General features: G+C 34.2%; 2 protein-coding genes across 2 annotated transcripts; one reads left to right on the forward strand and one right to left on the reverse strand.

Moving 5' to 3' along the window:
- Positions 1–15,235: 15,235 nt before the first annotated feature.
- Positions 15,236–16,735, reverse strand: LOC139426165 (uncharacterized). Its single transcript, XM_071183953.2, has one exon. The coding sequence runs from the start codon at positions 16,733–16,735 to the stop codon at positions 15,236–15,238; it is 1,500 nt and encodes a 499-aa protein (XP_071040054.2).
- Positions 16,736–28,455: 11,720 nt separating this feature from the next.
- On the forward strand, positions 28,456–89,600 carry LOC139426174 (cathepsin L2). Its single transcript, XM_087153488.1, has 8 exons — positions 28,456–29,002; positions 39,308–39,457; positions 40,298–40,462; positions 42,943–43,066; positions 71,963–72,063; positions 75,905–76,071; positions 86,097–86,213; positions 88,898–89,600. Exons 1-8 carry the CDS (start codon positions 28,904–28,906, stop codon positions 89,004–89,006), a joined length of 1,032 nt encoding a protein of 343 aa, XP_087009614.1. The 5' UTR covers positions 28,456–28,903; the 3' UTR covers positions 89,007–89,600.
- The last annotated feature ends 19,633 nt before the right edge of the window (positions 89,601–109,233 follow it).

The raw sequence follows: 109,233 nt of genomic DNA on the forward strand, positions 1-109,233 counted from the left end.
GGCTATGGCTGTTTTGATGTGGTCCTGCCAATTTAGGTCTTTGTTAATTGTAAGGCCCAAATAGGTAGCCTTGTTTACAATGGGGATTTCGTTATTGAAGAAGGTTAATTTTGTGTTTATTTGTAAGTTGCGTGGTTTTTTAATAAGTAGCAGGTTTGATTTTTGTGCGTTAATCTCGATCTTCCATTGAGTGCACCACTTTTCATATTTATAGATTTTTTCTTGGAGCTTGCTAATAGCGTTTGGGATGGATTTCGATTTAACTATGATGCCTGTGTCATCCGCAAAGAATGCTGTCAGGCTATTAAAATCAGTTTTATCTATTGGGAAGTCATGCGTATAGAAAAGATACAGAATTGGTCCAAGGATACTTCCCTGGGGGACTCCTGCACTTATTCGTCTTTTAGTGGATATTGTTTCATTGTTAATTTTTATTTTAAAGCATCTATTGTGTAGGTATGATTTAAGTAAAAGGATTAGGTCAGAATTTAAATTTAGTTTAATGAGTTTATTGAGCAGGCCTGCGTGCCATACTCTGTCAAAGGCTTTTGTGACATCTAACATGAGGAAAGCTGATTTTTGCTTGTTGTGGAGGCCTTGGCCTATGAATTCAATTATGCGAGTTAGTTGTTTCGTAGTGTTGAGCTCATTTCTGAACCCAAATTGTTCATCCGGTAGTATATTAAGTTTATCTTTAAGTCTGTTATAAATGATTCTCTCAAAAATTTAACTAACTAGAGGGCTCCGCCCCCTGCTCGCTGACGCTCGCCAACCCCCGGAGAATTGCTTCGCAATTCTTGCTTGGTTTGCTTCGCAAAACCAAGAATGCTTTGATTTCATATATTTCAATATTAAACTGAATATTAACTGTTATCATCGAAAAGAATTAATTTTCTTAAATGCAGAATAAGCAGTGTGTCAATATCAATGTCACTTTTTTTCGTTGACTACAGTTCCTTCTATGTCCTATTTGTTCTCTAAATGAGCCAAAATTGTCAGAAATTAACATCAATGTGCAGATATAATCTTAATATGAAACTTGTTTAAAAAAATGATAATCACAGTAATACAGACTTTGTCCCAAAGAAATTAATATATTTTTAACACATTTAATTCAATATATATATGGGTCATTCTCACGAAAACTGTCATTTTTCAGTTCATAAAATCCCAAAAAAGTAAAGTGAATAAAAAGCTCTGAAACTTTTTATATTAATAGAAATATGTAATGGCATTATAAAGAAAGTATATATCCTATAAATTATACTTATTATTTAAAGTAATTAATTTTTTAAATAATTAATTTTTAATTAATTTATAATAATTAATAATTAATTTAATAAATAATTTAATTAATTTAATGAATTAATTTATTAATTTTTTAATTTATTTTTCAAGCTAATTAATAAGTAAATAAATTATTTTCACTATTTAAAAAGTGAGGGAATGACGCTAATAGTGAGGGAATGATATTTTATTTTAATACATGTTTTTATCTAAGTTACATCTACCTAAAGTTTGAAAATGATAACATACTAAGTATATCTATTATTTATTATAATTTAGTCTTATATATTTAATAGTTTTTACAGGTTTGGGAAATAAAATTGGCTGGCACGATTGAACAAAAAAAATTTGATAATATACTCATCGTGAATCATTCCCTCACTTCAGCGTCATTCCCTCACTTTATACACTAGTGAGGGAATGACGAATTCAATAAAATTTAAAAATAACAGTTAGGCCTAATTAATTTCTGAAGTCAATCACATACATTTATATTCATACAAGAAAGCAGCATATAATTATCCACTTTCACGATGAAGTTGTATTTTATTTTACTCTAAAAAATGACATGAGGGAATGACGAATGTAAAAAATTTTACCTGGTTTGATTCATTCAAATTTATTCCACAGCAAAGCTTCTTTAAGTTGAAGATGGAAACATACTGCAATTTTGTTCTATGAAGCCAGTTGTCAACTTCTGAAGTTTTTATTAAAATATTTTTATTCTAAGAAGATTGCAGGTGATTAGAACGTTGTTGTGAGGGAATGACGCGAAACACTGGGGACAAAGTTTAAAACAGTGCTGTGTTAATATTTTTATCAGAAATTAAATTTAAAATTGATTTTCTGAATTCTATATTTCAGTATACTGAAATAAAAACACGAATTCGTAAAAAAATTTTTTTTTATTTCAGTAACAATTTTTTTCTTTTTTTAATTCAGCAGTGGGGACAAGTGAGGGAATGACATATTGGTATATTTTAATTACCTAAAATAAATAAAAAATAAAAATTGATAATTTTATTTTTATTATTTTGTTAGCTTGCATTCTGAGGGACACATTCCCTGAATTTTTTTTTTTCGTAAGCTTTAAAACAAACATAAAATATACTGGGGACATGAAAATGACTGTTTTTGTGAGAATGACCCATATATATATATATATATATATATATATATATATATATATATATATATATATATATATATATATATATATATATATATATATATATATATATATATATATATATATATATGTGTGCAAACACTATAATATTTTTCAATAAGCAATATTGTTAAGAACAGGGTAATTTTTAAAAAAATATTTTAATAATATTCAGCAAAATAACTATAAATGAAAACATTAATTTTGCGGAATTAAAATAAACAATGCACCAATAGCATTTTCTTTACGCTAAATACATTTATAAATTTGACATTATATATATATGTTATAATATTTCTCTATATACAATATTGTTAATGACAGGATCATCTTTAATAAATATTTTAATGTTCTCCTTCGTTGTGCATCTTGACAATGCCACATATAATTGACCATGAGAAAAAATAGGCCGTTCAATATATAGCCCAACTTTATCGAAGGTTTGGCCCTTATTAATTGTTAAGGCATAAGCTAATCTAACAGGAAATTGTCGTCGATAAAGCACAAATGGTAAGGAAGAATTACTTGATAATGTATTTAATTCTATTCTTGGAAGATTGACAATACTACCATTTTTATTACCAGTAGCAATTTGGCAAGTCAATACTCTTTTCCCTATTTTAAGAACAGTCAATCGAGTTCCATTGCAAAGGCCATCAACAATAGATATGTTCCTGATCAGTAGGGTGACCAGATTTTTTCGAGCAATTCCGGGGACACTCATCTCTACCCCCCCCCCCATTTTATCGACAGAAAAAATTGGGAAAAAATTTTGATCATTTATCTTAAAAAATATTATTTTTTTTCGTTTACATTTTTTTTATAATTTAGTACATAAATTATATCTTTAAAATCGTGATCATAACATTTTTACACAATTTTAAAATCTGTTAACAAAACAATTGTATTGCTTTTAAAATTATACTGTTTCTAAACACCGTATTTTTCTGAAGAATGAATCTTCTTTAACAAAACAATTGTATTGCTTTTAAAATTATACTGTTTCTAAACACCGTATTTTTCTGAAGAATGAATCTTCTTTAAAATTTCAGGATTTTTTTCGAGTAATTGAGAAAATATGTCACATGAAAAATCAAAATTAATCAGTACAGATAAAACCGCTTTCACTGTATTCACATGCATTCGCGATTTTTCTTCAGTCCAATAGTTATTTATGCGCGAAAATACCCGTTCTACAGGCGCATTGCTGCTTGGCCAGCACATTGCAAGCTCAACAATTCTTTTGATATTTGTAAATGGTATATTGTTTTTTTGAAAATAATTGTTTATTTCGCGCCATTTGTCTGTTATGTGTACGGATTGGTACCATTTATCGTCTTTTGCATCCAAATAACCTTGGAGATAAGTAAACTCGTCAAATAAATCGTCGGAATTAACATTCAAAATTGCACATTTTGAAGAGAGAGACAGAACTGCCTCGTCGAATTCAGACCGTGAAGGCATACAATCTAAAAGAAGGCACTTCAAATCAGACATATCATCGTTGCTATCGTTCCAAGCTTCTAAATATGAAATCGCAGCTTCATAGAAATCTTTCGACGTTTCTAAATAAGAATCTTCAGTAATGATATTCTCAGCAATCAATTTAGTCAATTCAGGTTTTACAACAAGTGGAACAAATTTGGCATTCTTTCGTGCTTTCAATTTAAATATCAAATCCTTGACAACAGCTCCAGATTCAATAACACATTTGTCATCGCTTTCAATTTTCAAGATGCTTTGATTAAAAATTGCAGCATGCGAATGCGCAAAAAACAACCATAACTCGGTTGTTTCACTCTCAAAATAATTCTTCAAGATTTTTGGGCACTTTTTTTCAGACAACATAAATTCTTTAAGAGATGAATAAATTTTAAGAATCCTTTCTACAGCAGGAAGTAATGTCAACCACCTAACATGAATGTGTCCTAAAATTTGATGATATTCTTGGTCAGCATACTCACAAAATTCTTTCAGTCTTTCAATTCGGACTGTGTAAATTTTAAAATAACTAAAAAGTTTAGATACCATAACTTCAATATCTACAGGCAAACAATCAAAAGCAGTTTTAGCGCCATTATGTATAATATGCGCATTACACCCAAAACCAAAAATATCTCTTCCTAACTCAGTTTGAAGTTTAGTATGAACATTTTCTGTTCCTCTTCTTAACAATCCTCCAAAATTAGTGTTAGTATTATCCGCAGACAAACCAGCCATTTTATCCTTCAATTGGAACTCGAATAGTGCGTTTAATATTTCTGAAGATAAAATCTTTGCAGTTTCTCCTTTAATTTCGTTTAATGATACAAGTTTATTATTAATTGGATCTTTAGCACAGTCCCACTGAAAATACCGCACTAAAATAGGAAGTAATTTTACATGATTGTGATTGGAAGTATCGTAAGATATTGTTACAAATTGAACAGACTGTAAATCTTTCTTCAATTCAAGAAATGCCCACGGAGAAAAAACATTGACAGCGATAGCTTCGCATTTTGTTCGGGCACAAGAAAATTTCTTGTCTACAAATTTCTTCTGTAAATTTGAAGTACAGACGATTGGTTGTGACGAATGGTGTGAAATGCAAGCGTTCCTTCATATGTTGCTAAGTCAAACTCTTCTTTGGATGGTTCCAGCTTACGAAAAAACTGTTTGACGGATTTCGTTTTTGTTTTTGCTGCCAAAGCTTCTTTGTGTTTAATTGTAAGAATGTGATCTGCTATAGCTGTTCGTCCTCCACTTCCAACTGAAAACGTTGCTCCACACATTGTACATTTTACTTTGGAAGAATTATCAGGATTCGGTTCAATAAATGGAAACTCGTTTTTCCAACCATCCAAATAATGGCATTTTCTTTTTTTTGTTTCTGTTGCCATATTAACATCTATTTTAAAGAAATAAAAATATTTTTCTAAATATCTATTACGATAACAAATTATGAGGTTTTCAAAATGTAGAATAAAATTAGAATTCATAAAAATTAATTAGTCGTAAGTGATAATAATAACAATTGCATAAAAAATGGTTTTATACTTTATTGGTTAGATATTTATAAAATGTTTACCTGATTATGAAATGTTTTAGTTATTTTTCTAAAATAAAACAGAAATGTAGTAATTGTTGTTGTTTTAAGTGGAAATTAGCTAATATTGGCAGTTTATGTAACCCAAGATATTAATTGTTTTAAAAGCAGCAACTAATATTCATGTTACGTCTTGTTTTAAACTTCTTTTCTTATATAAACATGTCTGGCGTACAGCCTAGTAAAAATGTAAATATAACTAGATATTAAAGCTATGTGCTCCAAAATTTCTGTAGTATAAGTTATAGTGTGTTCTTAAAAACTAGTGGAATGAACCTTAAATAAATCATAAACCTATATAATGGAAAAATCATAAAAATTAGGTAGAATATCATTAAATTTATAGAAACTAATACGATGTGGGAAAATGAAAATAATGACAACTTAGCACAACAAATAAGTTTTCAAAATCTTACCGGACATTTACTTTTATTTCTTTGATTGATTTAACAGAGCATGATACCAACATAATGACTTAAATCTAAACTGAAACTGAAAAAGGGAAGAAAAAAAATACCAAAACAAATTCTTTCTTGATTAACAGTAAGTACCAGTTGCGCCATCTGTTATTGAAATTATAAAAAAGGTCAAGACAGCTAGTTTATATTTAATTTTCAATGCTTACATTAATTTGTATGAAAATTTTTGAGAAAATAAAAATTACATATAACATATTTTTATCAAATATTTTACACAAAATTTTTCAATTTTATAACCGGGGACAAAACCGGGAACGCAAACAGACCGGGGACACGAGGTCCTCGCCGGGGACAATCCCCGGAAATCGGGGACGTCTGGTCACCCTACTGATCAGCATTACAATGCATCCAACTTTTAATTTGAGCTGATGAGGTGGCAGTCCCGGGAGATTTATGGAGTTTAAATATTCAATAGAATACCTTAAAGTAGCTTCTTCTTCTCTCCCGTCTGATTTATCTACTCCATATAGTGTGGCCTTATCAATACTATAACTTAAAACCTCTTCACCTGGCACACGTGATAAAATATTTTCATTAACTTTGTTAACTTCATCATTTTGCGGTGATAATATGATGTGATTAATGAAGTTAGTATTAAGACAATCGATTTTTTCAAAAAACCAAGAAATGATATCTTTACAATAAAGATCAGGAGTGCTTGCATCAAGATGTAAAAGTTCTCCATTGCCAATTGTCAACAACCAATTGGCAAATTCTTGGTTACCAGCTTTAACTCTCATATTAATTGTCAAATGGAGGATTTCAAAAAATGGCCAAAGAAAAGAGTATTTTATAGTTTCATTAATAACCTGCATATGTGTAGCTTTTTTAACGACAGGTAACACTTGCCGAAAATCTCCACCTAAAATGATTATCTTACCACCAAATGGTATCTCATTAGCTAGAAGATCACGAAAAGTTCTATCGATCATTTTTATTGCTTTTCTGGGAATCATACTTGCTTCGTCCCATATAATAACGTCAACATTTTTTAAGCGAATCTTATCACATTTTTTTAAAATACAAATCCCATCGTCACTTAGATCAATAGGCAGATTAAAAAATCTGTGTGAAGTAGTTCCAGATGGAAGTAACATTGACGCAATGCCAGTCCAAGCTACACAAGCAACTTTCATGCTCTTTGACACAAAATAATGATATAATCCTTTATATAGGAAGGTTTTGCCAGTTCCTCCTGGACCATCGATAAAAAACAAAGTTTGCTGATTTGATGATTCATCGGAGACAGACTTTATTATTCTTTGAAAAATGAACAGTTGATCTTCGTTAAACTTAGCATTTATCAGAGTAAACTTTTCAACTGATTCGTTTATATCCATAGCATAAACCAGTTCTTCATATAATGGGGGCTCGGGTAATCCAAAGTCCTTACAACTTCTATTTTCAGAATTCAACAACTGTTCAATGTGTATTAAAGCATCGTTGGCATCGGCATCTTTATCAATCATTTGTTCATGAAAAATATTGTATAATTTTACTGCATCTGATGGCTCATCACATATTAAATAGTACACGAAAAAGTGCCTTAATTGCTTAGGCATCATATTAGCTGCTGCCTCTTCCATAACTGCTGTAGATTCTTCACAGCATTCAGTTAAACCCATAGCAATTGCTGATTCTCTGAATGTTTTATACATCGTACCTTCAAATGTTCGCAGATCTTCATAGCTGAAAGCTCCAGGAACTCTACATAAAATGAGTTTCAAGAAAAACCTCTCAGAGTCTCTAGGAGAAACATTCATTAAACGTCCAACGACATGGACATTATTTTTTCTTGGCATCCATTTTTTCAATTTGTAATTCCAAGAGTACTTTTCTGGTATATTACCGTACAAAGTAATACGTGCAGTTGGATCTTCTTTATTCAAATTAAACCACGCTAATAACATGGTAAGGGATGCTTTTTTATTTGAAACTGCAGCAGACTCACAACCTTCCTCAAATCTGATGTGTTGCTGGCCAGGAAGATGCACTTGAAGCCTAACAACAGTGTGACTTCTATTATGCAGTGGAATTTCGTTTAATCGCCATGCAGCTTCCATTGGCCCAATATAGCGGCTATCTATATAGCTTGCAATTTCATTGTCCTCTTGAACAATAGCAATTCTGGCTCTATCATGGCCTTTATGAATATATTTATGTATATATTTAATAGCCATCACTGAGGAGCAATATTCAACATTTATATGGCAATTAAATTTGAGTAAAAGATACGGATTATGAGGTACAACCATGCGATTATCTACATACACAGTGGTGCCTTTTATTTTAGCAGGATATTGGTATAATTTATTGATGTTATTTCTTCTCCGATATCTTGGAAAACCATCACCTGTCATATCTGTTTCATTGATAAATTCTTTAGGAAATCCTTTTGAGCATTCTTTTTTTTCTTCATTCCAGCAAATAAGGCCTGCAATATGAGGTCCATGCATCATGTGTTTTAGTTGATGAGAGCGAAGATAGTTATCATCAGAAAGCTCAGCAGTTATAAATCTGTCAACATCTTCAGGCTTTAACAACTTACAGTCTGTTCGGAGTGAAGCAAGAATATGAACATGTGGGAGCCCTCTTTTTTGAAATTCTATCGTATAAACGTATGCCACAATAGGGTCTAAAACATGTTTTTTTGTTAAGTCATGAATTAATTCATCCACTTTAGCTTGGAAAATCTTTGTGACGATTATTGAAATGTCATTTACAGTAGTACCTTTAGTGAAATGATCTTTTAAAGTTTCAGTAATTTCTGGCCACTGCGGATTACATGTCATCGTAATAAAAAAATCAGGCCTTCCAACCTTCCGACAAATAGCAATTGCATCTTGATACAGTTGTTGCATACTTCGATTGATTGAATGTAGAGTTTAATGGCACAAAATCCAAATGTGGACATGCTGCGCCAAACAATATGTTTATGCATGTCAAAATTGAAGTGCATACTTATTTTCCTAAATATAATTAAAAATTGATAAAATCATATACAAACAATCAACGGTAATATTGAAATAAAATCACGTCAAAGTTAAAACACAGTAAAATAGTATAAAAGTAAGAATATCCTTCTAAAAATGAATAAATTCATGAACAGAATAAACTTATATACAATTTAAAATGCCAATAGCACGTAAAAATGCAAAAATGTTCGGATGATGAGAGTCACCTAACAAATCTCCCATAGATAAAATAGAACTGCCAAAAAAGGCAAGACGATGTCTGTTAAAATACGGGCAAGTGATTAAAATATGGTGAATCGAAAGTAAAACATCACAAGTGTTGCATTGAGGAGGTGGTTCACCAAACAACAAATGTAGATGGGTCAGTCTGGTGTGTCCGATTCGCAGACGGGTAAGCTTAACATCTGCACTACGTAGTCGCAACACAGGGAAGGGTTCCAAATTTGACTTATGAGCGTGCAACTTATTATTCACTTGGTTATCCCACTGCTGCTGTCATAAAGATTTTATATACTTTTTAATATGTTTTTTTACATCTGAGAATGGTGTAGAAAAATTTTAAGTAGTAGTAGCAGATCGCGCTGCTGTATCGGCTAAATCATTGCCTGGGATTCCAACGTGACTTGGAACCCAGCAAAATAAAATATCGAAACCATTTTTATGAAGATTAAATAGCAAATGCTGTATAAAACATAAAATGGGATGAGTTTCATTGTCAAAATGGTTGAGTTGGCGCAACACGCTCATACTATCTGAGTAAACGCAGTATTTTTTATTCAAACTAGCTGAAATAAGCCTTAATGCCAACAGAATTGCAACTGCCTCAGCGGTGAACACGGAACACATAGTTGGTATTTTATAACTGTAGGTGTCGTCAGCAATAACAATACCACAGCCTACATAGCCAGGACATTTTGAGCCATCTGTGAAAACCGGAACATGTTGACAATATTGATGACGATGAGCTTTGTATAGTTGCTGAAAAATGATAGGCGCAACATGAGATTTACTATGTACATCGAATGGAGAATGAAAATGATATTGTGAAACGTTCCAAGGTGGAATAAGCGAGTGATCGACACATTGTGTTGTTGAGTCACAGATATTGAATGATTGGTTGAGCGAGCATTAAAAGGGCGAACATGCGAGGGTCGAGCATCATAAATCCGCTCTAAACTTACTGGAAGTGTTTCACGCTTAAGAGGGTGTGATGTGGATGAGACTACGTGAAAATAATATGTTAGACTGAGCTGCATGCGTCTCAAATCTAGCGGCAATTGGTGACACACAGCATACAGGCTTTCAACTGGAGAAGTACGAAATGCGCCGCTACATATACGCAAGGCAGTATGATGCACTGTATCCAACCTTTTAAGGTGAGAAGCTGAGGCAGTGCCATATACTGCACAAGCATAATCAATACGCGATAGAATAAGTGCTTGATATATCCGTAGTAGGGCAATACGATCTGCACCCCAATGCGTATTTGAAATGACGCGCAACATGTTCATAGTTTTCTCACAGCGTTTTTGCAACTGTCTAATATGAGGGCCAAATGTCAACTTCTTGTCGAAAATCACTCCCAAAAATTTAGCTTCTTCAACTACGGGTATAGCAATGTTATTAATATGTATGAAGGGATCATTATGCAGCCTGCGCAACCGACAAAAATGCATGCATGAACTTTTGGAGGGGGAAATTGTATGCCCGTTCTCATCACACCATTTGATGGTTTTATTCACAGCAAGTTGAAGTTGACGTTCAATCACTCGCATGTCAGATCCTGAGCATGAGACGTTGAGATCGTCAACGTATAGTGAACCAAAAACTGTAGGTGATAAAATATGTAAGATGAGAGATACATGAACGATGAAAAGTATGACACTCAGAACGCTACCCTGTGGAACACCTTCAGATTGAATGTAGACATCAGAGAGTGTATTACCCAGTCTGACTCGAAAATACCTCTGTCTCAGAAAGTTTTCAATAAATGCAGGGAGATGACCTCGAAGACCCATGTTAAACAAAGCCTTTAGAATGCCGTAACGCCATGTTCGATCGTACGCCTTCTCAATATCAAAGAAGATAGAGATAAAATGGCTACGTCGAACAAAAGCATTACGAATACGCGATTCCAAAGCAGCAATGTTGTCTATAGTCGATCTGCCCTTGCGAAATCCACTTTGAAAGTCGGGGATTAGATGTTTCCTCTCTAGATAATAGACAAGTCGAGAATTTACCATGCGCTCGAGAGTTTTGCAGAAGCAACTCGTCAGCGCAATCGGGCGATAGTTCATCGGATTTGTCGCATCCTTACCTGGCTTCAAGATAGGTATGACAATTGCCTCACGCCAATTAGTTGGAAATATCTGTTCTAACCATATTCGATTGAAAAGAACGAGAATATTGCGCAAGGAGACAGTATTCAAGTGGCGTAGCATGCAATACGTAATTCCATCGGGGCCAGGGCTTGTATTGGGAGATTTCGCAATTGCTCGGAGTAATTCTGTAAAAGTAAATGGTTGATTATACTGCAGTTGCTGTCGAGTCACAAAATTTAGTTTATTTTTTTCCGCAACGGGCTTATGGCTTTGAAACGCTCGGCTGTAACTGTCAGGACTGGAGACGGCAGCAAAAGCTTCACCTAGGATGTTACTCACATCTACAGGATCTGAGTAAATAGTACCGTGTCTTTCAAACACCGGAAGATGGAATTCACGGTACATACCATTCGCCTTTTTAACTCTCGACCAGACTTGTCTGGGAGACGTTGTAGATGTGATAGATGAAACGTAACGCTTCCAAGACTCCCTTTGACTTTGGCGCCTTGTCCTACGAAAGAAAGCTCTAGCTCGTTTAAAAGCCACAAAATTAGTGGTTGTTGGATAGCGACGGAAGATGTTCCACAATCTCTGCTTCTCTTTGCGAGCCGCAGAGCAATCGGCTCGCCATATCTTCAGTGATATCAGCAAGCTGATTAAAGAGACTCCAATCAGCATGATGATATATGAAGACAGAGGGTCTAGGAGTGATATTACTAGTAGATGAATATGAAATGATGACAGGAAAGTGGTCGCTGTTATGAAGGTCATCATCAACTGAGAGTTGTGAGAATGGTAAAATTGCCGGTGAACATAAAGCTAAATCAATGCAATGGAAAGTCTGTGTGGGTGCATGAAAATATGTGTCCTCTCCTTGATTCAGTAAACATAAGTTATGATCAATAATGAGTCTTTCTATTTGACATCCGCGTGCATTGGAGTCGGAACTACCCCATAATTCGCTGTGACCATTAAAATCCCCTAATAGTAGAAAAGGTGTGGGCAGTTGATGAATCAATGAGTTTAAATCGATTTGAGTTATAGCGGCATGTGGAGGTAAGTAAACAGAGCAGATTGTAATGGAGATATTAACGTAAATTTGAACGGCAACAGCCTGTAATGGAGTCGACAATGAAATGAGAGATGATGGGAAACTTGTAGAGATTAATATTGCAACACCACCGCTAGGTCGATTAGTATCAACGCAATCCTTTCGATGGCAGACATAGTTGCGAAGTTTAAAATTGTCTGATGAAACCAAAAATGTTTCTTGAAGAGCAAGACATAAAGGTTGATATTTAGATACAATATCTCTGATATCAGAGATTTTATTTCTTGTACTGCGACAGTTCCAAGAAATAAGGGAAATTGTCATTATTTCTTTTTCTTGGATGTAGAAGTAGATGTGGATGGAGGTGCGTCATCCATCGGAAGTTCATCAAAAAGCGATTCAATTTCTGAAGGATGTAACGTTAAAATATCATCCGCCTTCTGTGCAATAGCAGAAGCAGATTGATTAGAGTACTGATTGAATTTAGGATTTTTCTTTTTCCGGGTGAGTCCCGGTTTTTCGCTAGGAGGGAGTTTTGACTTCGAGCGCTGCGTAAAGTCAGGCCGAGGCTTCACTGAGAAATCTGTCCGAGATGTTTTTGTAGGTGGAGGAGATGTTGAGACAGGTCTACGAGGTGCTGAAGGTCCAGTAAAATTAAATATGGGCTTTTTGATGCTCTGTGTCGATGGAATCGGAATTTTTTGATTTTTGGGCTGTGAGGGAGGGGCTGGTAGATTATCTGTTTGAGTGCTCACTGAATTATATGAAATTTTAGTAGCCGCGGAATAGGATACACCCGGGCGAGGAGTACGGGCGGTGACTATCCGGCGAGCTTCACTGAACGTAACATTTTGCAACACTTTTACACTTTGTATTTCTTTCTCTTGGGACCATTTTGGGCAGTTCCTGGAGTATGCTGCATGCGCGCCATTGCAGTTACTGCAAAGGGCTGGCAGCTCACAGGAAGTGTCACTATGGTCAAAACCAGAGCAGTGGGCACAAATTGTCTTGCTACGACAAGATGTTTTAGAATGGCCAAACCTTTGGCACTGAAAGCACCTTAATGGGTTTGGCACATATCGATGGTTTATAAAGATACCGGCACAAGTGCAAAAAATGACTTTTCGAGTATTTGGTATCAAAATATTTGTAATTTTATGCTCTATTTTACTAGGATAACGACAGTTTTGTAACTTCAAAAATGTACCTCCTGGAGGCACTAGTGTCTTCAGTGTTTTTAATTTTACGCGCGATTTTGAGCCTATACCAGCAGCCGATAGTGACGCTTTGTCCGTTGTGTCAGTCGTTCGCAAAACATTGATGGGAGAAGTCACGCAGCTGGTGAGTAAATTTAACTAATGGTTGTTGTGTCATTATCTTTTTAAAGTCTCTCTGTATATTGATATTGTTTTTATGCTATACCGACACTTCTTGCAAATATGTCATTATACGTTTCAATTTCCCCCTTACTATTAACATTGAATAACTTAATAACATGGAATACATCGGTACTAGATAAAACTTGCCTCACTTACAGGGCAAAACTTTAAATCTTATAATGACACATCTGCAAATATTTTCAAAATTTAAAGGTTTATATGAAATTTGTTTCATTTTCCTCGTAGATAATGTAGAAATATAGGTAAGTGCAAAAAATTATACAGATTGAATGAAAACTGAATGAATAGGAGCATTTTTACCAGGAGAGTTTTCATTAATAACTTTAAATGAATCAAATCTCAAAACTATAAATTTGCAGATGCGCCGGTATCTTTATAAACCATCGATATGGTCGTATGGGGCAGTTATGCCAGGCAAGCTTAACCGAAGATGGTAGTTTCGGCGTGTCAAAAGTAAGAATCAGATGTTTCGTTGGGATAAGTTTACCATCCCTACGTATCTTAATTCTACGGACAGCAGTTACATGTTGTTCTTTTAGTTCTTCAGCGATAGTTTCCTCTTCATCATCGAGGAATTCTGATTGTGATATTACACCTCGTGAAGTGTTGAGAGTTTTATGAGGGGAGACAGTTACTGTAAATGAGCAGATTTTCTCGCATGTGGATAATATAGCAGCTTGTTTTTCGGAGACCTCAACTAAAAGGTCACCCGAACGCAATTTTTTCACAGAAGCTACTTCTCCCAATACTGACAGAAGAGCCTTGTGGATTAAAAATGGCGAGACTTTCGTAAACGAAGTGTTTGGAACAGTTGGATTTGTCAAACTTATTATGAAATATCGAGCGTGTTCTAACGGTAAAGGGGTTGTTCCGCTGTTTTTGCTATGGTGTGCAGAACTAAACACCTTGCCTCTATTTTCAGCCATAGAAAATTTCAAAATACTTCCACTATCAGCGGCATCACCCACCACGGAGTCCTACATGGGGGATGCAAGTAACAAAAATGAGTAACTTGACACCGATGCTAACCAATAGCTATACGTCCGCGAGTCACCCCTGAAGCAGCCTCCACCCTTAACGAGGTGCCCAGTAAGTGACTCCGGACTTGACCCTAGCCAACAGGTGACGTTCGTGGCTAGCCGGTTGATACATACAGGCCAATATGCACCTCCCGTTTACCTGAAGCACGGGCCGAAGCAGTGTATTGGGGTACCAGGATGCCCCTCAACTGCCAGGATCCCGTTTTCCAGGGACACGGGTCTCCACGCACGGCAAACACGCGGGTGGTCTCTTCCCATCTGAGTCCGATACAACAGGGTGGTAATCGAACACAGACAAAAAGCCCTCACCAGTTAATGTGGCAACCACGACAAGGGGGAAGAGAAAGGAGAAAGTGGGAGAAAAGGGAGAGGAAACGGAAGGGAGGACAGATCACTAGGGTACCCCGGGGCGTGACTCCCTGTGTTTACCTAAAGAAGGTAAACCCCCTCAGGGGGTTGCATACTTCGAGGTGACCCAATATACGTAGCTGGTAGTATAACAGCTGTGCCCAACCTTACTCTGTCAGTTTCATTTAAAGAATTCCTTTCAACATGGTCAATTAACCCTTGATAGCATTCAGTGCGCAGGGTTCCTTGATTGTTTCTAATGAAATCTAATCGCTGACTTTCAACCAACAAATAGCAATTTATCACATACTGCTCAGATAATTTTCCAGCATGCAATAACGGGTTAAAAGGACCATTAGGTCGTAAGGCTAACCTATGCCCATAATATTGAATTGGACTTATTTGTTTTCCTTTTTGCGAAGGCATTTGATAAGTCCATCCTAAATCGCCTTTAGGAAAAAGTAAAGGAAAGACCATAGGATCAGCATGTTGAGATCTTTGGTTTATTATACTCGTTTCTCTTATTTCTTGTTTAGGATATACAGTTAAATCGCATACAGGAACAACACCATCTTTGGAAACAATAATGGCAGCTAATTCAGAGGAAGTAGGTTTATTGTATCTTCTTTTATCATCGAATATAAATCTTTGAAATTGTAAAACAAATTCACTATCATGAATAGTTAAATCTCTGAGCATCCGATATTTCTGTGCATATGGATTGACTTCCCTTAATAATTTTTCAATATGCCTTGTCAACTGAAGATTGTCTAAATTCATGCGTAGTTTAATAGCCTCCTCAACACTGTCATAAATATATATTTGTCCATTCCTTGGAGCATTTGTTGCTGAATTTAGGGATGTTGTCGCATGGTGATATACTTGTCCTTGAATTTTTATCAACGGTGGACCTCTGCTTTCATCTTGAAGAAATTTAGCACTAAAAGTGGCAAACGCAAATGATGAATTGTATACACGGATATTTTGCCTAAATAATTTTGCTTCTTGCTCATCAGAAAGAAGTAAGTTTTTCAAAAATAAAGGATATTCATGCAGCGGAGGTATATGTATGTTATCATTATGGCAGCAAGAATTAACAGAGCGCCCTTTTGCAGAAGCAAATCTCAAAGCTCCACAATAACTGCATTTTGAAAACATTTTGCCAAGACTATGTTTTGCCACTTTGATAGGTAACAATTTCGATAAATCACCAGCAAACTCATGTTGTTTTGATTTTAAAATAGGTGGATTAGGATTTTGGTCCATATCATTGTCAACATTGCGAAAGCGAATTGGTACAGTGTGCATTCCAACCACATTTTCTGTATTTACAGGTCTGGTTTGATGTGGGCAAATGAAAGTCGATGTTGTTGCGACTGTGTAGCAATTACACACATTCTCTTTTAGCTCAACCTTTGTTAGTTTAACTTTTTTTTTGTTAGTTGAATCATCATTAGGTTGTATAAGCAAAAGAGCATTATTTTCTTCTATACTATGAAGTTTACGTTTTTCCCGCTTTCGATTAGCTTTCGCATTGAGTTGCGACTTTTTAGTAATGTTAGGTCTTTTCTTTTTAGGCATTACTTGTAAATAAACAAATCGAATTAAGATTTAAAACCAGATTAAACTTACGAATTAACGTTTTAGAAAACAAATAATCAGATTAATCAATATATCAATACGAAATAAGTTGAGATGTTGTAAAACTGAAGAATGAAATTCTAACTATTTTGTGATTGGTTGCATCTCTGAAAAAGAAAATTCAGACTTGTAAATCGCTTTTCTAAGCTTGCCGTTTTCAGACATGTGATTGGCTGTTGTGAACGGCGGTTATTCTTCATTATTAACTGCAAAATCGTGCTTTAAAACTAAAATAAATAAAAATTTAAAATTATGTAAAAGATTTGAATGCCCTAAATGTCTTCCCTGAAAGATTCTGAATGAATTGATTCCTTAATCTTAGATTTTCATCACGTAGTTAAAAAAGTTTTTCAGGGGACAAAATTAACTGCAAAAACTTTTTTTTAGAATAGAGAGATAGTTGGTAGAAGACTAATTGGCCTGTGGTTATGGGGCATTACTGGGTCTTTAAGGGGGTTCTAGGAAAAAAAGGTCCCGGAAAAAAATGTACGGAAAAAAAGGTCCCCGGAAAAAAAGGTTCCGGTAAAAAAGGTACCTGTGTAGGGAAAATTCTGTAGGGGAAAATATTTGAAATGAGAAGATTAGATTGAAGCGCATTTTGCTGTTCCGTGCATGTTTTTTTTTTTCGTGTCGCGCGTTTTTAACTAATTAAAAAGGACCAATACTTTCACCTCCAATCACGCATAAACATCCAACACATAATTCTCCCAACTTCCCCGATTGGCTACTTTAAGTCTCACATTAGCAACTTCTTCACAAAATATAATTTAAAATAGAAAATAACACATTTTTCACTTAAAAAAATTAACAAAAAAAAAGTAAAACATTATTGAAAAATTTAAATAGTATCTTCCCGCTTTAAAAAATAATCAAAGAAGGATAAATAAAGGAAATAAAATTTTAAAGAAAAAAAGCGTAGTACAACCAGCCCATAAGTTCCCCCCCCCCTTACCCTTCTCCTTACCTCAATGATCTAATCTGAATTATTACAGATAAAAAGAATATTCATTGAAACAGCGAGAAGCATTCATGCTGCCCAGAAAGCGAGAGGGGAAATATCCCTACAGATTTTCCCTGTGAAGGTACCTTTTTTACCGGGACCTTTTTTCCGGGACCTTTTTTTCCAGGGACCTTTTTTCCGTACCTTTTTTACCGGGACCTTTTTTTCCGTCTACCCTTTATGGGGCTTTGGCAATAAGATAATTGTAGCTTCTTTCCATTGCTCTGGAAAGTAGCAATTGGAAATACAGAAGTTAAAGATGTTTACTAATTCGGTTATGTAATTATCAGGTATGGCCTTAATCATTTTGTTAGTGATTTTATCACCTCCAGGTGCTTTGTTTTGCCTTAGTTTTTTAATGATCATGGAAGTTTCATTGCTATTTGTATGGCTAAGGACATTATTTGGTGAGGTAATAGTAAAATATTGTCTGTTTTCCCTTAAAATTATTTCTTCAAAATCCTCATCTATATTGTTCGTGTTTTCAGTTAATTGTTCCTCCATGGAGTCAGCGAAGGCTTCGGCCTTTTCAAGGGCCGAAAACACTAGTCCATTTTTTCCATGTATTGGTTTATTAATAGTTTTATTTGTTTTAAAATTTTTAGTGAGTTTGTATAGGGAGTGGTCCTCTGTGTTCAGAGTTTCTAGTTTATTTGACCAAGATTCATTTCGGTGCTCTTGGCATAGTTTTTTGATATTTTTATTAATATTATTTATTAGGTTTTTTAATTGGGGATCAAGAGATCTTCTCCAGTGTTTTCGAATATTATTCCTGTGAGAGATAAGTTGTTTGATGTGAGGTGGAAGTTTCATGTAATGTGGGTTATTAATTTTTTCGTAGGATGCCTCTTTGTATGCATTAAGAATCTTGCTATTGAATTTATTTATTGAGTTATTTGCTTCGTCGTTGTTAGTGATGTTTGTGATGAGGTATTCTTCAGATTTTAGTATTTCTGCATATTTTTGCCAGTCGGTTATTTTAATCATTTGTTTTTTATTGTCATGGGAGTCAGAGAAGTGTGCAATAACTGGTAGGTGGTCCGATGATAGCTCATTTAATACTTCGGCTATTAAAGGGGTTTTGGTGTTTGTTAGGAAGAAATCTAAGATATCTGGCCTATGATTTTGAAAGCATGGGTAGAATGTGGGTGAAATGGGTGCTATAACAGTGATATTATCGTTTTGCAGTATTTTTCTGAGCGCAACTCCATTACGATTGTCATTTCTGCAGCCCCATATAGTGTGCTTACTATTAAAGTCGCCGCCTATGATGGTTTCCGTTGTCATTGAAGAGTGAATTAATATTTGTTTTACTAAGTATGTTATTCGGGGGGTTATAAAGGGAGGTTATTTTGTATGGGTTGTTGTTAAGATTTATTGTTATTGTAATTTGCTCGTAGCCATCGTTGCTATTTGAATTTAAGTATGTTGCATTAAAGCATCTTTTAGCCAGTATTGCGGCCCCGCCGCCTTTATATTTAAGGCGATCGTATCTGAACGTATCATAATTCGCTACCGTTAATTTAGTTTGTGGTGTAAGGTGGGTTTCGGTGATAAGACATAGATCGATGTCCAATTCATATAAGAGATCCTTTAGTTCAGTAATTTTGTATTTAATGCCGTCAGCATTCCAAAGCATGAGGGAGAGAGTTTTTGTATTGTTGGTATTATTATACATTATTAGGTTGAGTGTTGCAGTTGTTTATTGAGTATAAAATTTTTTCTATTTCTAATTTTTGTACCATATTGACAAGCAATTCTAATTTGTTACATAGCTCATCTGCTTTTTTGATTGTATCTTCTATTTTGTTTTGGGCGACCTGAGAGTCTTTTATATCAAGATTTTTGAGGGTGTCTGCATAAGATTTACCTACGACCACTCTATTGGGGTAGAAATGTGGCCTGGGGTTCGTTTTGTTAATTTTGGGGATGTATGCCGGTCATTTGGGGCAGAGTCTGTAGTTTGTTGTATGATCGCCATCACACAGGGCACAGGTCGCTTTTGTTTCGTTAGTCTTTTTACATTCTGTTGTGAGGTGGCCCTCTGCACATTTCAAGCACCTAGGCTCATGATGGCAGTAGTTCGCGGAGTGAATGAATTGTTGACACCGATGGCATTGGGTGGGGCCTGGTTTGCCTCGGTATCGTTCGACTGTGATGTCCAGGTTGGCTATTCTTACTATTGTATATATTCTTTTGGAATCAATATTTGCTGGTAGGGTGATGAGGAAAAGGGGAATTTTCATGCCATCCCGTCGCCCCGTCATCTGTGTTACAGTGGCGTCTAGTTCGTTGAAGTGGTTTGTTCATTTTGTAGTAATATTTCAGGGTTGAAGTTTTTGGGTAGTCCCCTGATGACTACTCTGATATTTCTATTTTCTGGTATGATAAAAGAGTGGTGTTTGATCTGTTTTTCAATTAGTAAATCAATGATTTCTCTGCACGTATCATTGTTTTTTGAGTAAATTTTAAAGCTATCGTAGTACGACCTGCCGTAATAATCATCCGTTAAAATGTCGTATTTAGCTCGCTCCATGGTGAATTCAAGCCAGTTAAATGTTGTGTCTTTAATGATTATTGGGGGGGGTTTGCCTTTGATTTAAACTCATTTGATTTCAGGTTGGATTCTTGTTCATTTGTGGTTTGCGTAGTGTTTTTGTCCTGGATGTTTGCGTGGACATTGGTGTCCATTTCCTCATTTTCGACATTTGAGGGTAGCAATGGGTAATCGCTTTCTTCGTTATCATGTTCAGTATCGCTAGTTTTGTCGTTTATTTTTTTGGAGCTTCTGTTTATTTCATCAGAAAGTCTCCGTTTTGGTTTACTAATTCTATCTTTATGACTTTCCCAGTACATTTTTCTAGGAACGAAAGGGAAGTTCTGATTGGTCGGCCGTTGGGGGGTCTCGGTGTCCTGATTCGCCGAAAATCTCTTAGGTGGGTTGGGCCTAGGGGAATGGCTTTGAATCGGCATATTTGTTGAGTTTTGCAAGATATCTAAATTAAAATCTTGAATTTTATTGAATTTATTTGATAATTCAATGTCATTGGGTTTTCTGGGTAGTTTGGGTTTGATACCTTTTTTAACAAGGGTGTATTCCTCTCCCTTGGGAGTAGCATTTAATTCAGGGCTTAGCGTCCTTTCTGGCGCCATGTTTGTTTTTTGTTCGCAGATTTCAATGTACTCATTATGAGTATTATTTTTATCAATTGGGGTTGGAGAAGTAGGTCTATTAATGTAGCCTAGTTGATCACTTAAGTAATCGAAGCGATTTTTCGCTGATTCTAATCCAATAATGTTGTTTGCTGTCTGCTCCATTGATTTGAGCATTCTTATGGTATGAATCAGTTGGCTAAATTCTAGAGAATATAACTCTTCCATATCTGGTGATTTAGTAACAGGTCCGATTTGCTCTTGATTTGATCCAACATGATCAATCGATTGCTCTTTGTTAGGCATAGCCATATCGAATTACAATCAATATTAGTTAAAATGCAGGCTAATCACTTGGGAGGGCAGTTAGTCCGCGCCGTTAAATAGGCGTAGCCTCCTGGATATCAGTCACTCTAGCGCCCAGTGGGCCTTCGACGGCACTATGCCGTGTGGAGGAAAGGTAATCCGTGATAGCAAAGATAAAAATAAATATTAAGTTATTAAATAAATGAGCAATCGAATATTATAAAATTCAAAGATACGTTTGTAGGGATGAGGTGAAGGCCTTGGTGAAGACAATTGTGAAATTGGTTGTTGGTTTTGAAAAATACCTTTTTTGTAGATAGTGATCCAATGCGCCGGATGGCACGGTAGCAAGGTAGTTGTCGGCCCGGATGGGTCCGACTATCGCAAAAGCACAGGAAAAATATCAAAAGAACCTTCTCGCACAAGTGCTGAGTAGGGAATGGTGGTGATCAACACCAACCGATTCATCATATTCTGTAAAACATAAGCTTAAAAGACATATATAATATTATAAAACATATAATAAAGAAGAGGCGTAGGAGCGAGCTCCAAAAATCAAAGATAATGATATAGAGCACATTGAACTAATTCTAGTTTGTCAAATGCATATAAGAATAAGATAAACAATTATAAAATATGAGCAGGGAAAGAAAATAAAGCTATGTACATTATTTACAAGATATTTACAGGGTTTGAGTAGTGGTTGTGTATTTAGTGTTTCTCTGCTAGCACAGCGACCCGGCCGTCCCGGTAATTACCGCTCGTACCGGGTTGCTCACTGTGAAAATTATCAGAAGGGCAGCTCACCCAGTTGGGACCCTTTCGGGTTGCTCTTGCCCCGGGCAAGCTACCTCCTGGTGTTATAATCTATGTGTGTTTGTGTTGTTATGTGATGTTGTTCAATTTTTAAAGTATTTTGAAATTATACAATCTGAGGTTAAGAAGGCAGTAACTGGGCTATAATTGACATTATCCTCAATAAGATCTAGATTGGAAATATTGTTGAAATCTGAGGAGGTACACTTTGTTGCGCCACTAAAAAATTTAGTATTTAATTTAGCTATAAACTCATTTATATTATCAATTTTGAGATCTTTCCTAATTGAGTCGTTGCTGATGGCTCTAGGTGCGCCTAACATCATTCTTAAAATTTTGCCTTCGGCATTGGATAGTTTTCTCTTTAGGTTGTTAGACATGGTGATTAATGCCGGACAAGCATAGGTTAGGATTGGTCGTATGGTTTGCAAATAAATTAACCTTTTATTAGCTAAGTTCAGGGCTGAGTTTTTATTAATAATTGGGCTGAGCCCAAAATATGCGCCTTTAGCTTTTTTAATGGTATTGCTAATATGCTGGCTCCAGCTGAGGTTCTGTGTGATGGTGATACCTAAGTATTTAACCGTGTTAATCGGACTTATGTTAGTATCAAAGAGGGTAATTGTGTGAGTCGAATTTTTCTTGTTATTGAAGACGATAAATTGACTTTTGTCCGGGTGCAGCTGGGTTTTCCATTCGATACACCATTTTTCTACTAAGGTTAATTTCTTTTGGAGGAGCTCAACAGCTCTGGCTGAGTTCATGGATTTTGTGATAATGGCTGTGTCATCAGCATATAATGCCACCATTTCATTATAATTATTATTATCAATTGGGAAGTCAGCAGTAAATAGGATGTATAGCAATGGTCCTAAAATTGACCCTTGCGGGACTCCTGCTCTAATATTACAGTACTCAGAATAGGTATTATTAAGTTTAATTCTGAACCTCCTATTTCTTAGGTAAGATATTAATAAATGAATGATATCTAATGGGATATTCATTTTATAGAGTTTAACTATTATGCTCGTATGCCATACTCGATCGAACGCTTTCGCGACGTCGAGTAGGATAAGGGCCATAGTTTCATTTTTAAATTTTCCTTGGCTAATAAGCTCTAGAATGTTTATTAGTTGTTTGGTGGTTGAAAGGTTTGGCCTAAAGCCATATTACTGTTTAGGAATGTTGCTTAGGTGTTTTTCTAGCCTTTTCTGTATTATTTTTTCTAAGATTTTGGACATGGTTGGGAGGAGACTGATTGGACGATAATTGCTAGGGTTGGATGCACATTTTCCAGGTTTTGGGAATAAGATTAGGTCTGACTTCTTCCAGGAGTCTGGGAAATACCTTAGGTTCAGGCATGCGTTAAAGATGTTCTTAATAATGGGTATTATGCTAGGGGGAGCATTTTTAATCATTTTATTGGAGATGTTGTCATGGCCGGGAGCCTTTCTGTTCCTAAGTTTTTTAATGATGTTTATAATCTCATCATTATTAGTATTTTCCATAGTGTTGCAGTCAATAGTAGTGTTTATAATATCATTGTAAGTTTGATTCACCAGCCGTTCGTTAACAGGGCAGGATATATTGTTAAGGGAGAATTGATCCTGCATAACATTTGAAAAAACTTTCGCTTTATCCTGGTTGGTGTAGGCTATAAGATCATTTTGTTTTAGGGGCATGTTTATTGGAATAGGCCTCCTTAATATTCTTGCCATTTTCCAAAGAGAATTGTCATCCCTACTTAGAGTAGTGATTTTATTATTCCAGGTATCGCTCCTAAAATCTTTACAGAGTTGTTTAATATTCTTTATTAATCTGTTGTACTCAGTTTTATAAATTGGATTTAGGGTTCTTTTGTAATATTTAAGCAGCTTGTTTTTGTATCTGATTTTATCTTTTATGTTTCTAGGTAACTTAAAGTTATCTAGATTTATTTCCTTCTCCGTAGTAGCCTGATTAGCGGCCATAATGAGTTTATCATTAAGTAGGGTGATATTGTTATCAATATCAGTATTGATCTCAGTGCTCTCCGGGAGTGTTTTAGTAAGAATGTTGTGGTAAAGCCACCAGTCAATGTTTTTCTTAACAAGAATCTTATCACATTTGGGTATGCTAGTCATAATTAGGACAGGTCACTACTTAAATCATTGATGGTCTGAAGAGCAAATGGACTGTTCATATTCGTAATCATAATGTCTAGGATGTCTGGGTTGTAGCCGTGGTGAACATGGTAATGTGTAGGGTCTGTTGGGGCATAAATAGTTAAACCAAGAGTTTTTACAATACTATGTAACTGTCTTCCTTGTTTATTGGTGCTATTACAGCCCCAAGCTTGATTTTTAGCGTTCAGATCGCCTAGTACGATCGTGTCAATATTTGAGTCAAAGTAAGAGCGTACGAATTCCTCAGTTAGGTCATTTTTCGGTGGATTATAAATTGTTGTGAATTTAATATATTTGTTATTTATTTGTATAATAATTGAGGTCTCTTCTATGTTTCCATTTGTGTTTAGCTTATAGATAGAAGAGCAATAAAGTTTAGACACATATATAGCTGTACCACCTCCCCTGTGGGAGATTCTATCACATCTGTATGAATTGAAAGAAGGGATGTTAAGACGTTGCGAGGGTTTAGCATGGGTCTCCGTGATAGCTATGATATCAGGAGAATAGTCAGTAATAAAGTCTAGTAGTTCAGCCATTTTTGTGGAGATACCGTTGGCATTCCACAGTATTATCTTAAGGGCAGTGAAAGAATTATTCCTGGCCATGATTAATATTTAGGATTTCTTCATTATCCTCTCTATTTTGAGGGTTGTTTTTTAATTGTTGGGTCACCTCGCTAATGAGGTGTTGCAGGTTAAGAGATGCATCTATGGCCTGTTGTAATAATCTTGGTAGCATTAGTTCAGAGGTATTGGGTTTCTCTTTAGTAACACTGGCATAAATTTTGGGGAAATCACTAGGTGTTATAGTAGCATTCCGTCTAAAGTCGTAAGATTTCGTTTCCGAGTTATTTTTAATTTTATCTACTATATCTCTGTATTTTTGGCAGCCAGAGTAATTCGCGAGGTGATCCCCATTACAATTGCAGCACTTTGCTTTTTCGTGTTTGTTATCACAGTCTTTGGTTAAATGAGGTCCGGCGCATTTCACACATCTAGGGGGATGTCTGCAATTGCTTTGGCCGTGGAAATAATTTTGACAACGGTGGCATTGTGTTGGTCTATCATTTTTTTTTGTATTCTTCTATATAAACCATCATACTTGAAAGATATTTAACTTGGTAAATTTTTTTGTTCTGTTCTGTTTTATCCAAATCAACCACAAATATTGGTAGTTTTTTGGGTTCCTGATCTTTCCTTCTCCTTTCGAGTTGTGTTACTTTAAAGGCTGTTAGTCCATGTGTTAGTAATTCATCATGAATATCTTCAATTGGGGTACTAGCTGGGAGTTTTTTAATTACTACTCGCAGCTTGCGTTGTTCAGGTAATGAATAGGTATGATAGGCGTAGTTGCTTTTCTTAAGATAGGTATCGATTTGATTTCTAGTGGCCATGTCTTTAGTGTTTATAATATAGTTTTCGCCACTAACTTTTCCTGTAAAGTCATTTATGTTTGAGCTGTTAAGCTCTTTTCTGAATTCGCTCCATTTGAAATTATTATCTCTAATAATGAATGGGGGGGGAGCTGAGGTCTTTTTTGGTTTTTGATATTGGGCATTCTCTAAGTTATTATCATTATCATTGCAATCCATTTGCTCATTGTCATGAGTGGGGGATGTTCCCAATGTTCTAATTCTCTTCATTTGTTTTTGTGTATTTGATAATGGAGGAAAATTATCATCTAGGTTGATATTTTTACTGAAAGGATTACAGGTTGTTAGTTTATGTTCTTCCCAAAAATTGGCAATTTTTTGGAGGGTTGTATTTTGAATTTCCGTGCTCAGACTATAATCTTCGCTACTTTGTTTTTTGTAATGTCTAAAAGAGAGGGCCAAATCCTGTGCTTTATCATTTATTTCCTTTGCGGTAGATTCAATATTTCCATTATTATCATTAAAGTACATACAAAAATATATTAGTTTAAATGTGCTCTCCATCATATCATTAAACTCTTCCTTAACTCTATTTTTGAGTAATTGATTATCTAAACTTAAATTGGGGGTATCATTATCATTATCCTGATTCTCTTCCGTGGAAGATTGTGAATTTTTTCTTCTTTTGGATCTCTTATTCCTAACCGTGTTGGGGTCTGAAAGGCTCCCAGTCAGTCCGTGCGGTTTCGGCGTAGCCGTCCCCGCCGGTGCTGAAAGGGTTCCAATCATCCCCGAATTCTGTGATCTAGATCCGCAGATCGCGACTCCCGTGTCCCTCGTCGGAAGCCCTTATACGGGCTGGTGTGCAAGGGTAGTCCCAGAATTGCTAAGTCCAACAGGCGGGATGCCCAACCGCTCTTGAGCTGACCTGCGCCTGAGGACTCCAAGAGCGGAGAAATCTCTGCGTCGGTTTCCATCACAAGCGTCTAAAACTTCAGCTGAGCTCGCGACCTACTCTCAGTTCGGTCACCTCTCTCTCTTCTTGGTTGGTCTCTCTGGTCTGAATCATCCAGTGGAACGTTGGAAATGAAGAAAATCTCAGTATTCGGCGCGAAGCGCCGCTAACTGATTCGTCCAAATTTGAGAGTCCTAAGTTGCATAGGCATAAATTTCGAAGTGAAATATATGAAAAGTTCGCCACAGCCTAGCGCTGTGGAAGTCATGTGAGTGGTAGACTTGTGGGCTCTAATTCTTGGTCTCAGGGAGTAGGGATCTAAGTAGCTTCACTAGCTCTTCATCCTTGAGTAGCTCTTTCATCTCTTGAAAAATTTTGAGGAATCTGGTTGCGGAGTTAGTGACATTCTTGGGTTGTCTTTCAACTTTAGGGATCTTCCTGGGTCTTGCACCGCAGCCTGTAAAACAGGCTGGGTGCTCACCATTACAATTGACGCAGGTCGCTGGTTCTGTAGGTGGTTTTGTACACTCGTACGTGTAATGTTCTTTGGCGCATTTCATGCGTGGCAGTACAATTTCTTTGAGTGTGCCCAAATTTCTGACATTTGAAGCATTGGACTTGGAATCTGCCGCCTCTGAAGCACTCGATCTGAACTGGCTTTTCTAGGATAGACTTAATGTTGTAGATGTTTCTGTTGTTGGCTGTATCCCATTGGATGATGAGAAAAAGTGGGAGGGGCCTAAGCTCCTCCCCTCTTCTTCGCTGCAGCTGAACTATTTTTTCCGGGAGAAGTCCGAAGTCTTTAAGGTATTTCTCCAATTCGAGTATATCTGTATCAGTTTGAAGACCTCTGATGAGGGTTTTCATTTTCCTATAAGGAGTTGAGTCCGTAATTTTGGTGCTAGAGGTGGTGGGTTCAGCTTGATCGGCCTCCTTCTCGCACTCTGCCGGCACTGGGGTGTCGGGAGCTGTACCTGGGTTTGGGCTGGTGCCCTCTGAGTCTGCTGATGTTGTCTGGTTTATACTAGCCTTGGATTTTAATCATCCAGTGATTGTGTCATCCCTTTTATAAGGGCATACAAGGAAGTAGAAGGACGATGGTTAACGTCCAATAGAATAACGAGAGAGCAGAGCGGACGGCTGAGAAGACTGTGTTTGATTATTATTTGCAGTTATTTTTTCTTGTGAACTTTCTCGGATCATAAAGTATGTCAGGGCGATTACAAAATATTACAAGGAACAAGGAAACCAACACAGACACAATCATTTTATTAATTAAATTAGTATAAAATGGGGAAAGTTCTTTCCTGTAAACTTTAAATTAACTCTTATATTAATTAATGTACCTGTTGTAACCGGAGTTACAAGTAGCGCCACCTACATTTATATGAAAAAAGAGTTGTTTCATTGTGTCTACGTAGCCTATGCGCTGTTCATGTGATAAACGCATCAGTTATGAATCCTCTATTCATTCCTTTAATTGTCGTTTTTCTAAAAGAAATTGATCCTTCAACATTATTTTCATGAATTCTATTTTAAACGAACCACGCAAAACCGCTAATCAAGAAAAAATATTAATAGTACCCTTTTATTACTTTTCTTATAATAAAAATCAAATTTCAGTCGAATGAGTATTTAATTACATGAAATTTTATCTCAACTCGAATAATATATAAGAATTAATTAAAAGTACTATTTTATTTAGTGAAATGATTATAGGATTCGTAATTATAAATTTCAACAACTGCACTTATTTTCATAAAATATTAATATAAAAATATTTTTCATTTTTATTAATATTTTTTTTTTATCAACGAAAAAAAAAAGTTACTGAGAGACTTTTGTTAATTGATATATTATTTATAACATTGTTCAAAATTGCATTAAAAAACTATAAAGTGTTATAAGCTCTTTTCAGTGAACTTTAAATTAAACTTTGTATATTTTTATTTTTTAAATATCTAATTACCTTCGAATAAATATTTAATTTCATTCGGGTATAACGGTCCTAATCGAATCAGACGTTAAATATATGTAATAGTAAATGAATTACTTTTTCTCTGTGATTCGTGATTTTAGAACAATAGCAATGCGCGATGAAGAATAATTTTTAGACCATTATGTTTTTATTATATAAATAGGTTTTGAAGAAAAAAATGTGTAATACAAAGCCTTTTCCAGAAATATTTTAACTTCATAAATTTTTTAACAATAAGTGATTTCGAAATACTTCTCTTTAAAAAAAACAAAAAAAACTACTAACTAAATGTTTTGCAATGATCTAAATGATATCTAATGATAGCAATACAAATCTAATTTTCTGCAATTATATTGCAAAATGATAAAATATATAGTATTTCTGTTAATATTAAAACTAAGCCTTTACTTAGGTAGTGATAAGCTTCACAAAGATGATACAAAATGGGAGAAATATAAGGTAAGCTTAAATATTATCAATTGTTCTGAACGATATATTTTTTTTTTGTTTTGTTTTAATGAGTCTAAATAACTTGCCCTGAAAGTTTCAACGTACAGTGCGCAAAATAAAAAACGGACCACTCTGAATGACTTCTGATTTGATGATTGGATCTTCACGTTCTAGGATTCAATTTTAATGATTGAACGGGGTGATTCAAAATATGCTAATTAATTAGTTCAGATGATATTTTAAGTTGCGAAATCAGATACAAAAACTTACTTTCTCTGAATAAATATACTTCTTTTCCCGATGAATTTTGGATTTCTGACCCCCAAAATATAGGGGTACCCACAATCAGATTGGATTGGATTGAATGTAGAAGTTTTATGGCACAAGATCCAAAGGAGGATATGCTGCGCCAAACAATTTGTTGAGTTAGATCTAATGGTAAATTGCACACAATAGTTTCATTGTCATAAAATAAATGAAAGTAATAAAATTATTTATCTCAAGACACGTATTTTTAAAAGTTCATAAAAATCATTAAAAAGCATAATTCTATAAAATACACAGAAAAGGTAAAACGGTTCATGGGTAGGAAATAAGAGTGAATAAAATCAGATAAAACAGTTATATACAATATATAATACCAATAGCTCGCAGAAATGCGAAAATGTTGGGATGATGAATATCATCTAACAAATCCTTCATACATAAAATCGTGCTATTAAAAAAGGTAAGACGATGTTGGTTAAAACAAGGACAAATGGTTAAAATGTGATGAACCGTAAGTAAAGTATTGCAAGAGTCGCATTTGGGAGGAGATTCTCCAAACAACAGATGGAGATGCGTGAGTCGAGTGTGGCCGATTCTGAGACGATTAAGCTTTACATCTGCATTACGTAATCGTAATACAGTTAAGGGGTCTATATATGGTTTGATGTTATGAAGTTTATTTTGAGTTTGAAGGTCCCAATACTGTTGCCAAAGGGACGAGATGAGCTGTCGAACATGTAGTTTAATGTCTGAGAATGGTACAGATATGGTTAATTCAATAGTTGCAGATCGTGCTGCAGAATCAGCCAACTCATTCCCTGGGATACCGACGTGACTCGGTATCCAGCAAAATGAAATATCAAATCCCTTTTTGCGAAGAGCGATTAATATATGATTAATGAAGCATAAGATTGGGTGAGTATCGCTGCGAAAATTTTCTAGCTGGTTCAAAACGCTCTTGCTATCAGAGTATATAAAATACTTTCGTTCGGAGCGCGAAGAAATCAGCCGCAATGCCAAAAGAATGGCAACAGCTTCCGCAGTGAAGACGGAACAAATATCTGGGATCTTGTAGCTATAATTATCATCAGCGATGATGACACCACAGCCTACGTATCCCGCCGATTTTGATCCGTTAGTATATACAGGCACATACTCAAAATATTGGTGACGATGAGAATTGAATATTTGTTGATAAATGGTGGATGCAACATTAGATTTACTGTACAACTTAAAAAGGGAATAAAACTGATGTGGTGCGATGATCCATGGTGGTATGAGAAGGTGATCTATTGATTGTGTTGGCACGTCACACATGTCAAAAGTTCGAATGAGAGAGCGCACACGAGCATGAAATGGACGGACATATGAAGGTTTAGCGTCATACAATCGTCCTAAGCTTGATGGAAAGACATCGTGTTTTAGAGGGTGAGATTTGCAGGATTTCACACGATAGTAATAGGTTACAGACAATTGCTTGCGACGTAAATCGAGAGATGATTGGTGACAAATGACATATAAACTCTCTACTGGTGAGGTGCGGAATGCGCCACTACATATACGTAAAGCCGTATGATGCACTGTATCCAAACGTCTACTCGCAATCAGAAGTATGATCCCCATAGTATGGTCAGGAGAGCGTTCTAAAGTTTTAACCCTTAAGGGGACAATGGACTTTCAAAATTTTTAATTTTTATCCTATTTACCTTAAATATTTTTGCAGAATATTTGTAGTAATATTAATAGTGCATGTACAAAATTTCAGAAAGAAATATTAATGACTTTTTTAATTATGGCTGATTATATGTTTTTATTTTACGAAATTATTAGTTTATGTAAAAAGTGCCTCTCGCATGTGTTTTGATTTTTTTTTTTTACTGAAATTATAATTTCATGAGTACTTTTATATATTTAAGTGGTTTGGAGGATGATTGGATGCATGCAAAAATTTATATGAAAAAGAAATCCTTCAGAAAAAACTTTTCAAGAATTAAATTTCTAGTTATATTAATCAAATGAACTTAAAAATATAGAAAACATATAGAATAAAATAGAATAAAAACTCATGCGCAAGGAACTTTTTGAAATTGGATGAACGTGAAAAAATTTCATTCTAAGAAAAAAGCTTTTTCTTCATTAAAACTGTTTCACAAGTTACATTGACATTATATATTTACTTAAAATATACTTTTAACAATTTATATACTGTTTTTAACATTTATTTAGATTGTTGCTGATTCAAAGCTACACTTTTTGAAAAAAAGTGTAGGCTCGAAATAGTAGCAAAAACAGTGATAACACGAAAACATAACATGATCAATAAACAATAATTTTATGTTTTAAATTCAAACATTGTCTGAACACATCTATATTTATTTGTAGACAATTATAACAAATTTTAAATTTCAAGAGAAAAATTTGGCAAAAATATTTACCCAATAAGCAATAAGTATAAAATTATGTACAAAACGAAAACAAAATTTTAAATTTCCAAAAGCAGGGAAATTTATGGAATGATATGAATCATTAGAGAATTTAAGGAATTAATGTGCCCCAGACTTTAACTTTCGTTACCCTTACGAAAAAAAAATCGAGGTATATTTTAAAGGTATAAAGGAGGTTGTTATTTAAATACGTCGTTAAGGTTGAAAAGGGTGCAAATGAATACCTCAAAATCAACCTCAAATATACCTTAAATATACCTCCAGAGGTATGCATGTTTTAACCTGAGGTGTTTAATTTTACATCTGAGGAGAGGTAGATATTTAATACTTTAAAGTGTTTCATTTTCAACCTTAGGCTATTACTTATAAGCCTGAAGTATATTTTTTTACACTTGTGGAAGTATTTATTCAACAACCTAAGGTGTGTCATTTTACACTTCAGGTTATAAATCAACCTCAGGTGTATTTTGTTCTACCTCAGATAATTATTTTTCAACCTCAGGTATATAATTTTATGCTTGTAGAGATATATATTTATCAACCTGAGGTGTGTCGTTTTACACTTATGGTTGTTATAAATCAACCTCATGTGTATTTTGTTTTACCTCAAGTAATTATTTTTCAACCTCAGGTATATAATTTTATGCTTTTAGAGGTATACATTTTTCAACCTAAGGTGTGTCATTTTACACTTCTGGTTGTTATAAATCAACCTGAAGTGTATTTTCAACACTTGGAACGGTTATTTTTTATTAACGCCATGTGTTCCATGTTCTACCTTAAGTTATTATTTCGTAGCCTCAAGTTTATATTTTTGTATTTTTAGAAGTATTAATTTATCAACCAAAGATGCTATATTTTGCACTTCAGGCTTATGTAGCTCAACCTATTTTTTTTAGCACTTACGAAGGTGAGGTGTTATACGGACCACCTAGTTTATTGATTTTTACACACACTATATAAAGAATATAATATATATAAGGATATTATATGAAGAATAATGTATATCATTACATTTTTTTCACTAGTAGAGATCATTTATCAACCTGAAGTTTTTAATATTAAACCTTCGGCAGTAATTGCTTCTTTTGTTAAGCTATAAAAAAAAAGTTTCAAATGCATAATTCTTCTATAATTTTAATAGATTGAATTAAATCATCTTAAAATAACACTTATCCAAATTCTACAGTTAGTAAAAATTATTTATGGGAACTCATACTCGTATTTTTAGAAGATAGTTGTCTAAGGTGCTTGAATTTTTAAAGCTATAAAACTACAAATTTAAATAATTAGTCAGCTGAAATTCAAATTACTTTTATTTAAAACTAAAATTTCATTTCTTTTACAAACCAACAAAATTATTTTAAATACTTTTTCTGTCTACATGTTGAAACTTGTAATTATTGGAACCTAAAAGGAAAAAAATACGATTTAGTAAGAAAGCTACATTTGCAATAATAGTGGCTGGTTTTGAAATATTAAAATATTAGAAATTGTTTTTTTTTTATGATTTAAATTAACTGGATGAAATTAGCTTTCTTTTTCAGATAAATAGTATTACTCTTCTGCCATTTCAATTCAATCCTCGCAGCTAAAAAGCATGACAGGTATGACAGCCACAAAATAAAATACGCTGAAGACAGTACTACCATTAACAACATTTACAAAAATTCAAATACATAATTCCAATCTTATTTTGCAATTTTAACACTTTTTATTTTTTTATACATCTGGTAACATTAACTTGTAAGTTTGATAATTAGATTTTCTTTCTTTGTTTTTTTTACAGATCTTTAAACTCAAAAAACCAACTCTATATTTTTAAACTTTTTGTCACACTTTATGAATCTAATAGTTTTTTTAAAATTTTTGACGCTGATTCTGAAAAGGACTTTCGCTATTGTCAATCAATCACATCAGAGTTTCTTAAAAAGTAGTTATTTTAATATTTTTTTAATCAATGTAATCAAGAATCAAAAATTGATTAATAAATTAAAAATTTAATGTTATGTGCCAATTTCTATTCTCTTTTTACACTCAATTGAATAGAACAAATTACAAGCTGATAAGGAGCATTTATTTTAAAATTGTGAGTAATTTTTATGTGAAGAAGATGTCTAAGAGAGAATGATTTGAAATAATACTTTTAAAATAAGTTGAGAATAATATCTTCCATATAACTTATAATACCGAGCAGAAAAAAACTAATAGTTAGTTGTTACAAACACTTGTTTAAATATAAATGCACATCCCATAGGATGAAATTCCAAAAAATGCATATTACTTTCAACAATAAATGTTTTTATTTGCAATTGATTTTATTCAATTCAGGATTAAAATAGCATACTATACTGACTTATTTCTACAAAATTTAAGATTTCCGGAATTCGTAAATTTTTGAAGTAGTGAAACATCAACAGCTGCATAAAAATGCTCGTAACCTTGAAACAAATTGTCATATAAACTTGAAATCGGATTTAATTTAATTCTGCTCAATATTCTAATAAGTAATAACAATCTACTTAGTAAATAATTAAAGTGGGTAAATTGCGAAAAAATAACATGTAATGAAAATAGCAGTTTTTTGATCAAACATGAAGAAGTGAGCTAACACAGTTACTAGTTTTCAATTATCAAATATCTAGCAAACTATTGTTATATACAATTACATAAATTCTGCAGTTTATTAGGAGATATTACATTATCTTTTAGGTATAAATTCAGATCTATTTCCTAGGGGAAGGCTGAGCAGTAGCTTGCTAGTCTCTTCTTCTGCGCCGCTGCGCATGTGCTATTTACAGCCTAGGTCATCTCAGCACTATCAGGCAACTGTGGATAAGCCCTGTAAATATACAGGGTGTCCCAAAAGGTCGTTTACAAACTTAACATGCTGGTCTGTCATATCATGATGAACAAGATTTACATAGGAACTTGTGTCCGAAAATTAAAACTGAGACCGCTAGAGGGCGATAAGTGCAGGTTTGGATGAAGAGGAAAAAAATTATATCGATAGCGGTGTTAATATGATTTTTATTATAAAACATCATTACATCACAGCAAATGCTCAAAATTCCTTCCATTCGCCACAATGCAGGTTTCATAGCGTCGGCGCATGGATTCACGAACCCGTTCAAATTGGCCAGGACACGTCACGTTCACGTACACGTGCTGCTGCTTCCGCGATCCTGGCGATAAGATCCATGTCCGACGTTACAGGTGTCTCGTATACTATGGACTTTATGTGTCCCCACAGGTAGAAATCCAGGGGAGTCAGGTCGGGGGATCGCGGCGGCCATGGGACTGATCCGCCTCTACCGATCCAGCGATTAGGATAAATCCTATCGAGGTATTCTCGAACAGCGTAGCTAAAGTGGGCAGGCACTCCATCATGCTGAAACCAGATGTTTCGGCGTGTAGCGGCTGGAAAGTCACCCATCAGATCCAGCAAAACTCTTTCTAAAAAATGCGATAGGTATTTCCGTGTTTGGGAAGCGCTCAAGGTACGTCCGTGCCGCAGCTCGTTCATTTCCATCAGCGTCGCCGTATACGCAATGCATGTCGGCCATTTCTGCATTACTAAACTCATTCATCCTTCTCCTTCAACGTCCACGCCAGAAATGATTGTTTTTCCCACTCTCCCGTTTTCGTGCAATTATCGCCCTCTAGCGGACGCAGTTTTAATTTTCGGACACAAGTTCCTATGCAAATCTTGTTCATCATGATATGACAGACCAGCATGTTCAGTTTGTAAACGACCTTTTGGGGCACCCTGTATATATATAAGGTTTATATTGTATATATATAAACAATATAAACTTAGCAACAGATATCCAAGCGATTATCATACAGCTATAGTAGAATTTCAAAGCAAAATTGCTATTTAAAAAGTCTTTCAATTTTCAATGATTTATTTATAAGAGAAATTATGAACATTTTACTCAATTAATCAGCTTGCATGCTGCTACGTTAAAACATATACATTAAAGCAAAATAAAAAGAATAGTTCTATTTGAATAAATTACAAACAATAAAATATACTGTGCATAACCTGCTGTAATGATTCACCAGTAACGTTACCCTAAACAGCGACGAGAAATATTTCGATTGTTCTCTCTTATTGCTAAGCCTACAACGATAGCCTCTAAGAATATCCTCCAACTTAAATTATTTAAGATCAGGACGTGTCTCTAAAACAAAAATAATAAAATTTAAGTTTGAAAATCGAAGCATATTGATACAACTAAATTAATAAATGTCAAGCACACTTACAGAATTTCGAATAGACTTTCGATTGTCAACACACACGCCATTTGCCGGCTTGCATGGAGCTCTGGGAAATGAGCTAGTTAATATAAAGTGTACTTTAAACAACCTGAAAACAAGCTTAGGTGAAATGATGGTTAGGTTATAAAATGACTTCATACACCTCTATAAATACTTTAGTTGAAATAAGGTAAAAAATTTTATACCTCCAAAATACCTCTTTTGTCACAAGTGTCAGAAAATCAACCTGGTATACCTTGAAAATCACCTCATCAGACCTGGTTGATTTGAAGTTGATTTTAAACAACCTCAAAATAAGCTGAAGTATATATAAAGCAACCTCGTACACCTTAATTACAACCTTTACGAGGTATAATTTTTATTGCTGTTTTCTCAGCAACCATAAATATACCTCAAATCAACCTTAAGTATACCTTAAATTTTCGTAAGGGTAGTATCTCTTTTTTGTTTTTTAGTGTATTTTTTACAATTTCTGGCATCTTTGAAAGCTTGAGACGACTTTCTCTTTTTTCGCAGCCACCATCTCGAATCACGTTGCTGAGCACATTTCTCTGTTGACACAGTTAAATTATTTTTTAATTATAAAGTTTCCACACAGCCAAAATTATATTCGCTGACTGCAATAAGCTACTTCATAGTCCAATCGTTTTTTAGAGGCTTCTTTTGGGTATTTACTCCAAATACAGCTATGCAAGCTTTCGTTTGCATTTTGTGTTTTACCAGCCATACATCGCTCCAGTAAGTCTTCTGAAGCGAGTCGCTGGTAAACGGGAAGAATTTTTTCCACAACTTCTTCAGTACGAAAGGTTTTAATAAATTTATGGCTCCTCAGCACTTCGTTATTAGAGAGAGCTCTTTGATAGAAGCACCAAGAAGACGTTCCAGTAGGGCATTTATTATGTTGTGGCTTTCGGTCGGTGAACATGCAGTGGTATAAGGTGGTGAAAATTGATGATTTAATTGCTTTGATATCTGGCACATCATCTTCAATTGCTTTGCGATAGAAGTTCTGTAACTTTATAATTGTATCTTCTTTTAGATTTGCATGCTTGCGCCCGCCAAGTGTTACCTTTTTCCACTCCACTCTTTCACTTTATTTCGTAGACCAGTGCCTAACCTTTTGGAGACATGATTTAGGCATATTTTTATTTAGATATTGAAGTATTATCTCCGTACACTTTTGCTTTACATAAACTCAAATAAGTTTTGCAATCTTCATCTGATAAAATTAAAGTATATCTCATGTTATTTTGGTCTAAGGACCGATTCCATAATATCAAAGCACTAAAGTTCTTCCGGCAAGCAGATTTGTGGCCTTCATACCAAATATTATATTCAGCCCTTGATTCACCCAAGTCTCTAGCAGCAACAGTACACTGTGAGCAGTATTTCGATAAAACTTCGTAACCCAAAACTAAGGTAGTAAGGGTATCGATTACTGATCCAATCCCATTTAGGAAAGTGTGCCCCCTCTTCTGCCAGGTACCATCATAACATACGGTAATGTCAATTGTATTCTGTATCGAAATATTGTCATCGGTGGCTATGTGTGCCTTTCGGACAGCATCAGCAGCTTTTTTCAAAATAAGTGTTGGGCCATTCCATTGTGACGGGTGTAACATTCAGACACAGTTTTTTGACGTTAAATCTGCATTTGAGGAAATTTATATAGTTAATAAATTACCAACAAAGTTTTTAATTATGTTTAACGTTGCATTTGCTTGAATAATTGAGTTCAAATATAACCGCAAGAATTCAATTTTCTTTAAAAAAAAATTTAAATCTTGTGACGGGTGTGACTCTTTTGGGACATGAGTTTTCACTTGCTTCCACATTTGTAAAAAATCCTGTGAATATTGAAATGTTTTATCGTTATACCAATTTTTTTTCTCCTAAAGGACATTCAGATGGAACTTAATACATGTTTTTTTATGAGTAGTTTTAATATTTTTAACATGCAGGAATTTTTTTTCTAATGTGACGGTTGTGACATTGTGCAATACAATTTTCAGAGGCAATTTTTTAAAGAAAATAATTACCAGTACAACTAGTAAACTTGGCAATAGAAAATATGTTTAAATTTTATTGGAAATAAATTTTATAATTACATATAAACCATTTAAAACTTATAATGGCCCCCGATTTTTTACAAGAGTCGGTGGAGCAACTTTCTTATTTATTACAGATATGTTTTCAATCGAAATGTCTTCTTTTTCGCGCCAAATCCAATGGGGTCCACTAGGATGCATATATTTTAAGCCCACTTCTTTTTTGGAATTTATGCCTAAAATTGTAGCATAATAAAACTTACTAATTGAGTTCTTTTTGCTACTAACTGCAGTAGAAAATGATACTAAAGCATAGCCTCCTAGAACAATATCAGGTGCCTGCATGATCTGAGTGGGTGAAGGATCTACTTCTTGATAACAGTGACGGTTACTTTCTTTAATTAGATTTTGCAGTCCTTCCAGTTAACAGATTTGTAGCGTTGCTCACTTGAATATGGTGAAGAGATTTAATTCTTTCTATGGAGGAGGAATTCTCCCATCTTGCGGATAATACTGATTTGGACTTCAATATTTGATTGGATGTCATATACAATGGTTTAATTGCACAACTTACGTTCATAGTGCAGTTGAAGAAATCCAGAGCGGAGTTTACCACTACTTTCCTGGATTTTACCTGATGCCTAACTTTTGACTTTATTAGCCCCCCAACGCCATCTACTGCACCTTTTCCATGGGAAGTAGCAAAGAAGTTCCACTCACAATTTAATTGCAAATCTACCTGAAAGAAGCACAAGTTCGAAATTTTATACTTATTTTTGAATTGTGCCGCACAGCCATCGGAAAAAATACCCTGATTTTCCTAATTGAAATATTTTTATATTATATTAACTTCAAGCTCAAAAACATAATACAGGGGAAAATTTTATGACATTTTTCCTTATAATTTCATAAACCTCATTCATTTACCTTTAATTTGATATATAACATGTTACAATTAAAACAAATAGAAATTTCAACTCTCATGTCCACTTTTACATGGAAATGCTCGGTTTTGAAATTTCCTGTCTGCTCAGATAAAAAGTTAAAACACTTAAAAAATGTTTGTGTCCATAGTTGGGTCCATACTATGAAGGAAACGTTGCTGTAAAGGAATCAATTCCAGACCTTAAACTTCGATCAGTCACTTTTTTCCCCTTTCATTTAAATATCAATTTACCATCGTTAGTTTTTTCATTTGTTTTTATAAGGGTTTAAAAAATATGTATTTAGATAAGCATACCGGCTCTGACCTAACTTTTATTGGTTTTCAGAAACACTATAACAAAAGGTACCATGACGAAGAAGGTGATATAAGAAGGAAAAATTGGGAAGATGCTAAAAGGCGTATAAAAGAGTTCAATAAAGAATACAATGAGGGGAAGCACTCTTTCGAAATGCGTATTAATAGTATGTCCGATTGGGTAAGAAAAATTTCGTATCTCAAACTGTTACAGAGATGCAAAATATTTTAAACACACTCTTTAACATTGATTAATGAAGTTAGACTAATGTTCGTGAGGTTTCGAATCCAGCCGGTCGAAGAATGGTGACTGGGGCACGTTAAATCTGTTCGTGTCACTGAGTTCCCATAACAAATCAATACCTCTGGAGTACTGACTTGTTATGGAGATTTATAGTTCTCTGGTTCAGTTCAAATTTACAATCTACGCGCTCATGAGCCACAATAGTGACACAACTTAGAAAACACGCGTTTTGGACTAACAACAGGTGTAAATATGAAAGAAAAACATTCTTTTCAGCAGCAATGCTAGCGCAACTCATAATTCAACTTGGAGGTAATCTTCGTTTAAGCAAACTAAAGTATTTCTTATGCATGAAAGCCATGAAAACTTTAGCCCACTTATCTCAAAACATGATTTTTTGAGTTGTGCCGCTATTGCAACCCATGAGCGCTACTGACGAATGAAATGTGTGTGAATGAGTCCTTCCTGCTAAACGGGTTGTGGCATATATGTGTGGTAAAATCGTATTCTGGGTCATAGACGGCGCCACTGAAAAACAAGAAACGCACACACTGTCATAAAAATTTCTCTTGATTTCAAGTAGGCTTGTTTATATTGGAAAGTGGCGTATGTAACAACACAACTACACAATTCTCTTATTTCCGTCTATCTCTAAAATCAATCACTATGTCAAGTTTTTTTTTTATTTTTTAAATTTTGTAAACAATTCTTTAAACGTTGCAATTGTTGTTTGACAAGTCTTAAGATATGAAACCTTGTTAATGCATTACGTTGCAGCATGATGAGGAGATAGAAAAACATAATTGTCTTCGCCCCCACCCTCATGATCACAAAGTGAAAAAATTCGAAAAAAGATTTCGATGTGATAAACGGTGTCAACGCCAACTTCCCAAAGAAGTTGATTGGAGAAAAAAGAAAGAAATTACACCTGTAAGACATCAAGTGAGTATTATATTTTTGTACTATCACAAATTTTTGATACAGTGAACGTCAGAACAAAAAAAAAAGTTCCATTATAAAAACAGTCACAAATTACATAATACATTATAAAAGTGATAAGTTAAATTTATATTAATTAATAATAATTAATATTAATACTAATTAAATATTAATAAACTTAGATACACATAATACAACCCGAAAAATCCCAGTTTAAGAGGATAATTAAAATTACGTACGTACACTATAAACACTCATAAGAATTGGAAAATAAGCAGAGCTAACCATTGCAGCCATCTATTGAGAAAATTAGCGAACTATTTCAGCTTAAAAAGTAATCCATCTTTAAAAGTATTTTAAAAAAATACAATAAATTTGACAAAAATAACAATATTTATTACAGGTGTTCTTCGTTTTACTTTGCTTTTGTTTGGCGCAGCATGTCCTTCTGTGCACTTTGTGCCATTAAACTCTATATTCAATTCCCAGTTTCGCCTCACCTTTTTTGGTAGCTCCATTTTATGCATAAAAGACTTGTTAGATGAAAACCATCATCCTAACATCTTTGCTTTTCTTCGTACTATTGGTATTTTAAACAGTATATAAGAGATTTATCATTTATCAAGTTTTATCCACATATAAAAATAATTGCATTTACACTGTTTTAGAATTCTCATCATTTTTACCATACTTATTGTATTGTGTAATTGTACTCTATTCTACCTTTTAATATGTTTTTAAAACCGTGTGTCTGGCGGAGGATGTCCTCTCTGGACCTTGTGCCATTAAATCTTACATTCAATCAATCAATCAACCTACATTCAATTCATTTCGTTGTACTTTGCATGTGTGTGCCACGGAGCATTTCGTATTTGGGGTACTAAAGCAAGTGTCCTGTCAAAAAGTATTTGCTGATGTTCATCATGGCCAGGAAGAATTTTATTCATGTAAAAATTGGCTAACAGTCGTTTTAGATCTTTAAAGAATGTATGCATGTTTAATGAAATTGGAGGGCTCCTTTCGCTGGCCCTCTAATCCTGTTTCCTTAGTTGCATTTTTAAGTCTTCAATAAATGTTTGGATTTGACTCTCGGCACTTGGGACTGCTATATCAACCCGACTGAGCTGAGTAGCCGCTCAGGTTAGCAGACCTGCCCCCTCGTTGCCCGCGATGGCAACACGGGCTTTAACTCAGTTGAGCTGTGTTGGCTTCTATATCCAACAACTGAACTTAAAAACTTAACATTTGAATGAAAATAATATCAGAAATAGCAACACGACAATCAAAGGTTCACAGAATACTTATTAACATTTGGGAGACTGCCCTTGAGGGTGCCCGTGTTACTGTGCTCTCTCGCGTTGATAAAGATTTTGCAATTATTTAACAATTGGGGCATCCTGATAAAGCAATTGCCCTCATTTGCAGGTCTACTTTAATACAATTCATTATTTGTTATACAAATAATGAATTTTAAATCAGTTATAAATCATCATGCTATGAGAGTTTAAAAGTTCAGTTTTATTAACTTTTCTTAGGCCAATGATTCAGCAAATAATCGTACAAATTTCACTTACCTTCTAAGCTTGGTAAAGTATTAGTAAGGCTTTTGAGCAGATATTTAGATTGTTCAATCATAAACTTGTCATTATTACGCGATACGGATGTCCGCGTTGTTTATTAATGCTTTTTATCCTTTCGTCTTTTAACGCTTTTACGACACTAGCACATTTAATGAATTCTAATTTATTATGGCTATTTGCCTAATTGAGGAAATCATCATCGCGGCACAATTTAAAGGGGATGCCTTGACAAGCAAATCGGGGTTTGTTTACACATAGATGCTCTGGAGAATTACCCCTGATAAGCACAGAATCTTTCGCAATATCACAATTTAATTCACTCATATTTCTGTCGAGTAAAGTTATCCTCGTGTTCCAATGGAGTCTAGTAATCTCCTAAGAGGAACTTGCTATCCACTTATATCCTCACTCCAACATTGGTAAAAGACTGAGTCGTCTTGCGTCATGTACACTAGTTAGAGAACAGCAGCAACTCGTTCTTCTCGTTCAAAGTATAATGATGATCCAAACCTACGATTTTGAGGCTACCAATGAGCTGTTGACTCCATGACAATTAGTATGTGATTGAATTGATTCTCCTGAATTGACCTGGATAAACGTTGAACAACCACTAGTAAAAAGTTTTAATTCTGTATTTTTTTTCTTGTCGTGGTACTGCTTCATTTTAGGCTGTTTCTTTTCAATCATTAAAGTCACCTGAATTTTATTTGTAAAAAATTAAATTAAAAGCTTATATAGAGAATTTTTCCTCCCTGTTTCCACCCATTCTACAATTGAGTTCGAATTGCTTGTGAATAAAATACGAAATAATTTCGAGAGAGTGATCACTGTAATAATATAAAGATTATCTGTTTTTGAAAGAAAAATAACTATTACACTATATAATATCTTTTTTGCTTACAGTATCATTGTGGATCTTGTTATGCATTTGGGGTAGCTGCAGTTCTTGAAGCATATAACACTAGATTGACTGGTAAAATGGTGACACTAAGTGTACAGGAAATTGTGGATTGTTCTATTCCTCTCGGTTAGTTCAGGATTTAATATTCAATGAAATAAGTTTCAAACAGTGCATTTCTTTATCATGTATAATCATCACCAGGAACTAAACCCCCTGCTTGCAGCGCGCGTTAACCCCTAAAATTCCTTCCCCAGTTGGATTGTTTCTCAGTTCTAGCTTGTTCGCAGCATATTACATCTTGAGAAACCTTTGATTTCTAAGCGTTTCGTTCAATTTAAATACGTTACGATTTTATCTATGCAAAATTATAAATTTCAGTGTTTGGCGGTGCTACATATTCTACATTCTTACATTAAATCACAACACCTTTCTTCCAAAAGAAACTCTCAAAATGAATGAATACCGAAGAAAACAAAATAAAAATTGAAAAAAGTCGATCTTTGTTCATAAAATACAGCTTCCTCACACGGTAATTACGAAGCAAAATTGAAACTAAAATATAGCTCTAAATTATTATTGCACCTGCTTTAATTTATTTGTATTACTGAGCCAGTTTTTGTCGATATGAAACATTCGCTGTTAACATTTCATATCTGACGAACTCTGTTTCAGCGCTTTGTTGTCCTCGCGAGAAAATAACTTTATTGGAAATTTCTAAACATGTACGGTGAAGTGATCCTATTTATGATATACAGCTTTCATACAGTTCTTTGTTACTAAAGCCAAAGGGAAATAAGGACTTTTTTAGCATCGTGTAAAAGAATTAATGTTATTGTAAAAGAGCGGAATCTCGAGAACCTCGAATTTCACTGGTAAATGTCAACAATCACATTGTCGTTTTAATAAACCTTCGTAATATTTGTTATTCATTTATTCGTGGCTATTTAAATATTTATTCGATATTTTAATATGCGATTAGGAAAAAATGATGTTGGAAATTCCGAGATATTTAATACCAGGCATCATCTGTACATCTAAACATCTGTGTACGGAATACTGGGCAAATATTCTTAGTTTTAAAAACAAAGGGGTTTGAGAATGCTGGTTATTATGCTCACGCCTGCTTAGTATTCTCAAGTATGATGTGTTTACTAATCGGATGTTAAAATATCGAATAAATATTTAAGTATCGACAAATAAAGTAATATCAAATCAGCTCTAGCAATCATTTTGGACATTTACAAATGCGATTACCTATATGATTGTTGACATTCACCTTTGAAAGTTGACAATCATCTATTTCGTCCTTTCATAATGACAAATAGATAAGCAGCAGCTTATTACCAGAGACAAACAAAGTTAGGTTGGTTGGTTCGAGTTTATTGGCATAAGAGCCAGAAATAGCTTCAATGTGCCAGCACCAGGTTTAAATTGGTCTCTAGGTCAAACTACTGTATTTTTCTCTTAAAAGTAAATAATTAAGTCCTATGGACTTGATAAATTTTAAAAGGTTGTGATGTATACAACGTAAAAAATCTGGGTAAATGTTTCTAATTGCACCATAAATTGATTAAATGAAAAATTGTTTTAATTAGGTTGCACCATAAATTGGTAAATATGGTCGATGAATACATTCATGGCGCAATCGATTGCACCAAACTTACGTACTATGAGAGGCACAAGCTTTAACTGTGACCGATAACTTATTTTGTAACTGTTGACTAATGGACGATTTTGTTGTCAAGCCTTTATAACTATGGCTTTTGCTATCATTTCACGTAAGTTATCTTTGAAATAGTCTATTTCTTTTGCAGGTAAGTAAACTTGTCTTATTTACATGCATTAATTACTGTTCATTTGTTTCATATCATGTTTAAAAATTTAGTTGTCTGTTCTGAAAGAGTTAGTTTCAGATTTCTTCTCAAAAACTATATTCGTTGTATGTATAATTAAATATTTTAAAATCTGTATTAGCTCTTTTTCAGTAAATAAGGAGACACATCCATTTTATGCCCATAGAAAGTGCAATATCAGTGACAAATAAACAGTTAATTCGGCAATATATTTGCATCATAGCGTGCCGCCAAATTTACTGCTGGTGAAAATTTTCTAAATCCGCGTTTTAATTGAATTCTCTTGCGCAACAAAAAAAAAATAGTATTTTCTTTTAGGATTAAAACTTTATATTAATATTTATTTGTGCTTCTGTCTTGATTTTCATGTGGCATCATTCTATATCGTTTCTTTTTGTTTGTCATGTCACATACGTACATGATTTTTTATCTATGCATTCTTAAATAGCTTTGTAGTAAAATTTTCAAAAGTACTGGAACTGGAACTACATTAATTTTTTGGGGCATCTACACAATTGTGTTTATCCCCAGTAGAAAACTTGTTGTACCTGATAAGATAAGATTTCTTAAGGTGGAAATATTTTACATGACGTGATTAAAAAAATTCTGATTAAAATTGGAGAGAACTTGAAGAAAGATCTAAAAGATGATAAAAAGAAAAAAAAAGAGGGGGGGGATTAGTTCCGAGATCCTATCGTCCTGTTGGCCTGTGGAAAGTCATGGATATTTCTCAAGAAATGATACGGCCTTGGAGGTCAATTTTCCTACGCATCCGAAAAGGGTTTATTTATTTTTCTGGCTCACCCGTTTACTGAAACAAAAGAGGGAGTATATTACATGGGGGAAACAATTGATGATGATAACATGAGTATGTACAATGCAATTGAATGGGGTCACTTATTTACAGGGGGATCAAAAAAGTTATGATGCTTACAATATATATAAGTATGATGTGGGTTTATTTATTTACAAGGGGAACAATATGGATTTTGATATTTACAAAGTTGTATAATATTTTTACGTTGAGAAAACAATAATAGGATATTCAACTAACAAAAGTTGAAAATATTTTAATTTGCAGCTGATTTTTTCCATAAGAAACTTTGTAAGTTTGTAAGTAAAAACTTCAGTGGAATGTCTAGACTTCTTCGTTTCTACAGAAATTTTTTGCCATCTCGTGGCGTCATCTATCTTATAATAGTGAAACTATTCGGGCAACCATAAGGTGCTTCCATCTGGTGACTTTTCTGATCATTCGGCTTGGAAATCTGAGAACTGGATTTATAAATCTACTCATAAGAGAAGAAGAAAAGAAAGTTTTATAATAAGTGAAAATTGATAAAATAATTTAGTTGGAAGGGTTTATTTTTAGAACAGTTCTAGGTCTATATTTATTGGATTGGTGGTAGTAATCGTAAATTGGGAGATTTTGGATTTCAACGTTTTTAATAAAGGGTAAATTATTGTAAAATTTTGTGGCTAGTTTATGGAAGTAATTATTTATGCTTTTGATATTTAGGTCTTGGCTGATTTTTTCGTTTCTGTATTACCACGGTGCATTTGCGATGCTTCTTAACGTTGTATTTTGGAGGGCTTGTATTTTTTTCAGGTGGCATTTAGCAACACCACCATAGATAGGGCATCCATAGCTAACTATGGGACGAAGGATCATTTTATATAGTAAGAGTTTTTTTTTAGGCTTTATTTTGATTTTCTGTTAAAAAAGGGAAATAGAACTGCTCTAATTTTTTTAAATTTTTGTGAGATATTGTTCGCGTGATTTTTAAAGGTAAGCCGTTTATCAAGATCCATGCCTAGATATGTGATGTTATCCTTCCAGGGAATTTCGGTGTTTTCGATTGAGATATGGGCTGGGATGGCAAGAGTCCCTCTCGAAAAAAGGATTGCTTGAGTTTTATCAATGTTAAGTGAGAGTTTCCAATTATTGAACCATTTCTTAATTTGAATGAGATATTCGTTTAGGGTATTGATGATTTTGGTTTTGCAATGGCCTTGTGCTAAGATAGCTGTGTCATCTGCAAACAGAACTAGGATTGCTTCATCATTCTTTGGGATATCGTTGATGAAAATAAGAAATAGGACGGGGCCAAGTTTACTGCCTTGCGGCACACCGCTGCTGATGTTATGAGTTGCAGATGAAGAGTTGTTAATTTTAACGAAAAATTTTCTATTTGTTAAGTATGATTTGATGAGTTTTATAAGGGGTTCGGGGAAATTTAATTTAAATAGTTTATGGATAAGACCATCAATCCATACTTTATCAAATGCCTTTTCTAGGTCTAGGAAAGTTGCTCCGGTATGTTTTTTGTTCGAGAAGCCATTATGAATGAATTCGGTAATCCTGAGAAGTTGGTGGACTGTGGAAAGTTTAGGTTGAAAACCGAATTGTTGGGGGTAATTACGTTTTGAGTTTCACAGTGGTATCTTATTTTGTTTAGAATAAATTCTTCGGTAATTTTGCTAAGGGAAGATAGAAGATTTATTGGTCTGTAATTTACGGCTCTGGAGTGGTCTTTGCCAGGTTTGGGGAGGGGTCTTATTTCGGCTATCTTCCAACTATCGGGAAAGTAGCAGAGTTTAAAAATTTCATTTATGATGTGGGTGAGATAGAAGATAAATTTAATAGGTAATTTTTTAAGCATTTTATTATTGATGGAATCTTTGCCTGGGAATTTTTTATTTTTTTAATTGCAGTTATAATTTCGTTCGGCAAGATATTATCTGGTGGGTGGTCGATGGGAAAGTTATCAATGATATTAATGGAGTTTTGATTTTAAAAGTAAATTTAACTCCATTTTACCCCAATTTAATAGTGAAGAGAAAGGCAAGTTGTTATGGAAACTGGGTTACTATTTAAGTTAGCAAACTAGCAGAGAAAGCGGCCAATATTGGCGTTAAAGAAAACAAAGCGCTATAAATTTTTTTTCGCCAATAGTCTTACTGAAATTTAGAAAAAAATACAGAAAAGATCAAAATATTTTTAGAGCATTTAGAAGTAAACTAATTTCTTATTCTGATTTTTAAAAAACAGATTATCTTTTTTGCTTACCTAAGTTTCACACTAATTAAAAAACAAATTACAATTGTATTTAAAAAAAAATTTCTTCGGATTAAATCTTTATGAAAAAAATTAGTTCTCTTAAAAAAATTTTTTCCTCGTCTATCAGAAATCTTCATGAATGGTTTTAATAATTCCTTATAAATATTAATGATTGAAATAAAGTATAATGTAAAATAATTAAAAATAAATAAGCATAAAAATATTAATTATGATATTTGGTTAAATCAGTTATGAAGACCTTGAATTGAGCATGTGTACAAAAGTGCTTTTGAAAAAAAAAAATCTTGGAATAGTAACGAATATTTGAGACTCTTACTTATAGGAACTTTCTGCTTTCTAGTAAATCTAAATTGTGAGATTTTTTTTATCATTTTTACTGTGTTAATCGAAATAGTATAGTTTTTTTGTACTTTTTATTTCATGTAAAGCAAAACATCATTCAGAAAATTATATTATGTCTTAATTCTTATTTTTTTGTTTTGTAAGATATTTACCATTTATGGCATACTCGTTAAGTTTAAACAGCGGTTGCCAACACATTTAAAGTTTTAAAAAATAATTTAAAATTTTATATTGGAATAATTTTATCTCAAAATTATGCTCGGCAAACGGCTTCAGGTACTTGGTTAAAAGTCTACATTTTCTCCCTCACACATTAAAAGTTATTTGAAAACTTCGATGAAATAAAAAAAAAAAAATTCAACTTCATTTTTATTTTTAAGTTTGTCTAAAGATAGTAATATTCATTTTCATATTGCTTCATAACAGTAATGAATAGTCTTGTATTAGTTTTTTTGTTCTGATTATTTTCAAATTTATTAAAAAATTTATTATTTTGTGAAATATACTGTTAAAAAATTATTTTGTTGGCATAAAAAATTATCAATAAAATGCCAAGCTTATTTTAAGATATATGAGTTTATTTGTATCTCAACCCGCCCTATTTAAGGGCATACGAGAATAGATACATACATTATGCATACATAAAACTCTAAAAATTACATCAACAAGTATAAAAATCAGAATATTTAAAATAATGATCAATACAAATCTATTAAAACAAGTGTAAATCCATTAAAATAGTAAAAGGGTTAAAAAAACAAAATAACTCAAAAATCCAAAGAATGTTAAAACTTTACAGAAGCATGTAAAACAATAATAAAATATTGGAAGTTAAAATTCGGTATGAAAGTTAAAAAGCAAAACAAGTTAAGAATCAAAACAATCAGTTAAATCAGTAATTGATTAAAACAGTGCAAGTTAAATCCTAGAGAAGTTTAAAATGATGGTAGATAAAAACACAAGACACCAGCAATAGTGTTCGCAGGCTCCGAGCACAGTTAAATGTGGTTCAGAATGTCCACCAATGTTGCCTTTATAATTTTTTTAACAATATTTCTACAGACCAACTTAGCAAAGCATTGATGCAAAGTTTGTCCTGCAAGATGGCTTCCACGGAGTATCTGGAAGTGTGGGCAGTTCAAGATCAAGTGTTCAATTGTTTGATTATCCCAACAGCTGGTACAGTTTGGGTTTTTATTGAATAGTCTATTTTGGTAGTCTCCAATCATCCTGTGTCCAGTATGTAATTGGTTTAGGTAAACGTTGGCCTGTAGTCTTTTGGTGGAAGGGTCTTTATAAAATATATACTAGGTTTGTCTACCTCTCTCGGAGCTCTGCCACTCTGATTTCCATCGATTTAAGTTGTTGGATTTAGTGATTGTTTTGATCTGGTCCTTGGGACCTCTAAATTGATTTGGCTGAGACTGATGGTTTTTTTGGCTGCCTGATCCAACTCCTCGTTGCCTAGGATACCAATGTGTGCCCTGACCCAGTTACATATGATGTTTGGCTTCCATAGTAGTTTGGTATTTTCTGTTTCACTTGGGTCACTTAGGGCTTGCAACGATGAGAGCGAATCAGTGAAAAGAGTGGCTTCCGGGTAGGCATTTTTAGCCAGCCAATCGAATGCACTTTAAATTGCCATCAGCTCAGCCATAAAAATACTGCAGTTATTGGAAAGTCTAGTCGAGTCCGCCTTAATGATTATCCCATCTCTCTTGATGATAATTCCATAGCCGGTCTTGTGCTCAATCCTACTTCAATTATCGGTCTCTTCGGCGAACTCCATTCTAGAACCATCAGTAAAAATTCCAAACCTGTTATTAGTGGAGAGTGACCTACCCCAAGGCACGGAAACAAATTTTGAGGGGTGTTGCCTTACTGGTCGTTGTTCCAGTGTAATCGAGCCCAGGGAGTGGCCCAAAACTATATTTTAAGATATATACGGATACCTTTCTAAAACAAATTTATTTATGATTTTTATTACCATTGGCAAACGAATATTTTCCCTTGAGTTAGATTTTCTTGCAAAATTTTGGATGAAAAACCAATCCTTAACTTCAGTGAATCTTGGAGAATGCATTATTCGAAATTCGTTCGAATGATTTTCTCAGAATTTCTCTAAATAGTCCTCATATTTTTAAAGTAGCATATTTAGACTCTCAGAAATGATATTTTATAGTCAAAAGGCAGTGGTATACAAATATAAAGTTCGATATCTTTCAAGTTGCAAGGTATCCCCCCCCCAAAAAAAAAGCTGTTTACATTTGTTTTGGACCAAAATTTGTTTCCTTCATGGCTAATTTTTTGTTTACATTATTTCTTCATAGTTTGATTCTAATGAATTTGGGGTTGATATTTAATTGTATTAAAAACAGTTTAGAACATGGAAAACTTTCAATATTTTAGTATGTTTGCCAATAATTTTTAGACTACAATTTAATATTTTCTTATTTTGACAATGAAGATATTTCTGCAGTATGAACAGTTTCCAAAAATTGAAGACTTGAATTCGGGTGTTGGTATTTATGATCTTGTTGAGAAACGTATTATCTCTCACCCAAATCATATGTTATAAAAAAATTTGATAAGATATTCAAAGAGTATATTGATCTTGATAATTTAGGTGAGATTTCTAATAAAGACAAGTTTAAAATTGAAAGGATAGAACGACCTTCAACATCCAACATTTCAGACTTTTCAGCATTTCTTTTCGAAAATACCTCTAGGGAAAATATAAGTGTTGAAGTTGTTTTGAATTTAAAGAATAAATGCTAGACAAAAAAATTCTTATACCTATCGAAGACTTTTCCAAACCTTTAAAAGTAGACGGATTTAAATTCGGTACATTCTAAAGAGTTAATTGGCCTTCTGGCAAACTATGTCCACCAATTCAAAAAATACCCCAGTAAATTACAAAGACAACAGATTTGTCTTTCTCTTGTTGAGTTGTTTCCTCATTTAAAAAGTGATATAGGATTAGGAATTGGTTCCTGAGAACTTAAACTGATGAACAAACTGAAACGATTGCGACAAGCGGACAACTCATTAGAAATGTCAGTGATGAAGAAAGCTACACAGGGACAGAAAACTCCAAAAAGAGTAAAAAGACAAGCATCAAGTACATAAAATTGGGTGCCAGACCATTTTCCTGGCGAAGATGAAAATACTCAACAATTTCACATTGAAATGTTAAAAGAAGAATTTTCTAAAGAAGGTGAGTGCCAAGACAAAAAATAAACTTAATGGCCTTAACTTATTCTTTTCACCTGGAGCACATAACAATAAAATATCAGTAAATGATATGTTCTTGAAATATCCAATCCATTTTCAAGTTAATGCTAATATATTGGATGAATTTCTCAGATTGACTTTGATATATATTAGCAAAGATTTCCCGGTTAATACTATTTGCAAAGGAACGCAGTTATTAAAACTGTTCAGACTGAAGAAACTAACTGATGATCAAAAGACTTTTCTGAATAAAATAGACTTTCATTTGTATCACATAGATATTGTACCCAAAAGATGCGAGGCTGAAATTTCATACGGAATTATGATTCTACCTTTTTTTGTTTACGGAGTCTATGAATCTCTTTTTTGAATTAGTACGTTTTAAATTTTATTTCGATTTAGAAACCTAAAATTAATGTAAATATACTTATTTTTTACAAACTAAGGCAAACAACGTTAAAGAGCACAAAAATATTTATAAAATACAAACAGCTGTTTCGGATGCTCAAAGGGCAACCTTCATCAGTGCAACAGAAAGAAATAGACATAGATATAAATTTGGCCGAAGTACCTGCCTGCGAATGCGGGCATCTCACTTCCTCATCTGTAATTCGCCCTTAGGCAACGGTGACTATTGGCATAAAAAAGTAGTATTTTCCACGGGGGGGGCTGTAGACATCTTGTGAAAACAGGTTCGGCTTGAGGGAGATCTCTGGGTCTAAGGCTTGGGCTTGTCTGGCGGAGTGAAGTTTGGAGATCTGGATCCTTGAGGAGTTCTTGCATTTCCTTGAATAACAACAGGAATCTGGTAGCTTTGTCTTGTTCAAGCGTTTAAATTCAAGAATTTAAACGCACATCTATTGTCCAACATTGTTGGGATTCTAATCATAATTTTAATTTTTCTTCTTCTGAAGTCATTCAAAATTGTTCTTCAATTTTTTATTTAGATTTTTACGAGTCTTATCATATTTTCAAAAATTCCAAACTGTTGGTCAATGACCTATCCAGCGTTCCTTATCTTTCTCCTGTTTGGAAATCTATGATTAAACCTATGATAAACCTATGATATAACTAACCACCTTTTCTTCCTTGCTTCCTATTCACCGTCATCCATTCACCCTTCCCTCCTATTGGCCGTTGCTCTAAACCCTTTTTTGACGTCACCTTTCTCTATATTTACCCTTTTTTTCTCTCATTTCTTTATATTACATATAATCAACATATAATAACATTCATATAATCAACTCTTACCTCTACAATAGGACCTTTCAAGTCAAACTTAATAACAAACTATCTAATAAAAGACAAATCAGAGCCGGTGTCCCACAAGGGAGCATCCTCGGACCGGTACTCTACCTCATTTATACCCACGATTTCCCGGTAGAGGAAGAAAATATTAACTACCTAATTGCTTTCTACGCTGATGACACAGCGCTGGCCACTAGATCACTCAACCCCAACCACGCTGTTGAGAAACTTAATAATTATATCCCAGCTATTGAAGACTGGTGCGCAACAAACAAAATCTCGATTAATGCTGATAAATCGCAACTTCTTGTAATTAGAAGAAGAAAGAAAAACAAACTGATAACAGATAACGTTATCCTATTTAACAAGATTATCCCTACAGTCACAAAAAGCTGATTACTTAGGAATACTATAAATACTTAACTATAAATAACAGACTAAACTGGAATAACCACATAGATAAAGTCTGTAAAAGAGCAATGGCAGCCTTCTCGATCTTGAAACCGATACTAAATCATAACTCGAAGCTGCCATTAAACCTAAAACGGCTCCTATATATTACCCACATTAGACCCATCATTACGTATGCAAGTCCAGCTTGGAATTGCGTCACCACCTCCCAAATTAATAAAATCAACGCAGTGCAAAATAAGATAATTAGAAAAATGACGGGCGCTCCGCGCTACATTAAAAATTAAGCACTGAGAAAAGACCTAAACTTAGATACGGTACACGAATTCATGTGCCAGCTAGATGATAGCTTTTTCGGAAATGCCCTAAGCTCAAGCACGGCAGGTTTTAATATTATACTAGACAAAGAATTTATACCGTCATTCGGGGCTACTTTGTGCAAATTCGAATTTGGCATTTTTCAAGTGCTGCTATTCAGTATTATGTTTATTTCACGTTAAAAATGTGTGGAATTTGAAGATAGAAGTCTCTTCTATTACTACAAACATTTTTTCGAATTTTAAAACAATCTCAGAGTGTGTTTCGTTCATCCAATGTCAACAATTTTCCGAGGACGTCAGATGTCGAAAAGTGTGGGTGGAAACTTTAGCTGTGAAATGCAAAGACGTTGATAAAATAATTGTCGTAAGTGCAAAATTTTTTATTTATACATTAATAAAAAATTATGTCATGTTAGAGTTAAAAAATTTTTTAAATTAATAACAAATAAACGGAAAATGAAAAAAAAAATGCACTGTGGGGCTACTTTGTGCAAAGTTTCAATCGTTTTTTTTTCGACAGAAAAATTGTCAGACGTTATAAAAAAAATACCTCGAACGAGAAATTACCTTGATTACACTTTAGAAAAGCTACAATAATGTTTGCAAGCAGTTGCTGATGGTATGTCGATTGCAGAAGCTTCTCGGAAGTACAAAATCCACAGAAATACTATCTCTAATAAAATTCACAAGAAACACGTGAAACGTGCTGGTAAACTACTATTTTTCTTCTAATGAATTAATCAAACGATTTAACACATAAAAATATATTTTATAGGACATCAGGTGATTTTGACAGAAACTGAAGAGCAAGTTCTGTCGTGTTCATTCAAGCATGTTATGTTCAAATTTATCAATATTATAAATGTTAATGAATATGTAATAATTATTATTTTTGAAATATCATCCATTTCAATGTTAAAAAAAGTATATGGTTTCCTCTTGTTTAAACTCAAATGTTTTGAAATAAACATTCTGTTGAAGAAAATATTCTTCAAAAAAAAATGATTTTTTAACGCTGAAAATTATTTTCAAACTAATATCTTTACATATCTTGATGTTTTTGTCTTTAAAAATGTCAACAATAAACTTTTTTTTAACAATTTTATATCAATATTTTACTAAAAACATGATTATTAAACTGAATTCCTATCGCTGCACAAGTAGCCCCATTTGGGGGCTACTTTGTGCAAGGTATGTTTTGACTTATTATTCGTAAATATTACATACAAATAATGCCAATTATGATCAAATTCACTCGTCTGAGTCCAGTTATGAATATAATATCGATAAATTTTACTAAAGTTTGAATTAACATAGTTTTTTTACATGTCAAAGTTCAAAAACTGCGAAATCCTGCACAAAGTAGCCCCGAATGACGGTAGCAGATGCTGGGAGTCATAACCCAATAATAAACTTCTTTCCCTCGGATGGTATACTCTCTAGTAATTTCAATCAGATAGCCCCCTCTATCAGATTTAATAATTTAATCGTACACAACCAAACACAGTTACTACACTAGGCCTGCAGCGAACCCGGGGAAGGAGCAACCCTGTAGGGTCCCATCTGGGTAAGCTGTAGGTCTGCTAAATTGGTACGATGAGCAACTCTGTAATTTTTTGAAGCCTCTGTCAATTTTTTACAGAGGCTTCACTGCCACCACTCAAACCTCTACTTAACCCATGCCACAAGTCACAACTACTATATTACTAGCTAGATGAAGAAGTGAGATGCCCGCTTCGCGGGCAGGTACTTTGTTCAACATCCTATCAAGTCAAGTCAAGTCATTTCTTTCTGTCATATGGCATCATACATATAATTGATTCATACCTGAGTAAACGCACCTTCCAAATCAGACTCAACAACAAGCTCTCAAATGAACGCCCAATAAATGCTGGCTTACCTCAGGGCAGCATTTTAGGCCCTGTATTATACTAAGTTTATACAAGTGACTTTCCGATCACCACTGATAATGCTAATTATATTATTGCTTTTTATGCAGATGACACGGCCATCGCATATCGCTCACTAAATCCAAACCAAGCCGTGAAAAAACTGAATGACTACATGCCACCTATCGAAGATTGGTGCGCTAAGAAAAAAATATCCATTAATGCTGTTAAGTCTAAGCTAATGATTATTAGAAATAAGAAGAGACGCAAACCTATCACAAATAAAGTATCACTCTTCTCAAACTATGTACCAATTGTGGACAAAGCATACTATCTAGGACTTACAGTAAACGATAAACTTAACTGGAATGACCATGTTGGGAAAATCGAAAACAAATCAGTTGCTGCCTTTTCATGCCTCAGAGCACTGCTTAATGCAAAATCAAAACTACCGTTGAACCTAAAAAGACTGCTATACATCTCCTGCATACGACCTATCATCACTTATGCCAGCCCTGCATGGAGATGTCTGAACAAAACCCAAATAAAAAGCTAGAAGTGATACAAAACAAGATCATGCGAATGATTACATGAGCACCATGGCAGATTAGCAATAAGGCCTTTAGAAGAGATCTAGATCTAGAGACTATAAATGAACATATGAACAAATTAAGCGCAAGTTTCTACAGTGCGGTACGAGCGGTCGTTTACCCGAACGACCGGGTCATCGTTATAACAGAGGCTCACACTTATTAATACAAACATCATGATATATAAACAATGCCAATATGTGAATATATTTTAATTTTCCTTATTTTCCAATCTTGTAAATTATCTTGCACATATTTTCTCAATTCATTGTTATATTAATATGCTAATGACTCTAGGGACCTTCCCAGTAATTAACCTTATAGATAGCTAACCAATGCTAGTAAACTTCAATTTCATTTCCCTGAACCAAAGGCACTAGTCTCAGTTGCCCAAGGGCCAGTAAACGGATGAAGAAGTGAGGTGCCCGCATTCGCTGGCAGGTACTTCGACAAATAACATATCCAAGTCCAAGCCAAATTTCTTTCTGTGTGACCAGAGAATTAGCTTCGACCACGAAGGAGGAAGGACGTCATGGATTCCTCGCCGGAGAATACTTTATCTGTGGAGGCATTAGTCGTGGGCCAGCCCAAGTGCTGTGGGGGCCAGACCCCCGGGCGGTTGGGTATCCCGACTACTGACCTCGACTTGGAGCATATCACTTCACTCCGGCTCTTTTTAGGGCCCTCCGAAAGGAAAAGTGAATGCGCGACCCTTGAATGCGAAGGGTCACCGAGTCTGGAGCCTTCTGACTCCCTTGAGGTACCGATGGGGACGGCTACGCCGAAACCGCTCGGGCCTTCTGGGGGACTTTCGGTTTCCAACACGGGTAGGCACATCAGTTCAGGCAAACATACTAAAAAAAGGAAAACACCGACAGGCACCCAAGACTCTACTGATGAGGAGACAGAGGAAATTAGCCAATGCTCACCAAATGATACGATTGAGGATAATTTGTTAAATATATTCGTTACTAAATTTTTAGTTAGCATGGAAAATGTAATGGAAAATTTATTACACTACAGTGATCGCGAAGGCATCATTGAAAACTCCTTAAGCGATGTTAGTCGCCATTCTAGAGATCTTAGTGATTATATAGCCAGAAATAAAAAACACATACCCAAATACTCAGAGGTTAAAACCCAAATCCAAAATATGACTGGAGCCAAAATACATTCATTCTATCATCAATATAATGTAGAAAATGCAGACTCCCTCGATGAATTTTATAACAATGAGTCTAATTCAAATAAACAAAATCCTACAAAACAAAATAAAAAGATCAGGCGAAATAATGACTTCCCCCACCTTAATCCAGACAACCTCATGGATACTAATGATTATGATAACTGTAATGATTATAATAATGAGGGATTCACCTATGCTAAAAAGAGCTCTATGCCACCACCCATAATCATTAATGATAGTAATTTTAGCTGGATAAATTTTAGAAAGACTCTACACGAGAAAAATATCACTGGATGCCATGGAAAAATGAACGGAGAGAGTGGAAAATTCACCATTAAAGCTAAAAGTATGGAGGACAGAAACCAGGTTATTACACTATTAGTGTAATACTTATTCACTTCCGAGTGAAAGGAAACTTAGAGTCGTTTTGAAGAGTGTACCGCAGATTTTAATGAAAAAGAGATACATAATGATCTTTTAGAAAAACAAGGCCTACCTGTAACTAAAGTCACCCAGCTTAAGAAAAGACAAGGTGATACCAAACGCAATTTACCAATCTTTATAGTAGACCTCACTAAAACCGGAAATTACAAGAAAATATATGAAGTAAGATCTATATTAGACTCCAATATAAGAGTAGAAGAATGAACAAAAAAAGTACCAAAAAAAAAAGACAGGCCGACACAATGCCATCGGTGTCAAGAGTTTTTTCACGGGACGAACTGTAAACATCCGCCCAGATGCGTAAAGTGCGCTGGAAATCATTTAACGAGAGACTGCCCAGACAAATTTATTACTAAGCCTAAATGCTGCAATTGCAACAAAGAACATTCAGCCAATACTAAAGAATGTGATGTATTTCAGGATGCAGTTAAGAGGATCCAAAATCAATACTATAAGGGAAAATCTTATGATTTTAAAAGAAGCGTTATAACCAGAGAAAGTGAACAACCTAAAAGCTACGCAAACGCATTAAAATGCAACCCAGGAGACGAGGAGCTTAGTATGCAAAAGCTACTTCAACATGCTATAGAGGCTGCAAACAATCTACATAATCTTATAACAAAAGTCAGAGCCCAAAATCTTAACACTGAAAATAACCAAGGAAACTCAAAAGAAAATTATGGCCAGCATTAATACAATTTGTCTTAGTATTATCCTCTGGAATGCAAATAACATGACCACTAAAATGGCTGAGATTCTGGACTTCGTTGCAGAATACTCTCCCTACATCTTTTCTATCACAGAGACGCACGCAAAACCAAACCAAAGACTAAATATTCCCCTATATAACGCATATAGATGCGATCGTACCTCACATATACGTAGGTGGAGGAACGGCTATTTATGTATCAAAGAATATCAAATCATCACTATACAACTCTAAGACAAAGGATAACATAGATGAAACCTCAGTCATCATACAACTGGCTAATAAAAGTATTAAGATTGCAACAATTTACAATCCCCCAAATAATGAGCTCAAGGAATCTCATTTTATGAACTATTTTGATAAAAGCATGGACACCATAGTATTAGGTGAACTTAATGCAAAAAACATCATCTGGGGTTGTAACACCAACAATAAACAAGGACTAAAACTTCATTCTTTTGTGAAAAAACTAGGTATTACTTTATATGCTCCTACAGATCCAACTCACTACCCCTATGGCCAAAATTGTACACCAGACATTCTGGATATAATGATAACTAATATGCCACCTGCTTTCGCTCTCAATGTTATCAATGATTTAAGTAGCGACCATTTGCCTGTGTTAATTAACACGAATTTACATATCAACGAGAGCACCATCAGGAAAAAGAGCACGGATTGGCTCCTATATCATAACATTCTAACTCTCAAACTAAAGCCACCAGATAATATCAAAACCAATGATGACATCGATACTGCTATAACTAATCTAAGTCATATCATGCAAAACGCATTCAATGACGCAACTACAGAGAGAATAAAAAACCTAAATAACTTTAGGCTTCCCAGGGAGATCAAGGAGAAAATTAGGCTCAAAAATAAACTCATGAAGTACTATAAAAGAACGGCTAATCCAAGCTACAAAACTGAAGCCAATAGACTAAAAAGAATCATCACTAAAGAGTGTAAAATTTACCGAAATTCCCTTTGGAACGATAAAGTCGCTTCCCTCAACAAAGATGATAATTCCATATGACGAATGGCTAGAGCTCTTAAGAGAACCCCTCAGACAAATCTCCCCCTTAAAGGCTCAAATAACTTAGTATACACTGATACCGATAAGGCTGATGTCTTTGCCAATACTATGTTTGAGCAATTTAATCTAAACGATACACCCTCATGCCCAAATAACGATACTTATGTTGAGAACTCATATACTAATATAATATCCAATAACCCTGATAATAATGATAACCAATTAACCAGTGATAATGAAATCATTACCATTATCAAAAAATTAAAAAATAGAAAGGCCCCAGGGCCTGATAATATCACAAATGAGATGATAAAAAATTCACCCCCCAATATCATCCCAATTTTAACCAACATCTTCAATGCCTGCATCTCAAATTGTTACTTCCCAAATAACTGGAAGAAATCAGATATTATTCTCTTCCCCAAACCAGGGAAAGATGCCGCAAACCCTAATAATCATAGACCGATCAGTTTACTATCAACCATATCTAAAGTTTTTGAAAATATTATTAAAAATAGACTTAACTGCTATCTTATTAAACTACCTGATGAGCAATACGGCTTTAGGGCTAATCTCTCAACCACGAAACAAATCATTACGCTTATGGAATTCATAAGTAACAGCAAATTTAAAAAAGAAACAATGGCCCTTATCCTACTCGACATCGCTAAGGCGTTCGATCGGGTATGGCATAAGGGTCTCATTGTTAAATTAAATGAGATGAAACTCTCAAACAATATCCTGCTACTTTTAAACTCTTATCTTACAACAGATACTTCAGAATTAAGATCACTAATAACTACTCTGAGCATAAACTAATTAGAGCAGGTGTACCCCAGGGGTCTATTTTAGGCCCCATCCTCTATATTTTGTATACCGCAGACTTTCCTATCAACAAAGATAATAAAAACAATGAACTCGTTGCGCTTTATGCGGACGATACGGCTATTGTAACCAAGTCTCTAAATACAAATAGGGCAGTTGAAATACTCCAAAATAAACTTCACTTAGTTGAAAATTGGTGCTCCAAATGGAGAACCAGATTACACCCAGACAAAAGTCAACTAATGATCATTAACAGCAAAATTAAGGCAGATAAAATTTCCAACATAAATCTATTCAATGTTATCGTCACCCCAACCACGCAAGTCAAATACTTAGGTATTATTATTTCACAAAATCTTGGTTGGAGTAAACACATTGATGACATTATGGAAAGAGGCAGAGGAGCATCTTTTGCACTCTATGCCATACTAAATAAAAACTCCACACTTAGTCTAAATAATAAAAGAACTATTTATCTGCAAATTATAAGGCTCATCTTAGCATATGCATGCCCTGCCCTCACGACCATGTCCGATAACCTAAAAAAGAAACTCTCAAATTTTGAGGGAAAACTTATCAGGATCATGCTTGGAGCCCCAAGGGCAATAAGCAATAAACTACTAAAAAAGGACCTAAAAATTGATGACATTACAAATTATATGGCCATTCTAAATACCAAATTTCATAACAAAGCTCAGGACTGTAGTGACGCAAACTTTAATAAACTATTCGACATTGAAATTATCAATGAAAACTCAAATTATAGCCCACTCGCAGCATTCCTCTCTTCAGACTGCATTCTTTCAAAGTTTTATAAAAATTCATGATTCCCAATTTACACAATTCACACACACAGCATCTACACCAGAACTCTGGTAAACCTGTCGAAGGAGCAACCTTGCTGGCAGGGTCCGATCCAGGGGAGCCAGAGAACTGTAAATTTTAGAATAGTGAGCAACCCGGCACGAGCGGCGGTTTGCCGGGACGACCGGGTCACTATATTAACAGAGGATCACAATTTTATTAGTAATCTAGTTTATCCCCTGTACTATAATGTAAATAATATTGTATATAAATAATTTTGTATATAGTTTAACTTTTGATTTTTATACTTTTATATTGTATATGCTTAATATTGATTTTTACGTGTTAGGTATTTATCTTGTGTAAATTAATTTGTTTGAATATATTTTTTATCTCTTGAAAATTATCTTCTATTTTTTATCTCTCCAAATCCTTCATCAATCATATGACTCAAATTATGACCAATCAACTTAGATAAATCAGTTAGCGGCGCTTCGCGCCGAATACTGAGATAAAAATCATTTCCAGCATTTCTTTCTGTCATCACATCGTATTCAATTCTCTTGTCAGACACGGTCGAGCAAGGTTCTCCTGCAAAACCGGTTGCTATCATGAGCGACGAAGAACTTCACGACAGGGCTGTAGCCGTGGGTCAGTCCGAGTGTCGCGGGGGCCAGACCCCCGGCCGACTACAGTTCCTTTGCATCCTGAGTCTACCCATTCACCCCAGCCCTTTTCAGGGCTCTCCGTAACGGATATGGGAGACGCGGCCGAGCCTAGGCCACGGAACGCGGAACTATTCGGAACCCTTGTAGTACCGACGGGGACGGCTGCGCCAGAACCACACGGGCTACCTGGGAGCTGTACAGGATCCAACACGGTTAGGAAAGGCAAAGAATTTAGCTTCTCCAATATGAACAAATTAGGATTAGATGGCATTATATAATAAACTAGGCAACATCATTACAGAAGATGAGATTAATTCCCTACTCCCAAATAACATGAACTGTATACTTGGCGGTGACCTAAATGCCAAAAATACTATATATGGGGTGCCAGAGTCAATAATAAAAATGGCAAAAACCTTCACAGCATTATTAAAAAGCAAGACCCCACTGTTGTTGCCCCCACTGAGCCAACCTACTTCCCGCACAACATCCACCATCACCCTGATCTTCTTAATATGTTCATTGTAAACTATCATATAAATCTTAGCTGCTACACAGTTACTGAATTATCCAGCTAACATATACCGGTCATTGCAGTTCTAGGCACGCACCAAATGGTGTAAACTTCACTAATGCAAAGAGAATAAACTGGAACCTTTTCCACAATATACTTACTGAACAGAGCGAATACCCCCTACCTAATAATGAGTCAGACGTAGAAAATAATATCAATCAGCTAACTAATGAAATCCAAAATGCTTTAAACGATGCCACTACAGCTATAAAAGATGCTGATAATTATCAAAAGCTACCAAGAGACATTAAAGATAAGATTCACTATAAAAACAAGGTAAGAAAACAATGGCAAAAATATAGAAATCCTACTGATAAAAGAGAACTCAATAAACTCATAAAAAGAATTAAAGAATAACCATCGTAACAATAGCTGGCATGATAAAGTTGCGAATCTAAGCATTACAGATCAGACTATCTGGAAAATGTCCAAGTCACTTAAAACCTCCAAAGTAAACCTATTATTTTCAATAATAGAAACATTTATAGTGATGATGATAAAATCAAAATATTTGCAGATACAATAGAGAAAAATCAATTCTCATTAAATACGTTCCCCAGTAATAACAAAGCTGAAGAGCAGATTAACTTAATATATGATAATTACTTTATCAGCAACAGCAGCCGCAATCCTATTGATAATGTTAACCAAGATGAACTAAACAATATTATTAAAAAACTAAATAACAGAAAATCTCCAGGTGAAGATAATATTAATAATCGAATGATTAAACAACTACCACTAAATAAGCTCAATGATATAATCAACATCTTCAACGCTTGCCTCAATCTGAATTATTTCCCCACAAATAGGAAAAATGCTATCATCATTTTGTTTCCGAAACCAGTCAAAGATTCAAGACATTTCGTCCTATTAGCCTGCTTCCCACTCGGGGGAAAATTCTAGAAAGAATTATTCTTACCAGACTTGAGCCACTACTAACCTTTCTACCGAAAGAACAATACGGATTCAGGAAGAAACTATCTACCACAAAGCAGCTGATTCGCCTAATTGATTTTATCAGCGACGGCATCTTCAAGAAAGAATCCACAGCCCTGCTTATGCTAGACGTGGCAAAAAGCGTTTGACCGCGTGTGGCATAAAGCTCTAATAACCAAACTTATCAACCAAAATCTACCTTACAATATCATAAAAATTATTGACTCCTACCTCAGCAATAGGACTTTTCAAATAAGACTGAACAATCAACTTTCTACTAAAAAGAATATTCATACGGGTGAACCGCAAGGTAGTATCTTAGGTCCGATCCTGTATTTAATCTATACCAATGATTTTTCCTCTTGCAATAATCAAATCAACCAAATGATTGCATACTATGCCGATGACACGGCCATAGCCATTAGATCCTTAAATGCTAACCAAGCTGTAATAAATATGAACAATCTTATGCCAACCATAGAGACATGATGTGCGGACAATAAAATCCTGATTAATGCAGAGAAATCTAAACTAATGCTGATCAGCAGGAAGAAAAAAAAGAAACATCAATAATAATGTTATTCTCTTTAATAAAATCATCCCTATAGTTAACCAGGCAGACTACCTAGGCCTCACTATCAACAACAAACTAACTTGGAACCTGCAAATTAAGAAAGTTATCAATAAGGCTCATGCTGCATATAGTTGCTTGAGACCAATCATAAACTCCAGTTCTCCACTACCCCTAAATCTCAAAAAAACGCTTTACACAATGTGTATAAGGCCTATATTAACTTATGCATGCCCTGCCTGGGGATGTATAAACCAAACTCAACTAAAAAAGCTTGAAACAACCCAAAACAAGCTACTGAGACGTATCACAGGTGCTCCATACTATCTACCAAATAATGCTATCAGAAGTGATCTGAAATTAAATACCATCAGCGAATATATTAGCAAACTAACTAAAAATTTCTTTCTTTAATAATGCCAAAGACCCAGATCCAGTTGGCTTTAATGAATAAGGATCTACTTCCAGATATGATACAGCACAATTAGTTACCTCGTTCTTATTATCAGATCGCACCCTCTCAAAGCATTATAAATAAATAAATCCCCCCCCCCATTACTAATACCATGGATACTCCCAGAGAGGTGAAATGACCTTCATGTGATCGCTGACTTGGGGGTATCCACCCCTAGTACTTTACCCAACTTCTCCCACTTTTACAATTCTCAATCTATTTTGATCTACAATCTCACATTTAATAAGCCAGACACAGAGTATAAACCTGCGTCGCCCAAAGCTTCTGCTATTTCCTTGTATCTCTTGCTAACAACAGTACTACAGGCGCCTACGGGCACTACATCACGATGAAGGAGTGGATTGTCCGCTTCGCGGACAGGTGCTCCGTATACAACATCATTCTAAGTCTAATTTCTTTCTGTCACACAGACTCCAGACTTGGTCGAAGAAGGATGTCCTCTCTCGAACCAGTTCTCATGAGCGACGTCGGGACTACTGGCGTGGGTCAGTCCGAGTGTTGCGGAGACCAGACCCCCGAACGGTCGGGCATCCCGCCTTTATCCCCCAATCATCTCGAGCTTACCCATTCACCCCATCTCTTATCAGAGCTCGTTATTGACCGAGATATGGGAAGCGAGGCTCATTCTGGGCCACGGAATGCGGGACTGACCGGCGCTCTTTCGACACCGACGGGGACGGCTACGCCAGAACCGCACGGATCGTCTGAGTGCTTGGCAGGACCCAACACGGTTAGGTTACAGGCAGATAATATAAAAAACATCGATGGGGTTACCTCAAACGTGGAGCTATTTCAAATCAGCGAAGAAATCTATCATAATGATATGCCAAAGATTAAGGACGATAACGCCCAAAAAATCATTGAAGCGCAATATGGAATCATCAAAAAGTTATATGACCAGGTCAGCATGAAAATAAATGAAATAGAAACGTTAAAAGCTGAAATTGAGAGATGGCAAAGAGATTCAGATTCGAGTGACGGCCGTAAAAAGCCTGAAAACCATAAAGATAACAATTTAGATAAAAACCAATTAAATCTAAATAAAATCTCAACACCCAGAAAAAAAAGAGATAACTATCACACTTGGAAATAAATTTAGCATTCTTGCTACTAATGAAACTGAAATAGAAAGCAATGATAGTATGATCATAGAAGAAACAATTCCTAATAGAATGAAAGGAAAAAGAAAAGCTTCTCCCAAGAAAGATAACTCTATAGAAGCAAAAAGATTAGCTACAATAGACGATAAAATCACCGTGGCTGAGAACAATGAGTCAGATTTCCAAAATAATGAAATAGAGGAATTAGAATTCGAAGCACCAAAAAGAACAATTCGAAATCCTTCTATCATAAATAAAGATGAAAAGTTCAATTATAAAGAATTTAAGGAAGCTATAGATTGAATAAATATCTTGGATTATGAATGCAAAAACTCAAATGATAACATGATTATTACACCAAAATAACTATTGCTATCAGAAAATATGTAGAGGCTAATAATACAGCCCACTACAAATATAGACTACCCGAAAGCAGACACCTTAGAGTAGTGCCGAAAAATATCTTCACTGAGTACTCCAACGAGGGAATTTGGGATAAACTAATAAGACATGGATACAATGTTGAAAGTGTATCAAGAATGACTAGGAGATATAAAGGTGAACTAAAAATGGTCCTAGTTAACCTTAGAAGAGAGGGAGACTTTAAAGAAATATACAGTCTCACCTACCTAGAAAACTTAAAAGTTAAAGTTAAAAACTACAAGGTGAGACCTGGCTCAGCACAATCCCACCGTTGCTTGGGGTTTTATCACTCTGCCGCTCTATGTAAATTTCCACCAAAATGTGTAAAATGTGCAGAAGATCACCTGACCTCACAATGCTCAAAAACAAAAGATCAAAGCCCTAAATGCTGCAATTGTTGTCTTGATCACCCCGCAAATTATCGCGGCTGTATAAAATTTCCAGCCGCAGCTAAGCAAAAACGAAGGGCAAACAAGCCACCCATAAGAACCTTCCAAAATAAAAGTTATGCTGATGCATTGAAAAATCAACAAAGCTCATATATGCGCAAAACCGCAAATGAAGCCATTGAAATTTTCAATAAGCTTAATGACATAGTAAGTGTACTCAACGGACTGAACGCAATACCACTACTAGGAAAAGTAGTGGAAATGATCGAAAACGAGGAACTCAAAAAATACAATCATGATCTGTAAACCCTTTAAAATAATGCTGTGGAACACAGCCAACTTAAATACTAAGTTTACGGAATTTACCAACTTTCTTTTTGAAAATGATATAGATATTGCTCTTGTCACAGAAACACATGCAAATGCAAGTAATAAATTTACTGTTGCAAACTATAATACATACAAAACAGGCAGAATATACAGTAGAGGAGGCGGCACGGCAATTTTTGCCAAAAGGAGCCTAAGCACTACCCTATATAGCAATCAGAAATGTGTTGGCTTTGAAGAGACCTCGATATTGCTTCATAACAACCAAAAAGACTATAAAAATTAACTGCCTTTTATAATAAGTCACACCACATCATCACGAAGGAAATTCTAAAAGATCTCTGCCCAGATAACTATAAATGCATTATAGGCGGCGATTTTAATTCAAAAACTACAACATGGGGCTGCAGAGTAAATAATAAAGCAGGCAAACAACTCTATAATCATATTATGGGCTTAAACCTAACAGTAGTGACTCCATTAGAACCTACTTATTTTCCTCTCATACCAAATAAACAGCCAGACTTATTAGACTATTTTATTGTTAATCATAGCATACCAATGAGCTGCTACACATTAACTGAGCTCTCAAGTGATCATGTCCCTGTTGTCGCACTTATAGGAGAGACAATACAGGATACTCCAAAAGTCGCAAAGAAAATGAAATGGGACCTGTATACAAACATACTCGCGACAAAGGAAAACAACCCAGTACTAAGCTCAAACGATGACATTAACGACGCCATAAATAAATTCACAAATGACCTACAGCTAGCCTTAAATGATGCCACAAAAACTAGCATAAATAATATGAGGCTACCACAAGAAATTAGAGAGCTGATTGGATATAAAAATTATATCAGAAAGAAATGGCAGAAAAATAAAAATCCTAACGACAAAACTGAACTCAATAAATTGACTAAAGAAATTAAGAAAAAATGCCAATTACATAGAGAGCAAAACTGGCAGGACAAAGTCGCCAGCCTATGCACAGAAGATCAATCTATATGGCGAATGGGAAAAAGCCTAAAAACTACTAAAACTGTTAATAAACCTATAATACACAATAACATGAATGTATATAAAGATGAAGAAAAACTGAACATTTTTGCAGACTTTATTGAACACAATTCCAAATCAATGACGAACCTTCGGACGAAGATGAAGATAAAATTACAAATAGTATATGCAACAACTTCTTTAATGATCATGGTAACTGTGTTAATACTATTGAAGAAATAAATAAGACCGATATTATTAACATTATCAGAAAGCTAAATAACAGAATAGCACCCGGTGAGGATAATATCAACAATATAATGGCAAAATACCTCCCAGATAACAAACTACAGGAATTAACCAGCATATATAAGGCATGCATTAAAAACAAAATTTTCCCAGATATATGGAAAAATGCAATAATCATCCTCTTCCCTAAGCTGGGTAAGGGCTCGAGAATAGCATCAAATCACAGGCCAATTAGCTTATTACCGACATTTGGCAAAATATTTGAAAGGTTCCTACTAAACAGACTGCAACCTCACTTAAACTTCATACCGAAACAACAGTACGGCTTCCGAAAAGACCTCTCAACGACGAAGCAGTTAACCAGATTAATAAATTTCATAAGTGATGGAATTCATAAGAAAGAAACTACAACCCTGCTTATGTTAGACGTGGCGAAAGCCTTCGACCGCGTCTGGCATATAGGGCTAATCACCAAGCTAATTAAAAATAAGCTCCCACCAGACTTAATTCACATTATCAACTCTTATCTCAGCAATAGAACCTTTCAAGTTAACCTGAGCAATAAACTATCGGATAAAAGACAAATTAGAGCCGGAGTCCCGCAAGGGAGCGGTACTCTTCCTCATATGTATATACTCATGATTTCCCGGTAGAAGAAGGAAATATGAATTACCTAATTGCATTCTATGCTGATGACACAGCTCTAGTCACAAGATCAGTAAACCCAAATCACGCGGTGAATAAGCTAAATGACTATATTCCAGCAATTGAAAACTGGTGAGCTTGTAATAAAATCTCTATCAATACAGATAAATCTCAGCTACTAGTGAACATTAAGAACTTATTTTCTTTACCACAATACCGGCGAAAAAACTTTTCATGACCTTGATTCATTGCACAATTCATTAATTACAGCTCAACGTCAAACATCACTTCAAACAACCGTATATAATTTTTTCTGTAAACTTAACATTAAATGATTACAGCGACAAGAAAAAAAATTGGAGTACCTAAATAAATAAAGGTAAGGTACATTCAAATTGCTTACTGTAATTTTTCTCTTTTTTTATATGGTTATTTGTTTTGCTTTGTCTAATTTAGAAATTTATGTAAATCAACACATTAAAATTAACTGAAAACAGAGTCAGTTTCTAGTTTTGGAAGTAAAAATCGATTATACGATGATGCACCACTGTATTACTATAATTGATAAATTAAAAGCATTTTGTAAGAATAGGGAAGTATTAAAATTTATTTTAATGCCTTATGAAACTTAAAATTATCTGCTTTGTGGTATTCAAGATGGCAAAATAATTTAAAAGAATATCCAAATAATTTTGTACCTAGATGATAACCTCGTGATGATTTCCTCGTGTCAATTGTTGGAGATAATTTGGCATTGCATGAAATAGGGGTTTATACAACTAATTTCTCTAGCAGTACAGGTTGTTTATGTAGATTTTGTATGGCCCCATATAATGCTATGGAAAGTATTTTACACGACGTACAAAGCAAACTCTTGAAAGCAAAATTAACATCATAAATGTAGATAATAGTTACATAAATTTGTATGGACTAAAATTTAACTCTCCTATAAATGATATAAGATATTTTCATACTAGTACTATGCTTCCGCCTGATGCTGTGCACGATCTGCTTGAGGGTATTGTTCCATTAGAATTAGCTCTAATAATTAATAGTTTAATTAAAAGTAAATTTATTAGTCTTTCTTTATTAAATAGAAGGATTCGATCATTGAAGTTTGGTTTTAATGATAAACCTAATAGACCATATGAATAAAATTTAAACTTTGCAAAAGGAATTCAAATGCCAGCTTCCCCCCATGTGGTCCCTTCTTAGATTCTTACCACTAATTATAGGTATCTTTGTTCCGGAAAATGAAATAGTTTCTTTAAATATTTTTTTAAACATAAGTTAAAACCTAAACACCATTTTTTAGTGCACTACCCACGGCTCATTTTAGAATTCAGCCATCTTGTACATTTACGGTCTATGAGATTTGAAGCAAAGCATTTTAAACGTGTTGCCCAGGCTTCTAAAAATACCAAAAATTTATCTCTTACATTAGCACAAACGCACCAATAGCTACAACGCTTTTATAATAGTCAAGAAAGGGTCTTAGGAAAAAATATTGATATAACCAATGCAAAACCTATTGATAAAAATATTTATTCTGCCAAAATCACCAGCATTTTAGTAGGCTATGAACAGTTTTTCTAAACTTCAAAAGTTCTAGTATCAGGAATAGCTTATAAACATGGAATGTGTGCAGTTTTAAGTTTTGAAAATGAAGAACCTGTATTTCGAAAAATTATTATTATTTTGTGCAAAGGCTCCAAAGTTTTATTTGTGTGTGTGCAAAAGCACCAAAGTTTTATTTGTGTGCAATCTCCATAACTCTTGTTTTGTTTTTCACATAAGAGGTTATCAACTAAAAAAAATGTAATGTAATTAAAATAATAGCGCCAGAAAATCTTTCAGATTATTATCCTCTGTCAGAATATAAATATGGGAATGACAGTGTTGTCATTCTCCAAACATCTTTTATTTGATCATTAATACATTTTTAAATCTGAATCATAAAATTCCTTAGTTTCAGGAATATAGTTGGAATCAAAAGGCTTTTTCAGCTAAGCAGTATCTGCTTAGCTGAAAAAGCCTTTTGACTGAGTTTCTTTTATGCTGTTACGGTCTATAACCTCAACTTAAAAAACATTTGTTTTTTTCTTATTTACAGATTTCTAGTTTAATAAATTTTTCTTCAAGTTGTGCATTTTACTTTATCTATCATAATCAGTAAATAAAATCTTTCCAACTGAGTGAACATTTATCCAGTCTAGGAATCAAATCTGGGACCTTGGTTTATTTCAGAAACCAAGCTCTAACAACTTAACAAAAACAATGATTTTTCTTAAATATACACCACTATTTATTAATTTGAAAAGAAATGACAGTAATTTTTTCCCAACTGGGTAAATATCGTTTTTGAAAAAGTAATTTAGTTAAATTGTAAATTTTAATACGGATATATTAAGAAATTTTTTACCAATTAAAATATTGAAAATTATTTTTTGATAATCCCATATTTCATAATGTAAATAACAAAAACCTACTTATCTATCATATTTTTGTGTAAATATTTTGTATTTTTCTTATGAATGCTGTAATATGTTTGAAAAGAGTAATCTACATATTTAACTTTAAAGATAATTATTTTGTATGAAAAAAATTTCATCTTGACTATGTATATAAATATCAAAGTGATCTGGATGTGGTCATTTTATCATTATAATTTCCAAGTTATATAAATATTTTTTAACTAAACTCAGTGGCGCGACAGTCCATAGAGGGTCAAGACCTACTGTGCCGATCTCTGTTTTCTTGACCTTGGGTTCTGGGGTGCAGGAGCAGATGTTCCTATGACATACCTGCCAACTTTTAATCCTTTCGAGGATGGAATTCATATTACAATTTCAGGCAGAAACTTATGCTGAATTTTGAGTTAGCTTCTGCAGTCTAACAAAACAGAATTATATATTTATATATATTTTTTATTTTATTTTATAACCGTCGTTGAACAGCCGACCCAATTTCATGGGTTTACGACTACTTACGTTCAACTCCGTAGTCTTGTAATTTTGAACCAATCCAGAAGACAAGGAAACTCCTGGATCAGTACCCCCAGAGGTATTGATTTGTTGTGGGAACATGGAGAACTTTGAGACTCGACAGATTTAACGTGCATCAGTCACCATTTACCAGACGGGGAGTCTTCGGCCGGCGAGGATCGAACCCATGACCTCTTGGATATGGGCCCAGCGCCCTACCGACCAGGCTATCCCGGCCCTATATTTATATATAGGAATTTTTTTTAAAATAGTGGTGGGTCAAAAAGATTATACACTCACTCACTCAAAAATACCTAATCATGGTGCAACCTTCCTCCGCTTTTAGTTCCCTTCAAAATACCCATTTTTGGTGCAACCTTCTCTCGTTGTTTGGAGCTAGTGAAAGCACCAATGTTTGGCGCAACATAGCTCGAAATTTTTTACCGTGTAGGGTCACCAAATAAAGATAGAGTAAATGGATAAAAGCTGCCACTAAAACGTTCGATTCACAAGCATTTGAATCGTCTACCTTAGACAAAAATATGTTTCATGGTGAGAACAACTTGGCATAATGAACAAACAAAGTTAGTGAGTAATAAGTTAGCGTGTACTTAAGTGTAAATGTCTAATACTATTTTCTTTTTAGCTTACTATAAATTAGCGCACTCTTGATAGCTTTTTTTAATGTAAATTGCTTCTAACACAGGAAATAATGGCTGTTCCGGAGGTACTCCAGCTTTAGCCTTACAATTCGTCTTGGAAAATCATGGACTAGTCAGCGAAAAGGCTTATCCATATTGGGCAAAAGTAAGCATATTCTCACAAATGGAGGGTAGAACTTAGAAAATTTATTTTGGAATGAAAACTTGGATTCTGAGTAGTATACCTTGAAGATGATGGCTCCTTAAAACAGCTAGGATTCTGCTTTGAAGGACTTTTGAAACGGGTTTTTATCTTTCTCTCCTTCCAGTTAGTTCTAGGGATGGGGAGGAGATAAAAAGTTTTCTCGATTTATTGCTGGTTTGTTCTGCATTTTTGTACTATTTATAAACAGTATTGTTCTATTTTTTTGAGAATACATTTATATCATTCATGTTCATTAAATCTGCCAACATATCTTGAGATAAAATTGCGGTTGATGAAAGACGCAACCATACTTGTACCTCCTGAATATCACTTTGATTCTTATGTCTTCTATGCGTTTGTTGCTCGCCTTGCAAGTCGTTTCTCTGATATAGCATCTCACACCGCGCAGTTCACCGCATATTGTGTTCATATATATATATATATATATATCAGTCAGACCTCGTTATAAGGTCATCCGCATATAAGGTCACCCCGCATATAAGGTCACTTTTCCTAAGTCCTGGCTCACTGAATAGAAATTCTATGTTACAGATTATCGGATATATGGTCAAGTTTTAAAAATCGTTATCGCTTATAAAGTCATTTTTATCTGAGGCGAGGGGATCTCTTTTACAAAAGCCTTTTTTAACTTCTTTACAAGGCAATTACCCATCTCGAGGCAATTACATCTTTACAAGGCAATTACCCATCGCAACCAACGATCAAACTACAATTTCTGAAATTGTTTCACAGTGAGGACAATGACAGTGATCCTGAGACTGTAGTTGTAACCCAAGCGAAAGCCTTCAATGCAATAAATGTCATACGAAATTAATCTAGAAAACGTTGTTCGAAAAATGAAACCAAAAACGAGACAGACCTGCATAAATGATTTATTTTAAATACGGTAATATATAATGTATGTACGTACACTTTGAGGAAATTTGTAAACAGCTTCATTTTAAATATCTAAATTTCTATAATTCTTTACTAATTCTGTTAAAATTTATTGATTTAAACATTTAATTTATGAACGATCGTTTTCGTTTGTATTAAAAAAATCATAATGTATACTATTTGCTTGCTTAGTTACGAACTGCTAATGAATCGGTTAAAAGGCCACCCCGCTTATAAGGTCGCTTTTGCAATGTCCGTTAGGGGGACCTTATATCGAGGTCTGACGTATATATATATTATCAAGTCTCAACATCTGGGGCACAGTGCAAAGTAGAGGAAAATTTGTAATTACGAATATTTTTCAAAAATATTAAAAATAAACTATAAGTATACATTTTAAATATATAATTATATATTTTGTAATATATAATTGCAATTGTTTGTAATATATAATTATATGTTTTGTATTTACATCTTATTCAAAATTAAAGGTATTTAAGTTTTATAAAAAACAGCAAAAGAAATCAATAAATATAAACAACAATTTCGGACAGTACCAGATTCATTTATCAATTTTTTTTAAAATGGACTTTCAAGAAGAATAAAATATTTATCACAGCAAAGCCAAAATGTTAAAACTGGGTAGAATAAGTATTAGTGAAGAAATTATTCCTTTAAAAAAATGTGTGGTCTGCTGCTGTGCCTATTCAGTGATTTGTAACCGGTTTTTAAAGCATAGAAATAATTTTTATTAATATTTAGTAATTATTCATACGTATTTTTTTTTAATGAGCGCAGATCACCTGACCGGCAGAAACTCAACATTCTCGCTTTGAGGATGGGCTGTACTATTCACTATACTACAAGTAGTTTCACACTGTAAAGTCATATAAAGGATAACACACAGATAAAAAAAATTTTAACCTTTAAGTTAAAGAAAAAGAAGAAATAATTTGTAATTCATCAATCAGAACATGTCTCGATGGTGTATCGGATATAGTTATCCCGTCAAAAGCAAAGCCAAATGCGAGATCCCTAAAGCATTATAAAAATATATCTAAACTATACAAACAGATATCACTCATGGGCTGCAATTAGTGGCACAAATAAAAAGAACACGCGTTTTGAACTAAGAACAGGTGTAAATATGAAAATACACATTCTTTCAGCAGTAATATTAGCACAACTCATAATTCAACTTCTAGCTAATCTTCGTTTCAGCAAATTGAAACATTTCTTATGCATTTTCCTTAGCAATGAAAACTTTAAACCCACTTATTTCAAAACTTTATTTTTTGAGTTGTGACGCTATTGCAGCCCATGAGCGATATAATGGTAAATAAATAACCTTCTTTTGATACTGCACAGTTTTCAACTAAAGAGGACGCCATACCACTGAGAAACTTTTCGTCTCAAATTCTCTTTCACTTCCATTATCAATTTAAAATGTAAAAGAAAGAAAAAATAAGTTCTGGCAAACCTAGAGTAAGAAATGAAATTTAAATTGCTGGAAGAAAAAAAATAAAACTGCAAAATGCAAACAAATTATTTGGAAGTGAACTTATTTTTATTTTGATGTTTTAAAAATTTCGTTTCAGTCATGGGTTATTTTAAGTTTGTCTGAACAAACTTTTTCTATACTTTGAATGAGTCATGGAGGTGACAGAGAATCAACAACGAAACATTTCTCCCGTGGTATGACGTCCTCTTAAGAAGTTTTGAGTCATTTTAAATATTTATTATCGACATAAGACTCTCTTAGGTTCTTTAAACTCCTTTCAAGGGTCGAGTTGGAGGAGAAAACCAAATGATGCATCGATTTGGTGAGTCAAGATAGAAATTCTCGAAAGATGTGGCGGGAAAAACTAGCATTCACGAGTCGTCCTCAAAAGTCATCATCTAGTTAATTGACAAGAATTCCCCCAATAGTGGTGTATCGTTCATGAGACTCCGTTCACGGTGTCTAGTCACGGCATTATTCATACCTCCATGGTTCATATGGGTAGTAATGTGGAAGAGGTTAAAGGTCGTGACATCTTTCTTTCTTATCCATACTTCCTGAGACTTGGCGACAAAGTGGACAATGTATGTCTTTTGGATAACACCTCATCTACGATCCGTTTCCGCCTTCAAAACGGATGTTTAACCTTTCCACTTAGTCCCTGGTTGCAATCGACAGGGGACTAGAGAAAATCTTGAGTGAAGGGCACTTTGGAAATATACTTGGATACTATCTGACAGCCGTAGTTCAATTCAACACCTCAAAAATTGGGCCCTCATTGGAGATAAAACCAGTTTTTCGATCTTACAAATAGTAAAGCTCATTTCCCAGCAGCATGAGGTCCACGTCGATATCCACGGAAACGAGTTGGCTGACAATCTTGCAAAGAAGGGACTAGACCATCCAGTCCCCTCCATCTCAGAGCTTACAGACCTTGAACTTTTCGCAAGGCAAAAGACCCAGAACAAACAAAATTGGCTGCTTCCACCTACTCACTACTGGTATAAAGCAAAGAGACCAGGACTCTCTCTATCTCTTCCTGGTGACAGGCAGACCAACACTTGCTTATCCCTACTGGCCAGTGGACACCTGAAAAGTCTTACATTTTCTGCAAATCAAAATATCTTTCCTCTTTGCTCTAAATGCCAACAAAACCAGGCTTCACCTGAGCACATCTTGAACTGTTGAGGGCTGGTCTGGAACGACATTCATTCCTCTCCCCTTTTAGTTTCGGACTTCTTGAATGTCAACGGATTTATTGATCTGGTTTGACTGGGAATTAGCAACAACAACAGTATCACCTTTTATAATAGTTATATGTTGAATTACACAAACTTTACAGATGTAACTATGTAAAATTGTTTTTTTCTTCTTTTTTTAAGTTAAATTTTTTTTCTTCTACAGACGATGAAATGCCATAAAAAGGACTTAGCAAGAGCAAAGCGATATGCGGCGCTCAATACCTATTATCAATTGAAAGAGAAAGACGAAATATATTTGAAAGCAGTTGTTGCTCTTTTTGGACCAGTTACTGCTTCCATAAGAGTCTCAAAAACCGCTCACCATTACGGGTAATTATAATATTTCGTTCATAAAACTTTTTTGGAAACACACAAATAAACATTCATTAAGGGTCAAATCATCCAAAGATGATATCAAGTAGAAGAAAGAAAATCAAAACACCTAAAGAAAAAGAATATAAAAAAAAGGCCTCGTTAACTTGTACTAAAATTTCACATCAGATTCCATTCAGGTTGTAGAATTCGATTTCAAATTCATTTAATAATTATTCGAACGTAATTAGATATTTTTAAAAAGTTAATATACCAAGATTAATTTGAATGAAAGAAACCTTTTAGTGCTTTATATATTTTATTGCAATTATATAATTGTATTATTATCATAAATAAAATAGCAAGTAACAACTATCTCTCAGGTTCTTAATCATTAAATAATTAAAATTAACAAAAATGATATACTTTTAAAATTCCTGACATGCCATAAAATTTCCTGACAAATGATTTTGATGAAACTAATGTGTCGACAATAAGCTCTCCTTTACTCTCAAAAGGAAAGTAGAAGGTTAAACCATGAGCTTCTTTATTTGTAATAATAAAATGGTTTTCTTCTTCTGTTAATTTAAAGTAAATAAATTGTTTGCTTGTTTTTTCTGTTCATTTTATTTTATTTTTATAACCGTCTTTGAACAGCAGATCCAATTTTCGGGTTTACGACTACAGACTTTCAACTCCGTAGCCTTGTAATTTTGAACCTAGTCCAGAAGACAAGGGAAGTATTGAGAGAAATTGACCTTCTTGGAGGACTTTTTGATGAAACTAACCAGTATTTACGTTACATGGAGTGGAAAACCTCCCACGGTTAGCCTGACGGCAAGGGTTCGTCTACTACTAAGGATATTTTACGTCAGCACTGTGGTCGGTGCAAGCCGGATGCGGAATTCGTATTTACCAGTCATCGCTGGGATTCTAACCCGGATCACCTCATTGGAAGCGAACGCTCTATTCCCTGAGCCATCACGGCTCTTTCTGCTAATTTAAAGTACGTAAATGTTTCGGTGACTGTTTAGTTGAAATATTCACAAAGGGTTGCACAGATAACGTACTACAGGGTTCCCACTCTATGATGAGATTGAAATTCAAGGACCTTAATCCAAGACCAATTTTAAAAATTATTTTCTTCTATTTTACTAGAACCAGATAACAATAACATCGAAATCTACACAGATGGATCAAAAATTGATGATAATGATAGATAACCAAAGCAGAGTAAAGTAGGATACGCTATCGTCGTCAAGCAAAATGGACTTACAATCGATCTAATCTCCAATAGATTAAACGATGAAGCAAGTATTTACCAGGCGGAGCTGGAGGCTATTAAACAAGCTGTCATTTACATCAAAAACAAAAATTACAAAGATGCGAAAATTTATACTGATTCGCTATCCTCGTTACAAAATCTAAATGTCCCAAGAAATCGAAGTAAGATTATTGAAGAGATTAAAGTAAATATAACACCAAGTATTAGACTTTACTGGGTCAAAGCACACATTGGAATTGAAGGTAACGAGGAGGCGGATCAGCAAGCTAAGAAGGCCACGAGCCTCAGCTGGGTGGGAACGATGCTCCCAATGGAAAGAACATTCAACATTAGATACATTAAGCAAGCCACAATGAATAAATGGAAAGTAGATTGGTGTGAATCAGTAAAGGGCAGGCAGACATATAATTTCTTTAAAGATCCCACACTAACTCTCCTGCAGTCAAACTTCTATTTAAACCAATTCTTAACGGGCCACAGGGTTTTCGGAATGTATCAACAGAAATTCTTCAATAAACGAACAAATTGTAAATTTTGTGGCAGAGTACAAGACATTGACCATCTCATAAAATTTTGTCCCAAATTCCAGACGATCCGTGGCAAAAAATGGGACCAATATACTCAACATCAACTTTATGCTGATATGCCGGCCAGGTGGCCGAGCGGTTAGCGTGCCTGACTGCGAAGCCATAGGCTGCGGGTTCGAATCCCGCTCTGGGCATGGATGTTTCTCTCTCTCTTTGTGCTGTCCTCTGGTGTGTGAATGTGGCCCACCCTATAAACGGGTTTGTGGCGTGGGCAATGTTGCTCGCCTCCGTGACTTTGGTTCACAGGTGCCCACTGGGTAACGCGAAATGAGCAACAATTCTGGCATAGTATAGGCAAAGATTCAAAATCAGTGCCTGCCATTGGGGAAAAAAAACTTTATGCTGATATTGACTGCAGGGGGAAAATCATTGAAATTCTTAAATATACCCTGGATGATCTGCTTGCCCCTGCGAGTACACCCGACTAATTTTATCTGGTTTTATTTTTTAAACTTTCGGCTTTTAGGTTTTCTGGTTTTAAATATCTGCTTTTAATATTTTACCTCGGCTCTTACCGTTTCCATGACTTTGTTCTCCCCTTGAACTGGCATCTTCATTATACATAGGACATTCGAAATGAAATCTTGCTCTTGGTCAATTTCAGCACCCTCTGTCCTACCTGCTGTCATGTTTGTGTGTTTATCCTTTTAGTGATACTTTGGTTTACCTTAGAACATTTTTAATCTTAGAGGCACTTTGCCTTCAAAGGGAGACACTTGAACTTTTAGCCGAGTATTTTAATTATTCTATTAATCTTATTTTAGTCTTATTTGTTTCTAATGTGGTTTTTCATATTTTACCATTTGATGTTTTACCTGACCTTACTTTTATATGTTTTTACCTGCATTTTTGACACTTTTATTGTCGGTTGATTTTATCTGCTTTGATGTTTTAAGCACTTTTAAATTTTATACTGTTTTATTTTTATTTTATTTTTTCGATTTTGGGATTTTTCCTATGTGTTTCAAACTTCTTAATTTTGTACTTTTACTTTTCTGTAGTTATGTAGTGTTTAGTTCACGTGCAAACGGATGAAACCCTTATCCGCAAACTTCTTCGGGGGTAGGTCGGTTACTATTGGTCTTACTAGAAGCAACAATGCTTGTTGTGGCAATAATTAATTTCAAATATAATACCTAAATGCTTTGCCTATATAGAGAGAGTATATGTATTATGGACTATCATTTATATTTTTTTAGAAACAACCCTACTGGTTTCAAATAATAATTCACAAAACCGTTTTCAGCACAATCTATAACTAATGGTAATGAGGTGTTAATGGTGAAAAGGGGATTTCTTTAATCCTGGGTATTTCCACGTGATGGCTGCACGAGAGAGACAAAGCTAAATCTTAGGTATTCCATATTCCATGACTATACCATAACTCCCTCCTCTCCTCTGTTAAACATCATTTCTGAAATTATAAAATTAATTCATCCATAATTTACACAACCTTCTCTAAATGTCATGCAGCAACAATTCTTTCTGGAAATAAAAATTAGGAAGAACATATTCATGAACCATATATAGCTTACTTATTTTATAAAGTAATGAAAGGAAGCAATACAATGGAAATATTTGGTGTTGTCTCTTAAGAGATAAGAAGCAAACAAAATAATACAATATGACTTTATTAACAAAAATTCTTAATTAATGAAAATATTTCACTTCAATCTGAGATAAAAGTAATAATCATTGTACTTGAATTTGACATAATATGCATTGCACTCTAATGATATAATAAAAACATTGCACTTTAATGATATAATAAAACATTGCACTTTAACAAAAATGTTTGCAAAACAAAATGTCATTCAAGTCCAGCAGCCATCTAAAATAGTTGGTCGTGAAACTGACTTTACTTAATAATATTCAGATTCTGACACAAAAAAAAGTATTTAGCTATGAAAATTTTTTAGTCATAAAAACTTACATAATTACTCCATAAAAAAAATAGAGAAATTAAATTGAAACTTAAAGTGTCCAACCTTTTTGAATGACCCATGATTGCAATGCAAACAAAAATTAATCACATTTGTTTAACGCTTTTGTTACTTCAGTTAGTTTGCTATCAATTTCTTTTAGCTCTTGATTTTTTTTAATAGCTTCTTTAATAGAATTTGATCTGATAAATAAATCAATGTTTTTCTTTCTCTCAGCTTCTTCAGTCCGGTTTTCATATGTCTTCTCCATTTGGGTAACATAAGTTTCTAAGTAAGCCCTCTTAGATCGCAAAAAATCCATCTCTTCTACAATAGCCTTTCTTTTCTTCATTTTTCTCATTGTTGCGTTTTTCCTCCAGATTACTTAAATACCTTTGACGAGCCATAGACACTGGACTTCTCATATCATCAGTAATGGGTACATTGAGAATGTTTCCTTAACGTCTTATAACATCTTTAATGATTCTTTGAGAAACATATGATTCTTGTATCATATTCTCAACTTCAATTTTTTTATTAAAGGTGATACCTCTTTCAATGGATGCTTGTCCACGTGAAAGAGTAAAAACCACTTTCCTAGTATTCCATAATTTATCATAAGCCTTCTTGTTCTGACTGATAAAACTATGGAAAAGGTGTCTACCCTATTATTCTTTGTAGAAAAATTTTGAAAAGAAGACTTATTGCAAGTCACAATGGTTTCAATAAAATGCTTGTATTGAAAAATTAGTTCATCACATTCTTTATCCACAACAACTTTTTTATTATTCAAGTTCATCAAAAGTTTTTTTAAAGACTTTTGACAAGTCTCAGGCTGAAGTGCCATTTTTCTTGGATTGAAACAGGACACATTTCTTACTAAGCAATAATTAATTGAACATTTACTCAACAGCTTCTCCAGAAGTTTTGTCACAAAGCTTCTGGATTCTATGCGGACATTAAACGCATCTTTTGAGAGGAAACTGTTTCTTTTCAAAAGCTGCTTAACACAACTGTCCCCAACAAATCCTAAGGTTATCTCATTCACTAGATTGAAATTTACCTCATCGGAAAAATCAAACTTGCAGAGCTTTGCAGCATTTGAAAATTTTTCCATGGTTTCTTTTTTATACACGTTAAAAAAGTCAACTAACTTCTTGCTTGTATTAAGTGTATCTTCAGAGAGAAATGGTAAAAGAGGTGCATCACTCTGGTAGGTCTTTAGAAAAGGTTTTATAATTTTTGCTATGGCCAAAAAAACATTAAACTTCAGAACAGTAAACTTGTCCTGCGTAGCTTCCCTAATGGTCAGATAACTTTTGCTACTTATTTTGGAAATCTTCCCCTTGTCTACACATTTTACATACGATTCAACATCTGACCATATTTCAATGGATCTTTCTACTGCAGGAATATTTTTGAGCCATCTACATTTGCAAAACTTTAATGGCATCTTTTTAAGTGAAGGCAGTGACAAAAAGTCAGAAGTCCTTGCAGGGCTGTCCTAAAACAACCAATAAAGAGAAGAAAGAATTTCATTAATATACCATGAAGTGGCATTTTCACCATGTTTGAAAGCATTATTCATTATGTGTAATCCACAACTACCAATGGATATGACCTGGTGGGAATATTTCTCTTTTAATTCACATTGAAGCTTCTCATAGAATTTCCAATTGTCATAGGGTCCATCCATGGATAATTGAAGTATTTTAGAGAGCTTTAAACCATCATCCATGCATTTATAAAAAGAGGTCAAAATATTTTCTGCAGTTCCATGAATTGGAAGGTAAGATACCTAGTGCAAACTTTATTATCAATTCCCATATACCTTATCATAATGTCCATCTGCTTAGATTGTAGAAATTGGTTTAACGTCTCATCAAAGAGCACAGTGTAGCAATCAATATTCTTCAACTCATTTATAAGAATCCCTTTGAAGTTTGGTGCCAATTCAAAGGAGCACAAATAGGCGCACTTTGTGGCACCGCAAGAAAATTGTCTCGCTATACAGCTATCAGCAAACATTTTGGAGAACAATGTACTAACCCCTTCACAGGAGTTATATGAATAATTACTACTGTTGCACATGAGACTCCAGAGAATTTCAGCATCTAGCACATCCCTTTTGACCACATAGGAAGACAATGTTACCTCGGACACTAAAGTTTCTGTTTCACTTGGGGCACACGAAGGAGTATTTACACCAGATGAATTAGATGTTGATGTCTTTGGAAAAAGAGAACTCAGGGCATGAGACTGCTTTTTTTGTTTTAATTTGTACTCTATGTTTACTGCCTGAAAAACACCAAATATGCACAAACTAATACACAGAAACTGAATTGTACTAGCTAAATGGCAATACTATAAATCAGGGTTGTTAACGTTTAAAACACAGAGGAAAAAAAGTTGTTTAAAACACATATTTTTTAAAACAATTTTTGTACCAATAACCAACAGATTGCTAGCACCAAACTGTCCTTTCTTAATTTTTTTTCTTCACTTTTTTCTGGAAGACATGATATGATGTAAAAAAAACCTCCGCCCTTGCATTTTGAAAATAATTATTGTTATAAAAATTAAAGAGAAAATAGACATCCCTTTTTATAGTAAGCTAGTCATTAAATGTTTATTTTATAAATTATACTTTGCATTATGTAAATTAAATAAACTGTAATATGTAAGTATGTATGTTAAACAATAACTAGAGAATAACTATGATGAAAAAGAATCAAAATATCAATATTAACCTTATTAATAGAATTATTTACTTAAATAAAAATTCGTTAATTGAATTAAAATTTATTTATACTATGTATTGCTAGTTTATGTTGAATTTGAAGTACAGTAACGGACCTTTTATCCTGAAAGCTTGGACTTCCATAACTTCAATTTTATCCCGGATTTCGGGACCGTTTGGAAAAACGCTATTGAAATGTCTTATAAAACTATAACCTGGTTGTGCTTATAAAACTTATAAGCACAATCAGGTCATTAAAATAGTGAAAATACCTGCATCTCTCCTTCTTAGTATCATTCTATTCTTACATAGGAATCAAGAAATAATAATTAATAAAAATAAACATTGTATCCGGATTGCATAATTTATTTTGAAGACATCGTCTATTTTCCTCAGGAGAGTAGTCAAAACGTTCAATTCGAAAAAACTGAATTATTTGTTTTTATTTTCTTAGCAACCCGCTTTTTATAACCTTTTACTATTCAGTATTACGATTTCTTTCTCTTGAAGGAATCGCTTCCCTCTTGAATTCCGAATTCATTACCACCACTTCCCTGGGCCTTGAGTTAAAAAAAAAAAAAAAAAAAAAAACAGACGCGTCGTCCTGACAGAAGCGGCACGGCAGCAAGAATCCTTTCGCCTCCAGAATTATTATGTTTTACAGAAGACATCTATTACAGAACAATTAGCATTGAAGAGCCTTATAATTTTTAGAGCTTCTCTCCGGTAATACGATTTTTTTTCTATGGATTTTCTGTACCTATTCAATCAGCACATACCCGATTACTCACTTTCAAAACATATTACCCTGCTGACAAATTTATCTCAAGTTGGTAATGGTAGAAACAGAAATCCCTACCGATAATTTAGAGGTAATTTCGTTATTGCTCGTTACATACAAAATAAATTACTATACTTTTTCTTACTGAATTGCCCATTTGAGCGAGTTGGAGGTTTCACCTCTATTCGAGGCACTTGGCTCTGAACTTGATTTCGGGCACCGATAAAATCCATTCTTTATAAGCTGGATTATCCATCCATTGGGGATTAAAATAGCACTTCCCAGGCATAACTAGTCTAAACTACATAACACAAATACGAAGCCGTTCCTTTGCGAATAAAGTTTATAAAGTTTTGAAATGTCGCCAACGTAAGGACAAGTGTGGATGATAAAAGTGCAAATTTATTGAAAACTACAAGGCATAAATTGTTACGAAATTCGAGAGTATTCCAGTTTCGATTACAAAAAAGAACGATCTAAGCATATGCGACAGAAGATGAAGTGGAGTCACGCCCCGGAAACGTTGATAGGCTGCTGTGCTCCGCGCGCTTGGCCAGACACCAAGACGCTAGGCCCGGCTAGAAACGGTGGCTCCAAAAACCACGTGAGAGAGCTCGGGAACAAAACAGGAAGAACAGAACAAGAAAGATCCGCGGGTGTTTTATAAAAAGGGCCGCCGGCAGTATTGGATGAATTCAAGGAGCTAAATTTAGCGAAAAAAATTCAAGGACAGTGGGAACCCTGTATTATTAACACGCGGCTCGAGTAAATTTCTCCAAATTAACGAAAAAAATCTTTAAAAAAAATCTTTAAAAAAAACACTAAGCACACCTTTGGTAACTTATCTCTCCATAGAAAAGAAATGTTAATGTCACTCATTTATATTTCACAAAATTAAATGTATATAGTAAAAACTTCAAATATGGCATTGTAACATGTAACACACGTATTGAAATCTCTGTTTTTTTTACAACATCCGTCTTCTTCTTGTTAACTTAGAACACATGCCAGATTTGACAACAAATTAAAAAACAATCATAAAATATCTTACAAGTTCCTTTTAAAGAGCTTTAAAGTTGAAAAATGTCGTGTAAACATAATACACGTGACGAATGAATCGCTACTCAGAATGCCTTTTACTCTAATGATCGAATCTATCTAAATCGCAGTGGTTAAAAAGTTGCGACTTCAAATATGGTGAATTACTGGTAGACGGAAAGAAGGTCCCTGGAAAAAAAAGGTAACCCCATAGGGAAAATCTGTAGGGATATTTCCCCTCTCGCTTTCTGGGCAGCATGAATGCTTCTCGCTTTTTCAATGAATATTCTTTTTATCTGTAATAATTCAGATTAGATCATTGAGGTAATGAGAAGGGTATGGGGAGGGGGACTTATGGGCTGGTTGTATTACGCTTTTTTTTTAAATTTTATTTCATTTATTTATTCTTCTTTGATTATTTTTTAAAGCGGGAAGATACTATTTAAATTTTTCAATAATGTTTTACTTTTTTTTTTATAATTTTTTAAAGTGAAAAATGTGTTATTCTCTATTTTAAATTATATTTTGTGAAGAAGTTGCTAATGTGAGGCTTAAAGTAGCCAATCGGGGAAGTTGGGAGGATTTATGTGTTGGATGTTTATTCGTGATTGGAGGGGAAAGTATTGGTCCTTTTTAATTAGTTGAAAACGCGCGACACGAAAAAAAAACATGCACGGAACAGTAAAAAGCTCTTCAATCTAATCTTCTCATTTCAAATATTTTCCCCTACAGAATTTTCCCTACACAGATACCTTTTTTTACCGGGACCTTTTCTTCCGGGGACCTTTTATTTCCGGAACCTTTTTTTCCAGGTACCTTTTTTCCCGGGACCTTTTTTTCCATACCTTTTTTTCCGGTACCTTTTTTTCCTAGAATCGAATTACTAGCAGTGGATGCGGGACTTGAAGCCATTTTGAGTGAAAATTATTATGGAAATCTCTGGATTCTGACTGATAGCTGAAGTTCAATGGAGCATCTTAATAGATCTGTATAGGTGATAAGACAATCTCACTTCAACATGATATTCATTTCCAGTGAATCCCATCACATATTTGGTAACGAGAAGGCAAACTGTCTAGCAAAGGACGGTTGCAGCGTGCCAACTTCTGCATCTGATGAACCTACCTATCTAAATATGATAATTAATTGGTGTAAGTGATATTTTATGTTTCGAAATCAAATCTAAAAACGTACTTTCTCTGAAAACCTTTGTTTTACTCATTTGGATTTCTTACCAAATATAGTCCCAATACTTAGATCAATCCCTCAATATTAATTTTACTTTTTGCAAACTAATGCGTATTTCATCATGTCTCGAGAATTTTTTAAGCGAATTGAACATATTTTTTTTGCATACAATTATAAAATTCGTTTATCAAAAGATAATTCCATGCAAAAAAAATTTTAAATAAATATGTCAAAATATTTTTGAATTATTAGGTATACAAATTTTTACATCATTTTAAGGAATAAAGAAATCGAATTTTAAATAAGACTTTTTTAATCTGAATAAAATTTCACATTCGACATTATGATATGACAGACATAGATATATGCTTACGAAATAATTTTTAGCAAATGTGTTAATTAATTTTAAGAATTACCAGCGAGAAGAGAAAAAAAAAAAAAAGATATTTTTATCAATCAGTTTTTTTTTCTTTATTTGATCAATTTGTTTGTTTTCCAACAGTAAAGGATTTTTTACACATAAAGATTGTCATTCATATGGTGGCCATCTCAATCACGTTGTAGCAATCGTTGGATATGGCATAAAAAACAACACTCCTTACTGGCTTATCAAGAACAGGTAAGTTTTAGGTAACATGTGAACGTCTGCTCCTAATTTGCAGAAATGTTCAAAGTTAAGTTGAATGTAGTTTTTAATAGCACCTGAGTAAAATCGTGTCGCCGGCTATACTATATTTTACTTTTCTAGGAAATTGATCAAATAGTGGTTTAATAAAATTTGGTTAGAGGGGACAAAAAAAAAAAAGATTATCGACGCACTTCAGGAAAATGGGACCCAATAACGACAAACTCATTTGAATCAGTGTTCAATTGGAAGTTTTTTGCTTACTTATTTAGATTTGTTAAAAAGCATTCGTTTCACCTTGCAAATAAACAAAATGTGTTTAATGTACTCGTTTTCGTTTGTTAATGTATACGAATGCGGTTTTGTAGTTGCCAAAGATGCTTTTGAATATGGAATAAGTAATTTATCTTAAAATACATGTGTTTTCTTTCCCAGATGCATCATCATGCAATGTTATCAGCAGTCATGGAAAATCAAAGTACAAAAAGTAACTGGAGATAAATTAAACGAAAAATAAATTAATAAAGGTCCGAAACAAAACGTACAGAATTCGATTGATTATTTCTCAAGGGACCGTTCACTACGAACGATAGATACAGGGAAACTACAAATGCGGGTCAACATAAAATACCAAATATTGCATAAAAATATAAAGTAGGAAATCAAACCCAGCTATAGTGAAATGTCTTGGGACCCAGTAATATGTCCTCTAAAAAATCGGACTATATTCATCAATATAAATAAAAGTGATTCTTTTAACTAGTGAATGGTGCAATATAGCCATTTTTTTGCTCTTGTGCAAATAAACTAATCAACCAACTAACCAATTAAATTGCTCTATAACATCCATAGAAAAAATGTTTATTCTTTGTTTTCCTTAGCCAGATAGTGATAGGTAAATTGTCTTCAAGTGCATTTGGGGATTAATGTTGGTGTGACTGGCCACCATAACTTTTCTAACAAAATGATTGAGTCTAGAAGAGTGATATATTTCGTGTAGTTCTCTTCGTAATTTTTTAAAACACGTATCACTAGCTGTCTCCTGTAGTAGGACTTCAAGTTGTAAATAGCTCTCCCAGTCTATGGACTGCAACACAGAAGACATGTTTGGAGATAGAAATACGAGCTTATTGCACTTTAGACTTTCTAAATAAGGGTGAACTGCGTAGACCTGAAAGTTTAAAGTTGGAGGATTTAAGAAAAAAAACTGTAGATTTGGAGGATTTAAGAAAAAAAACTGCAGATTTGGAGGATTGAAATAAAAAAACCACTGAAAAAGTTCACTACAGCCGAGTGTTCACTATAGCTGGTTCGATTGTATTAGACTTTAAAACTTCAACCAAGATTTTTTCGAACAATGTCATATACTTCACGAAATACTTTCAGGATATTAATTTAGAGTTCCACTTTTTTAAAAATCACATTTAAAAATAACCTGCATCGTTATCGCTTTCATTAGTCAGTTTAGTTGTAATTTTTTTTGACACAAGAGGTAGAAATGCTCAATGAAAGCCTTTGGGATAGTGAGATTTTCAGTATGAAGTATCATGAAAACTTCAATTAATATAACGACGTCTTTTAACTTTTAAATTAGTCAAGATGTGCTTTATAGTAAATGGGTCTCTGCAGTTGCAGCAAATGCTTGCTTGCTTAACAAGGTGTTAGAGGGTAATCGTGTATGTTGTTGTGTTGTGTCCAATCCTTCAGGATCTAGCGACAGCTAGATCAAATCCATGAGACCGTGAACTCTAGCAAAGTCAAGCACCAGAAGTGGGCTATCACGGATATCCGCAAGAGCGAGCCCCAAGAAATCGAGGATATGATCGGGGGAGGCTGGCATCAGATGGCACTTGGTGCACGTTGGGAAGACTTTGCGGCCGCATTCAAAGGTCAGGCATATTAGGTGCCCACTGATAAGTCTTGAGGCGGCTGTTTGAGCCTGTCTGTCAGCCTCAAGATCCAATGCGCATCCTGGTCTTTAATCGTGTATGTTCAACACATTATCTGTTTATTAGAATTTAAATTTTTCTGCAGCTATGTAGGATTTCAAAAGGGGATATTAATTGTATTATTTCGTGCAGTTTATTGTTTGTTTCTGTATTCCGGTCTGTTTAAAAATAAATAGCTAAGATGTCTGTCGCTTTCTTATTGCATGAAAGCGAGAAAAAGGCATGTGAGAAATATTCAGGGTAGATCCTCGATTCTTAGTTGTCTATTTTATTTTCTCTTACTCACGCCATCGCAATTTCCAATTTTTTTTTCAGCTTAACTCATTTCAATATAACTTATTTGAAACCGCATTGCCGGGGGATACAAGTATCCCCTCCTGTCATCAAAAACGAAAGCTCTTAGACAAAAATTGTCAAGTAGACAGTTAAAGTGGAATATTTTATTTTAACAAGATAATATCAGGTAATACAAATCATACCGACAATTTTTGCTCGTCTCTAGTTTTTTTGGAATCATGTTTAATACATGAAGCTAAGTTAACTCGGGATAATTAAGTAACCTCTTCACGCTTTCTTCATATTTTGTCTTTTTCTGTACTTGCAATATAGTCTTGTGTACATCAATATAGTCTTGCATTGAAACGATACGTAATTTAAATACAACTCTTAAGATACATTTGTAATATGAAAACCTTAATGCTTTTTGATTTATTGTCCTTTTTTTTGCAGTTGGGGTCCGGACTGGGGTTACCATGGATATGCTTACATAGTTAGAGATGGAACCAACCATTGTGGAATTGCTTCTAAAAACCTTATTCCAGAGTTACGTGCGAGATAATAAAAAAAATTAATAAAAGATGTTCTTGTTTTGTAAAGTTCTCATTCTGAGTTGGGCAGTACACCTAAATAGTAAATTTTTATAGAGCGTATCACAAAAATAAGTTTAGGGCAATTATTAGATATCATCTTACAAAAAAATTCTGTCATACTCGATTGAGATAAGAAAGCTTTCCATCAGAACTAAGTTTTTACGTACTTAAAACAATTATAAAATGCATAAGAAGACGTCAATTGAATTAATGTATTAAATTTCACAAGGAATGAGTTATAAAAAACACTAAAATTATCATGGTACAGAGATTTTTAGAAGACTCTTTTCGTAAAATTAAATAATCATACGCCAAATAACTTTTGAAAATAAAACATTAACAGTGAAAAAAACAACAAAGATAATTTTTAAGGTATATTATTAAAATGAAGGCATTTGGGAAAATCATTATTAGATATCGTTTTATGAAAAATTGTTCAATACCCTGAGATAAGAAAAATTTCAGTCAACATTCTACATCACATAGAAATTTTTTTGTTTGCATGAAGCAATCATAAAAATTAAAATAAAACAAGGGATAAATATTGTAAATGCTACGAAATTATTTTTTTAAAGTAAATAAAATTAATCGGTTGGTACAGAATGAAACGAAATATAACATACATACAACTTATAAAGCATATATAAATAAATTGTGTACTAACACGAGAGGAAAAAAGTAAAATGTAAAGAAACTAGGCCGTTATGAAACTCGTGGATGAATCTGGGAAATTCTAAATAATATAGGGGAGTTTATTTAATGAAACATTATTCCTCTAACATGGTAATGTTTAAAAAAATTTACTTTATTCCAAAAAAAAAAATCATTAAAATTTGCCGTTTATATATAAATTAATTAATTTATTTATTATAAAAATAGTTTTATTAAATTTTTGATGAGAAAGTACGTGGTTATAAAGATTTTCATTAGCGCATTATTAATTGAAAAAATGTACCTGATTTTCGGGGAAAATGTTTGGTATCTAGTAATTTTACCTGGTCGCGCCTAATATTGTAATTCATTGTGATGTGGACCGGAACAATCTATGCAAAGCTATACATTGCATACCTGAGACATCCAAGAGCTTCTAACGGCATTGTTTCCAAATGTTTTTAATTTTGAAGATCTGCGGCATTTTCTGGGTGTCGATGATTTACTTCTTTTATGAAGATTATTTTGGTTTGAATTGGCAGATGTGCTCGGACTATGAGAGATAGAATTCCTTTAGACAATTCTTCGATGGGTCTTACTTTAAAGTTCAACAAACTTTTAGGTTTCTTATTAGTTGATGGTTGTGAAAGCAATAACTCATTAAAGAATTGTGAACAGCTGTGTTCAATAAAAACCAAAACACATATAACCACCACTTTTTTCATTTCCGCACGGACTCGTAGTATTTGCCCCTTTGATCTGCCAGATCAACACCACCTATTAACTTCTGGAATGAAAAAACACTGTAGGGCAATCGAATGTCTTAACGGTTCTACCGATTCTTCTATTTACAGTTTGCAGCGGATTTAGTGTAAACAACTTAAAAATTTCCTTTTTATCCTTCCAGACCTTAAACAAAAGATTAGGAAATTCAACGCACTGAAATACTTCAAACTGTCCAGCATCGTCAAGCTGTACAACTTCTCAGCTTGACGATACTGTACAACTTTTTAACTCTTTTGGTAAGAATTTTCGGCAAGTGTTGCGAAGTCGAGGTTGTCGAGTGTTGCGATTTTTAACTCTTAATGTCCTAATCTAAAAATGTTTTATAGTTCACAAGTCCAGAAATATGTTACAAACTTTTGATTCTCTAAAGCTTTAAGAACTTCTAAATATAAACGTGAGCCTAAGACTGCAGCCAAAAGTTCCAATCTAGGAATAATGATCTAGGAATCTTGCTTCATCGGTGCTATTCTGGCTTTTGCTATAGCTAATTGAACAACAACATTGTTTTCTTTTTCAAATCTAAGAAATACACATGACGTTGCATATGATGTTTTACTTGCATCACAGAAAACGTGAATAGTTATATTTGCTTTAAAAATATGCATGTGTCTTGAGATTCGACATTCCCGTAACCACTGAATTTTTTCCAACCACTGAACAAATTTATTTGATATGTTTTCAGGAAGTTTATCATCCCAACCACAATTTATTTTTTCATGCTTCTTGTAAAAGTAACTTTGGAAGTAATGTAGCTGGACACAAAAATCCCAAAGGGTCGAAAATTTTTTGAGACACGGAGAGCAACATTCGTTTCGTTATTTTTTGGATTGCTAGACTTACTGAGTTGACTTCGCAAAATAATTCGTCTGTTTTTGTGTCCCACATCAACCCCAGAATTGGAACTATGGTGTCTTGAGTGTCCCGTAATTTATTTTTTCTTCCCGTAATTTCTTTTTTACCCATCCTCTTAGATCGAATATTCCTTTTGTCATCAAGAGAGAGGTTTCGTGAATAAATTTTTCGACATCTCTTCTTTTGCTACACTGGTGACGCAATTGTCCACATAAAATGATTTCGTAAGCTCTTCGGCCGTTTTCTGAAACCGGTTTGATTCTGTAAATGATGCTGAATCGTAGCACTGAGCAGAAATGGACTGCACGTGAGACCAAATACGACTCGTCTGTGTCTCCAGGTTATAATTTCTTTTCCATCTCTATCCCACCATAAGAACTTCAAGTATTTCCTATTATCTTTCCAATTTGTAAAAATGCCTTTTTATATCTGATGTTATCCCATAGGAATACTTCCTAAACTGAATGAGCATCTTTGGAATATCCTCTAAAAAGTTTGGTCCACTTTCTAAAAAAGAATTTAAAGATGTTCCATTACAATCTTTGGAAGACGCATCAAATACGGGTCTCAATCTTCTAGTTTGGCTCGATTCTTTTATGACTGCTTGATGTGATAAAAGTAATAGTAAAGTAGTGACTTCCTGGATCTTCACAATTTTTATCTATTTCAATGATGCTTTCTTGAAGCCATTGCTCTAGCACTTTATTATGTTCTTCGAATTTTCCAATTCTTTTTAATCTTTTTGTTAGCATCACCAGTCTACTTTCCGCATGTTGGCGATTATTGCATAAGATATGATGAGTATCCTTCCATGGTAAACTAACGTTATGTCTACCTTTCATCTGTGCGAACAGTTAATTCAAAAAATTCTAAAATTTCTTCATTTTTGTTGTTTTAGCTTCGGTTGGATCTCGTATTCCAATAGTCTCCAAGCTCCAAAGGTCTTTAATGCTGGGTTGGCAGAATAAGCTTAAAATAGTGTTTGTTTTTTCTTCTCTATGTTGTTGACCCATTATTGTCCACCTAAGCTGAGTTTCAATAGCTATAATATTTTCATCAATGGCCGGGATAGCCTGGTGGTAGGGCGCTGGGCCCATATCCAAGAGGTCGTGGGTGCGATCCTCGCCTACCGAAGACTCCCCGTGTAGTAAATGGTGACTGATGCACGTTAAATCTGTCGAGTCTCAAAGTCCTCCATGTTCCCACAACAAATCAATACCTCTGGGGGTACTGATCCAGGAGTTTCCTTGTCTTCTGGATTGGTTCAAAATTACAAGGCTACGGAGTTGAACGTAAGTAGCCGTAAACCCATGAAATTGGGTCGGCTGTTCAGCGACGGTTATAAAATAAAATAAAATATTTTCATCAAATTTTTCAATTTTACCCGTGAGAATTTGAGGCAATAAATACATCCGCACCTAATAACACTTTAATTTCTAAAGGATTGCCCCCAACGTCTGATAAGTTAAATGATTTTTGCTGTAGAATGGGATACATGTTTTGATTCTTTAACCCTGCTGTTCTGTTCGGGTCTAATTTGACCCGAAAAAAAAGCGTTTAAAAAAATATATTACAGGGATATTTCCACGATACTTCTTGTCATTGTTGGTTAATAATATTAATATGTACTCCTAGACGGATTTTTATTTATTTGTATTTCAAAAGAATATTTTTCAATTTATACCTAATGTATCGTTCAAGTCAATATGACCCGAAACATTTATTTTTATTCATATACGTTCTCTTTTGTTTAGAATAATTCATAAAAAAGGAAAATCCCAAATTTATTCGATTTCGAAATCAGTATATACAGCCCCCCCCCCCCCGAAATCCAAAAAAAAAAAACGTATATATTCGGATGGCTTTGCTCGCAAATAGTTTCCGAAAAAAGTATAGATGGCGCTAGAAGTATCGTAAATCTAAAATACTGGCGTACAATGAAGGCGTGTCGTATTTTGAAGAGGTTCCTGTTCGAAGATTTTAGACTATTCCAGAAATCAAAGCTTCTCGAATTCATGCGCTCTAACTCAATCTATATAAGCGGGAAACAGACAATATGCATGTAGTAAGCTTTAAGTCGTTTTATCTGTAGCTCTGTTTATTGGCCTAGTGAGATTCTTGTTCATAATGAAGAGACAAGCTTCTATTAAAAATTTTTTTGCAAAAAAACAGATTGTAAATCAGTCTGTTAGCGTCTGTACTGAAGTTGGCTGTGCTACTAAGAATGTTTCTGCTGGTGTCGAAGGTATTGGTACGGTTGATCCACATCCACCCCTAATTACAGAGGATTTCAACCAGGTAAAAAGAAATATCTATGATATTGGAAACTATTGTCAGAACGATTCCGTTCGTTCGTTAACAAATGAAGAAAAAATTTCGCTTGTAGAAAATGTTTGGAAACCACAACCTGCATACAAGTTTCCTTCTAATTCCAGTTGTCCTACTTCAACCCATACTAGAACTTTTCAAATGAAGCGGTTAGATGAATTTGAGTGGTTAGCTTCTTTCGAAGAAAAATCCGGATCCTAAGCTGACAGTGTTGTCACTCAAGTCAATGATCAAAGAAAATTGGGGGGGGGGGGGGAAACTCGGCATTAAAGAAGAGATTCTAAGAATTTGTCGTCTTCAAACAGCTCGCAACAACGTCCCTTACAGCACAAAGGAAGAGTACTATCGACGAATTGTTTATGTACCTTACCTTGATGATTTTTGTAATTCCCTGAAGGAGCACTTGTTTTGAGAGCTTTCAAAAACGTTAATTTCAATTTTTAGTTCACGTCTTACGTCGATAATTATTTTTGAAAGATCTTTTGGGATAATATCGTCTGGTAAATCAATATTTTTATTAATCACTTCTATAAAGCTCATTATGGCTGATTCGAAATCAAAGGTGTGCTGTAATTTTACCCCCCTCTTCATATTCCGATGTTGTTTTGTCTTTCTTAAAAAAAAAAGCAAATTCTCTATCACTCCAACTGCTATAAATAATTGGTATCACATAATCTTTTAAATCATTTTTTAAAAGAATTTCGAGTGATTGACTATTCGTTTTTAAAAATATCCCATCATAATGTTGCTTTATCGCCTGATATTTGTTAAGATCCACTTCATCTAAATAGATATAAAGCAAATTATCAAAAACTCAATATATGTCCTTTTGTCGCTGTAGATTCAATCTAATGGAAGTGAAAAACAGTGCGACAGGTATTATATTGTTTTCCATCATTACTATTTCTTTTTAATTGTATATCAGTAATTTCTAAAATATCATTATCATCTATCTTGACATTCATTTCTATTATTAACAGTTTTCCCTTATCCTGTATCTCACGTAAAAGCTGTTGTTGCTGAGTTCATTCTATTTTTCCTATTAATCATTGATCCTTACCTTGATCCCTTTCCCTTGATAATACCTTGATCATTGCAATCTTCTATATAAGTATTAGAGGTATTTCTTTTATGTTCTATATCCTCCAACTTAACATTTTTTAACTCTTTTGGATTAATCATCATCCCGATGTCATTACTATTTTTAGAACAATTATCTTAAATTTCTTTATGGTCTTCTGTATAAACACTTGATTCTATTGATCTGATAGCACCAACCTCTGATCAATCAACCATCATTCTCAACTTGGCATACTCTATAACAGGGGTACCCAAGCTCCTTAATAGTCGAACCATTTTTCAAAATTTCAAATTTTTCGCGAGCCGCAATTAAATACGTATTTAAAAGGTATGCAAAAAAGGTATAAATTTTTTTTTTTACAGAAATTATCGGTGTTTGGATTTCACAAAATTTAAAGTGGAATAAAATGATTCACACAAGTACGTTGTTCCGAATATTGAGATAATTCGACAAGCATACTTTTTTAATTTAGGATATTTCGATTCTGGTACAAATTTCCAAAATTCTGAACATGCGGAAAGATAATAATTTTTTAAAATATAATAGCTCAAAAATCAAAAGGGAACTCGGATACATTTAGCGAGAGCCACAAATAATCCTTCAAAGAGCCGCATGTAGCTCGAGAGCCGCAGGTTGGCCACCCCTGCTCTTGTTATACCTAAATCGTTACGGGCTGACAGGTCCAGGAATATTTACATCAAAGTCTCCGAGTGCATCATGCATATAATAAAATTCTACATTACGTACTTAATCATAGTTAACTAAAGGTATATCTGATATCAAATCTAAACTTTCATGTAAATATGTTAGATATGCACTATCAGGCAACTTTTCATCATTAAAGTTTACAACTAGATAATATTGTATATTTTTATTTTGTTCCGAGACATGCAGCTTTATTTGTTCAATAAATTCATCTGTTGCAGAACTATGTTGTATACCTAGTCCATCTACATGACCTAAAAGTACCTTTACATTCTTATTTGTAGATGCATTAAGTATTGTTTCAATGTTATTCTTAGTATACTCAATCTTTTTGCTTTTACTTTGTAAAGATACATTATCTTGCTCTATATTATCTAATTTTAAAAACTTTCTTTTAGACATTTGATTTTCCTATTTTGATGTTATTTATAGTCACCTTTTTGGTTAAACCCCTAGCTTCAGCTGAGAAAGACTTCAGTCCATGTTTTAATATTTTAATTAACTATAACTAACAATATAAATTCACTCACTATCACAATATAAAATTAATTCGCTATAACTCTCAATTCACTATAGCGAAGTCACCTAATGTAGAAACGATGCAGTTTTGCCAATAATATGCCATTATTAGCTTCTCTAACGGCCGGGTTCGCACCATTTGCCTGAGCGGATAGAATATTCTCGCCCAATCGACGATGGCGATTGCTAAAATCGAAAATGCATTCCGAATCGTATTGAGTACAAATCGCGAGTTCCTGCAAATATGTTGTTAATGGAACTTTTTTCTTAAAATGTGACTTAAGTAGATTAACTAAATTATTATATTCATTAACTGTAGAATAACATTCAATAAACCTCTCCGCGTCCTCATATACCTCAGGTTTTAATACTGTCAATTCATCATTATCATTCCAATTATTGATGCGTCCTACTTCATCTATTTTTTTTAATAACTATGAATTGGGTATAATATGAAAAAAACACAACTACTTCGATTTAGTAGGAACAACATATGACGCAATGCTAAACGAATGGAATTTAGTTGTTGTTTATTTAGTTATTGTTATTAGTAGTTGTTGTTTATTTAGTTATTGTTATTAGTAGTTGTTGTTTATTTAGTTGTATTAAGTTTCAATAACTTTTCTTTATAATGCAATAAAATCTGGCGAGCAGCTATTTAAACGATCGAACACTTCGTTTGTTTATTTGTGGCTTGAAGTTAGGCTCGCAGAAAATGTCGTTCATGGGTTAAATTTAGTAGGAACAACACAACCTGTGACGTAGGCTATATTATACCCAATTGAATCTTCCTTTCCTTTAAATTTTGGGATTAACTCTATTAAATGCATTGAAATATTTCGCAATCCTTGTTCCGCACCCGCGTCGCACTGCTCCGGTTGCTGTTTACCTGCTCTATTTCTGTTTATAATTATTCAAAATTTAAACAAATTATACGAAATAAATATTTCCTTAACTTTTATAAAATACATAAAATAATTCTACTATACATAATTTGACCTGCAAGCATTTAAAACAAGAAAATGAAATCGAGTTCATACAATTTTCAGCACGTGCATAATTCAATATAAGTTATTTAACAAATTAATTAAAAAAAATTAAAATATATCTTAAACAATTAATAAATTTTAAAAACATTGCATGCCTGAAACTTAAAATTTAAGCTAGATTAATTAAGATATAACCATTATGTGTTATGCCCTAACCCGCGTGTTAAGGTGCCTCGGCACCATTGATACTACTTTTATTTATATCATGTTAATTAGAGTTAAAAATTTAATACTATATTAAAGTTAAATTAAATTTTAATGATTAAAAATTTCTTGAATACACATGATCTAATTATATAATAACAGTCGGGGAGAATCTAGAATCACTCACCAGGGCGTCATCTTTCAACATTCTTCACCTCGCAACTCCCAAGCAGCGCTTCAACCAGGGACTAATATAGGGGATAAGGACATTTAACTTTCCCGGGGATGTTTTAGAAAAGCAACACGCTTTTGACAGACCGGTTTTACGCACAAAAAGTGGCGTTCGCGTCGTCGTAGTGATTATTTTCTGACATCTCCGCCGTACCTTTGCATTGCGCGAAATCAGTGTTGATCATTAAAAAGCAATTTAATTTAAATTCTAAAACTTTTTCATTTCCGTAAACCAGTATATTATTTTGTATATTGCTTAAAGATGTCTATTCATTACTCATAATTTATTTGTTTGTTTATTGAAGCTTTAAAAGCAGAGATCATTCAGATTACGAGCAATTATATACTATAGTTTCGGTTTTGTTTAGTTTTGGTTTTCAGAACTTAGATTAATTAAAACCGAAGGAAGGATATTTACTTATCCAACCATAGTTATTAGTTTGAAGCGTCTGGTTCTATTATAACTGAAGTATAGATGCTTATATTAGCATTTTTTTGTATTTAAAAATATGATTTAACAGAAGGAGTTCGAAACTAAAATCCTTTGAATTTTATAAGTTTACTATTATTGTTTTAAAATCGTAATAATTAAAAATGCACATCAATGACACATTTTTTTAAAGCCATGCAACCGTAAATTTGTTAAATTTTAGGATGAGAATTAAAAATAAAAATCTTTTTCATGAAAATAACTATTCGTAGTATTTATTATGAACTCGATTGTATTATCTATTAATTTCCGATCTTTATTAATGCCTTTGCACAAATAATTATTCAAATTATTATAATATATATATATATATATATATATATATATATATATATATATATATATATATATATATATATATATATATATATATATATATATATCAGTATCAAAATCTCCCAATTCATTACTTAATGTCCGCGTAAGACTATGTACCTTGCTAATTAATTGCCCACAATCAAATGCTCTTCATTTTGTTTTGATTTACAAAGAATATAGATAAAATAATTCATAATTTATGTAAATATTTAAACATTGCTGCCTTTATGAATGTTTTTTTTAAGAAAACAATCATATTTTGCGTTACACGTAAAGGGAAACCACGAAAATATCTTTCAGATTGCTTGACGCTTAAGGAGTTCCAGCGAAATGCTCAGTAATCGTAATGAATTTTTTTTATATAATAAATAATTTTTTTAGCGTCTTTGACAGACAGTCAATTATTTCGGTGAATATAGCGAGATGCTCTTCATATTTTTTGTAATTTTTAACTCATTCCAAAAATCAAAGTAACGTGCAATTTAAATATCGGCGTAAAACAATGTTTATAAAAGTTATAAAAAAAATTTATTTTAACCAAGATTAAGTTGAAATTAAAGTAATAAAATTTTGCGTTACACGCAAAGGAAAACCTAGAAAATGTTTTTCAGATTGCTTGGCGGTAATAGGATTTCAACTAAATGTTCATCTTTATCTCAATGAAATTATTTTTTTATAAGCAGCCATTTTTTATTATTAATCAGGCCTAGCCGTTGTGGTTCAGAAGATCAGAAGTCTCCTTGAAGTCAGGCGAACCGTGGGATGTTTTCCTCAAAATGTAACGTAAATGCGGGCTAGTTCCATCAAGAAGTCCAATATGGAGGCAAATTTCTCTTAATACTTTATACAGGACTCTCCCTGTCTTTTGGATCTGATTTAAAATTGAATTTACGGAGTTAAACATGAGGAGGCGTAAGCACATAATTAGGTCGGCTGTTCGACGACGGTTTTAAAATTATGAAATAGATAAGGTATCAACTTGCTGAATATGAATGAAAAGCTCTTCTTTTTAACTCAACCAGTAAAACAAAATAAGCCACAATTTAAGTATCGAATTACAATTATATACTTATGAAAGTTATAAAAATAATCTATTTTATTAAAGTTATAAAAGAAAGTTATAAAAATAATCTATAGTTATAAAATAATCTATTATTGATAATTTATAAAATTAAATTATCAAATTTTGCGTTACATGCTAAAGAAAACTACAAATGCGTTTTTCAGATTGTTTTTATCGGTAATAGGTATTCCAGCTAAATGTTCATTATCTAAAAGAAGTTATTTTTAAATAATCAATAATTTTTTTTCTTCCCATCCTTGATAGATGGCTTAACATCTTTGTGAATATAAGGAAACGTCCTTATTATTTTTAATTCAACCCAGAAATCAAAATTACTCATACGTTACTTGGAGTACAATCATAATCATTAAAGTTATGAAAATAACTTATTTCAATTAAGGCTAAATAGAAATAATCAAATTTTGCGTTACATGCAAGGAAAAACCGCAAAAAAGTCTTTTAGATTGCTGAACGGTAATAGGATTCTAGCTAAATGTTCATTATCGCAATGAATTATTTTTTCAACAATTAATTTTTTTTATCATCCTTGAGAGACTAATTGTCATATTAGTTGATGTTGTGAAACACTTTTTACTTTTAACACGACCCAGAAATCAAAGTACCTTGCAATTTAAATATCAGAGTAAAATCATGTTTATAAAAGCTTTTGTAGTAACCTATATTGTATTTAAAATTAAATTAAAATTTAGACAAATAAAATGTTGCGTTAAATGCAAAGGAAAACCACGAAAAAATCTTTTAGATAACTGAACAATAATAACATTACAGCTGTATGTTCATTATCGCAATGAATTATTTTTTTAACCATTAATTTTCTTATCCTTGACAGACAAATTGTCATCTTAGTGGATGTTGTGAAATACTTTTTTTATATTTTTAACTTTTAACACGACCCAGATATCAAAGTAACTTGCAATTTAAATGTCAGAGTAAAATCATGTTTATAAAAGCTTTTGTAGTAACCTATATATTATTTAAAATTAAATTAAAATTTAGACAAATCAAATGTCGCGTTAAATGCAAAGGAAAACCACGAAAAAGTCTTTTAGATAACTGAACAATAATAACATTACAGCTGTATGTTCATTATCGCAATGAATTATTTTTTTAACCATTAATTTTTTTATCATCCTTGACAGACAATTTTTCATCTTAGTGGATGTTGTGAAATACTTTTCTTATATTTTTAACTTTTAACACGACCCAGATATCAAAGTACCTTGTTATTGAAATAGAGGAGTAAAATCGTACTTTGAAAAACTTTTTGAATGAAAATAATTAGAATTTCCATTACACACAAATGAAAACCAAGAAAACGCTTTACTACCAAACTAATTGTACGCTAACAGGCTAGCTTGGAATGTTTACTAAAATGTTCTTTATTTTATTTATTTATTGTAAGTACATAAATTGTGTGTTTTATTTTATTTCAGATATTTGAATTTCAGAATGATATAAAGAATTAAATTTTAAAAACATATTAGTTTTTTTTTTAATTTTAAAATTTACGAATTATAAATCTTTAAAAAAATCTGGAAAAAAAATGTGTCATAAAATTTGCGAGTTTCAGATTTTTCTGGCAAAGAGACTGAATGTTATCAATTATTATTAATCATTACAACTTATAAAAATCAAATAAAAAAAGAACAAATTATGTACAGCTGCAATAAACAAGCACCGCAGTTCACTAGAGGGCGTGGATATAGAGTACAAACTAGTTACTAGACCAGTGATGTCAACGTTCACCGTGACGTCCGTTTGGTCGAGTTAGATCATGTAATTTGGCAAGGTACCTGCCCGCGCAAGCGGGCACCAGACCTCTGATCTGTGTTATGCCCTAGGACGACTGAAACTAATGGCATTGGAAGTAATGAGGACGGGAAATTTGGAGGAGTACGAGGCAGTAACGGCTCGAGATATCTGCATATGCAGTTCAAATCATGATAACATATAAGAATTAGTTGGGGATAAAGATATGAAAATTGGCAAAAATAAGTAATGAATAATTAAGAAATTTATGTACAAATATTAAAGTACAAGTCTGATAAAAATTTAAAAGGCAAATATAATAAACTATTTACAGTATTTACAATATGTACAAGTAGTATCCTCTGTTAATACGACGACCCGGCCGTCCCGGTACTCCACCGCTCGTGCCGGGTTGCTCGTCGTTCTAGTATTAAAACCTACAGCTTGCCCGGTTGGGACCCTATTTAAAAAACAAGGTTGCTCTTACCCCGGGTTCGCTGTAGGCCTTGTGTCATGACTGTGTTTTGTTTGTGTGTGTATTCCTATCTATTGTATCTGCGTGAGAGTATTCCGTCTGATAATAGGAAATTTATAATTGGGTTATGATTTCTGCTGTCCTGAATTAATTCTTTTTTCATTATTTGTTTAAAATTGACCACATTCGTATTATTCACACTATGAAAAAAGCTGGCGCTTAGTTGGTTTATATACTCATAAACTGTATCGATGTTTAGGTCTTTGCGAATTAACTTGTTTGGAATGTGCCAGGGAGCACCGGTAATCCTTCGCAGAATCTTATTTTGTAACGTTTCTAGTCTCTTAAGTTGACTATCAGGTAAACAGTTCCATGCAGGGCATGCGTATGTGAATATGGGTCTGATACAGCTGATGTATAGGTGTCTTTTTACAGGCATAAGCAGCTTCAGTTTTGTTAGTAATTTTCGTGATATGTTCATTCCAGTTTAGTCTATAGTTTAGGGTAAGCCCAAGGTAGTCTGCTTTGTTTACAACTGGGATATTATTTGAGAATAGGCATACTTTATTGGTAATCTTTCTATTTCTCTTTTTCCTTCTGATTATTAGTAGTTTAGATTTATCGGTGTGTATGGCTATTTTGTTTTTCGAGCACCAACTCTCAATATTTGGCATTTGATCATTTAATTTCAGGGCAGCGTGAACGGACAGCTATTGCCGTGTCGTCGGCGTAAAAGGCCACCATGCAGTTTCTATTACTTAAAACAGGGAAGTCACTTGTGTAGATAAGGTATAATATGGGTCCAAGGATGCTCCCTTGGGGGACCCCTGCGTCTATCGGTTTTTTCTCAGACAATTTATTGTTTAGTTTGATTTGGAATGTTCTGTCTTTTAAGTATGAATCAATAATATTCGTAAAGGCAGTGGGTATGTGTTGTCTTATTAGTTTAGTGATTAATGCCTTATGCCAGACGCGGTCAAATGCTTTGGCCACGTCCAGCATAAGGAGGGCTGTCGTCTCATGTTTATAGAAACCGTCGCTAATAAAGTCAATTAACCTAATAAGTTGTTTGGTTGTCGACAGTTCTTTTCTGAAGCCGAACTGTTCATCTGGCAAGAAGTTAATATGTGGAGTGAGTCTTTGTAGTAACAGCCTTTCAAAAATTTTTCCAAATGTAGGAAGAAGACTTATGGGTCTGTAGTTCGAGGCTAGTCTACTGTCTTTTCCTGGCTTGGCAATAAGTATTACAGTGGCGTTCTTCCAGGTTTTCGGAAAGATATTATAATCAAGGCATGCATTATATATGTTGCATAAAACATTTATTTGGTTTATGGGAAGATACTTCATCATTTTATTTACGTTATCCTCTCCTGGAGCTTTTTGTTATTTAACTTGTTAATGACTTGGATTATGTCGGCCTGGTCTATTGGGTCAATAGGTCCGATATTCTTATGCATAAGATAGTGATCATAGATATTATTTATATTCTCTTCCTCATCTTTATCAGTAGGATGAAGGTTGAGTTTAAATTGGTTCTCGATTGTGTTTGCAAATATTTTCAGCTTCTCACTATCACTATAGATATTTATATTATTTTCAAGAATTGGTTTGTTAATAGATTTGGTTTTTGAAGATTTAAGTGATTTCGCCATTTTCCAGACGGTTTGGTTTTCAGTGCAGAGCTCTGCTACTTTGTCGTTCCATTGATTATTTCTGTATTCACTACATTTTCTTTTTAGACTTTTAGTGAGTTTATTCAGTTCTTGCTTATCCTTGGGGTCACCATTTCTTTGCCACCTTTTTCTTATATAGTTTTTATAGGCAATTTCTTCCCTGATATTTTGTGGTAGAGCCATATAGTTCTTTTTATCCACGGATACTTTTGTGGCATTTAGATGTGCATTTTGTATCTTATTCGTTAATGAATGAATGGTGGTCTCTATATCATTTGTGTTTTGTATGTTACAATGATGTTCGTCGAGCACAAGAATATTGTGGAACAGGTCTCAGTTTGTTTTCTTAGTCAATGCAGGGGTGTCTTGTATGAAATCGCCGAGATTGGCTAGGACCGGAACATGATCACTTGCCAACTCTGTGACAGTATGACAGTTCATTGGGGTGTTTGTATTAGTTATAAAGAAATCTAATAAATCCGATCTTTTATTTGGAGCGTACGGAAAGTACGTGTGGTCTGTGGGTGCAATGACTGTTAAACTCTTCGCAGCCACAATTTTGTATAATTCTTTGCCATTTTGGTTATTCGTACGGCATCCCCAGGATGTGTACTTTGCATTTAGGTCTCCTCCGATAATGCAATCAATGTTGGATGGAAAGAGGGTATCTATGGTTTCTTTGGTAATAACATTTCCGGGTTTGTTGTATAATGCAGTAAATTTGTATGCTATATTATTATTTTGGTACAGAAGTATGGACGTTTCTTCATGATTTGGCCCAGTATTGTTACTATAGAGAACTGTGTTATAACTTCTCTTCACAAAAATAACCGTACCTCCTCCTCTGCTAGTAAGTCTATCGGTCTTGTAGGTGTGATAATTTGCTAGTGTTAGATTATTCGAGCCATTGGTATGCGTCTCGGTAACTAGTGCAATGTCAATATTGTATTCATAAATAAAGTTACTGAATTCAATGAATTTGTTTTTGATCCCGTCGGCGTTCCATAACATAATACTTAAGGTTTTACTCATCATTATCTTTGTTCAGTTCCTCTTGTTCGATTTTTTCGACTGCTCTTTTGAGCAGTGGGATTGCGTTTAAGCCATTTAAAACGCTTACCATGTCATTGAGTTTGTTAAAAATGTCTCTTGCGTCTTCAACAGTCTTTTGTATGTCTAAGTTATTTTGTTTCTTCACCGCATCGACGTAGCTTTTATTTTCGAATACTTTCTCTTGGGGTTTATTATTAATTTTCTTTATTCTTTGCTGTTTTGGTCCTAGTGGGAATTTATCACATCCCCGATAGTTAGCTGGGTGATCTTTACCACAATTACAGCAGCGTGGCTTTTCGTCTTTCGTTTTGGTGCAATTTGCAGTTAGATGGTCATTTCCACACTTCACGCATCTTGGGTGGAGCTTGCACATTGCGGCAGAATGATAAAAACCCTGGCACCGGTGGCATTGCGCCGGGCCAGGCCGGGTCCTATAAGCCTCGACATTGACTCTCAGATTTCCTATGTGGGTAACATGGAATATTTCTTTAAATTTCCCTTCTCTGCGTAAGGAGACTAGGAATAATTTTAGTTTTTTGATTATTCCGTTACGCTTACTTGTCATTTGTTTCACCTCGACCACTGGGAATTCATTATCTATTAGGAATGCCTGTAAGTTTTTCTCTTGGTAGTCGAATGGAACATTTTTGAAAACAACTCTCATGTGTCTTTCGTGGGGTAGTCTATATGAGAAGTGTTCTATTTGATTATCTTCCATATATTTCCTTATTTGTCTATGTGTTCCGTCTGATTTTGGTTTGATAACCATATTCTCTTGACTAGTTTTACATTCATAATCATAGACCTTGTTTTCCGCCATAGCCTCTTCGAATTTTTCGTAACAAAAGTTATTATCCCTTACAATAATAGGGGGGTTTCTGGTTTTTCTTTTTACTTCCTGAAAACCTACTTCATCTAAGGTGATCTCTTGGTCGTTTTCGACCATTTCGCTATCTAAGTTCTCATTTTCAACATTATCTACAATTGGATTTTTATTTTCTTCCCTAACGGCTTGTCTTTTGATTTCGTTGTTTTCGCCTTTAACAGGGGAGGCTTTTCTCTTATTGTTAACTGTTTTGGTATTATCTGTTATCATTTCCTCATTTTCTGTTATATCTATATTTTCTACTTCGAGTGGGCTAAATTTATTACTTAATGGTAAATTTTGTTCTCTCAGGGGGGAATTTTTAACTTTAGCGAAAGGTGGTTTATAATGTTTTAGATTTTTATGGTTTTTGGGGCTAATAAAAGCTTTTTCTGCCGTTACTTCCTCCAAATGTCTCTCATCAAAACCTTTAATTATTTGGCTCATTTTATTTATACTATCACCTTGCGCAGTTATCTGTTTAATTAGAACATCTATACAACTATGCAATTGTAGGAATGCAGCTTTAATTGAGTCTTCTTGAATCTGGCCTATTACATTGAACTTAATTGCGTCACTGTAATCCCTTATCCTAGTACAGTCTAGTTTCCCGTATTCTGCTGCTTTTTTATCTATGCTGCCTAACCGCTCGCAATGCCTAACCGTGTTGGGTACTACAAGGCTCCCAGGAGGTCCGTGCAGTTCTGGCGTAGCCGTCCCTGCCGGTGCCTCAAGGGTTCCAGGTAGCCCCGCATCTCGTGGTGGCGACAGCGCCGTGCTTCCTATCTCCCGTTCAGAGAATCCTGAAAAGGACTGGGGTGGATAGGTAAGCCCGAGATGGATGGAATCTAAAGGCGGGATGCCCGACCGTTCGGGGGTCTGGCCCCCGCGACACTCGGACTGTCCCACGCCAGTAGACCCGACGTCGTTCGTAGAAACCGGTTCGAGGGAAGACATCCTTCTCTGACCGAGTCTGGAATCCGTTTGGTCGAGTCTATGCCTATGTGAGGTGGGTATTTAAGTATCGGCCCCGAAGGGGCCCTAACTCATTCATCTGAGTGGGGTAGCAATGTATGCAGCTAGAGCTCAAATCAAAGGGGTGAAATAAATGGCAAAATTGCCTTAGTACGTAAACACAATGAATGAAAATAGAACTTGATTAGATAGGTACATATAATTACATTAAATGAGGGGTATATACAAAAATAAGAGTAGAATCGCAACTCCTGATCTGCCTCGCCTCCCCCCCGAGGGGCTTCATTGGTGCACAGGACAGGAACCTTGATTCAAGAAGTAAAAAATATATACAACTATTTACAAGATTATGTGGCGAACCGTTTGGATAGCACGCCGTCTGAGAGGAAAAACACCGTTGCGTGGCTATATTTAATATTTTCCCTGAGAAGTTCGAAATCAAAAATAGTATTGTAATTGCATGCGTTGCATCTTTGAAGAAGGCGGCACATAAGAGTACGATATGTTCTTGTATGGTGTTAATTTTTAGGTCTTTTCTAATATCGCTCATGCGGAGTCTCCGGGGAGCCCCCGTGATTCTTCTTATCATTTTATTTTGTAGTATTTCAAGCTTGCGTTTTTGCGTGGGCGTCAGGGCGCTCCAGGCGGGGGCAGCGTAACTGATAATAGGTCTAATGCATTGGAGGAATAATGTTCTCTTAGTTTTAAGAGCTAGCTTAGAGTCGTAGTTGATAATTGGTTTAAGTGAGTAGAATGCTCCGTTAGCTTTTGCGGATATATTCTTAATATGGAGGTTCCAGTTCATGTTGTGGGTAAGAGTTACCCCTAGGTAGGTAGCACTATTTACTACGGGAATTGTCTCGTTGAAGAGTAAGATATTGCTACTTTTGATCTTTTTCTTTTTAGATTTTCTCATAATGACCAGTGAGGATTTGCTGGAGTTGATAGAGATTTTCCATTTTGCACACCATTGTTCTATGCATGGGATGGTCTTCCTTAAGTTACTTATAGCATTGTTGGGGTTTAGCGATTTGCTCAGGATCGCTGTATCATCAGCATAATATGCAGTACTAATATTACTCGAGTCATTAAAATTTGGGAAATCTGCGGCATAAATGAGGTAGAGCGTTGGACCCAAGATTGAGCCCTGTGGGACGCCCGCATTAATGGATCTGATTGATGATTTAATTTCATTAATTTTAATGTTGAATGACCTGTTCTTTAGGTAGTTGTTGATAATAAGAATCATGTCTTTAGGGATATTTTGTTTGATCATCTTGTAAATGAGTCCCTGGTGCCAGACGCGGTCAAATGCTGTTTGGTCGAGTGATTGATCTTTCTGCCTTTATATCTATGGCTTCAACTGACTCCTAAAAGGATGCAACCCATACAGTAAGACGGAACTTCGCCAAACTCACCCTTTGGCTCACTTTATCGATGTTTTTGGCGCACTTACTGTTTTGGGACTCCTTGCTCCGCATCATTAGCATACTAATGTGCTACCAAAAAAATGGATTTGACTGTGCAAATTCATATTTCTTCAGAAAAATTCTGTAAATGTCAAGAAAACACTTTTCAGATTTATTATTGATGTTTGGATTTGCAAATGAAATATCACGTAGGTTGATTTTATTTCACTTAAGAATGCAAAACTATTTTGAACATTACTTAAAAATATATACTGTGTACTATATTGTATTGTGTTACTTTCGTTTTGTATTTTTTCTATTCTTTTTACATTAAAAGAATTTTACGCGTCTTTTAAGATGTCATGTAGAGTGAGACCACTCGCTCAAGAAGAAATCGATAAAATAATGAATGATTTCGATGATGAAACGTACGCTGATTCTGAGTGTGAGGAAGAAGAGGAAAAGAATGAAATTGATAGTGAGGATGAATTTAAGGATAATTGTCAGTCAAATTCTGTAAATTCCAATTTAATAGCAGTAGAAAAAGGATTTCATTGGAAAAACAATCTTTTAACGATAAAGTAAATGTTTTTGCCATTTACTGGAAACGTTGGGCTAAATGAAAAATATAAAGATTTGAAAAGAGAAGTCGAATTCTTTGAACTTTTCTTTAGTGATATATTGTTTAAAATATTATCTGACGAAACAAACGGATATGCGGAACAAATAATGGATGCGAGACCGGAATCATCAGGAAAGTTAGGTGCCAACGAATCTCGGTGAAATAAAGAAATTTCGGGGAATAATTATGCTGATGTGCCATGTAGACTTAGACAATATGTTACACTACTGGTCAACAGATGACCTAGTGTCAACACCACTTGTGAAAAAGTGCAGGCCTAGAGATAGGTTTATGTTGATATTAGAATTTCTACATTTCTCAGACAATAATTAAAAAAAAAAAACACTTCAATGATGAAAACTACGATCGCTGATGGAAATTGAGAGAGATATTTGAAATATAAAACGATTCATTTAAGTCTGCGTACCACCCAACAGAAGAGCTTTCAATCGATGAAGTGATCGTAAAATTTAAAGGAAGAGTACTTTTCCGGCAGTATACATCCCAAAAAGAACAAAAATAGTGGGGAATAAAAATTTACGAAGTTGCTGATAAGCTTGGATATGCAATATATATTTAGGTAACAATGATAGAGATGATATAAATCATATCTCAGAATTGGAAGAAAGTGGGATATTGTTTAAAATCATGGAAATAATAGGGAATTTGACAAACCATGCTAGAAGCTTGCTTTATAATTATAATAATGCGGTCAAATCTTTTAACGCTGTCATTGCCAAACATGTCGAGGGAAAGAGGATAAATTTTTCTTTAAAAGGGTCTTATGAAGCATAGATGCAATGCTTCCTTGTTGGCTTTTAATACCAAAGAGAAATACAGCAGAATTCATAAGGAAATAACTAGCAATAGTCCAGGCCAATTCTACAAAAAAGAAGAGAACAGTCTTCAGCAAAACGTAAAAGAGATATACAAAAAATAAACCAAAAAAATGTAGACGAAGGAAATTGTTTCCTGATGATGCTTATGGTGCAAATTCTCAGAAACCAGATATCCTCTAAGAATTATCTGAGACAAAAAAAAAGCTGAATTTCTAAATGAGTTCGAAAAAAATTCAGAAGAAAGATCAATATTAGAAAAGAAAACAAAGTAGTCCACTTTGGAAAGAAGAAGCTAACA

Source organism: Parasteatoda tepidariorum, chromosome 10 (assembly GCF_982258835.1).
Source record: "Parasteatoda tepidariorum strain Cologne lab strain chromosome 10, Ptep-v5.0, whole genome shotgun sequence".
NCBI lineage: Eukaryota > Metazoa > Arthropoda > Arachnida > Araneae > Theridiidae > Parasteatoda > Parasteatoda tepidariorum.

Coding starts and splice junctions, on each gene's coding strand:
- LOC139426165 (XM_071183953.2), bottom strand. CDS start 16,735: ATGCCTAAAAAGAAAAGACCTAACATTACTAAAAAGTCGCAACTCAAT.
- LOC139426174 (XM_087153488.1), top strand. CDS start 28,904: ATGATAAAATATATAGTATTTCTGTTAATATTAAAACTAAGCCTTTAC. Junction 39,458..40,297: donor TTAATAGTATGTCCGATTGG/GTAAGAAAAATT, acceptor ATTACGTTGCAG/CATGATGAGGAGATAGAAAA. Junction 86,214..88,897: donor TACTGGCTTATCAAGAACAG/GTAAGTTTTAGG, acceptor TTTTTTTTGCAG/TTGGGGTCCGGACTGGGGTT.